General features: G+C 38.6%; 1 protein-coding gene across 3 annotated transcripts; it reads right to left on the reverse strand.

Moving 5' to 3' along the window:
- Positions 1-14,820: 14,820 nt before the first annotated feature.
- ARID4A (AT-rich interaction domain 4A) lies at positions 14,821-93,970 on the reverse strand. 3 transcript variants are annotated; one of them, XM_053697316.1, is made up of 25 exons: positions 93,879-93,970; positions 92,367-92,420; positions 88,836-88,946; positions 85,415-85,480; positions 83,645-83,735; positions 81,499-81,578; positions 81,301-81,395; positions 80,284-80,419; positions 76,569-76,648; positions 75,629-75,702; positions 72,329-72,489; positions 60,859-60,931; positions 59,092-59,186; positions 58,917-59,014; positions 57,409-57,634; positions 55,561-55,802; positions 39,473-39,670; positions 38,381-38,465; positions 37,432-37,633; positions 36,701-36,763; positions 35,250-36,377; positions 34,765-34,869; positions 33,729-33,938; positions 33,367-33,513; positions 14,821-16,779 (listed from the first exon to the last, which is right to left on the reverse strand). In XM_053697316.1, the coding sequence occupies exons 2-25, from the start codon at positions 92,370-92,372 to the stop codon at positions 16,676-16,678; spliced, it is 3,876 nt and encodes a 1,291-aa protein (XP_053553291.1). In that variant the 5' UTR covers positions 92,373-92,420; positions 93,879-93,970; the 3' UTR covers positions 14,821-16,675. The 3 variants fall into 3 exon arrangements, with proteins under 3 accessions (XP_053553291.1, XP_053553290.1, XP_053553292.1); XM_053697315.1 differs by having other exon boundaries at positions 93,402-93,951; XM_053697317.1 differs by having other exon boundaries at positions 93,362-93,951.
- Between the last annotated feature and the right edge of the window lie 50,209 nt (positions 93,971-144,179).

Here is a 144,179-nt window from a genome sequence, read left to right on the forward strand (position 1 = left end):
GTAAATTGGAAAGTTTTAAAATTGTATGCTCTATATTGCGCTAGTTAAAGGGCCACTAAACCCAAAATATTTCTTTCCTGATTCAGATAGAGAATACAAATTTAAACAACATTACAATTTTCGTCTATTATTTATTTTGCTTCATTTTTTTAGATATCCTTAGTTGAAGAAAAAGCAATGCACATGGTGAGCCAATCACACGAGGCTTCTATGTGCAGCAACCAATCAGCAGCTACTGAGCATATCTAGATATGCTTTTCAGCAAAGAATATCAAGAGAATAAAACAAATTAGATAATATAAGTAAATTAGAAAGATGTTTAAAATTGCATTCTCTTTCTAAGTCATGAAAGAAAAAAATGTGGGTTTCATGTCCCTTTAAAGAGCTCAGCAACATATGCAATCTGATTCAGTTTTAGATGGAGCTTATCTGAATGTCTACACTTAGTAATAAAGTATGTTTACATATGCGGGATGTAGTTTAGACATCACCAATTTAGCAGTGGGTTCCATTGTTATCTACCATAACTATTATGAAGAACCAAGGAATGAAAGCCTGGAGTCAACATTTACTGTAGTGTCAAATCAGCATTAACAATAGTCACAGTACAAATCCTAAAATGATAAAGTAATAACATTTGTATATTGTGGCGCTCAAGACAGTCTACACCTTAGTCATCTTAAAGTCTTACCTTAGATTAAGCTGCAAATATTCTCCTGCACCTTTTCTATATCCTGCAGCAGGAATGTTAAAAAAGTTATTTTCAAATGAATATTGTTTCTGACCACTTTAAAAAATGGCTGCTAAGCTCCGCCCACTGATTACATCACAATCTGGGTTGCATATTACATCCAATCACAAAAGGCTCACTAGTTGGATTCAACAGACTGTCAATGCTATTCAGCAGAGTGCCTAGATGCAGCCCAGATCGTTATGTCATCAGTGGGCGGAGCTTGGCAGCCATTTCAAAGTTGCCAGAAAAAATATTGATACTAAAATAACTTTTTTTAACCGTTCCTGCTGCATAATATAGAAAGGGTGCAGGAGGCTATTTGCAGCTTAATCTAAGGTAAGACTTTAAGATGACTAAAGTGTAGACTGTCCCTTTAAAGGGCCATAATACCCAAATGCTGAAACACTTGAAAGTGATGCAGCATAGCTGTAAAAAGCTGACTAGAAAATATCACCTGAACATCTCTATGTAAAAAAGAAAGATACTTTACCTCAAAAGTTTCTCAGTAGCCACATCCCATTGTAAAGGACTTCTAGGCAGCAAATCAATGTGTCTGTCCCGGGACAGCGGAAGGAGCGAGCTTATGTGCACTCTCATCTTATTTCCCTATTCAGTGTAAGGAAGTTTGCAATGAAATCTCATGAGAGTTAAGTAAAATCTCATGAGATCACAGTAAAAGAGTTCATGATCTCAGCACTGCTGATGCTGATTGGCTGCTGTTCATTTCTTCTTTATTTTTCTTTCATGTAATTGGCAAGAGTCCATGAGCTAGTGACGTATGGGATATACAATCCTACCAGGAGGGGCAAAGTTTCCCAAACCTCAAAATGCCTATAAATACACCCCTCACCACACCCACAATTCAGTTTTACAAACTTTGCCTCCTATGAAGGTGGTGAAGTAAGTTTGTGCTAAGATTTCTATGTTGACATGCGCTTCTCAGCATTTTGAAGCCCGATTCCTCTCAGAGTACAGCGAATGTCAGAGGGACGTGGAGAGTATCACCTATTGAATACAATGATTTTCCTAACGGGGGTCTTTTTCATAGGTTCTCTGTTATCGGTCGTAGAGATTCATCTCCTACCTCCCTTTTCAGATCGACGATATACTCTCATATACCATTACCTCTACTAACTGTTTCAGTACTGGTTTGACTATCTGCTATATGTGGATGGGTGTCTTTGGGTAAGTATGTTTTTATTACTTAAGACACCTCAGCTATGGTTTTGGCACTTTATGCATTTATATAAAGTTCTAAATATATGAATTGAACTTATATTTGCCATGAGTCAGGTTCATGTATTTCCTTTTGCAGATTGTCAGTTTCATATTTGGGGAAAGTTAATATTAAGAAATATTTTTCTTACCTGGGGTTTAGTCTTTTTTTTTTCAATTGACTGACTTAGGCTCACGGGTGCGCCAAATGCTACACTTTATTGCATCATTCTTGGCGCGAGAATTTTTTGGCATGAAAGGCACGTCCGTTGACGCAAGTTCGTCATTTCCAGCGTCGTAATTGACGCAGAAGTTTCACACAGGGTTGCGTCGTTAGTGAGTCATTTCTGGACATGATTGGCGCCAAAAAAATTTAAGTTACGTTGTGCGTCATACTTGGCGCCAAACTTTTCATTATTTATTTGCCCCATTGCTGTTTGCCTCTTACCTTTTTCTATGTCAGAGGGCTATGCTATTTGCATTTATTCCCATTCCTGAAACTGTCATATAAGGAAATTGATAATTTTGCTTTATATATTGTTTTTTCTTTTACATTCTGCAAGATGTCTCAATCTGATCCTGCCTCAGAAGTATCTGTTGGAACTTTGCTGCCTGACATCGGTTCTACCAAAGCTAAGTGCATTTGTTGTAAAATTGTGGAGATTATTTCTCCTAATGTCATTTGTATTAGTTGCCATGATAAACTTTTACAGCACATAGTGTGTCCATCAGTAATAGTACATTGCCAGTTGCAGTTCCTTCAACTTCTAATGTACATGATATACCTATGAATTTTAAAGAATTTGTTACTGATTCTATTCAGAAGGCTTTGTCTGCATTTCCACCTTCTAATAAGCGTAAGAGGTCTTTTAAAACTTCTCATTAAGTTGATGAAATTTCAAATGACCAACAACATAATGAATTATGCACCTCTGATGAGGATCTATCTGATTCAGAAGATCCTTCCTCAGATATTGACACTGACAAATCTACTTATTTATTTAAAATGGAGTATATGCGTTCTTTATTAAAAGAAGTGTTAATTACTTTGGATATTGAGGAAGCTAGTCCTCTTGATATTAAAACCAGTAAACGTTTAAATTCTGTTTTTAAACCTCCTGTGGTTACTCCAGAGGTTTTTCCTTTTCCTGATGCCATTTCTGATATGATTTCTAAGGAATGGAATAAGCCGGGTACTCCTTTTAATCCTTCTGCAAGGTTTAAATAATTGTATAATTTACCAGCAATTTCAATAGAGTTTTGGGAAAAGATCCCCAAAGTTGATGGGGCTATTTCTACTCTTGCTAAACAAACCACTATTCCTATGGAAGATAGTACTTCCTTTAAAGATCCTTTAGATAGGAAGCTTGAATCTTATCTAAGGAAAGCCTATTTATATTCAGGTCATCTTCTTAGGCCTGCAATGTCTTTGGCTGATGTTGCAGCTGCTTCAACTTTTTGGTTGGAGAATTTAGCACAGCAAGAATTGGATTCTGACTTATATAGCATTGTTCGTTTACTACAACATGCTAATCATTTTATTTGTGATGCAATTTTTGATATTATCAAAATTGATGTTAGATCCATGTCTTTAGCTATTTTAGCTAGAAGAGCTTTGTGGCTTAAATCTTGGAATGCTGATATGACATCTAAGTCTAGATTACTATCTCTTTCTTTCCAAGGTAATAATTTATTTGGCTCTAAGTTGGATTCTATTATTTCAACTGTTACTGGGGGGGGGGGGGGGAGGGAGTTTTTTTGCCTCAGGATAAAAAACCTAAGGGTAAATCTAAGTCTTCTAATTGTTTTCATTCCTTTTGTCAAAATAAGGAACAAAAATCTAATCCTTCCCACAAGGAAACTGTTTCCAATTGGAAACCTTCCTCAAATTGGAATAAATCCAAGCCTTTTAAGAAACCAAAGTCAGCCCCCTAAGTCCGCATGAAGGTGCGGCCCTCATTCCAGCTCAGCTGGTAGGGGGCAGATTAAGGTTTTTCAAGGATGTTTGGGCAAATTCTGTCCAAAATCAATGGATTCAGAGCATTGTCTCTCAGGGGTACCGAATAGGATTCAGAGTAAGACCTCCTGTGACAAGATTTTTTTCTCTCACGCATCCCAGTAAATGCAGTAAAAACTCAGGCTTTCCTGAAGTGCGTTTCAGACCTGGAGGTTTCAGGGGTAATCATGCCGGTTCCTTTTCAGGAACAAGGTCTGGGGTTTTATTCAAATCTATTCATTGTCCCAAAAAAAGAAAATTCATTCAGACCAGTTCTGGATCTGAAAATTTTGAATCGTTATGTAAGAGTACCAACTTTCAAGATGGTGACTATAAGGACTATTCTGCCTTTTGTTCAGCAAGGACATTATATATCTACAATAGATTTGCAGGATGCTTACCTTCATATTCCGATTCATCCAGCACATTATCAGTTCCTGAGATTCTCTTTTCTAGACAAGCATTACTAATTTGTTGCTCTTCCATTTGGCCTAGCAACAGCTCCAAGAATCTTTTCAAAGGTTCTGGGTGCCCTTCTCTCTGTAATCAGAGAACAGGATATTGCGGCGTTTCCTTATTTGGACGATATCTTGGTACTCGCTCAGTCTTTATGTTCTGCAGAATCTCACACGAATCAACTAGTGTTGTTTCTTCAAAGACATGGTTGGAGGATCAATTTACCAAAAAGTTTCTTGATTCCTCAGACAAGGGTCACCTTTTTAGGTTTCCAGATAGAGACAGAGTCATGGACACTGAATCTAACAGACAAGAGACGTTTGAAATTGGTTGCAGCATGTCGGCACCTTCAGTCTCAGTCATTCCCTTCAGTGGCTATGTGCATGGAAGTTTTAGGCCTCATGACTGCAGCATCAGACGCGATTCCTTTTGCTCGTTTTCACATGAGACCTCTCCAGCTTTGTATGCTGAATCAATGGTGCCGGGATTATACAAAGATATCACAATTCATATCCTTAAATCCCAATGTTTTACACTCTCTGATGTGGTGGTTAAATCACCAGCGTTTAGTTCAAGGGGCCTCTTTTGTTCGGCCAACCTGGACTGTGATCACAACAGATGCAAGTCTTTCAGGTTGGGGAGCTGTCTGGGGATCTCTGACAGCACAAGGGGTTTGGAAATCTCAAGAGGCGAGATTACCAATCAATATTTTAGAACTCCGTGCAAAATTATCATGGAACAATCATTTGTGTTGCTGGTGGCTCCAGCATGGCCCCACAGGTTTTGGCATGCAGATCTTGTTCGGATGTCCAGTTGCCAACCTTGGCCACTTCCATTAAGGACGGACCTACTGTCTCAAGGTCCGTTTTTCCATGAGGATCTCAAATCATTAAATTTGAAGGTATGGAAATTGAACGCTTAGTGCTAAGTCATAGAGGTTTCTCTGACTCCGTAATTAATACTATGTTACAAGCTCGTAAATCTGTCTCTAGGAAGATTTATTATCGAGTTTGGAAGACTTACATTTCATGGTGTTCTTCTCATAAATTCTTTTGGCATTCTTTTAGAATTCTTAGAATTTTACAGTTTTTCCAGGATGGTTTGGATAGGTGTTTCTCTGCAAGTTCCTTGAAGGGACAAATCTCTGCTCTTTCTGTTTTATTTCACAGAAAGATTGCTACTCTTCCTGATATTCACTGTTTTGTACAGGCTTAAGTTCGTATTAAGCCTGTCATTAAATCAATTTCTCCTCCTTGGAGTCTTAATTTGGTTTTGAGGGCGTTACAGGCTCCTCCATTTGAGCCTATGCACTCTTTGGACATTAAACTACTTTCTTGGAAAGTGTTGTTCCTTTTGGTCATCTCTTCTGCGAGAAGAGCTTCTGAGCTTTCTGCTCTTTCTTGTGAATCTCCTTTTCTGATTTTTCATCAGGATAAGGCGGTTTTGCGGACTTAATTTAAGTTCTTACCTAAGGTTGTGAATTCTAACAACATTAGTAGAGAAATTTTGTCCCTTCCTTGTGTCCTAATCCTAAGAATTCTTTGGAAAAATCCTTACATTCTTTGGATGTGGAGAGAGCTTTAAAATATTATGTTGAAGCTACTAAAGATTTCAGAAAGACTTCTAGTCTATTTGTTATATTCTCTGGTTCTAAGAAAGGTCAGAAGGTTTCTGCTATTTCCTTGGCTTCTTGGTTAAAGCTTTTGATTCATCAAGCTTATTTGGAGTCAGGTCAGGCCCCGCCTCAGAGAATTACAGTTCATTCTACTAGATCAGTCTCCACTTTGTGGGCTTTTAAGAATGAAGCTTCAGTTGATCAGATTTGCAAAGCGGCAACTTGGTCCTCTTTGCATACATTTACTAAATTCTACCGTTTTGATGCATTTGCTTCTTCAGAAGCAGTTTTTGGTAAAAAAGTTCTTCAAGGCAGCTGTTTCAGTTTGATTCTTCTGCTGATGTTTTAAGTTTTTCTTTTCTTCATGAGAATAACTTATATTTTGGGTTGTGGATTAATTTTTCAGCATATGGGTGTTGTTTATTTTTATCCCTCCCTCTCTAGTGACTCTTGCATGGAGTTCCACATCTTGGGTATTTGATATCCCATACGTCACTAGCTCATGGACTCTTGCCAATTACATGAAAGAAAACATAATTTATGTAAGAACTTACCTGATAAATGAATTTCTTTCATATTGACAAGAGTCCATGAGGCCCACCTTTTTTTATTTGGTGGTTATGATTTTTTTATATAAAGCACAATTATTTCCAGATTCCTTTGTTGATGCTTTTTACTCCTTTCTTTATCACCCCACTACTTGGCTATTCGTTAAACTGAATTGTGGGTGTGGTGAGGGGTGTATTTATAGGCATTTTGATGTTTGGGAAACTTTGCCCCTCCTGGTAGGATTGTATATCCCATACGTCACTAGCTCATGGACTCTTGCCAATATGAAAGAAATGAATTTATCAGGTAAGTTCTTACATAAATTATGTTTTTACCTGCAGCTGTGCAGCAGTTGAGTATAACTTTTTACACAGAACTTACTCTGCTGAGCCGAGGAACTTTTGAGGTAAAATATCTTCCTTTTTTACATAGAAATGCTCAGGTGATATTTTCCTGTCAGCTTTTCACAGTTATACTGCATTAGTTTTAAGTGATTTAGCATATGAGTATTATGTCCCTTTAACTCTCTCTTAAAAGGAGGGTTAAATGAAACTGGTCCACAGGGAAACCAAAAACCAAGTTCTACCTTCGGTGTAGAAATACAATGAATAACCAATCAGTAATTATATATTTTGTCAACAAGTACCCTACACCCACTCTGACTTATCAACCATGATTTTCTGTCAGACTATAAAATAAAAGTGTGTGTGAAATATCCCATAATTGCTCATAGTCCAACGTCAACACTAATATCTCCACATAACCTAATCTGTTTCAACAATAAGTTTTTTTCCATTATTCTTATATACCTGTAATAAAATACATCCCCCTATTAAAGTGAAGGTAAACTTTGATGAATGAAAGTGCCCCTGTTTTTAATAGTATTTTTAAAAAATGGTTTTTCAAACAGGGGCACTTTCATTCATCAAAGTTTACAAAGCAGCCGTTTTGATTAAAAACGTACCTTTTTTTCTTTTCACAGCCAGAGCAGCTTCCCCCTCCTGGAAATCCTCTCTTCACACGTCAGCAATGACTAATCTGGCTTCCTCCAATAACAGCATGGCCTTAGGCAATGACTACCCTGGGGGCAAAGCCATGATTGGAGGAAGCCGGATAAGTCATTGCTGACGTGTGAAAAGAGGATTTCCAGGAGGGGGAAGCTGCTCTGACTGTGAAAAGAAAAAAAGGAAAGTTTTTAATCAAAACGGCTGCTTTGTAAACTTTGATGAATGAAAAACATAATTTATGCTTACCTGATAAATGTATTTCTCTTGTAGTGTATCCAGTCCACGGATCATCCATTACTTATGGGATATTCTCCTTCCCAACAGGAAGTTGCAAGAGGATCACCCACAGCAGAGCTGCTATATAGCTCCTCCCCTAACTGTCATATCCAGTCATTCGACCGAAAACAAACAGAGAAAGGAGAAACCATAGGGTGCAGTGGTGACTGTAGTTTAATTAAAATTTAGACCTGCCTTAAAAGGACAGGGCGGGCCGTGGAATGGATACACTACAAGAGAAATACATTTATCAGGTAAGCATAAATTATGTTTTCTCTTGTTATGTGTATCCAGTCCACGGATCATCCATTACTTATGGGATACCAATACCAAAGCTAAAGTACACGGATGATGGGAGGGACAAGGCAGGATTAAGCAGAAGGAACCACTGCCTGAAGAACCTTTCTCCCAAAAACAGTCTCCGAAGAAGCAAAAGTATCAAATTTGTAAAATTTGGAAAAAGTGTGAAGCGAAGACCAAGTCGCGGCCTTGCAAATCTGTTCAACAGAGGCCTCATTTTTAAAGGCCCAGGTGGAAGCCACAGCTCTAGTAGAATGAGATGTAATCCTTTCAGGGGGCTGCTGTCCAGCAGTCTCATAGGCTAGGCGTATTATGCTCCGAAGCCAAAAGGAAAGAGAGGTTGCCGAAGCTTTTTGACCTCTCCTCTGTCCAGAGTAAACGACAAACAGGGTAGATGTTTGACGAAAATCTTTAGTAGCTTGTAAGTAAAACTTCAAGGCATGGACTACGTCCAGATTATGTAAAAGACGTTCCTTCTTTGAAGAAGGATTAGGACACAATGATGGAACAACAATCTCTTGATTGATATTCTTGTTAGAAACCACCTTAGGTAAAAACCCAGGTTTGGTACGCAGGACTACCTTATCTGCATGAAAAATCAGATAAGGAGAATCACATTGTAAGGCAGATAGCTCAGAGACTCTCCGAGCCGAGGAAATAGCCATCAAAAACAGAACTTTCCAAGATAAAAGTTTAATATCAATGGAATGAAGGGGTTCCAACGGAACTCCTTGAAGAACTTTAAGAACCAAGTTTAAGTTCCACGGGGGAGCAACAGGTTTAAACACAGGCTTAATTCTAACCAAAGCCTGGCAAAATGCCTGGATGTCTGGAACCTCTGCCAGACGCTTGTGCAAAAGAATAGACAGAACAGAAATCTGTCCCTTTAAGGAACTAGCTGATAATCCTTTGTCCAAGCCCTCTTGGAGAAAAGACAATATTCTAGGAATCCTAACATTACTCCATGAGTAATTCTTGGATTCACACCAATAAAGATTTACTCCATATCTTGTGGTAGATTTTCCTGGTAACAGGCTTTCGTGCCTGTATTAAAGTATCAATGACTGACTCGGAGAAGCCACGCTTTGATAGAATCAAGCGTTCAATCTCCATGCAGTCAGTCTCAGAGAAATTAGATTTGGATGATTGAAAGGACCATGTATCAGAAGGTCCTGTCTTAGAGGCAGAGTCCATGGTGGAAAGGATGACATGTCCACTAGGTCTGCATACCAAGTCCTGCGTGGCCATGCAGGTGCTATCAGAATCACTGATGCTCTCTCCTGTTTGATTTTGGCAATCAGTCGAGGGAGCAAAGGAAACGGTGGAAACACATAAGCAAGGTTGAAGAACCAAGGCGCTGCTAGAGCATCTATCAGCGTCGCTTCTGGGTCTATGGACCTGGATCCGTAACAAGGAAGCTTGGCGTTCTGGCGAGACGTCATGAGATCCAACTCTGGTTTGCCCCAACGATGAATCAACTGAGCAAACACCTCCGGATGGAGTTCCTACTCCCCCGGATGGAAAGTCTGACGACTTAGAAAATCCGCCTCCCAGTTCTCCACGCCTGGGATATGGATTGCCGACAGGTGGCAAGAGTGGTACTCTGCCCAGCGAATTATATTTGAGACTTCTAACATCGCTAGGGAACTCCTGGTTCCCCCTTGATGGTTGATGTAAGCCACAGTCGTGATGTTGTCCAACTGAAATCTGATGAACCTCAGTGTTGCTAACTGAGGCCAAGCCAGAAGAGCATTGAATATCGCTCTTAACTCCAGAATATTTATTGGAAGGAGTTTCTCCTCCTGAGTCCACAATCCCTGTGCCTTCAGGGAATTCCAGACTGCACCCCAACCTAGAAGGCTGGCATCTGTTGTTACAATTGTCCAATCTGGCCTGCGAAAGGTCATACCCTTGGACAGGTGTACCCGAGACAACCACCAGAGAAGAGAATCTCTGGTCTCTTGATCCAGATTTAGCAGAGGGGACAAATCAGTGTAATCCCCATTCCACTGACTCAGCATGCATAATTGCAGCGGTCTGAGATGAAGGCACGCAAATGGCACTATGTCCATTGCCGCTACCATTAAGCCGATTACCTCCATACACTGAGCTACCGAAGGGCGCGGAATGGAGTGAAGAACACGGCAAGCATTTTGAAGTTTTGATAACCTGGACTCCGTCAGGTAAATTTTCATTTCTACAGAATCTATGAGAGCCCCTAAGAAGGAGACTCTTGTGAGTGGGGATAGAGAACTCTTTTCCTCTTTCACTTTCCACCCGTGCGACCTCAGAAATGCCAGAACTATCTCAGTATGAGACTTGGCAACTTGAAAGCTTGACGCCTGTATCAGGATGTCGTCTAGACACGGAGCCACCGCTATGCCTCGCGGTCTTAGAACCGCCAGAAGTGAGCCCAGAACCTTTGTAAAGATTCTCGGGGCTGTAGCCAACCCGAAGGGAAGAGCTACAAATTGGTAATGCCTGTCTAGAAAGGCAAACCTTAGAAACCGATGATGGTCTTTGTGAATCGGTATGTGAAGGTAGGCATCCTTTAAGTCTACTGTGGTCATGTACTGACCTTCTTGGATCATGGGTAGGATGGTCCGAATAGTTTCCATTTTGAAAGATGGAACTCTGAGGAATTTGTTTAAGATCTTTAGATCCAAAATTGGTCTGAAGGTTCCCTCTTTTTTGGGAACCACAAACAGATTTGAATAAAAACCCTGTCCTTGTTCCGTCCGCGGAACTGGATGGATCACTCCCATAACTAGGAGGTCTTGCACACAGCGTAGGAATGCCTCTTTCTTTATCTGATTTGCAGATAGCCTTGAAAGATGAAATCTCCCTTGTGGAGGGGAAGCTTTGAAGTCCAGAAGATATCCCTGAGATATGATCTCCAATGCTCAGGGATCCTGAACATCTCTTGCCCACGCCTGGGCGAAGAGAGAAAGTCTGCCCCCTACTAGATCCGTCGCCGGATAGGGGGCCGTTCCTTCATGCTGTCTTAGAGGCAGCAGCAGGCTTTCTGGCCGGCTTGCCTTTGTTCCAGGACTGGTTAGGTTTCCAGGCCTGCTTAGATTGAGCAAAAGTTCCCTCTTGTTTTGAAGCGGAGGAAGTTGATGCTGCACCTGCCTTGAAATTTCGAAAGGCACGAAAATTAGACTGTTTGGCCTTTGCTTTGGCCCTGTCCTGAGGAAGGGTGTGACCCTTACCTCCAGTAATGTCAGCAATAATTTCCTTCAAACCAGGCCCGAATAAGGTCTGCCCCTTGAAAGGAATGTTGAGTAATTTAGACTTCGAAGTCACGTCAGCTGACCAGGATTTAAGCCATAGCGCCCTACGCGCTTGGATGGCGAATCCGGAATTCTTAGCCGTTAGTTTAGTCAAATGAACAATGGCATCAGAAACAAATGAGTTAGCTAGCTTAAGTGTTCTAAGCTTGTCAATAATTTCAGTCAATGGAGCTGTATGGATGGCCTCTTCCAGGGCCTCAAACCAGAATGCTGCCGCGGCCGTGACAGGCGCAATGCATGCAAGGGGCTGTAAAATAAAACCTTGTTGAATAAACATTTTCTTAAGGTAACCCTCCAATTTTTTATCCATTGGATCTGAAAAAGCACAACTGTCCTCAACCGGGATAGTAGTACGCTTTGCTAAAGTAGAAACTGCTCAATCCACCTTAGGGACCGTCTGCCATAAGTCCCGTGTAGTGGTGTCTATTGGAAACATTTTTCTAAATATAGGAGGTGGGGAAAAAGGCACACCCGGTCTATCCCACTCCTTGCTAATAATTTCTGTAAGCCCTTTAGGTATAGGAAAAACATGAGTACACACCGGTACCGTATAGTATTTATCCAGCCTACACAATTTCTCTGGTACTGCAACTGTGTTACAGTCATTCAGAGCAGCTAATACCTCCCCAGGCAACACACGGAGGTTCTCAAGCTTAAATTTAAAATTAGAAATCTCTGAATCAGGATTCCCCGAATCAGAGATGTCACCCACAGACTGAAGCTCTCCGTCCTCATGATCTGCATATTGTGACGCAGTATCAGACATGGCCCTTACAGCATCTGCACGCTCTGTATTTCTCCTAACCCCAGAGCAATCGCGCTTGCCTCTTAATTCAGGCAACCTGGATAATACCTCTGACAGGGTATTATTCATGATTGCAGCCATGTCCTGCAAGGTAATCGCTATGGGTGTCCCTGATGTAATTGGCGCCATATTAGCGTGCATCCCCTGAGCGGGAGGCGAAGGGTCTGACACGTGGGGAGAGTTAGTCGGCATAACTTCCCCCTCGTCAGAATCTTCTGGTGATATTTCTTTTATAGTTAAAGACTGATCTTTACTGTTTAAGGTGAAATCAATACATTTAGTACGAATTCTCCTATGGGGCTCCACCATGGCTTTCAAACATAATGAACAAGTAGTTTCCTCTGTGTCAGACATGTTTAAACAGACTAGCAATGAGACTAGCAAGCTTGGAAAACACTTTAAACAAGTTTACAAGCAATATAAAAAACGTTACTGCACCTTTAAGAAACACAAATTTTGTCAAAATTTGAAATAACAGTGAAAAAAGGCAGTTACACTAACGAAATTTTTACAGTGTATGTAACAAGTTAGCAGAGCATTGCACCCACTTGCAAATGGATGATTAACCCCTTAATACCCAAAAAATAATAAAAGACAAAAACTTTTTTTTTTTTTTCAAACAGTCACAACTGCCACAGCTCTACTGTGGCTTTTTACCTCCCTCAAAAACGACTTTGAAGCCTTTTGAGCCCTCCAGAGATGTCCTGGATCATGCAGGAAGAAGCTGGATGTCTGTGTCTGTAATTTTTGCTGTGCCAAAAAACGGCAAAATAGGTCCCTCCCACTCATATTACAACAGTGGAAAGCCTAAGGAAACTGTTTCTAGGCCAAATTCAAGCCAGCCATGTGGAAAAAAACTAGACCCCAATAAGTTTTATCACCAAATACATATAAAAACGATTAAACATGCCAGCAAACGTTTTATATTACAATTTTATAAGAGTATGCATCTCTATTAATAAGCCTGATACCAGTAGCTATCACTGCATTTAAGGCTTTACTTACATTAGTTCGGTATCAGCAGCATTTTCTAGCAAATTCCATCCCTAGAAAAATATTAACTGCACATACCTTATTGCAGGAAAACCTGCACGCCATTCCCTTTCTGAAGTTACCTCACTCCTCAGAATATGTGAGAACAGCCATGGATCTTAGTTACTTCTGCTAAGATCATAGAAAACGCAGGCAGATTCTTCTTCTAAATACTGCCTGAGATAAACAGTACACTCCGGCACCATTTAAAAATAACAAACTTTTGATTGAAGAATAAACTAAGTATAAAACACCACACTCCTCTTACGACCTCCATCTTGGTTGAGGCTTGCAAGAGAATGACTGGATATGACAGTTAGGGGAGGAGCTATATAGCAGCTCTGCTGTGGGTGATCCTCTTGCAACTTCCTGTTGGGAAGGAGAATATCCCATAAGTAATGGATGATCCGTGGACTGGATACACTTAACAAGAGAAATGCCCCTGTTTTTAATAGTATTTTTAAAAAGCGGGCTTTCATTCACCAAAGTTTACCTTCACTTTAAATTAAACATTACTATGAAAATCATAAGTAGAGTATAATTACACCCTAATATTTAACACTGAATCACAACATAATTGGGACGGACAGGAGAGATACACTTATACCATGATCAACCTATCCTGACGGTGACGTTGGAGTAGAATATTTATTTTACTTGACTTTTGTACTATATTTTGTTCTAAGCTTTGATTATAAACTTTTAACAATAGATTAACAAGGATATAGATTACAGATGCATATAATGTATTCAAACTGGTACATCTGTATGACTTTCTGTACGATTTCTTAAAGGGACACTAAACCCAATTTTTTTTCTTTCATCATTCAGATAGAGCATGCAATTTTGAGCAACTTTCTAATTTACTCCTATTATCAATTTTTCTTCGTTCTCTTGCGATCTTTATTTGAAAAAGAAGGCATCTAAGCCAAGAAGCCAGACAATTTTTGGTTCAGTACCTTGGACAGCAGAATTTTTAAGTCAACTTTTATTTACAGAAATATAAGGAAACTATTCTTTGGAGACCAAATACTCTTTTTCTGCAATACTTTTAAAGTAATGCAGTAAAGCAGGCAGAAAGCTTAGGGGCTGAACTGGTACCTAAATCCTATGCTTGCACCTCACTGAGTGCTCAGTTCTAGGCCAGTGGGGTGCAAGCGTAGCCCCCTAGGAGGTAAGCATTCTGCCTACTTTGTGTTTTGTGTCCCTTTAACTTTACTCCTTTTCGAAGTGAAAATGGAGTCATACAATGCAGCAATAAGAGACTAGATTTGTGTTTATAGTAAAGAAATACATTTTTACAACCCACTGGAGAATATATATATATATTTTTTTTAATCATTTAACATATAAATTATATTTGAAACCTTTAAAGAATAAAATCATAAACTTGAATTATAATCAGTACCTGAGAATGAGTTAACTCTGTATATTTAAAAAAATACAACAACAGCCCCAATCAAATAAACATTTAATGAATACATTTTGTTAAAATCAGTAAAAAAAATAAATAAAATGAAAATGAATAGAAGTAGAAAAAAGCTAAGTTTAAACCATGGCCTTTATTGATGCTCTTCAGCGAGCGCTTTTTACATATACATCTCTGTGTTGCTTATGAAAAAGACAGAAAAAGTGCATATTACAGGAGAATGTTTTATTGTGCTGTTCTGCAGCCAGAGATGGTGGCATCAGACTAGCGTTCACAATGAGGCAAAATAAAATACACTGATTTTAGTAATGCTACTCATTGTACATACTGTTTGGCTCACACACACTATCCGCTCCTGCGAGTAAAACGTCCTGATATACAGCCTAGTGCACTTTCTCGCCCATTACCTGCGCACCATGGCCAGGCCACATTTTACGCATGATCACCGATTTACCAAAGATGCATTTACAACGTGTATAGAAGTGAATGTATAACTTATCAGCTTAAGTCCAAGATACTGGATGAGGTAACCTAGGACGTAGTCTGAGTAATAATGGGCAAGACAGAGTATCTGTATGAGTGTACAGCATATTAAACACAGAAGGAGGGATTTAAAAAACCCTTGTTTAATGTACAAACATGAATACAAATTGATAAAAAAAATCACTTTGTACATAATGTATATGCAAAACTGCTTTTAAATACAGGTTTCAGGAAGGAATATTTACAAAATGTATCACCCTATGGAACAATCCATAGAACACACCTTACTTAATGCTGCATCTCAACTCCAAGAGATATATGTTAGGCAGTATAGCAAAGATGATCACAGAGAATGAGTGTTATGAAGTCAACTAGAATAATTTAGTTGCTGATAAGTAATTACGTACAAGGACTGCCAAAGTTTAAAGAACAGGAATACGGTAATAGCTTTTCAGTGTGATAGGACTAAGCGCTATTGTATTGGAAGAGAAATTTGACCCTCCTCTTTTTTTTTTTTTAATTTTATTAATATTTTAAAAAATACATAAAAATACAACATCCAATGTCTGAATAAATATATTTAACAAGTTGCAAGATAATACCTTATTTTACACAAAAAAAAAAATCAGCTTTAGAAATCTGGTTAAATAACTTCGCTGCTGTCATATATTTTCTTTTTGTCTTTTTGTAACAAAATAAAAACTCTGAAATTACATAGAAAAAGACAAAATATATTTGTCAAGGGATATATAGTCCACTGAAAACTTATTCACAATTCCACTGTAAACATTAATAAAGGTTAAAATATTTGCATAATCATGTGCTCTAAATTCCTGTAAAAAGTGGAAGACTTTTTTTCTTCTAAATGTATTTTTCAGTCAACTACATTCCCTTAAACAACTTATTTTGTCTTGCTTACAGTTTTAAAACTGGGCACTCTGCTGAACACATTGGACTTTGGCAGTTCTGTATATATATATATATATATTTATGTGTATATATACATATATATATATATAAATATATATATAGCAAGTGCTTCCAAAATGAAGACCTTAAAAATGGGAAGGTAATTTGCAGCCAGATCACAAGTGCAGCTGCTGTATTTACGGTAATTCATCTTTGCTAGCACATTGATGCTTTAGCATATTCACTTTTTTCCTGGGTACTTCATGTGTTCCGGAAAACTTTATTCAGACATTCAAATCTCTAAAAAGTGTCCTTATTCTCTTTAGAAAAAGAAGGGACCACTGTGGCACGCTGACTGCTAGTCTCCTATTCCTAATCATCTTATTTAATAAGAATAAAATTATGTATGAAATGGGAATTAGGGATGCGATCCAGCAGAGGGAAATTGGAAAGAAAAAAAAGAAAAAATACTTGGCAATGTCAAACCAGTTGAGTGCTTTGTGTGGTTGTATTTAGGGTCGAGGGGATGTGTGTATATGTCCATGGCAGCTGATAACTGGGGGGGAAAACACCAGTATCACCTGCACTCTAAAGCAAGAGTGTTTTGTGGGGGAGAGGACGAGGAAGGGCTCATTCCGGTTTCAGAGGATGTTGAAGACATTGATGCTCCTGCATTGGATACTGTAGGTAAGAAAATACAAAGAAAATGATCAGAACTTCAATAATAATACAACTTTGACACTGAAAGGCAACAAGTAAAAATAAAAATATTTAAACAGGCATTAAAAGGGACATTAAACCAATTTTTTCTCCTTTCATAAATCAGATAGAGCATGTAATTTAAAAAAAACCCTTTCCAATATACTTCTATTATCAAATTTTCTTCGTTCTCTTGGAATCCATTGCGGAAAAGCAGCAAAGTAAGCCTAAGAGCGCGCACGTGACTGTAGACTATATAGCAGCCGTTTTGCAATAATATTATACATTTGCAACTTTTACGTGTGCATGTTACCTACCTAGGTATCTCTTTGACAAGGAATTTGCGTTGTTCCCACAATATACTTTAACACCAATACCTCGGTCAGTAGCATGTCTAAAGCACTACATGGCAATAAATACTGCTGCCATCTAGTGCTATTGAAAATGTATAGCATTGTTAAAAGTATTCTTGCAATATGTTCTACAAGCAGAAGCTTTGTTTTTTATAAGTTTGTTATACAATATACTCTACAAACGTAGATCTGATTCATATGTATTTGTCTGCACTGTAACGGCTGACACCTTGTTGGGGTTGGCTCTATCTTCCATAAGTTAACCATACAATATGCTCTACAAACGTACATCTGATTCATATGAATTTGTCTGCACTGTAACGGCTGACACCTTGTTGGGGTTGGCTCTATCTTCCATAAGTTAATCATACAATATGCTCTACAAACGTACATCTGATTCATATGTATTTGTCTGCACTGTAACGGCTGACACCTTGTTGGGGTTGGCTCTATCTTCCATAAGTTAATCATACAATATGCTCTACAATAGGGATGGGTGAATGTTTCTCAAAATTCTAAATTTAAAACAAATTTTGATACATTTGTTCGAATTTTGAATGTTTATATAACATTCTATATTCAAATTTTCATTTTCTAGTTTTTCAATAACATTCGAAAATATTAGTTCAAATAATAGAATGTTTAGCTATGTATTTTATATCGCACTCAATTTCGAAATGTAATATTCGAATGTAACATTAAAATTCAAAATAGTATTTCTAGTCTACAACTGTGCTGTATAAATGTAATATATGAATTCCAATTGTAGCAATATAAGGGATTTTGAAAGTGAATCCACTATTTTAGAGAACACATTTTTAGATAAGGGCTATGATAGTAATTTATTGAAGACAGCTAAACAAAAAGCTCTTAATTAGGACCGAACAGGGTTATTAGAATATAAAAAAGGAAAATAAGTTTAATCAAATCAGAAATAATACTATTAGGGAAGTAAGATTTGTCACTACCTTCAATGAAGGCTCTAGTTTAATACAAAAGGCATTAACCAAACATTAGGCAATTTTAAAAGCAGATCCCATTTTAGGTCCAACCTTAGGGAATCAACCCTGTATAATCTATAAAAAGGGAAGAATTTTAAAAAATATTTTGGCCCCCACTAAATTAAAGGACAGTTCTGTTAGATTAGAAAATAGTATTTGGCTGTCTAGTATCAAGGGTACAAAAAGGTGTGGAAAAACAAGGTGCAGTATGTGCACGCATATTGATTTTTCCACAAATTTTTGTAACACAGATAATTCCCAAAATGTTGAAATTAAATATAAAAATAGTTGTAATGCCATATTCGTAGTTTATCTTTTAAACTGTGGATGTGGTTTAAAGTATGTAGGGCGTACAAAAAGAAAGATAAGAAGACGCTTTACTGAACACTTATATAACATTAAAACAAAATTGTTAAAACATAGTGAATCAAAACATTTTTTAGAGGTCCATAATTGTGATCCTAGCACATAATAGGCTCCTAAAGTTAAGAAAGCAGGAGACTTTTTGGATTTTCAAGTTAGACAGTTCTGAACCAAAGGGCTTAAATGTCGACATAGACATACAGGCATATATGTAATATTTCCTGTAACTATTTTTGATACTATTTGTTGTGATAATATCATAGCTGCGAACATACTCTATGTTGATCATTTATGCCGATTATAGGGTGTTATTTCATATAGGTATAATGAATGATGACATTAGTTTAGAGTTTTTAAATTTGATACCACATATATATCAAAATTTATTACATTTTGTATGCCGAGTATTTTTTCATTTTAAATAAGAAAACAGTGTATGGCAAATGATGTTTCTATTTTATATTTGTTTGTTATCAATGTGTATCCAAATATTGTATACAATGTATATCAGAATGGATATTGCTTAACAGCTACGGCAAGGTGATTAATCCTTATCTTTGGATTGGCTAATACGGAATATAAACATGCCAGGGGGCGTTTTTTTAACTTTAAAAAGCCCGCGTATGCCAAAGCTGTAATTCAATCCACCTCTTGAGAAAGCCCGACCGGCGTCGGGAGAAACGTGTTGAGAAACTCATAAGAACTTGCAGTCCTGATCTCGCTAGTGGCGACAAATAACAGCCCACGGTAATCTTGTCAAGATCGTCAATACGTTGCAGGAACAACACGGAACCGTAGAGTGGCCTTAACAATCATCCGCAGGAGCTCAGTGGACTTCAAATTATGACATGCTTTTAATCATTTGATTTCTAGTAAGTACATACATTTTAGCGCTTATTGTGTGTTTAACCCCTTAACGACTGAGGACGTGCAGGGTACGTCCTCAGAAAAAAGGCAGTTAATGCCTGAGAACGTACCCTGCACGTCCTCAGTGTGGAAAGCAGCTGGAAGCGATCCTGCTCGCTTCCAGCTGCTTTCCGGTTATTGCAGTGATGCCTCGATATGGAGGCATCCTGCAATAACCTTTTTAAGTCATCCGGTGCAGAGAGAGCCACTCTGTGGCCCTCTCTGCACCGGAGATCGGTGGCTACCTGCGTTGGTGGGTGGGAGCCGGACCGGGAGGCGGGTGGCGGCCATCGATGGCCATGTGGATCTGAAGGGGGGCGGGATCGTGGGCGGGGGTGGCTGGGGGCGCGCACGGGCGCGCGCGCGTGCACGGGTGGGTGGGGGCGGGCGCGTGCACGGGGAGGGAGCGGGTGGTAACCGCTACACTGCAGAAAATGGGGAAATAAAAAATATAATAAAAAATAAAATCCAAACAATCAGCAAGGTGGTGGGGGTTTGTTTGTGGGGGGTGGGGGGTTGGGGGAAGCTACACTACAGAAAAAAACAAAAAAAACCCCAAAAAAAGCACTTTTTATTGTAAACTGGGTACTGGCAGACAGCTGCCAGTACCCAAGATGGCCCCCAATAAGGCAGAGGGGAGGGTTAGAGAGCGGTTTTGGGGGGGATCAGGGAGGTTGGGGGCTAAGGGGGGGATCCTACACAGTAGCATATGTAAATATGCTAAAAAAAAAATTCATTTTTTTTTAAAAACCCTTTTATTTTAGTACTGGCAGACTTTCTGCCAGTACTTAAGATGGCGGGGACAATTGTGGGGTGGGGGAGGGAAGGGAGCTGTTTGGGAGGGATCAGGGGGTGGGATGTGTCAGATGGGAGGCTGATCTCTACACTAAAGCTAAAATTAACCCTGCAAGCTCACTACAAACTCCCTAATTAACCCTTTCACTGCTAGCCATAATACACGTGTGAGGCGCAACAGGATTTAGTGGCCTTCTAATTACCAGAAAGCAACGCCAAAGTCATATATGTCTGCTATTTCTGAACAAAGGGGATCCCAGACAAGCATTTACAACCATTTGTGCCATAATTGCACAAGCTGTTTGTAAATGATTTCAGTGAGAAACCTAAAATTGTGAAAAATTTTACGTTTTTTTTAATTTGATCGCATTTGGCGGTGAAATGGTGGCATGAAATATACCAAAATGTGCCTAGATCAATACTTGGGGTTGTCTACTACACTACACTAAAGCTAAAATTAACCCTACAAGCTCCCTAAAAGCTCCCTAATTAACCCCTTAACTGCTGGGCATGATACACTTGTGGTGCGCAGTGGCATTTAGCGGCCTTCTAATTACCAAAAAGCAACGCCAAAGCCATATATGTGTGCTATTTCTGAACAAAGGGGATCCCAGAGAGGAATTTACAACCATTTATGCCATAATTGCACAAGCTGTTTGTAAATGATTTCAGTGAGAAACCTAAAGTTTGTGAAAAAATTTGTGAAAAAGTGAACAATTTTTTGTATTTGATCGCATTTGGCGGTGAAATGGTGGTATGAAATATACCAAAATTGGCCTAGATCAATACTTTGGGATGTCTACTAAAAAAAAATATATACTTGTCAAGGGATATTCAGGGATTCCTGAAAGATATTAGTGTTCTAATGTAACTAGCGCTAATTTTGGAAAAAAATGGTTTGGAAATAGCAAAGTGCTACTTGTATTTATGGCCCTATAACTTGCAAAAAAAGCAAAGAACATGTAAACATTGGGTATTTCTAAACTCAGGACAAAATTTAGAAACTATTTAGCATGGGTGTTTTTTGGTGGTTTTAGATATGTAACAGATTTTGGGGGTCAAAGTTAGAAAAAGTGTGTTTTTTTCCATTTTTTCCTCATATTTTATAATTTTTTTTATAGTAAATTATAAGATATGATGAAAATAATGGTATCTTTAGAAAGTCCATTTAATGGCGAGAAAAACGGTATATAATATGTGTGGGTACAGTAAATGAGTAAGAAGAAAATTACAGCTAAACACAAACACCGCAAAAATGTAAAAATAGCCTTGGTCCCAAACGGACAGAAAATGGAAAAGTGCTCTGGTCACTAAGGGGTTAAATAAAACTTCACTTGAGTCAGAGTTTTGCGCTGGTTATTTCTTATATATATTCGAATTCCAATGCCGCATTCGAATGTCACATTTAAACTCGAATGGAGCATTCAAATTCGAAATAGTATTTCTAGTCTACAACTGTGTTGTATAAATGTAATATTCGAATTTGAATGTCACATTCAAATTTGAATGTAGCATTCGACTTCGAAATAGTATTTCTAGTCTATAACTGTTTTATAAAGGTAATATTAGAAAAAGAATGTGACATTCAAAAACTGTAAATAACATTCGACAATAGAATTTTTATGAATATTCGTTCTTATCAACATTCGTTTATGTAAATAGAATTTCTAAAATAACATTGGTTCTAAAATTCGATTCATGTGAATTTGTACGCACTGCAGCTGCCGACACCTAGCTAAGGTTAGCCCTGTTTTTCATAAGTTGCCATTAATAATATGTTCTACTAAAATGTATTTATTATGCGTATTTATCTGCACTACAGCTGTTAACACCTCGTTAAGGCTAGTTCTGCTCTCCATAAGTTAGCCTATATAATATGCTCAACAAAAGTGTATCTGATTTTTGTAGTTTTGATATCATTATAGTTTCTGACTCTTTATTAAGGTGGAGGACATGATGATGTTCCTAATGTGTATTATATGACACCAGTAGTCTCTAACATTAAGCAACCCACGATATAAGGGAGATACGCATCATCCTCAACATATATATCTTTTCTGAGTGACGCTGACCTTCTCCTCGTGGATTACGGCAGCAAAAAGTTACTACCTGAAGTTGTCTGTCTTTAATAGATGAAATTGTTTGGCGCACTCACTTTTCCTATGTGGAACATTATATACTCCTGGCCTACAATTATATAATCTTGTGGCTTATTCTGATGGAGTTCCCTGCTATGCTTTTCTCTTAGAGGAGGAAATCTCCAAAAAAAACTTCACGATACACACTCCTATTTTGCAACTATTCATATAGTCTATTTTTATGTTTCTACATATTCACACTCCATCTTTTATTACAAGATCTTTACATCTGAATTATATCTATGCAGGGTGTTATATATTTTTTAAGTTAGTATTAAAAGTATTAAAAGTATCTTTCAAAACTTTGTATATACAGCTTGATTCAATCCTATAATATCCCATTATTTTCTGTATACATACTGAGGACCCATGAGAGGCCCAAAATGTTGTTGTTTGGGACAAAAACGAGGATAGTTATCTTAGATTTATGTATAATCTCATGAAGCATTATATGTATTTTTACATATTGCAATTTCACTTATGCAAATATTGCATTTGTAATGTGCAAGTCCTCAATAAAAATCTTTAAAAAATAAAATAAAAATCGATAATTAGACTTTCAGCTTAAAGGGACACTGAACCCAATTTTTTTTCTTTTGTGATTCAGATAGATCATGACATTTTAAGCAACTTTCTAATTTACTCCTATTATCAATTTTTCTTCATTCTCTTGGTATCTTTATTTGAAAAGCAAGAATGTAAGTTTAGATGCTGGACCATTTTTGTTGAACAACCTGGGTTGTTCTTGCCGATTGGTGGATAAATTCATCCTCCAATAAACAAGTGCTGTCCAGGGTCTGAACCAAAAACTGGATGGCTCCTTAGCTTAGATGCCTTCTTTTTCAAATAAAGATAGCAAGAGAATGAAGAAAAAAATTATAATAGGAGTAAATTAGAAAGTTGCTTAAAATTGTCTGCTCTATCTGAATCATTAAAGAAACTATTTGAGTTCAGTGTCCCTTTAAGAGTTTCTCTCTGTCCGTATGAGAACAAGTTAACCTCTAATTAACCCTTTCAGTGCTAATGACGGCTCTGAAACGTGACAGAGTTTCTCACTCTGGTGCTAATGACGGCTCAGAGCTGTCATGAGCACTCTCCCACCTTGAGGGAAATCTGGGGGCTCCTTACTGCTCCTACCACGTGATGCGCGGTGACGTCACGCGCAATTACGCAATGACGTCACCGCACAACTTTATTTATACTTAAAGGGACACTGTACCCAAAGTTTTTCTTTCGTGATTCAGATTGAGCATGAAATGTTAAGCAACTTTCTAATTTACTCCTATTATCAAATTTTCTTCATTCTCTTGGTATCTTTATTTGAAATGCAAGAATGTAACTTTAGATGCCGGCCCATTTTTGGAGAACAACCTGGGTTGTCCTTGCCGATTGGTGGATAAATTCATCCACCAATAAAAAAGTGCTGTCCAGAGTACTGAAAGCAAAAAAAAGCTTAGATGCCTTTTTCAAATAATGATGGCAAGAGAACAAAGAAAAATTGATAATAGGAGTAAATTAGAAAGTTGCTTAAAATTGCATGCTCTTTCTGAATTACAGAAGAAAAAAATTGGGTACAGTGTCCCTTTAACAACGTTTTTTTGAACATTCTTTTGCCAAACATTGCTAACACTGTAACTGAAAAATTAATTAAAAAAAAAAACGTATTCCTGCAAAACTGCTGCCATATATTACGCCAGGCGCTGCACACCTGAAAGCCTACTTAACCTGCTTTTCAGTATATCATGAGAACAAAGTCATCTAAATCATGACAAAAAACTCATCATATATTGCTTAATCTGGCCAAAAAAACGTAAGGTATTTAGCTGCTCTAAAATGTCTGTGATAATCTCATGAATAAGAAGTCAAATTCAACAAAACTAGCACAAAAAATAAAATAAAACCATAAATTCAAACTTCTAGAAAAACATAATTTATTCTTACCTGATAAATTTATGTATTTTTTTACACGGTGAGTCCACTGATCATCTTAATTACTGTTGGGAATATCACTCCTGACCAGCAGGAGGAGGCAAAGAGCACCGCAGCAAAAGCTGTTAAATACCACTCCCCCTACCCACATTCCCCAGTCATTCGACCAAAGGGAAAGGAAGTAATCTAAGGTGTAGAGGTGCCTGAAGTTTACAGAAAAGCAAACTGTCTGAAAAACAGGAAGCGCTGTGGACTCACCATGTCAGAAAGAAAGAAAGAAAGAAAGAAATAAATTTCTCAGGTAAGAATAAATTATGTTTTCTTTCTAATGACAAAGCGAGTCCACCGATCATCTCTAATTACTGTTGGGAACCAATACCCAAGCTAGAGGACATGGATTATAAGGGAGGGGCAAGACAGTTAACCTAAACAGAAGGCACCACTGCTTGAAGAACCTTTCTCCCAAAAGAAGCTTCTGCTGAAGCAAAAGTATCAAATTTGTAAAATTTAGAAAAAGTATGCAAAGATGATCTACAGAAGCTCCATTTTTGAAAGCCCAAGAAGATGAAACATCTCTCGTGGAATGAGCCGTGATTCTCTCAGGAGGCTGCTGACCAGCAGTCTAATATGCCAATCGAATAACACTCCTCAACCAACAAGAAAGAGAAGTAGCCATAGCTTTCTTACCCTTACACTTCCCAGAAAAGACAACAAATAAAGAAGAAGACTGGCAAAAATCCTTAGTCGCCTGCAAATAATATTTCAATGCACGAACCACATCCAGGTTGTGCAACAAACGCTCCTTATGAGAAGAAGGATTAGGAAACAAAGAAGGAACAACAATCTCTTGATTAATATTCTTATCAGAAACAACCTTGGGAAGAAAACCCAAGGCAGTACGCAGAACTACCTTATTAGAGTGAAAAATAAGAAAAGGCGATTCATACTGTAAGGCTGAAAGCTCTGAAACTCTTTGAGGAGAAGAAATAGCCACCAGAAACAAAACCTTCCAAGATAACATCCTAATATCCAAAGAATGCATAGGTTCAAACGGAGCCTGTTGAAGAACTCTAAGAACCAAATTAAGACTCCAAGGTAGAGTAGTAGACTTAAACACAGGCCAAATTCTAACCAAGGCCTGACAAAAAGAATGAACATCTGGCACATCCGCCACGCGCTTGTGCAATAAAATAGATAAAGCAGAAATTTGACCCTTCAGGAGAAAAGAAAATCCTAGGAATCCTAATTCTACTCCACGAGTAGTCTTTGGATTCACACCAATACACATATTTACGCCAAATCTTATAATAAATCTTCCTAGTCACAGGCTTACGAGCCTAAATCATAGTCTCAATGACTGACTCAGAAAAAAACATACTTAGAAAGAATCAAGCGTTCAATCTCCAAGCAGCCAGCTTCAGAGAAACGAGATTTGGATGAAGGAAGGGACCCTGCAGAAGAAGGTTCTTCCTTAAAAGACATCTCCACCAGATCTGCAAACCAGATTCTGCAAGGCCATGCCGAGCAATGAGAATCACAGATGCCCTCTCTTGTTTGACCCGAGCAATTACCCGAGGAAGAAGAGCAAACGGAGGGAACACATATGCCAGACTGAAAGTCCTAGGAACTACCAGAGCATCTATCAGAACAGCTTGAGTATCCTTTGACCTCGACCCGTACCTCGGGAGCTTGGCATTCTGACGAGATGCCATGAGATCCAACACCAGCTGCCCCCAACTGAGAATCAAGCTGGAAAATACCTCTGGATGAAGTTCCCACTCCCCCGGATGAAAAGTCTGTCTGCTCAGAAAATCTGCTTCCCAATTGTCCACCCCTGGAATGTGGATAGCAGACAAACAGTTGTGAATCTCCGCCCACTGAATAATCTTGGCTACATCTGTCATGGCCAAGGAACTCTGTGTTCCTCCCTGATGATTGATGTAAGCCACTGACGTTATGTTGTCCGACTGAAACCTGATAAACTGGGTTGAAGCTAGCTGAGGCTAGGCTAGAAGAGCATTGAAAATTGCTCTCAGTTCCAAAACATTTATTGGAAGAAACGACTCCTCCCGAGTCCATAGACCCTGAGCCTTTAATGAACCCCAGACAGCACCCCAGCCTAGCAAACAGGCACCTGTGCTAACAATCACCCAGGCAGGTCTGCGAAAGCAAGTTCCCTGATAGAGAAGATCCTGAGACAACCACCATGAAAGAGAATCTCTGGACATGATCTAGAACAATCTTTGGAGATAGATCCGCATAAACCCCGCTCCACTGCCTGAGCAAGTATAACTGCAGAGGTCTGAGATGGAACCGAGCAAACGGAATGATGTCCATGACTGAAACCATCAGATCAATAACCTCCATGCACTAAGCCACTGACGGCCGAAGAAGGGACTGAAGAGCAAGACTCAAATTGAAAATCTTTGACTTTCTTGCTTCTATCAGAAAAATCTTCATCTCTAGAGAATCTATAATGGTCCCCAAAAATAACACTCTTGTAGCCGGAATTAAGGAACTTTTCCCTAAATTCACCTTCCAACCGTGGGAGCGCAGAGTGTGGGAATTTGCTAGTTAAAAAGATGGAGCCTGAACTAGAATGTCGTCCAGATAAGGAGCCACTGCAACACCCTTCAATCGAAGCACTGCCAACAATGCTTCCAGGACCTTTGAAAATTTTCTTGGAGCTGTTGCCAGACCAAAAGGAAGAGCTACAAACTGATATTGTTTGTCTAGAAATGCAAATCTTAGGAATCTGTGATGATCCCTGTGAATGGGAATATGCAGATACGCATCCTTTAGATCCACTGTGGTCATGAACTGACCTTCCTGAACCAAAAGGAAGAATGGAACGAATAGTTCCCATCTTGAAAGACGGAACCCTGAGTAACTTTTTTACACTCTTGAGATCTAAAAAAGGTCTGAAAGTTCCCTCCTTTTTGGGAACGAAAAACCCAGACCCTGTTCCTGAACCGGAACTATCACTGCCATATCGGAAAGATTCTGAACAGAACGTAAGAACGCCTCTCCTTTTATCTGGTTTACAGATAACCTGGAAAGAAGAAACCTGCCTCTGGGTGGAAAATTCTTGAACTCTAGTTTGTAACCCTGGGACAGGATATCTACCACCAAGGGATCCTGAACATCTCGAACCCAAACTTGAGTGAAGAAAGATTCTGCCCCCCACAATATCCATTCCCAGATCGGGGGCAGACCCTTCATGCTGATTTTGAGTCAGCAACAGGCTTCCTGGACTGCTTCCTCTTATTCCAAGACCGATTTGACTTCCGAGATGGCTTGGACTGTTCCTGCTTGGAGGAAGAAGAGGAAGATTTACCAGAGAAGTTACGAAAGGAATGAAAATTACTCTGCCGACCCTTCTGTTTATTTCTTTTATCTTGAGGAAGAGAATGCCCCTTCCCTCCCGTAATATCAGAAATAATCTCAGCCAAACCTGGCCCAAACAAAGTCTTACTCTTGTAAGGAATAGACAAAAGCTTAGACACATCCGCAGACCAGGATTTTAACCATAAAGCTCTGCGAGCTAAAATAGCAAAACCAGAAATTTTAGCTCCCAACTTGATGACCTGTAGAGAAGCATCTGCAATAAAGGAATTAGTCAACTTCAAAGCCTTGATTCTATCTTGAATTTCTTCAAGAGGAGTATCTTACTGAATAGAATCAGACAATGCATCAAATCAATATGCCGCCGCACTAGTAACCGTAGCAATACATGCAGCCAGTTGCCATTGATACCCCTGGTGAACATAAATCTTTTTAAGCAAAGCTTCCAACTGCTTATCCGTAGGATCTTTAAAAGGAACAGTTGTCCTCAATAGAAATAGCAGTCCTCTTAGTCAGAGTGGAAACTGCTTCCTCCACCTTAGGAACCATCTTCCTTAATAGAATCAACAATAGGAAACCTAAAAATTGGAGAAGGGGAAAAAGGAATCCCAGGCTTCTCCCATTCTCGTGCAATAATATCTGAAACACGATCTGGTATAGGAAAAACTTCCACCGAGGAAGGGACATCAAAAAACGTATTAAGTTTACTAGATTTCTTAGGAATAACCATGACTGACACCTCAGAGTCATCCAAGGTAGCCAAAACCTCCTTGAGTAACAAACTGAGGTGCTCTAGCTTAAACCTAAAGGAAACAACCTTAGGTTCATAAGAAGGATTTACACTATCAGAATCCGAGATCTCACTCGCAGATGCTACTGAAGTATCTTCCTCCTCAGACTTATCAGAAGAAACACTAGACACAATTGCAACAGAATCAGAAACCTTATACTTCCTCTTGCGCTTCCCCTGCAACATAGGAAAAGCAGACAAAGCCTCAGATACTGCCGAGGATATATGGGTAGCCATATCCTGCAAGGAAAAAACAACCTGAGACGAAACATAGGGCACTTCAGAAGAAAGCTGCAGATTAGCCTGAACAGGAGACTCCTGAACAACATCCGCCCTAGACAATGAAGGCTCAGAATCAAAGTCTATACTTGTAATGTAATGTTCTCTCAATACAAGAGGAACAGAAAGGGATAGGAGGCTCAACATTAGTATTTAAACATAGACAACAAGCAACAGCTTGCAGGGCCTCTTGGACCATCTTATTCCAAAGGAAAAAAACCTTAAACAATAAAAAATTAAAAAAAAAAAAAAAAAAAGTTAAAAATTCAAAAATCTAAATTTTTAATGAAACAAAAAACGTTACTGTCCCTTTAAATTTAAAATAATTTTTTATTTACTAAAAAAAAAACTGCAACAATTTCTCACAAAATGAATGCAAAAAGAGAAGGAAAAGGACCTGTGGAAAAATGAAAAGGCTGAGTAAACTTACTCAAACTTTCAACCAAGGGCAGCATGAAATTACTTGGGAGGCCCAGTGGGGATTATACCACACAAGTTCCCAAATGCTTAAAAGCCACCACTTGCTCTACTGAGGTCATTAGAAAGAAATGCTCATTACTTTATGCACCTCTGCTTTGAGAGAGAAGATGGCTATGTATCAGTATTCTGTGACAACACCATCAAATTAATAACCCATGGTTGGCCAGAGAAAGATACAAAAGAAGGAAGACGTGCTTATCTGAAAATGAACATACTAAAGTAGCTTGCCATATGGGCTAGAACCTATCCATGATGAAAACACAATGGGGTCAATTTATCAAGCTGCATATGGAGCTTGATGCCCTGTGTTTCTAAAGACCGCTGCTCCATAACTTGTTCGCCTGTTTTGAGGCGGCGGACAGAAATTAACTCGATCGAATACAAATCGGGTTGATTGATACCCCCTGCTAGTGGCTGATTGGCCACAAATCTACAAGGGGCGGCATTGCACCAGCAGTTCATAAGAACTGCTGGTGCAATGATAAATGCCGACCGCATATGCTGTCTGTATTTATCGATGTGCAACGGAAATGATACGCTACATTGTATCATGTCCGCTCGCACATTAATAAATTGACCCCAATATCTGTAAGGGAGGCTTTACTACTAGACACGCTTGAAAATGTATTTATGTAATAAAAACAAGAAGCACAAAAATATGTAACACACATTAAAATTGCTAAGAAATAGGATCCCTTATACAATATATTTTAAAGGGAAATTAAACTATGAAAGGCAGCTGCTTTTTGTGCCATTAAAAATCAGTATGTTATGCTACGGAGAACAATGCAGATTTTTGTTGCAGAGGAGAAAAGCTGAATGATTTGCCAGAGTAGCAAAGTAGAGTGGAAATGACTCCTTATAGAGTGCTGGGCAGGTGCTAGGCAACTAGTGAATTGCTGTACACTGAAGACATCCGGCACAAGCTGCTGATTGGCTGTCAGACAACCAAGCACAGCGTGCATTGAAGTTCCAACCCACGCAGCTGATCCGCTGCCAAGGCAACCAAGTAATAAACTCTGCAGTGTCTCTACACTTTTTAAATGGTGTAAAACAGAACTATATATAACACCAACACAATATTATATTAACCAGTAGAAAGATTGCTTAATGGCTGATAAGGACAATAACCCGAGTATTTAAAAAGGGATACGAACCCCAACATTTTTCTTTCACGATTGAGAGAATACAGTTTTTTTAAAAAAAGATTCCAATTTACGATTATGAAATGTTCTTCGTTCTCTTGTTATTCTTTGTTGAAGAGATATCTAGATAGGTAGCGTGCACGTCTGTAACACTACATGACAGGAAATAGTGCTGCCATCTAGTGCTCTTGCTAATGTATTACATTAGTACTACATGACAGGAAATAGTGCTGCCATCTAGTGCTCTTGCTAATGTATAACATTAGTACTACATGACAGGAAATAGTGCTGCCATCTAGTGCTCTTGCTAATGTATAACATTAGTACTACATAACAGGAAATAGTGCTGCCCTCTAGTGCTCTTGCTAATGTATAACATTAGTACTACATGACAGGAAATAGTGCTGCCATCTAGTGCTCTTGCATATGGATAACATTAGTACTACATGACAGGAAATAGTGCTGCCAGCTAGTGCTCTTGCTGATGTATAACATTAGTGCTACATGACAGTAAATAGTGCTGCCATCTAGTGCCCTTGCTAATATATAACATTAGTACTACATGACAGGAAATAGCACTGCCATCTAGTGCTCTTGCTAATGTATAAAATTAGTACTACATGAGAGGAAATAGTGCTGCCATCTAGTGCTCTTGTTAATGTATAACATTAGTACTACATGACAGGAAATAGTGCTGCCATCTAGTGCTCTTGCTAATGTACAACATTAGTACTACATGACAGGAAATAGTGCTGCCCTCTAGTGCTCATGTATAAAATTAGTACTACATGACAGGAAATAGTGCTGCCATCTAGTGCTCTTGCTAATGTATAAAATTAGTACTACATGAGAGGAAATAGTGCTGCCATCTAGTGCTCTTGTTAATGTATAACATTAGTACTACATGACAGGAAATAGTGCTGCCATCTAGTGCTCTTGCTAGTGTATAACATTAGTACTACATGACAGGAAATAGTGCTGCCATCTAGTGCTCTTGCTAATGTATAACATTAGTACTACATGACAGGAAATAGTGCTGCCATCTAGTGCTCTTGCTGATGTATAACATTAGTACTACATGACAGGAAATAGTGCTGCCATCTAGTGCTCTTGCTAATGTATAACATTAGTACTACATGACAGGAAATAGTGCTGCCATCTAGTGCTCTTGCTAATGTATAACATTAGTACTACATGACAGGAAATAGTGCTGCCATCTAGTGCTCTTGCTAATGTATAACATTAGTACTACATGACAGGAAATAGTGCTGCCCTCTAGTGCTCCTGCTAATGTATAACAGTACTACATGACCGGAAATAGTGCTGCCCTCTAGTGCTCTTGCTGATGTATAACATTAGTACTACATGACAGGAAATAGTGCTGCCCTCTAGTGCTCTTGCTGATGTATAACATTAGCACTACATGACAGGAAATAGTGCTACCATCTAGTGCTCTTGCTGATGTATAACATTAGTACTACATGACAGGAAATAGTGCTGCCCTCTAGTGCTCTTGCTAATGTATAACATTAGTACTACATGACAGGAAATAGTGCTGCCATCTAGTGCTCTTGCTGATGTATAACATTAGTACTACATGACAGGAAATAGTGCTGCCATCTAGTGCTCTTGCTAATGTATAACATTAGTACTACATGACAGAAAATAGTGCTGCCATCTAGTGCTCTTGCTGATGTATAACATTAGTACTACATGACAGGAAATAGTGCTGCCATCTAGTGCTCTTGCTAATGTATAACATTAGTACTACATGACAGGAAATAGTGCTGCCATCTAGTGCTCTTGCTAATGTATAACATTAGTACTACATGACAGGAAATAGTGCTGCCATCTAGTGCTCTTGCTAATGTATAACATTGTAGCCAAATTTCTGCCATATATTGCTGCAGACACCTGCAGACACGTGCACACGCCTGAGCTTACATCCCTGTTTTTCAACAAATGTTAAGAAAATAAAGAACATTTAATCATACAAATAAATTGTATGCTGTATCTGAATTATTAAGATTTTGGGTTTCATGTCCCTATGTCTGTCTGTTAGATTGGCTCATCAGCTCATGGTGTCTGAAGCCTACGTAATAAATGTGAGATGAAGGATACACAAACCCTTGTGAGATGGGGCGGTGCCTGCAGTCTTTAGACAAACAGAGGTACTAAGGGGAATCATTTGCTGTATATCAAATTACAGAAGCAACAATAAAATATTCTAATGTGCTAGAATATTGCACATTATTGTTCAGGACACCCTTTAACACCCTGCAAAGTTAAAGGGACATTAAACCCAAACATTTTCTTTCATGTGTTAGATTGAGAAAGCAATTTTAAACAGCATTCCAATTTACTTCTATTATCTAATTTGCTTGATTCTTTAGACATCCTTTGTTGAAGAAATAGCAATGCACATGGGTGAGCCAATCACACGATGCAACCATGTTCAGCCACCAATCAGCAGCTACTGAGCCTATCTAGATATGCTTTCATCAAAGGATATCAAGAGAATGAACCAAATTAGCTAATAGAAGTAAGAAAGTTGTTTAAAAATGCATGCTCCTAATATTATACTTAATTTATTTCTTATTCTTTTGACGTTCTAATATCTGCGATGTTAAGAACAATAATTCTATAACAATGTAGATATATTTTGTGATTAACGATTCTTTAGTCGGAAGGTGTGCCTTGTACGGCATAAACAATATGTTGGAATTGTTTGATGTTGAATATGTATATATATATGCTAAAACAATAATAAAAAAATAAAAAATGCATGCTCTTTCTAAATCATGAAAGAAAAAGTTTGGGTTTCATGTCCCTTTAAATCCAGCTCTCTACTGGCAATACACTACTGACCACAGCCACCGAACCAATCAGGGATGGCATATGTGTGTATCAGCCAATCACTGGCTGTGTTCAGCTAAGGATCAGCAGTTTATAGCTTCTCCCCCTTTGAGGGAATTAAACACAAAGTTCTTTCCAATCAATTGTGCAATAAAACAGACATAAAACCCAAACACAATAACGTCTCACCTTCTCGCTCTTTCTTTTTTAACCGTTTCCGCCTCCGATCAATAGTTGCTACTTCAGATTTTAAGGACATGTAATATTTCCTCATTTCCTGTAGTTTCTCTTGGAGAAAGACTATTCTTTCTGTTCCATTCATGTTATCTAATTCACCTGTAGCCCGAAAGATTTACGACAACACATTAGGCACCACAGTATACCACAATTTATACCCCCCCACCAAAAACAACCTCCCCAAATAAGCCCCCCCCCCAATATTAAATCCCTTAATGCAATGCTAACAAAATCATCCAAACTTTATTAATCTATTTAACTTTTCTTTTATACAACATAGGTCTACACAAAATAGGCTAAAAAGAAATGCTTACTGAGCTGCAGTGTCCATTTGTACGCCCGCGGAGAGGAGTGCTGGTGCTTCTCTCGATTCTTCTCCTTTTCTCCATCTTTACAATGCGGAGAGGTTATTCTGGCTGGTGACCTTGCTATTTTTTGTTGTTTGGGAACATTTGTGTGTTTGACTGGGCTGCATTTAGCAGAAGTGTCGAGTACAGGAAGGTCCTCGCTGTCACTGCTCTGCCCTAAAAGACAAGAACAAAATCTCAGCACGAGAAGTTCTCTGGGAGCAGGCACTGATTGGCTAGACTGCAAGTCTGTCAAAAGAACTGAAAAAAGGGGCAGTTTGCAGAGGCTTAAATACAAGATAATCACAGAGGTTAAAAGTATATTATTATAACTGTGTTGGTTATGCAAAACTGGGAAATGGGTAATAAAGGGATTATCTATCTTTTAAAACAATACAAATTCTGGTGTAGACTGTCCCTTTCATATGCTGCCATTGTGCAACACTGCTTTGTATTTGACTGTTCCTTTCAGACAAAGCTTCACTGTCTGCACTGTGTTAAGGAAAACTTTTCTAAGCCCTTGAAGGCCGCCTCTTATCTTAGTGCAGTTTTTCACAGTTAGATACTTCTAGATCATATGTGTCATATGGGTAACATTGTGATCACTCCTGTGGAGTCAGCACTGATCGGCTAAAATGCAAGTCTGTTAAAGGAACTGAAATAAGGGGGCAGTTAGCAGAGGCTTAGATACAAAGTAATCACAGAGGTAAAAAGTATATTATAACAGTTTTTTTATGCAAAACTGGGGAATGGGTAAGAAAGGGATTATCTATAAATTACTACTAAAAATTCTGGTGTTGAATGTCCCTTTAAGGTTTGCACATTTCTATTCCACGCCTGTAAAATTGATATTTTTAAGACATTTCCTGAAACTTTAGACAACAGGGACCAAGATGTCCAGTGAATCAGACTATGTATCCTGAAATGGATACTCTCTGGTGCTTGAAGTAGACAGAGACAGCCTGAAGTCTGTTTGAAAGTGATGCATACATAAGTCCCTCACCTATCCCATTCTTTTCACTTTTAGAGCATGCACCTATCCGTTTTGGGGTGCGTTTTTGTTTCTTTGACAGCAGATTACAGTTTCCCTCACTCATTCTTTTTGGACCTAAAGTAAAACATAGAAGAGATAATGATTTGGTAGTTTTGGGATTTTTCTAAAAACACAGCATCATGTCATAGCATAGGCAACAGAAAACTGTAACAACCTTTAGACTTTAGATTTGATACTGTAATAAATAGGCTGAGATGTCAAAAGAGAGAAAAAACAAACAAACATTCTATGGACAATGTTCATAAGAAGGTTAAGAAAGGGGACAAACCCAACGTTATATAATATTTTGCTACAGTTAATAACTTCACTACAGATAGGCCAAGGAGATGCATAACAGATCATATTTCACTTTTATGCTGCATAATTTGCACATGCTGCTCACAGAACAAAGTATACTAAATATCTGCTCCATTTTACTTGAAGAAGCCAATTACCTTTTTCCCGTATTTCTACTTCTTGCGCCGTTACACTGCAGGTGCTGGAGGTGGTGCTGGCCTCAAATCCATTAGCAGATTCACTCTCACAAAGGCCTTCCTGGGACTCTTCTGCAATGCTGTCTACCTCAATTGTAATGTCACTTTCACTCTTTATGCTGTGAGACTCATCATGGCTGAGTGCTAGCGGAGATGCCACTGAATAGTTGTGCGGCTGAACTACAGGTGACATTGTAGGAGAATTTAAAGTCTGTCTGTCAATCTCTACTTTTTGTATAACCATTTCCTCTACCTTATCTTTTTCATCCAAGTCCTCCAGATCTACCTCATGACACACCAGAGTTTCTGGTCCAATAAAGGGCATTACACTATGCTCCTCTTTGTAGGGGCTTTTAGTGATTTCATCTAGTGGCATCTCACATTCATCAGTCCTAAAGTTCTGCTCAGGCATTAGTTCTGCCGTTAATGACGGCATTTCCTCATTTACATTTTCAAGCTGCTCTTCCGTAATTGCATCAACGTGCTCTGGAACTTCAGAGCTTTCTGCAGGTTTTTCATCTGCCAAAATGACTGGCTCTTCTAGCTCACTCTCAACACGCACCTTTTTCTCAGGAGACATTTGTTCCAGCGTTTTCCTTTTTGTGCCTTTTTTCTCCTTTGTTAAGGGGTCAACTGGAAGATCCACTTCTTTAATTGCCAACTCCTCCTCATTTTGAAAAGAAGGAAACGTTACCATTTCAGGTTCTACTGGAGGCTCAACACATGACTCTTCTTGAGTTGCTGGCAAGATTTGTGTGTGTTCCGGAGAAGAATCTTTTGTTTTACTTCTCCTCCCCTTAGGCTTTGGCGATATCTCAGAATCCTTCTTTATTTCTTCTATTTGTTCCCCATAAATCTGGACAATTTGTTCAGTTTCCTCTACTTCTTGCTTTAGCGTTTCAGCAGGCTTTGTTGGACTCACTTCCCGATCTTTTGACACACAAATGATCTGTGGTTTTTCCTCCTCAGGGATGGTATCTGCTAAGCAGAAGATAGGTTCCAATTCTTTTGCAACCAGAGGCAAAAATTCTTCTTTCACAGATAATTTATCAGAAGTTCCGTCCGTATCACTATCAGAGCTACTGGAATCTGCAGTTTTTAATAAAATATATTGCATTTAGTAAAAAGGGGCAAACAATACTCAATTGATTTCAATCTATTATTAGTATAATTTTATCATTTCTATATAACAATAGTAAGAACATAAAATCTGCTGCAGAAAAGCGGCCATTGTTTGTTTTGTAAAGTGGTTATTTATCTAGTGAGAGATTTATGGCCTTTTAAATATTTCCTTAAAAAATATCTTTCAGATAAAGATATTCTTTTCTTAGTTTTTTTTAATGTAGTAACTCAAAAGTTCATATTAATGTCAACATTAATTAAAATGTCACCCTATTGTAAAGATAACTCACCAACTGAGCATCTATCGGAGTCGTACAAGCCTGAGCTCCTCCTTGTACGTCTACGAACTGCTCCTATTTGAAGAACGAAAAATAAAATTAGAATTGTTTGAGATATGAGTTGCCTAATTTTAAATGCGACACTGGGTGTGAAGTATACTCTATAGCGCCAGAATAGTGTGCAAAACAACTCTGAAGTGTACAAGCTTTTAAGCTCTGAGAATCACACAGGAAGGTATGTAGTGCAAGATTCTATGCATTTGCTTGTCAATCATCTACATAGAGAAAACTCACCAATCAGAGGCTTCATATGCTCTAGGGATTGGCACAGTAGGCATGTACAAAGATTCAAACCTATTGTCTAGTGATGGGGAACCTTGGCACTCCAGATGTTTCAGGCCTACATTTCCCATGATGCTTAGACACTCTGCTCTCCAGTCAAGCATCATGGGAAATGTATTTTAAAACATCTGGAGCGACAAGGTTCGCCATCACTGGTCTCTGTATCTTTGTACTCATGTTTGATTAAATAAAAATCTGGTTTTGGAAGAAGGTCAAAGGCTGGTAATTAATTTTGTTATATACAGTAGTCATGTGCACTAGAACCAGTGTATAAACAATAGTTTGTAAAAGAAAGCCAAATAACTTCTAATAACATTATAGAACAGTTATTAATATGTTTATCATTCTTTTAATAATGATATAAATACTATTTTTCTTGTTACAAGTAGCAATAGATTTACCTTCTAATCCATTAGACAAAGAGGAACAATCAGAAAAGCTGTTCCGTGAATTTTTAGTGGATGATCTTCCATCACTATTTGGCGTCTTTGGCAGGACACAGGTTTGATTGGACTGAAGTGTTGATTTTAAAGGAGGACGGCCACGTTTTGATTTCTGCTTTTCTTCCTCCTTTCGTTCCTCCTTTTCATTTTCATCTTTATTCTGAAGACAATGAGGGATTGTTTTAAATATGATTTTGGAAGGATCAAAAGGGAAAGAATTAACAATAACATGCAATATGTCTGCAAGGTGAATACAAATGTGTTCAAGGGACTAGCCAAAAGAGATTTTTTAATACACATTTCAAGCAAAGGTGTAAAAAGACATATTATATTCATGTTGAAGAATAGGAAACAGAGAAAGAAGGGGAGAGAGGGAAAGAAAGAGCGAGGGAAAAAAAGGAGTGAAAGAGCGAGAGCAAGAGTGAAAGAAAAAGCGAGAGACAGAAAGAAAGAGTGAAAGAGAAAGAAATAGCGAGAGCGAGCAAAAGAAAGAGGAAAGAGCAAGAAAGAAAGAGAAATAGAGAGAGTGTATTAAAAAATAATAACATTTTAAAAAGGCACAAGTGTGGCTTTGAAAAACTGTTTAACCGTTGATAAAAAATATGTACAAGTCAATAGCTGCTCTGTAATATTAATTTCTCTTCCCCTGTGCAATGCATTTGTTTCCCATAAGAGGGGTGGTTCCCCAGTAATACCCTACAGAAAATCACTGCTGTCTCACTTCTTCACTGACGGTAAAGCTTTTTGAAAGAACAATTTAAAATATCAAAATTGGTTTCTGGTAAACAAATACAATAAATAATTAAGCATTCAGAAATAAGGGCTCCTAATTGACAATGTGCATGCTTCCCTATTTCACTATATGTTTAAATTTACACAATGATAAAGATTTAGATGAAATAATTACTTTTGATCTTTTCTTTAATTTTCTTTTTGGTCCACCTTTGTCTGAAGGCCATATGATTCTGTCAGCTTTCACCCATTCATCATATCTGAAAGAAAGTAAATCATGGTTCCATCTGATCACGAAATTACACTGTATGCGTCCATAAGTAGGGTTTTGCAAATGTGCAACATAACATGAATGTATTAAATAGAAGAACTTACTAGATAGCTGCACACCGGAAGTACATTTATTAGTCATGTGTAAGCCAAAGCATTAGTGTGTGATGCACTGCAGCCCTCTCTAGCAAAAAATCTGTTAAATTGTCTCTTTATCAGGGTCAATTAGGGTCTAATTGCTTTTTTTGTATTCGGACAGTGGTGTTTATATAACAAAAGTAAAATATTAGGAAATAATACAAAATAAACTCTTAAATTATTGGTATTATATTAGTCGACTAATACAAACGTGACGAGACAGCCTTTTAATAGCTGAGAAACGCGTTGCTTGTTTTATTATTTTAAATAAATGTAAGTTTTATCTTAGAAACGTGCTATTTGCCAATCACTGCCTATCTCGAAAGAAATCTACAGAAGATATCCTATCCTGTTGCCGACACATCACGGGAGGCCAGTCTGCTAAGTGACAGAGATTCCAGCCTGCTTTGTTGCACCATCTCACAAGGGTGCTATTTTACACGTGAGTGCATTTTGACGTCTTGTAACCATATCACTGCATTGCTGGCAATACTAGGCCATGTGGCACTTCTGTTTATGTTCATTATCTACAGATTGCCGACTCCAGGATTTAGACCACATATCCCTCCACAGAGAGCTGCCTGGGCCTGGATACGCAATTGTATTGGACTCGCTATATTGTGAACATTCTCCTTTTTCACTTCATTTGTGCTTTTTTAATTTTGAATATTGATAATTTGATTGCAGGTATCTTTTTTGTATTACTAGTTTCTGATTGTATCCTCTATAGATCATTTGATCACAAGTTGTTGTATATTTGACTTGGGCGCCCTCTATCTCTTCACATTGTTTTAGAATACAAAGGTATAGTACACTCTCTGGCTTTGTGCCAAATACACACACGAGCCTCCAGACATACCTCACATTCCAGCCATAATAATGCACGAGATACAACACTTCTCCTCCATCCGTCTCAGTGTTCTTAATGTTGGCTTCGTAGATTTTCTGGGTTTTCCCACGTCCGTATTTTACTTTCACTTTGGTGCCCGCTAGACAGTCCCTTTCCTCAGTGTCTTCTTCAGCTTCAGTATCTCCCTTATGTTCCATTTCATCTCGTCTGTAAATTGTAATGCAAACAGTTATGTGCTTTTAAACTTCATATTCTAAGAAATGTAAAAAACATGTTAAGTGAAAGAAATTTAACACAAACATACTGTAAAAATATTGGAGGGTGGGAGGGATTTTAGTACTTTCCCTTAAAGGGACAGTGTACTATGATTTTTTTCCTCTCCCAATGATCAATTTTATCTGCTAGAGTATAGCTCCTTATACTTTATTTTGTCATTTTAAAATAGTTGTTTTTGCCTGCTGTATCCCCACATCTACTGAAAAACAGAATTTATGCTTACCTGATAAATTACTTTCTCCAACGGTGTGTCCGGTCCACGGCGTCATCCTTACTTGTGGGATATTCTCCTCCCCAACAGGAAATGACAAAGAGCCCAGCAAAGCTGGTCATATGATCCCTCCTAGGCTCCGCCTACCCCAGTCATTCGACCGACGTACAGGAGGAAATATGCATAGGAGAAACCATATGATACCGTGGTGACTGTAGTTAGAGAAAATAATCCATCAGACCTGATTAAAAAAACCAGGGCGGGCCGTGGACCGGACACACCGTTGGAGAAAGTAATTTATCAGGTAAGCATAAATTCTGTTTTCTCCAACATAGGTGTGTCCGGTCCACGGCATCATCCTTACTTGTGGGAACCAATACCAAAGCTTTAGGACACGGATGAAGGGAGGGAGCAAATCAGGTCACCTAAATGGAAGGCACCACGGCTTGCAAAACCTTTCTCCCAAAAATAGCCTCTGAAGAAGCAAAAGTATCAAATTTGTAAAATTTGGCAAAAGTGTGCAGTGAAGACCAAGTCGCTGCCTTACATATCTGGTCAACAGAAGCCTCGTTCTTGAAGGCCCATGTGGAAGCCACAGCCCTAGTGGAGTGAGCTGTGATTCTTTCAGGAGGCTGCCGTCCAGCAGTCTCATATGCCAAACGGATAATGCTTTTAAGCCAAAAAGAAAGAGAGGTAGAAGTTGCTTTTTGACCTCTCCTTTTACCAGAATAAACAACAAACAAAGAAGAAGTTTGTCTGAAATCTTTAGTGGCCTCTAAATAGAATTTTAGAGCACGGACTACGTCCAAATTGTGTAACAAACGTTCCTTCTTTGAAACTGGATTCGGGCACAAAGAAGGTACAACTATCTCCTGGTTAATATTCTTGTTGGAAACAACTTTCGGAAGAAAACCAGGCTTAGTACGCAAAACCACCTTATCTGCATGGAACACCAGATAGGGCGGAGAACACTGCAGAGCAGATAACTCAGAAACTCTTCTAGCAGAAGAAATTGCAACCAAAAACAGAACTTTCCAAGATAATAACTTAATATCTACGGAATGTAAGGGTTCAAACGGAACCCCTTGAAGAACTGAAAGAACTAGATTAAGACTCCAGGGAGGAGTCAAAGGTCTGTAAACAGGCTTGATTCTAACCAGAGCCTGAACAAACGCTTGAACGTCTGGCACAGCTGCCAGCCTTTTGTGAAGTAAAACAGATAACGCAGAAATCTGTCCCTTCAGAGAACTTGCAGATAATCCCTTCTCCAAACCCTCTTGTAGAAAGGATAAAATCCTAGGAATTTTTATCTTGTTCCATGGGAATCCTTTAGATTCACACCAATAGATATATTTTTTCCATATCTTATGGTAAATTTTTCTAGTTACAGGCTTTCTAGCCTGAATCAGAGTATCTATTACAGAATCTGAAAACCCACGCTTTGATAAAATCAAGTGTTCAATCTCCAAGCAGTCAGTTGGAGAGAAACCAGATTCGGATGTTCGAATGGACCTTGAACAAGAAGGTCCTGTCTCAAAGGTAGCTTCCATGGTGGAGCCGATGACATATTCACCAGGTCTGCATACCAAGTCCTGCGTGGCCACGCAGGAGCTATCAAGATTACCGAAGCCCTCTCCTGGTTGATCCAAAAAACTCTTAGCCATCTCCGTGGAGATGTTGCAACGGCAAAGAGAATGACTGGGGTAGGCGGAGCCTAGGAGGGATCATATGACCAGCTTTGCTGGGCTCTTTGCCATTTTCTGTTGGGGAGGAGAATATCCCACAAGTAAGGATGACGCCGTGGACCGGACACACCTATGTTGGAGAAATATGAATACATAAGTACTGGCTACAGAAAAGCTATGTAAACAAGAATGTTTAGAAGAAATCACACTTCCAGTGGCAGGTGGGAAATAGAGATACATAAATATTAACTTTCTATTCTAAGTATTATTCTTATTAGGTATATACAGATAAGATAAGGATGATTTTTGTAAATATAGATATGCTGATTTACCTTGAACCCATTTGATTGACTTGAGGGTTCAGTTAGCAGAGACAACTATTTCATATACAAAAAATATACCCAAAGAATAAAACTCCCCATATGTTTTATACTGTAAAGCTGGTATAACAAGCCATTGTAAACACATTAATGGGAAACTAATTGTACAGTACACTGTCCCTTTAAATCCTTTTCTACACATTTAAACCAACACAGTCTGAAGCAGGATATGTTTATAGCCAATTAGGCAGCTGTAAAACATCACCTGGAGACATACAGACATGTTATACTGTTCAGTAAAGTCAAAATAAAGACTCTTTCCGTTGACTTCCTGTCTGGGTTTCTTGGAAACTTATGTTCAAGTGTAAACCCCTGTAGGTTGGAAACAATATTATACATTGTGCACACACACAAGCATATTTAGGTATGTTAGTCAATATAGGATACTAAGAAAATGGAAGTGTTAGATAATTGAAGTATTATTTTTTATTTAATTGCATGCTCTAAATAAAAATAATAATAATGTTGACCTTTTGCAGATTAGTTATATTAACTGTTCTTTTGCAAGACTTTATATATCTTTAAAATAGGTGAAAAATCAAGTGCTAGATGTAAATTTCAATGTAAGACTTGGACCCCAGAAAGCACCCTTGGTTCTGAATACATAAATCCGCTGAGAAAGCCCGAGCAACTTTACTTATGGAAATCACTATGGGAGAGAAGAGAAGGACTTCTAATATGGCTTTTAGTTGTAAAAAACAAACAAACATGAAAACAGAGAAATTTACACACACACTTACCATCCATCCATCTATCTATCTATCTATCTATCTATCTATCTATCTATCTATCTATCTATCGAAACACTAAGCTAAACCCTGTGGTTTCCATGAAAATGTGGGGACAATCAAAGGTGGAAGAAGGCTAACAACAAAAGCAAGTCTACTGAAGGAAGAAAACACAATTGATCACTTTCCCCAGCAATTTGATTTATTTAAGTTAAGTAACAACATCCTGCCTGCAAAAGCTAAGGTCATTAGCATCAGTCAGCTGATGTGGCTTTTGGCAATATTGATGTTACACATCCAATAGCCACTGGGGGATTGAAAGATTAACCAGCTACATCATAACATCAAGTGGGGAAGTGGATACTTTTCTGATACAGAAACCAGAGCACCCTTTAATGGCTTTTTCCATGACTCTAAGATACATTTAAAGGGACATGAAACCCCAAAAATGTGTCTCATGATTCAGATAGAGCAAGCAATTTTAAACAACTTTCCAAATGTACTTCTATTATCTTATTTTCTACATTCTCTTGGTATTCTTTGTTGAAGGAGATGTAATGCACTACTGGGAGCTGAAAGCCAATGACAAGAGGCATATATGTGCAGCCACTAATCAGCAGCTTCTGAGGCTACCTAGGTATTCTTTTCAACAAAGGATACAAAGAGAACAAAACAAATGAGAAAATAGAAATAAATTGGAAAAGTACTTAAAACTGCACGCGCTTTTAGAATCATGAAAGAAACATTTTGGGATTTATGTCCCTTTAAAAATGGTGTAAGGAAAATGATTTGAAGTATAACACATATCCCTGGTAAACTGTATCAATAGTGCTGAGACCCTGAAACACTTCAGTTTACCACTTAGATTGGGCCCTGTAATTGTTCAGTCTCAGTCCGCTTTGTACCCCCTGCATAGCTGAGGAATATTGGTGCGTTACAAATAAAGATGAAGATAATACGCTTCATAACAATAGAAAGGCAACAAGTGGCGCCAAGATATACATAGTGGGCAGACGGGGAAGCTGGGTATTAGCAGATACACCTGAGAAACAGAAAAGCAGAAAATCTTTACTGGACTGACGGGAGGTACAATACAGGAGCGGGAGGTACAATACAGGAGATGTGTTTGGTTTGTGCTGTACACTTCAAAGGAAAGAGAGCGAGGAAAGGAGCGAGAGAAGACAGATTGGATAGAGACGGAGCTAAATAAATGTAGTAATTGAGCAACATGCTGTATGTGATGCGCCAGGCCAAACAAAACATTTCTAATATACTTTGAGTGCAGTTGTAATTTAGTATAAATGTATGAGAGTAAAGACAGACGGCAGCTGCTGCAGTCAGTGCTATGGTCAGTGCTAGAGAGGAACGCAGATAGTGCTTGGAAGCCTCAGGGAACCACTGCAGATAAAAACTGGAGCCATATCAAGCTGCGGTGTGAAAACCTGGAGCTGTATAGGGACAGGAGGAGAACAGGATGACAGGACAAAAACAGCTTCAGCTAGAAGTGCAGATTTGGAACACTAGGAGTAAACCTCTATAGCTCTAGCTGATTGATGATCAAAACCTCGTCAGTATGGAGAGAAATCTTGAAAATTCTTTGGGCCTTTTTAAAGCATTACATTTAAATAAAAAAATGTGTCTCTCTTCACATCCAGAGCCTGCAAAGCGGGAAAAACAGCTCAAAAAGGAAAATTTGACTTTATAAAAATCTTTGAGGGACCTCACATTACTGAAAAGACATTTTATCATCCTGTCAGACAGGAAAACAGAGCAGAACAAAAAAAATCCTTAATAGGGCAATAAACCAATGAAAATATTTATCATGTATAAATTTAAAGCTATTTCTTTTTTAAGACACGATGAGTACACGGATCATCTTAATAACTAATGGGATATTCACCTCCTGGTCAGCACAGCAGAGCTGTTAAATAGCTCCTCCCTTCCCTCCCACTCCAGTCATTCTCTTTGCCTACGTTAGTGATAGGAAGAGGTAAAGTGAGGTGTTAGATTCTTCAATCAAGAGTTTATTATTTTTAAAGTAGTGCAAGATTGTGCTGCTTTGTCTTAGGATGTAGCCGTACTCCATATCAGTCTCTACAGTAGAGTTTTGGTGGCTTTAAAGCAATGGGAACTTGTGGGACATAATTCTCACTGCGCCTCCCATAATTTACTTGCTGCCCTGATCCTTCAGTCTGAGGTAATCTTTAGCTCAGCATTTTATTCTCCTCAGGTCGATGTGAGGGATAGGACCTCCCAAACCTGAGAGCTGCCTTGCTGCCACGCAGAAGTCAAGGTAAGTGCTACCTTACGTTTCTGGGGATAAGGACTCAGAATTCTTTTTTATTAAGCACATACAAGAACATAAGGGGCTCTTTAAGACAAGTAGTTCTTTGTTATGACATTATATGTTTTTCCTGTGGGAAAGATAATGGGGCAGTGTAGGTATCAGGGCACTGGGGCTGGAGGAAGCTGATTTTTACAATAATAGGAATGTACATATGGCTCTGGTGGTTCCACTTCACATACTGCTTGGTTGGCTAGATCACGCCCACGATGGGTGGTCTTTCCGGTTTTTGCGAACCATTCAGTAGCGCTTCAGTTCGGAGACAATGCGCATAGAGGGCCGGTTTGTTCTGGAGTCGCATGAGAGAAATTCATGCGTGGCTAGTGCAGACACTGTGTTTTTCCTGTTTCATTGTGTCCTCAGACATTGTCAAGTAGAGTTGCTCTGGAGAATCAAAAGGATCGTATTTGGGCCCAACGATCTTCTGTCAGGTAGGAGCACTTCAGCAGAGTGCTGAGGTTGATTTTTTTGTTTAGACAAATTGATCGTTTTTAGCAGTACAAAGGGAAAACGTTTAACTGACAGTTTGCAGCAAAAGATAAAAAGTCCAGTTTAAATTTAAAAAGAGACAGTACCGTTTTTTTTAGAATGATTTTTTCCATATAAATTTGATAATTTTTGTTTGTAATTTGGAAAATTGTGTGAAGGCATGGAACAAGGAGACTTGCAAGATGTCACTTGTGCTTTATGCTTTGACGCTAATGTGGAACCACTAATCCCTTTTTGTCCTTCATGCATTCAAAGGACTTTAAGTTAAAGGGGAAAAAAAAATTCAGAGCCAATTTCCTCGAAGGCAACCAATGTCCAAGAGTCTAATGATGAGGGTCAATATATGCCGCAGCTTTCTCCCCAAGCGTCCCAAAATTTACCGTCCGCAAAAGCAGTGCCCTGCACTTCTGCTATAGCACCCGCTGGAGTTACTTTAAAAGGCATTGCTTCTCTTATGTCTTCTACAATTTCTGATGCATTGTCTGCTTTCCCAATGTTGCAGGGCAAACGTAAGAAGAAAACCAGACATTCAGTAAGTTCTGATGCAATTGTTGCAGTTTTGGAGGTACCCTCCCAAGGCCATGAAGAGGAGGGTACTGCTGTTTCATCTGAGGGTGAAATCTCATATTCAGAAGGTTCATTGCCTCTGACGGGCTCAGAGGTTGTAACTTTTAGTTTTAAGCTAGAACACCTCCGTCTGCTACTCAGGAAGGTTTTGGTTACTTTAGACGATTGTGACTCCACGGTTGTGGTTGCCCCTGCGAAGTCTAGTAAATGAGACAGATATTTCGAAGTTCCTTCTTACTCTGATGTATTTCCGGTTCCAAAGCGAGCTTCGGAGATCGTTACTAAGGAGTGGGAGAGACCAGGCATTCCCTTTTTTTCTTCCTCCCCTATTTTTAAGAAGACGTTTCCTATAGCAGACTCTTTTAAAGAGGCTTGGCAAACAGTTCCTAAGGTAGAAGGAGCTATTTCCACTTTAGCCAAGAGAACCACTATTCCCATAGAGGATAGTTGTGCTTTCAAAGACCCTATGGACAAGTTAGAGGGTTTACTTAAAAAGATTTATGTTCACCAGGGTCTACTATTACAGCCTGAGGCGTGCATTGCTACAGTCACTAGTGCAGCAGCATATTGGCTTGATGCTCTGTCCGGGTCTCTCAGGACTGAGACTTCTTTGGAGGAGATCCAAGACAGGATAAAAGCTCTGAAGCTAGCTAATGCTTTTATTACGGACGCTTCCCTTCAGATTATCAAACTGGCAGCTAAGAGTTGGGGTTTCTCTGCCCTAGCCCGCAGAGCCTTATGGTTAAAACCTTGGTCTGCGGACGTGTCATCCAAGTCTAAGCTTCTAGCAATTCCTTACAATGGGATGACCTTGTTTGGACCTGGCCTGACGGAAATTATCTCTGATATTACGGGAGGTAAGGGTCATCTCCTTCCTCAGGATAAGAGAAACAGACAAAAGAGACGACAGAGTAATTTTCGTTCCTTTCGAAATTTCAAGGGAAATTCTTACTCTTCCTCCTCTAAGCAGGAGCAATCTAAGCCTACATGGAGACCCAACCAGTCTTGGAACAAAGGTAAACAATCCAAGAAGCCTGCTATTGAATCCAAAACAGCATGAAGGGCATGCCCCCGATCCGGGACCGGATCTGGTAGGGGGAAGACTTTCCTTCTTCGTTCAGGCTTGGGTTCGGGACATTCAGGATCCCTGGGCAATAGAAATAGTGTCTCAGGGATACAAATTGGAGTTTTCCACCCAGAGGCAGGTTTCTTCTTTAAAGATTATCTGCAGACCAGACAAAAAGAGAGGCCTTCTTACATTGTGTAAGAGACTTTTCCACCCTGGGAGTGATTGTTCCCGTCCCAGTACAGGAACAGGATCAGGGTTTTTATTCCAATCTGTTTGTGGTTCCCAAAAAGGAGGGAACCTTCAGACCAATTTAAGATCTAAAGGGTCTAAACAAATTTCTCAGGGTTCCGTCCTTCAAGATGGAAACTATTCGTTCCATCCTTTCCTTAATCCAGGAGGGTCAATTCATGACAACTGTGGATTTAAAGGACGCGTACCTACATGTTCCTATTCACAGGGATCATCACAGGTTTCTAAGATTTGCCTTCCAGGACAAACACTTCCAGTTCGTGGCTCTTCCTTTCGGCCTGGCCACCGCTCCCAGAATCTTCACAAAGGTTCTGGGGTCTCTGTTGGCGGTACTTCGGTCACGGGGCTTGGGGTGGCTCCTTATCTGGACGACATTCTAGTCCAGGTGCCATCTTTTCAACAAGCAAGATCCCACACCGACTTAGTGTTATCTTTCCTGAGAACTCACGGATGGAAGGTAAATTTGAGCACGAGTTCCCTAGTTCCACACACAAGAGTCATTTTCTTGGGAACCATAATAGACTCCTTGTCCATGAAGATTTTTCTGACAGAAGTCAGGAGATCAAAGATTATAGATACTTGTCTAGTCCTTCAGTCCACTCCTTGGCCATCAGTGGCTCAGTGCATGGAGTTAATTGTGATAATGGTGGCAGCGATGGGCATCATCCCGTTTGCTCGTTTCCATCTCAGACCTCTGCAGTTAAACATGCTCAGGCAATGGAACAGAGATTATGCAGACTTGTCTCCTCAAATAACTCTGGAGCAGGAGACAAGGGACTCTCTTCAATGGTGGCTGTCGCTGGATCATCTCTCCCAGGGGACCTGCTTTCCCAGACCATCTTGGGTGATTGTGACAACAGACGCCAGCCTTCTGGGGTGGGGAGCAGTCTGGGGCTCCCTAAAGGTTCAGGGAGTTTGGACTCACTCAGAGTCTGTTCTCCCCATAAACATTCTGGAACTGAGAGCGATCTACAATGCTCTTCTAGCCTGGCCTCAGTTAGCAACGGTCCAGTTTATCAGGTTCCAATCGGACAACATAACTTCAGTGGCTTACATCAATCATCAGGGAGGAACGAGGAGTTCCTTAGCGATGAAGGAGGTATCCAAGATAATGCCAAGCTCCCGAGATACGGGTCAAGGTCAAGGGACCCCCAGGCGGCACTGATAGATGCCCTGGCGGTTTCTTGGACCTTCAGTCTAGCATACCTATTTTCTCCATTTGCTCTTCTTGCTCAGGTAATTACTCGAATCAAACAGGAGAGGGCTTCTGTGATTCTCATAGCACCGGTCTGACCTCGCAGGATTTGGTATGCAGACCTGGTGGCCACCTTGGAGACTCCCGTTGAGGAAGGACCTTCTGATCCAGGGGCCCTTCATTCACCCAAATCTAGTTTCTCTGAAGCTGACTGCTTGGAGATTGAACGTATAATTTTATCCAAGCGGGGGTTTTCTGAAACGGTTATAGAGACCATGATTCAGGCTTGTAAGCCTGTAACTAGGAGGATTTACCATAACATTTGGCATAAATATCTCTATTGGTGTGAATCCAAGGGCTACTAATGGAGTAGAGTTAGGATTCCTAGAGTTTTGTCTTTTCTCCAAGAGGGTTTGGAGAAAGGTTTATCGACGAGCTCCCTGAAGGGTCAAATCTCGGCCTTATCTATTTTGTTACACAAACGTCTGGCAGACATTCCAGATGTACAATCATTTTGTCAGGCCTTGGTCAGAATCAGGCCTGTGTTCAAACCAGTTACTCCTCCATGGAGTCTTAATTTAGCACTCAAAGTTCTTCAAGGGGCTCCGTTTGAGCCTATGCATTCCTTAGATATTAAGCTGTTATCTTGGAAAGTTTTATTTCTTGTTGCTATTTCTTCGGCTCATAGAGTGTCAGAGCTATCGGCATTGCAGTACGAATCTCCTTACCTTATTTTCCATTCAGATAAGGTAGTTTTACGTACTAAATTAGGATTTCTTCCTAAGGTTGTTTCTGATTGGAACATTAATCAGGAGATTGTTGTTCCTTCTTTGTGTCCTAATCCTTCTTCTCAGAAAGAACGACTTCTGCACAATTTAGACGTGGTCCGTGCTTTAAAGTTTTACTTACAGGCGACTAAGGACTTTCGTCAGTCTTCTTCTTTGTTTGTTATTTTCTCTGGAAAACGTAAGGGACAGAAAGCTACGGCTATTTCTCTTTCTTTTTGGCTGAAGAGTATCATACGTTTCGCATACGAGACTGCTGGACAGCAGCCTCCCGAGAGGGTTACGGCCCATTCCACGAGGGCTGTTGCTTCCTCATGGGCATTAAAAAATGACGCTTTTGTGGAACAGATTAGCAAGGCTGCAACTTGGTCCTCTCTTCACACTTTTTCAAATTTTAAAAATTTGACACTTTTGCCTCGGCTGAGGCAGCTTTTGGGAGAAAGGTTCTTCAAGCAGTGGTGCCTTCCGTTTAGGTTCCCTGTCTTGTCCCTCCCGTATCATCTGTGTACTCTAGCTTGGGTATTGGATCCCATTAGAAATTAAGATGATCCGTGGATTCATCGGGTCTTAAAAAAGAAAAGAAAATTTACGCTTACCTGATAAATGTATTTGTTTTTTGACACAATGAGCCCACGGCCTGCCCTGTTCTTTTAGACAGGTTGTGAATTTTTGTAAACTTCAGACACCTCTGCACCTTGGCTTTTCCTTTCTCTTCCTAACTTCTGTCGAATGACTGGAGTGGGAGGGAAGGGAGGAGCTATTTAACAGCTCTGCTGTGGTGCTCTTTGCCTCCTCCTGCTGACCAGGAGGTGAATATCCCATTAGTAATTAAGATGATCCGTGGACTCATTGTGTCAAAAAAGAAATAAAATTTATCAGGTAAGCATAAATAAAAAGTAATAGGATGTGGTAGACAAATACTCATCACCCATATGCATAAAAATATATATTATTAATCACAGGAACATTTATTTTAAAGCAAAAGTTGTAAAATGCCCTCCACAAAAAAAAAAAAAAAAAAAAAAAAAGAGTCCATTTACGTATGCAAAGAGTGACATCTAGTGGCCAAAATGCAGACACAAAGGCGGTAATGGAAAATACATGAGCTGTGTGCAGACAGCTGGGACGTGAGTAGGAGTGAAAAAGTAGAGCCCTGGAAGCCGCCAGAAACTGTAAATCTTTATCTAAACAAATGTAAGGAGAAGCGAATATAGAAGGACTAGATCAAAAACAATCAACAGTGGGGAAAGAAATTAACACTGCATTGTAACTTCAAGTCCAAAAATTATTAAAAGGATATTCAAGTCAAAATTAAAAACCACATGGATGCATTTGTGTTTTGATTAGAAACAGGTTTGTAATATACATGTATTAGCAAAAATGCTTTTAACCCCTTAAGGACAAGGCCATTTTTCAATTTCTTTCCCTTAAAGGGACACTGAATCCAATTTTTTTCTTTCGCGATACAGATAGAGCATGAAATTTAAAGTAACTTTCTAATTTACTCCTATTATCAAATTTTCTTCATTCTCTTGGTATCTTTATTTGAAATGCAAGAATATAACTTTAGATGCTGGCCCATTTTTGGTGATCAACCTGGGTTGTTCTTGCTGATTGGTGGATAAATTCGTCCACCAATAAAAAAAGTGCTGTCTAGAGGTCTGAACCAAAAAAGAAAGCAAAAGCTAGAAAGTGAACGAAGAAAAATTGATAATAGGAGTAACAACATAGTAACATAGTAGATAAGGTTGAAAAAAGACTGAAGTCCATCGAGTTCAACCTATACAAATCTAAAATACTTACAAAAAGCTCCAGAGTAAATTAGAAAGTTGCATGCTCTATCTGAATCACAAAAGAAAAAATTTGGGATCAGTGTCCCTTTAAGGACCAGGGCTATTTTTTACATTTCTGCTATGTTTTTGTTTACCTCTGTGTATTTTCCTCTTACTCATTTACTGTACCCACACATTATATACCGTTATTCTCGCCATTAAATGGATTTTCTAAAGATACTATTATTTTCATCATATCTTATAATTTACTATAAAAAAAAGAATATATAAAATATGATGAAAAAATGGAAAAACACACACTTTTTCTATCTTTGACCCCAAAATCTGTTACACATCTACAACCACTAAAAAACACCCATGCTAAATAGTTTCCAAATTTTGTCCTGAGTTTAGAAATACCCAATGTTTACATGTTCTTTGCTTTTTTTGCAAGTTATAGGGAAATAAATACAAGTAGCACTTTGCTATTTCCAAACCACTTTTTTATTTCTTCAAAATTAGCGCTAGTTACATTGTAACACTGATATCTGTCAGGAATCCCTGAATATCCCTTGACATGTATATATTTTTTTTAGAAAACAACCCAAAGTATCGATCTAGGCCCATTTTGGTATATTTCATGCCACCATTTCACAGCCAAATGCGATCAAATAAAAAAAAAAAAAGTTAACTTTTTCACAAACTTTAGGTTTCTCACAGAAATTATTTACAAACAACTTGTGCAATTATGACACAAATGGTTGTAAATGATTCTCTGGGATCCCCTTTGTTCAGAAATAGCAGATATTTATGGCTGTAGCATTACTTTTTGGTAATTAGAAGGCCGCTAAATACCGCTGCGCACCACATTTGTATTAGGCCCAGCAGTAAAGGGGTTAATTAGGTAGCTTGTAGGGTTAATTTTAGCTTTAGGGTAGTGTAGTAGACAACCCAAAGTATTGATCTAGGCCCATTTTGATATATTTCATGCCACCATTTCACCGCCAAATGCGATCAAATAAAAAAAATCGTTCACTTTTTCACTAACTTTGGGTTTCTCACTGAAATTATTTACAAACAGCTTGTGCAATTATGGCACAAATGGTTGTAAATGCTTCCCTGGGATCCCCTTTGTTCAGAAATAGCAGACATATATGGCTTTGGCATTGCTTTTTGGCAATTAGAAGGCCCCTAAATGCTGCTGCACACCACACTTGTATTAAGCCCAGCAGTGGCGGGGTTAATTAGGTAGCTTGTAGGGAGCTTGAAGAGTTAGCTTTAGTGTAGAGATCAGCCTCCCATCTGACACATCCCACCCCCTGATCCCTCTCAAACAGCTCTCTTCCCTCCCCCACAATTGTCCCCGCCATCTTAAGTACTGGCAGAAAGTCTGCCAGCAGTAAAATAAAATAAAAAAAATAAAAATATTTTAAATAAAATAAAATATATATTCTGCTGTGAAGGATCCCCCCTTGGCCCCCAACCTCCCTGATCCCCCCCAAAGAGCTCTCTAATCCTCCCCCCACTATTTGCCACCATTTTTGGGTACTGGCAGCTGTCTGCCAGTACCCACTTTGCAAACAAAATGTGGCTTTTTAAATCTACAACCTACTTTTTCTGTAGTGTAGCTGCCCCCTCCATACCCTACCCCCTCCCAGATCCCTTTTGAAAATAATCCACCCCCTTCCTCTACCACCCACCACCCACTCCCAGCACTCTTTTCCACCACTTTTATTTTGTGGCTAGATCGTGATCACCCGCCCCTCGCTTCCCGCGCGCTCCCAACAGCAACAACTGCTGGCCGGAACGGAAGTTCCCCAGCGATGGGCTGCCCACCCGCCTCCCTGCAATGGCTCCCACCCACCAACGATCGGCACCATCGCTGGCCGATGTAGAGAGGGTCACAGAGTGGCTCTCTCTGCATCGGTGTGCAAAAAAGTTATTGCAGCGATGCCTCAATATCGAGGCATCACGGCAATACCTTGAAAGCGGCTGGAAGCGGTCAGCATTGCTTCCAGCCGCTTGAAACCCCTGACGACGTACAGGGTACGTCGCTGGTCTTTAAAGACCAGTTTGTGTAAGACGTACCCTGTACAATGTGTCGTTAAGGGGTTAAAGGGACAGTCTACACCAGAATTGTTATTGTTTTAAAAGATAGATAATCCCTTTATTACCCATTCCCCAGTTTTGCATAACCAACAGTTATATTAATATACTTTTAACCTCTGTGATTATCTTGTATCTAAGCCTCTGCAAACTGCCCCTTTATTTCAGTTCTTTTGACAGACTTGCAGTTTAGCCAATCAGTGCCTGCTCCCAGATAACTTCACGTGCACGAGCACAGTGTTATCTATATGAAATACGTGAACTAACACCCTCTAGTGGTGAAAAACTGTTAAAATGCATTCTGAAAAGAGGTGGCCTTCAAGGTCTAAGAAATTAGCATATGAACCTCCTAGGTTAAAGGGACCCTCAAGTCAAAATTAAACTTTCATGATTCAGATAGAGCATGAAATTTTTAGCAACTTTCTAATTTATTACTAATATCAATTTTTCTTCGTTCTCTTGCTATCTTTATTTTAAAAGCAGGAATGTAAATCTTAGCAGCCAGCCCATTTTAGGTTCAGCACCATGGATAGTGCTTGCTTATTGGAGGCTTACATCTATCCACCAATAAGCAAGCATAACCTAGGTTCTCAACCAAAAATGGTCCGGCTCCTATGCATTACATTCCTGCTTTTTAAATAAAGATAGCAAGAGAACGAAGAAAAATTGATAATAGGATTAAATTAGAAAGTTGCTTAAAATGTTATTCTCTATCAGAATCATGAAAGAAAAAATTTGGGTTTAGTGTCCCTTTAAGCTTTCAACTAAGAATACCAAGAGAACAAAGCAAAATTGGTGATAAAAGTAAATTTGAAAATTGTTTAAAATGACATGCTCTATCTGAATCATGAGAGTTTATTTTGGCCTAGACTGTCCCTTTAATAAAAGCTATAGCCGTTTAAAAAGTGTATTTAAAGGGACATAATACTCATACTGCATCAGTTTCAAGTGATTTAGAATATAACTGTAAAAAGCTGACAGCTATGCTGCATCACTTTCAAGTGTTTCAACATTTGGGTATCATGGCCCTTAGTATGCACCGTGCACCAGCATTTTAAACATAGCAGTTGCTTAGAGAGCCTAAGATGCTTGTACCATCTGGTAAGGACTCAGTTTGTTAATTGCTGAGGCTGACATGACACCAGCCCCACTGGTGCTCTGAGCAGCTGCAGTATTTAAAATGCTAGTGCACCGAGAATATCTAGCTATGCTTCACATGCACGTGCAGAGAAAAATGTATAAACAGTGATAACTTTTACTAGAAGCATTTTTGGAAAAAAAAATTGCTAATACATGTATATTGCAAATATGTTTCTATTCAAATATGTAAATAATCTAAGTGCATTTCAATTTTGACCAGAATGTCCCTTTACATTTATTTACATTAAATTATATATATATTATCTTAAAACAAAGAGATGTGTTAAAGAATTTCATAGAAAGAAGACTTCCCAGAATTTTCAACGTAACTTGGGAAGCGGACAGATTGTGTATACGTTTTATGAAGACGTGTGGCACCCCTTCACAATATATAATCATGTACGTTTCTTGCTGAATACCTCTGCTCTCCCCTTACACGGCAGTTATCAGGGTACCCTTAATAGCTGTTACACGTATAAAAAAAAACTTAAAAGATTACAAAACTACACTCCAGGTACATTTATAAAAACATAGCCGTATAATGTCTAATCACAGGAGAGTTAAACTTACTTATTTTCATCCAAAAATGCAGCTTATTCTAATATAAATCAGATTTGTTTTATTCTTGAATTACATCACATAATACTTCCCCTAAAAAGGGGCAGTCAAACAGCTATTAAAAGCGTCCAAACAACAGTAGCTTGAATATATTAAATAAAATATGGAGTTCAGGCAGGCATGTGCAAACGGTCTTATTCTGTCACGCATACACACTGCGCATCTATGTGTCGACACTGCCATAATTCTAGGGCGTTTCGGGACCTTGCGCATGCACATCACGGCTACAATCTGCCATATTCCTACCTGGGTAGTCCCCCTGGGTAGGACTCAGTTAATGAGTCTCCGGGGGGCAGGAGAACTATAAATATTAGAAACGGATAAGGTATTAGGAACTATAATGACTTTAGCAATATTTTGATTTCTGCAAAGTTTTTTTAGGTTTAGTGTCCCTATAATTAGTCTCCCCTGAGATGAGCAAGGTCTGCAGGTTCTGAACTATGTTACCAAGATGACCTAATTCTTATCACTTAGAAAACTTACTCATCACATTGCTTATCGTCATCTTCATCAGATTCTTCATCAGACTCTTCCTGCTTCCTTATTTTTGGTTCTCCTTTTAATTTGCCTAAAGCGCACTTTCTGTTTGGAGTAGTTTCTTCCTCTTTTTTGTCCTCCTTTGTGTCCAAATTGTCTTCAATATCTTTGTTTTCCTTGTTGCTGTCTCTTCTTTTGTCAGTATCCTCCAGATCTTTCATTACTGGAGTCAGAAGTCTCCGCCTTCCCTGTAAGAGAAAGAAATTCAGTTATTATTTATTCTAGGAGTTCAGTGAATCATGAATGGACATATCATTTTTTTAATTTTATTTTTTTGGTCATGGTTTTAAATGAAACAACGAATATTAAAAGATTTACTGTAAGGCATCTGCTAAACTTAAAGGGACATTAAACCCAAAATGTTTATTTCATGATTCAGATAGAGAATACAATTTAAACAACTTTTCAATTTACTTCTATTATTTAATTTGTTCCCTTCTCTTGTTATCCTTTGCTGAAAGGTTTATCTAGGTAAGCTCAAGAGCAGCAAAGAACCTAGGTTCTAGCTGCTGATTGGTGGCTGCATATATATATATATATATATATATATATATATATATATATATATATATATATATATATATATATATATATATATATATATACATACACATATATACACACACACCGATCGTCATTGGCTCATCCATGTGATCCGTTAGAAACCAGTAGTGCATTGCTGCTCCTTCAACAAATGATAGCAAGAGAATGAAGCAAATTAGATAATAGAAGTAAATTAGAAAGTTGTTTAAAATTGTATTCTCTAGCTGAATCATGAAAGGAAATGTTTGAGTTTCATGTCCCTTTCAAGCAGAAATTTAAGCACAAAGCAAATTCAATATTATTTATAGCACAAACTACAACACTGGGTTAATCTTTGGCTACCAGAAAAGGGGGGGGGGGGGTTGTAAACTTATACGTATGAAGAAAATCCTTTAAAAAAAGGCAATTAGTAAATTAACCTTGAATTTTTATTAAAGAGACTTCAAAATCCAACATTTTTCTGTCATGATTTAAAGGGACACTAAACCCAAAAACTTTCTTTCATTATTCAGATAGAGAATACAATTTTAAACAACATTCCAATTTACTTCTATTATCTAATTTGATTCATTCTTTAAATATCCTTTGTTAAAGAAATAGCAATGCACATGGGTGAGCCAATCACACGAGGCATCTATGTGCAGCAACCAATCAGCAGCTACTGAGCCTATCTAGATATGCTTTTCAGCAAAGTATATCAATAGAATGAAGCAAATTAGATAATAGAAGTAAATTAGAAAGTTGTTTAAAATTGTATGCTTTTTCTAAAGGGTTTAATGTCCCTTTAAGTAGAATTTTAAACAACTTTTCAGTTTACTTCTATTATCAAATTTGTTTAATTTTCTTGGTATCATTTGTTGAAGGAGCAGCAATGCACTACTGGTCTCTAACTGAACACATGGGTGAGCCAATGAAAAATCAGTATATATATATATATATATATATATATATATATATATATATATATATATATATATATATATACATACATACATACATACATACATACATACATACATACACACACACACATACATACACACAGCCACCAATCAGCAGCTAGAACCTAGGTTCTTTGCTGCTCCTGAGCTTACCGAAACCTTTCAAGCAAAGAATAACAAGAGGAGGCAACTTAAATAATAGAAGTAAATTGGAAAGTTGTTTAAATTGTATGTCTAGATCATGGATGTCTAATGACTTTACTGTCTCTTTAAATAAGCAAATTGCACCATCAGGAAATGTAAGTTGTACCCTTGGTGATTTAATTTGAGTTTCTTCTTTTTCATGTTCACTGCTGGAATCGGTGTCTTCCTCGATTTTCACTTCCTCAGGAAGTTTTTCAGCCTCTTTATTATCACTTTTTTCCATTGGCTGTTGCTCTTGCGGAACCTCTTCTACTGGTTTAGGATCATTATGATGAATTGTCCTAAACTGAATATCGGCAGAACGGCAATATTCCTCAAACCCATAAAGATACCTAACAATTGAGAGAGAAAAAACAAAACAAAAACCAGACAGTTTATGGATGTGTCAAAAAACCTTGGTTTGGATAGAATAAAAAAATCAATAAAAAAAAATCATTGTAACTATAAAAAATATAAGGAAGAGTTCCCCAGGCAGCCATTTCTGGGGTTACTACAAAAGAATGTGTTTAAAATAAGGAATAAATAATGTGCAATTAAACACCCTCATTACTTAAAGGGACATGAAACCCACAATTTTATTTCATAATTCAGTTAGAGAATACAATTTTAAACAACTTTCCAATTTACTTCTATTATTTAATTTGCTTCCTTCTCTTATTATCCATTGTTGAAAGGTTTACTAGGCAAGCTCAGGAGCAGTAGAGAACCTAGGTTCTAGCTGTTGATTGGTGGCTGCATATATATATTGATTGTGATTGGCTCACTCATGTGTTCAGTTAGAAACCATTAGTGCATTGCTGCTCCTTTAACAAATGATACAAATTAGATAACAGAAGTAAATTAGAAAGTTGTTTACAATTGTATTCTCTATCTGAATCATGAAAGAAAAAAAAATGGGTTTTATGTCCCTTTAGGGAAAGGTACAACTTAGTCACATTGCACCTATTCCTAAATGTCTTATTTATAGCAATGTTATTAGAATTGTAATATTTATCAAAATGGTAAGTTCACAAATGTATTAATCAAAGTGCAGATTATACTACATATAGATCATTGTACAAGTGCATTATGGGAACAGCAGAGGAAAGCTAGATAACACACACAAGTGGCTTTTCTAGAGCTGTTGACTTCAGCTAATCTGGAAAGGTAAAAACCGGATACATTCTGCTAACCAAATGCAAATATTTGCAATTTATACATAAAATATAGGTGCATTTAAAAGGAATGCAGATCTCTCTCTCGGGAGACTTTATTTAAAGGGACAGTAGACACGTTTGTAATATAAGCTATTCAACAATGTGTAGGAAGAAATGTGATTTAAGTCTTTAAATTGTGGGTTTTCTTGTTCTGAAAATTTGACTTGCACTCTGCAGACTTCACAAGCCTAATCTGTCTCTAATTAGCTTCAGTGCAAACGATAAGGTAAGGAAATGCAAAATAATGACAGTGGCAAGCCCGGCCCACCCCCGTAAGTGGTCAGTGGAGTTTGATTTTTAAAAATAATTGCAGCAAACAAAATGTTCAAACTTTTTTTTGCACTTTTCAAAGGAAGTTTAAAATTACAGTCACAGTATTTCATGGGAAATGTTATGCTCCCGCCTGCTGTGAACTTACTTTTTGTATGCGGTTTTCACATTGTAGGAAGCTGCTGAATTCAGGATAGGAATACCAAGGTCCATATAAATTTGCTTCCAAACAGAGCCACTTTCAATCTGTGCAAAAAATGACAATGAATTAAAATGCAATCAGACACTATTTTAGGTTTCTCTAAATGCAGAATCATACTCACATTATCACAGCCTCCCTGCTGATACACAAGCCGGAAAAGTTTGAAGAGGTTTAGATCCTTGTAGCCTAATACAGGTGGTTTGTTGATTGGGGTACCTATTAAAAAAATCTTGACATTAAAACAACTATGACCTACATAAATCTGTTAATCAAATTTATGGTTTCTTTAATGTATGTCCCACATTCAGGGTGGCAAAATTCCAGAAATGAACAGGCAAATGTGATATATGTTATTAGTAATTTACATTCAGAGATCTCAGGGTACAAAACAAAATAGCTAACACATAGTGACACTTCCCTCTTAAAGTGACAATAGCGAGCTGGTCAGATACATGATGTTTTGCCAAACTGAAAACAAGGACAATTTGGAATAAAAAGAATTAAGAAAACAAGTTTTTGATTGTGTGCACCAGAAAAGTCTGTCCAATTAAAAATGAACAAAAATAAATAAAATAAGTAAATTAAGGTGCTTCTGGCTACAGAGTGATCTTGCAACGCTCGCTGAGAGGCAGCTTATACTATTTTGCCTCTGTGGATGGAAAAGAAGTAGGACATTATGTTTTAGAATTTGAAAGTCTCCCTTTGAAAAAGAATTAAGATTAAAGAAGGGATTAGACAGGGACAGGTATCTTCCCCAACATAAGGTAGGTGAAAATCTTAGGGCCCCCACACAGACCGACCAAACTTACAGAACGAGTCACTGCCTTGGGTAGGCGAGCAACCCTGTGGCATGAGGTCAGGTCAGTGGGTGAGAGACAGCCTACAGTCTGATGCCTGGAGGCAGCCGCTGCAAAAGTAGAAAAGCCAAAATCAGGTTGATGCGAGATCCTCGTGATACACAACTTATAGGTAGCCTTGGTATGAGAGCACAGTTTTACTCATTATGCTTATCGCTTTGGCTAAATGCAAATGAAAGACTTTTGTGATGTTGACAATGGACAAATATAAAAATATTACTTTTACACAGGAAACAAATTAAAGTAAAACTATTAACCAGTATGGTGAGCAATATATATTATACATACAGAAAAAGCAAAACACAAATAATCCACTTAACACCTTTAAGAGTGAAAGTTCAGATAGAGATAGAATAAAATTTTAAAGAACTTTGCAATTTACTTCTGTTCTCAAATTTGCGTCAACCTCTTAGAATCCTATATTGTAGGTTAAACCTACTTATGCTTGTAGGATATGAGTCTTTAACACTTAATGGCAGAAGTGTTGGCAACAATATATAGCACTGATACTAACATTGTTGCACATAATAGACCATCTTTATAAAGAAAACACAAAATGTGACATTCAGTAAAATAGCAGCCAGGTTGTCAAATTACTGAATACAGACGATGTGTCACAAATTTAAGCAAAACACATGGGGGGTTATTACAGGGCTTGACAGATCCAGGGACGGGACAGCTCCAAAAGGTTACTTCTGGCTACTATATTTTTCAAAATCTCTCTATAGAAAACCTCTCCATGGCTCCTAAACCAAAGCAGTTGGCTGGATCCTTGGTTTGATACAAATTTGTCAAGCCCAGGGATATTGTATCTATTAAGTTAATTAGGTTTTTAAGCAATTTAAAACTAGCAATATGAAACAAAAACATGTCAGATAAAATTAGAAAACTGATCATTTTGTCTCACGTTAATGATTACAAGTCTATAGATGGATTTTTGTTGCTATTCACATCTAATTTCTTTAGGGTCACTGCCGTCTAACATATTTTAGTGAGCAGAACTGATTACGTTACATAGAACTGTACTTCACCTCTGTCTTCCATAAACTTGTAAAGCTGCTGAAGAAAATTGTCCCTTTCTTCTGGGTCACTTTCCTCTTCTGGCTGTAAGAGCAAAGGCAATAAAAGATTTAGTAATACGCAACTGTTTTTGCAGTATACAAAGTACATATTTCTGTGAACATCCAAGAGAAAAGCAAGTTGGACGGTCAAGATATCTTTAAGAGGCCTAACTGAAAACTGATAACGGACACCACCAAAGCAACAGAATTTCAAATTATAACCCTCACAAGGAAAGGGATCTTTTTTCTTGTTAGGTAAAGGCCCATGTTACATTGATTTGGGACACATCTGTACATACACACCAGGCTTAATGACTCAAGTGAAATTAGTTGGTTATATGATGAACAATATTTCTGTACACGGTTATTCACAAATTAATCTCAAAATGTATTCAATAGCACCAAACTTTAAAGCAGAGACAAATTCAATATGAAACATGCTAGTATGTGTAAGGATTGTTCATAGAAGCATGCCAAGCAAATACATTATTATTGTGTTTGTCAAGTTTTAGCCAAACAAACAAAAACAATTCTCTCTCTCTAGTTCCATATTGATTTGTCTTTAATGGTGTGGAATCAGCAAGAACAAGTAACTCTGATCAGAAGAGGACATGGCGTACACTGATGCAGGTAAATGGCTGTACACGTCATATATTGCCCCATCAGACTAATAATGTCTAAAAGTAATGAAAAGCCAAATATTAAAGTGGATAATATCAAACCCACTTGTCGTTCTCACTCACTGCCTTATCAATACAAGACAGGCTCATCATGACAAGAACAGGCTGCTGGGGTAGGATTTCAAGGAGCAATTGAGAAGAAAAAATAATCTAGAAATCTTTAAAGCTTTGTCCTTTTCTAAACGTTGGTTTATGAGGCCATACGTTTTCTTGTGCAAACAATAAAGAGAGTATTTGAATAGCTGCACTCACTTCATGCAAACCTCATGTACACAGGCCAGAGATCCTCATGGTTAGAGTCCGATTCCTTTTCTCTTCTTCATTGCCACAACACAAAACACAAATCACAAAAGCCATAGCTATTCCTATTGCTCAATATATACTGCACTGGGACCTCAACAAAATCTGAAAGGCATAAATATGCCCAGCACCTCTGTATGTAATGATTTGCAGACTGAAGACAAACACACCCAGAATCATGGGGGCAGGTCACTCTCTGTCTCTTTATAAAAGCACATGAACAAGCAACAGCACAGCAAATTACAGTTACAGCATCAGCATGTCAATCTTAGTCTGTACATGATGTGTGGCTGAACGTCTCTCCACTGAGACAAGAGAATAAAATGCCTCTATTTCACTGCACGACATAACAAAGAAACATAACACTTGTACAATACAAGAAGCCACAACTGAAATCCATCACGTAACGCTTACCTAGGAACAGCTTTAATTGTTCATGCATGTCCTGTGTGAGGCAGGCCTGCTGTGGGTCTCGGCTGCCTGGGCAGGGCATCTACATGCTCTCTGCCTTCCTTGCATTCCCTCCCGTATGGGAAAAAACAGACATTACATGAAGAAAAGAAAAAGACAGCCCCATTTCAAAGCATCTGGCGAACCTCCCCTGGCAGCTTGCCAAGTCTCTGCTCAACCTTCCTGTCTGGGCAGAGCATGCGTGATTCTGACCAACATCATGTTTCCATGGCAACACTCTAGGCAGCCCCCAAATAGGGGGAACACACTGGGTTTTCACATAGACAAAAAAAGGACAAGCAGTCATGGAGAGATAAGGAAATATCTCACCTGTTTCAGACCAAATCACTGCTCTTTATGAGGATGTAGCAGAACCCACCAGCTTAACTTGCTGATATTAGAACAATAACAGCGTTTAAATAATATAAACAGTATCTGTTACTTGTTATCATGGGCACCAAAGGCTGGCAGGGCTGCATGTTAATTGGCCGTCTGTAGGTGAGTTATAGCACTTGTGCAAAGCTTGCTAACCTGCCACATGGCACAACCAGGGCCCACACACGATTTATTAATCTGTCTATTGCTTCTAAAGCCATGTTACTGTATGCAACTAGTGCCTGAAGGCTCAGGTCTGTGATCACAAACACATGAACTAGCACAATAGAATACAACTGGTTATGTGCACAACAGGTCTGCTATATTCTAATAAAGCCTTTACGCTGCAATGTGTTTATTTTACTTGATATAGAATTGCACAGTTACACCATAGTATCATCCAACTCTAAAAACTAAATATTTACATTCAAATTATTCTTAAACAAAAGCTCATTTTTAAATACTTTAAAGAACTTAAAGGGACAAGAAATGCAATATTTTTATTTCATGATGTGGATAGAACACACAATTTTAAACAGCTTTCCAAGTTACCTCTATCATAACATTCTTCATTCTCTTGTTATCCTTTGCTGAAAGAACAACATTGCACTTACTGGCAGATAGCTGAACACAACTAGTTAGCCAATCACAAGATACAAATGTGTGCAGGAACTAATCAGCAGCTAGCTCCCACTAGTGTAGTATATGAGTGTGTTTTTTTTCCCAACAAGGGATACCAAGAAAACGAAGCACATTTGAAAATAGAAGTGAATTTAAAAGGGTCTTAAAATTAGACCTGGCCAGCAGCAATATACTTTGTAAAGGACCCCATACATTTCTGAACTCTGTATTACACACAATGAAGATTCTGAATCTACCCTCTATACAGAGAGGTAGATCCTGAAATGGGGAGAGAATGAACAGCATAAATTAACTCTCATGAGACAAAATATCCCACAACAAATTAAATCCTATTATTATGTATCGTGATGCTCACGGGAACAGATTTTTTTTTTTTTCATTCACAGACTTCCATATTGGAAGATAAAATGATATTGTATATAATACATTAAGCTACTATTGTTTACAAGACTCATTAACATTTAAAGGGACATTTAAGACTAAATGCTGCTATTATGGAACCTGGGTTACACTGCAGGTATCTGAAGGAGACTTGCTGCACATGTGCAAACAGTGAAATGTACTGAAAACTAGATTACAACATGGCGGCACCACGACTAGAGGGAGGTGGGGAATAACCTCAACACTATGCGTATAATTTGTATCTAATCGTTATATCGTCCTTCCTTTGGAGGTTTATATGCCGATAGGTCCAGTATGGTCCTACTCAGGGGTATTAAAAGTTTAGCGCTGACACCAGTATAAAATATGGTGGAACAAAAGTGAAGCACATTTGAAAATAGAAGTAAATTTAAAAAAAAATCTTAAAATTAGACCTGGCCAACAGCAATATACTTTGTAAAGGACCTAGTGCTATTAATACAATGCCAATGGTATAGTTTTTGCATTCTGGTTTAAAGTTGCTACTCAAATTCATTAGTTTGTCTATTAGCAAGACTTGATAATGAGTTTAACCCCTGCAAAAATGTTAAACACATAGGTAAAGCTCCACAGGTGAGTTGCATCGCAATGATACTACCCATCATTTTATAGAAACAAAAAAACAACTAAATGTTGTCAATATTTAATTTACTTAAAACAAGTGGCAAATATCACAAACAAACAGCTATGCTTCTACATTAGCTGTAGAGACCAAGTGGTAAGTTAAAGGGACGTGAAAAAACAAAATTAAACTTTCATGGTTTAGACAGAGCATGCTCTTTTAAAGAACCTTTTAATCTACTTCATTCGTAGTGCACTTCTGCTCCGGAGCAAATTTTAAAGGAAAAATTAAACTCATGCCACAAATAATCAACGAATTCCGGATTATTAATATACTAACATATCAAATATCCCCTCACCCTTAACACCAATTTTATATAACCCGGAATTACCATTAGGGAAAAAACACAAATACAGACATCACAGATATAAACAAACTTATACCTGTATATTTGATCACTGATGGTTCTAAAACTCTACCTATAGATCAAATACAAGACACAGGAAAAGATACCTTCATGACCTGGTACCACTACCACCAAATAACGCATTTCTTACAACATCATAAAGTTGAAGACATTTTTATTCCGCTCACGGTAACAATTTGAAATACTTTGTAGCACAGCGAACATACCCAAACACTCAGTGTCTTCAATATAAGACTTTGCATGTGCTGCTCCTGTCCTCTGGAACTCTCTACCCCGCTCCTGTCTCCAACCTTGTATAGCTTCAGATGCTCCTTGAAACCCCACCTATTCAGAGAGGCTTACCATCTCTCCTCCATCCCTCATCCGAACCAAACTAATACATGAACTGCCTGACTCACTGCTGCAACTACAACCGATGTGACAAGCTACCCCAACCTTATGTCTCTGCACCCTAAACCTGTAGGCTGTGAGCTCTCCGGAGCAGGGCCCTCTTCCTCCTGTACTAGATTTGTTTAGTTTTGTTATGTTTTGTATTTTAAAACAAATCTTTGTCATTGTATACCCCTATCACTGTACCCAGCGCTACAGAATTTGGCGGCTCTATACAAATAAATCATAATAATAATAATAATAATAATAATATTATATAAGATCCTATTATCACCACAACATCAAAGACAACCATCATATACCAAAAAATGGCAGGACTCTTTGCCCTATCAGTTAACACAAGCTGAATGGAATTCAATTTTCCTCTCCATCTCTCACTCTTCACACTCAACAATATTAGAGACAAACTACTCATGCAATGGTACCTAACACCATTAAGATTAAAACATATATTTTCTCAAGTGTCAGACAAGTGCTGGAGGAAATGTGGTCAAATAGGCTCTCTAGATCATATCTGGTGGGACTGCCCAAACATAAGAAAACATTGGGAGGAAGTCAGAATTCATATACATTATTTATTTGAATGTGACTGGCCCCTTGACCCTCTAATTTTTCAGTTTAATATGTTTCCCAAACCTCCCTCAAAACTACATGGTAAATTGTTCCACACTATTTTGAATAGCGCAAAGAAACTGGTCCCAAGACTTTGGAAACAAGATAAATTACCCTCTATACAGAACTGGCTACAACAAATAACTACAAACTTATCTCTTGAGCGGTACTTTTATATGACTACAAATAGATTGGATGTATTTTACAATATGAATTTTCTTTGGGAAACAAAACCACAATTACCTCTAGATTTAACATGATTAACAGATGGACGAACCTTCAATCTCAACATTTTTTCCTAAACATACAATATCTTGTTTATCCACTTCGTGTATTATCTACTAATCACCAAAATAATACACTAATTGTGAGACCTTTTCCCAATAGGGCGAAATAATAACTTTAATAATATATAATATTCTTTTGTTTAAGCAACACTCTTGTCTATTGTAGAAGTCAGGTATTTTGGACCATGCTATTCATATAGAAAGGAGAAGATACTAGGATGTCGTAACACCTGTTTTGTACCAGTAATGAATCTGTCTATATCTGAGATGTATTGTTTTTGATTCTATGCTTTTCATGTAATGCCTTTATATTTTTCAATAAAAATTGTTTAAAGCATTTAAAAAAATAAATAAATAAATAAAATTTGTGATTCAGATAGAGCAGGCAATTTTAAGCAACTTTCTAATTTACTCTGATCATCAATTTTTCTTTGCTCTCTTGGTATCTTTATTTGAAAATAATCCAGGAAGCTATAGACCAGTTAGTCTGACATCAATAGTGGGGAAGATATTTGAAGGGATTATAAGGGATTATATTGATGAGCATATTCGTGTAAACAAGATTATGAGTTCTAATCAGCATGGCTTTAGGAGAAATAGATCATGTCAAACTAATCTAATTAGATTCTACGAGGAAGTAAGTAAAAATATAGATAAAGGGGAATCAGTTGATGTGATATACTTAGATTTTGCAAAGGCATTTGATACAGTGCCACATGAGAGATTAATGCACAAAATTAAGGGACTGGGAATAGCTGAAAATGTTAGCTCATGGATAAATAACTGGATAAAAGATAGGGAGCAACGAGTAGCAGTAAATGGATCATACTCAGATTGGACAAAGGTAATCAGTGGCGTCCCCCAGGGATCAGTACTGGGCCCTGTTCTTTTTAATATTTTTATAAATGACTTGGAGCAAGGATTAAATAGCGACATCTCTATTTTTGCAGATGATACTAAGTTAAGTAAGGTCATTAGGTCAGAGCAGGATGAACTCTCTTTGCAAAGGGATTTGCTAAAATTAGAACTATGGGCAAGTGAATGGAAAATGAGATTTAATACGGAAAAATGTAAGGTTCTACATTTTGGAAGTAAAAATAAGCAGGCTATGTATTTTTTAAATGGGACAAGACTTAGCCAAACACAGGAGGAAAGGGATTTGGGAGTAGTAATAGATAACAAGCTAAAGATGAGTGCACAATGCAGGGCAGCGGCTTCAAAGGCTAATAAGATACTAGCATGTATTAAAAGAGGCATTGATTCAAGGGAGGAAAGCATAATTCTGTCATTATATAAAGCCCTGGTAAGACCTCACCTTGAGTTTGGAGTGCAGTTCTGGGGACCGATTGCTAAAAAAGATATTGCAGAACTAGAAAAAGTTCAGAGAAGGGCCACAAAGCTAATAAGGGGATTGGAGAAATTAACCTATGAGGAGAGGCTAGCCAAACTGGGTCTGTTCTCTTTAGAAAAAAGGCGCTTGAGAGGTGACATGATTACTTTATATAAATATATTCAAGGCCCATATACAGAGATGGCAGAAGCTCTTTTTATTCCAAGAAAATTGTTTCTGACAAGAGGTCATAATTTAAGGTTGGAGGAAAGGAGATTTAATCTCCTGCAACGGAAACGTTTTTTCACTGTAAGAGCAATAAAATTGTGGAACTCATTACCAAAGGAGGTAGTGAATGCCAATACCATAGATACATTTAAAAATAGTCTGGATAAATTTCTGTATATAAACAAAATTCATGGATATGATTGCTAGTATTAAATGGGTCACATTTTAATGGGGTTATTTAAGCTTAACTGGAGCTTTTTGTAAGTATTTTAGATTTGTATAGGTTGAACTCGATGGACTTCAGTCTTTTTTCAACCTTATCTACTATGTTACTATGTTACTATGTTACAATAATGTAAGTATAGGAGCCTGCCAATTTTTGGTTCAGCACCTGGGTAGCACTTTCTGATTAGTGTCTAAATGTAGCCACCACTCCGCAAGCGCTACCCAGGTTGTGAACCAAAAATGGGCCGCCCCCTATAATTACATTCAAATAAAGATACCAAGAGAACGAAGAAAATTTAATAAAAGGAGTAAATTAGAAAGTTGCTTAAAATCTCATGCTCTGTATGAATCATAAAAATTTAATTTTGACTAGATTATTCCTTTAAAGGGACTGTATACACCATTTGTTATTTAACTGCATGCAATAGACACTAATATAAAGAATAATATGCACAGATACGGATATAAAAATCCAGTATAAAAACGTTTATATTAAAAACTTAACTTAGAAGCTCCCAATTTAGCACTGTTGAAATGGTTACAGAAACACCCACTGAAAAACAGACACTCCATCCTCCCCCTTTCTCTGCATATGAAAAGACTCTTTACATAAACAGGAGTAAGCTGGAGTAGGTATACATCAGTATTCTCCTAAAACTTTGGGGCTTGGTTAGGTGTCTGAAAATCAGAGCAATGTTAATAAAAAAAAATTATAGTTTTGCTTATTTTTAAATAAGAACCAGTAAAAAAAAAAAAAAGTAGAGATTACTCACACTAGATAACTTAATGAGCTGCAACATTCTATGTTAATACTGAACCTACATATTTATTACATACACGATAGCACAATATACAAACCCCAAAACAGAACAAAATTAAAGTGCAGTTTAAGTGGTCATATATGTAAAAAAAAGTTGCTAAACTCACACCGACTGTGCCATTGCACAATCACTAAACTCAGTCAGATAGCTGAGCAGTGAGTGTAACACACCTCCAGAAGTGACGTGGTCCAGCATTCTTATGGGTCGAGGAAAATTATAGAACACCGACCGCCCACTGCACATTGCTCTTCTACCTATGAGGTGACACTTGCACCTCTAAACCAATAGCCGTGCGTGCATATAGAACACAGTCAATTGACACGCACGGCTATTGGTTTAGATGTGCAAATGTCACCTCATTGAAGGAGGATGATGTGCCGTGAGCAGCTGGTGTTTTATAATTTTCCTTGACCCATAAAAATGCTGGACCAAGTCACTTCCGGAGGTGTGTTACACGCTCAGCTGTCTGACAGCAAATCCCCGACGTGCTCATGAGCTTTATCGAGTCAACGCATCAAACATATTTACGATGGGCACTGTAATTCCTCCATCTTCACTACCTTTTCAGCCTCTGTCTGGGTGGTTCAAGAGGGGCAAAAGGGGAGTGTAGATGGGGAAATTACAGTGCACCGTATATATGTGTGGTTAGCAAGCAGTTCCGTTGTAGAGATTAGTTTCTGTTGGGGTCTATTTTTGCTCCGATTTGTTCTCGACCCCATAGGAATGCTGGACTGCTGCGATTAGAATGTGGTGAGGCCCTGGATAATGTGGTGATGCAGTGAAGAGCTTGCGTTGTAAAGGAATTTGCGTTCAAACAGCTGATTCTACGTCATCGGAAGTGACGTGCTACAGTATTCTTATGGGGTAGAGGAAAATTAGAGCGCACAGGAGCCACAGAGTTTAGCGATTATGCAACGGCACAGTCAGGAGGAGTTTAGCACTCTTTTTTACATATTTGATCACTTAACCTCCACTTGATTTTTAGTGATGGTAAATCCTAGCGTTTGTTAAATGCTTGGATTTACCATCACTTAACAGATTTTACCGAAATGAGAAGTAATAAGCAACAGACGAACTATGATCCACATAACAGATCATACAATTCACCAGTCTACGTCAGGTAGGGAATCAAATACAAGACTACGTAAGACAGTTAAGGTACCAGTCTTGGTGTCAGGGATGAGTGTGTGGAACAGCCCGAGAGATTAGGAGCTGTATTTCTCAGAATATGTTCAGACCTACATAAGTAATGATCCAGGCCTACATGCAAAAAACAGGCATCTGCAAGAGCAAATATTGCCCTCTAAAAGAATGAGTCAAGAACAGCCCCAACCTAGGTGATTTCTCACTGCATTGAAAACACAAATCCCTCATGCACTGGCTGTTATACATACTAAAGATAAAAACCTTGCGGAATCTGTTGGCGCTCTACAAATAACCAATAATAATAATAATAATAACCCAAGGGCATGTAAAAAAGGCAAGAACAGAACATAATACTTGATTAAAAGGGACAGTTAACACCCGACACAACCGGATTCCATAGGTTTGTAACGCAAACGAAAATCCGCCGGCACTGGCTCCCTTCCCTATTTCTCCCCCTCCTCCTTCTTCCCCATCTCACTTCTAAATCACGCTCGTTTATGAAGGGATTGACGCGCACGATATGTCATTGCGCATGCGCATTTGTAAATCAGCAATCGGACTTGACACATCCAATTAATTAGATCAGTGTTAAGTAATATGGTACTGTTTAAAATATAATACGTCGGAAACTATTGGGGAGAATAATGTAGCGCTTTTTTAGTTCCTATTGAATTGTGCATGCGCAAAACACCGTGAACGAGTAAAGATTCTGACTGAGGATTCCATTCTGATTGGAGGATGGACTGAAAGAGAAGGTTAGTACGTAACCGTGGGGGGAATTTGGCGGCCATATTTCGACTACATTAACGTATGTATTTGGAAGGATTCCTAGGACAAAGATAGAGGTAATAGAGAAGGTGGATCTTTGTTTGCGTTACAAACATATGGAATCCGGTTGTGTCAGGTGTTGACTGTCCCTTTAAAAAGGGAGAGATTATTACTAACTATATTATAAATATATTACAGATATTTAGTACTGCACTGCATTTCTCCATTGATGCAATGAAGTGGTCTTTATACTAACACTACGGGCCAAATTATCAAGCTCCGAATGGAGCTTGATGCCCCTGTTTCTGGGCGAGTCTTCAGGCTCGTCCGAAACAGGAGTAATGAAGCCTGCTGCTTAATAACTTGCTCATCTGCTCTGAGGCTGCGGACATCAATACGCCTGATCCCATACGATCGGGCCGATTGACACCCCCTGCTAGCGGCCAATCTGCAGGGGGCGGCATTTTACAAGAACTGCTTGTGCAATGATAAATGTCGACAGCGTATGCTGTCTGCATTTATCAATGATCGATGTGCGGTGGACATGATACGTTACATCGTATCATGTTCACTCCAACTTTCATAAATCGGCCCCTATAAGTCATTTTTTATAGCAGCTAATCTCAGTATTTTAGCAAGAATCTCTCCTGAATTTAACATAAGGGTCACTCTAGTGAGATGCTTCTGAGCAGTATGGCTAGCAAGGGCTCAGTTTCACAATGTTCTTACTTGCATTTCAAATCCCCCCCCCAAAAGGGGCTTCCTGTGTGCTCTTAAAGAGACATTCAACAATAAATACATGCTAGATAGAATGCTGTATTCAAAGCAAAGATTAACCTTAGAATAATGCAGTTGTATTTTTTAAATTATATTTGTTGCTTAAATATTGAAAAAATAAGTTTAAAGTTTTAGTGTCCATAAAACAGTGGGCGGTGCCATGTTGGAACTTAGGTTTCCTTCACTGATGAGGCCAATCAGGGACAGTAAGAAAATGGCCACTAGAGTGTGCAACCAATTACTGCATTGGAATAGCAGTGATAAGTCTAAAATGTGCACTATTAACAGGAAGTGGAAGGACCACAATTTTCATAATTTTATTAAAGGAAAAGAGGATACAATAAATAATTATTTAAAGTATACTGGAAAGTTGTGTTCTTTTACTACACATAACTGAACATTTTAGATTACAATCTCAAATGGTTTAACACCCTATTAAAATACAACGGCAGGCACATATGATGCTGCACTGCTACCTGACAACTATGATTGGAGGATTCATTGTAAACAAGGACGTTAACTAACCAGTGTATAACATAATATATCTCCGCCCTCCTAGGGTCAACCACCTAGCTGTTCAGCTTGTAAATAATAGATATAGAAAAAAACAGCAACAAACCAGAATTTTCACAAAGACTTGTAGTCAAATTTATTAATACATTTGACTACAAGTCTTGGTGAAAATCCTGGTGTTTTTGGGAGATATATATATATATATATACACATACACATATACGTACGTACATTGGAAAACAATTTTCATAAATAGCACATACACCAACCATAGCAAAAAATCATCATCATAAATAGTAAAAACAAACACTAACCCAAACAGATTAAGTAAATTAATAAAAGTGAATCAAAAGTAACTGAATTGAATCAGTTTGCAGATACGTTACTATCCTATCACCTATTTCCCTTCTCTTCCCTAAAGTATAAACACATAAATTACGAGCTGGCAGCAGTTGGAAAAACATCATGTTTTTAAACCATTAATTACCTCTGCTTCTTCCTCTACACCTTTGCCCTGTTCCCCATCGCTGAGGTCTGGCGCTCCATCTTCATCTTCACTACAGGAAGACTCCAGGATTTCATTCATGTCCATTTTCCAGTTCTCAGGAACAGTCCGAGACTTCACAAAAGCGAAGGCTTCTTGCATACCTGGAATCCAATAGGGATTTTGTTTGTTTGTAATTCTGCACATTCAACACCGGCAAATCTTGCAAACATAACAATTTTACAGCTAACAACAGTTCTAGAGTAACAAGAAATTACGCCAATACTTGCTAGATTAATATTTTGGGCGAGATTACGAGTGGAGAGCAAAATATTGCTTACGCGAGTACGGTATTTGCAAATTAGAAAGTTGCTTAAAATGTCTGCTCTATCTGAATGAAATAAAAATTTGGGTTCAGTGTCCCTTTAATTCTATTAGCTAAATTTACATTGTTTAGATATATCAGTAGTCCAGGGAAGAGATGTGCATCCTGAGGTCTCATGAACCTCCAAATGCAAAAGATGGTCCTTGGTGCTGCTCAGCTATTTTTGTTGGCATATTCATTCTTGTGTAACAGCGACACGCCACAATTTGTGCAAAATCCAAATATTAGCATGTTCATGTTGTACAAGAATGAATTTTGTAATGAAAAAAGCCAAGTGACACGAAGGGCTGCCTCTGAATGAACATCTCTAGACCAGGCTAATAACAAAGCCTCAGATACATTTGTCTTGGTCAAATAGGGACAGATGTTAAAGGGGTAGTATACACCATTTTTTATTTAACTGCATGTAATAGACACTACTTTAAAGAATAATATGAGAGGAAGTTTGACACAACCCGGCAATCCTTAGTGCGATCTACACTGGAGACTGTACGTTACGGAAACCTAACACCCAAGCCTACAACTAACCGTCAACATCTTCACCTGAGACGAGTTTTGACTGTGGCAGTCTAGGGGAATTTCCGCTAATCTTGCAATACTATACTAACAGGATTGGACTGATCGCTTCATAGAGGTACCAGGTGGGACGTGTGTTGCAGTTTGAGTTGCTTTTATATGCTATTTATCTCATACACACTGTAAGTGTTCTTTTACCTTGCGCTATTTGAGTGCAATTAAACGTCTACACTTGGAGAAGCGTGTGCGCTGTCTTCTCTTGTTTTTGTCTAGTTCATCCAGGGAGTGTTTCCACCAAACTCCTCCTGCTTGGAGAGCGGCACTGCTTTTGGGATTACCGTATCTCATTTCCCCACTCCTAGGAAAGGAGCCAACAAGTACTGTCTGTATGGTCTCACACCAGTGGTGGCACATTTTTTAACTTTTTGGACATTGGGGGTTTATGTTACATGCCACTGTCCATCTCTTACAAGTTTTTGCTTATGCACATTTACTTTTGGGGGACCACCCAGTATTGATTTCATATATTTTGCCTGAGTTTACTTGTTTGTTTGTTTTTTTTTATATTTATTTTTATTCACATTTCTTATTATATTTTGTTGCATGTGTATACTTTAGATATCATAAGAGCCGATACGTTTTTTTTATTTTCTATAAAGAAAAATATGTGCAGATACGGATCTAAAAATCCAGTATAAAACCTTTTAAAAACATACTTAGAGGCTCCCTGTTTAGCACTGTTGATGAGGTTAGGCTGGGACACCCAGTGAAAAGGGCTGAGAGCAGACCCTCCCCTGCATATAAAAGACCCATTATACAAACAGAAGCAATACATCAGTATACATCTAAAACTTTGAGGCTTGGTTAGGCGTCTGAAAATCAGCACAATGTTATTTAAAAATAAACAAAAACTATAATTTTTTACCAAAACACGCCCAGATGGGCTAAATAAATAAATCTATAAAACATTTATGCACAAATGTTTTACTGTAGAATGTCCCTTTAATGAGCTCATGCACTAATTAAGCAGTTATTGTGTAGCAAGGTCAGTGTGTTATAAATAATGCTAGATGCACTCCAGTTTCTATAGAGGGGGAAGGTTGAAAAACCAACAAATTCTAGATGTAAATTATATGAGCAGTGGGCAAAATAAAGAAATAATGAAATTGTGCATTAGATTTTTTTTTTTACTATGCACAATTAACTATTTTGTTATTATTTATAAACTATTATTAGTATTTAAGACCAGAATTAGATCATTTGTGTTCAAAATGAGAAAAAGTAAATGTAAAAGATAGAATATGGGCATTTGCTTGGGACCCTTTAGTGAATTTTAACTGTAGTCGGGGACCCCCAGTACATGAGATTCTAAAGAAAAGCCATGAGTGCTGGCATCATAAATTCCTGGAGTAATGGCTTTACACAGGGACGCTCAGGAATTAAAGGATATCAGTCTACTACAAGACTCCTTCACTGCAAACAGGCCAAATGTATAAATAACTGGGCAAACTAATGCTCCACAACAGGTATTCATACTGATCAGTTACCCCCCTTTGTTTGCTAGGGAGTTGCAAAACAACCTGCTGAATCCCTGCGGGGAGTTGTGCGGTTAATACTTTGTAGTAAAAGTAATTTATTTTAAATCTACAGACTTACAGTGCAACGTACGCAAATATAGGTCATAAAAAAATTAACAGAACAAAGAATTATATAGGCATATACAGGTAACGTATAGTCATTTTGTTTAAAGGGCCATGATACCCAAATGTTTAACCACATGAAAGTGATGCAGCATAGCTGTAAAAAGCCGACTAGAAAATATCACCTGAACATCTCTATGTAAAAAAGAAAGATATTTTACCTCAAAAATTCCTCAGTAACCACATCCCATTGTAAAGGACTTCTAAGCAGCAAATCAGTATGTCTGTCCCGGGACAGCTAAGGGAGTGAGCTTACGTGCCTCATCTCATTTCCCTATTCATTTTAAGGAAGTTTACTATGAAATCTCATGAGAGTTAAGTGAAATCACAGTAAGAGAGTTCATGACCTCAGCACTGCTGATGCCGATTGGCTGCTGTTCATTTCTTCATTATTATTTATTTTATTTTTTTTACCTGTAGCTGGGAGCAGCGGAGTATAACTTTTTACACAGAACTTAGGAGATTGTGAGGTAAAATATCTTTCTTTTTTACATAGAGATGCTAAGGTGATATTTTCCTGTCAGCTTTTTACAGTTATACTGCATCAGTTTGAAGTGATTTAGCATATGAGTATTATGTCCCTTTAAGATAAGAACTTTATAAGGATTTCAAGCTAAAACCCAACACAAAACCAACGCAGTTTGGCAAAAGTGTTTTACAGAGTTTTCGGTCAGAGAGCAAATCATTTGTTTGTTAACTCACCTTGGTTAGAAGAATGAACAGATTTCAGTATGTTAATATCAAGTTCATGAAGGTCTTTCCTTGCAACTGAATGGCTTTAGGACAAGAAAAAAATATAAATAAACTAAAGCAATTTAAATCTGCTACACAAAGCATAAACAAAAAACTTAGAGAACTGTAGAAAAGTCTGCTCATATTCCTCTACAAAGTGGAACTAATGCACAGAATAGCCTTATGCAAATCCCAGGCATACTTGAATTAATTTGCTGCAGGGGCTGAGAATTAGGAGCTAGGAATATTATTATTATTGAGTCAGCAACACTTAGGAGGCAGAAGTGCTATTGTACGCAGAATAATCAAACAACAAGAGCAAGATTCTACAACATCTGTGCCATGATATGTAAAGTCCTGCAGCAGGTGACAGCAATACAAAATGTGTTCATATTGTTTCTTTAAAATGGAATGTATAAATTGTGTTTATATTTGTTTGGTTGCCACTTGCCATAAACACATGCCGGGAAAAAGGCAATTTGCACATGCCTAGAGCATACTTAGGTAGGCTAGGGAACAAGTACTATATGGTAGCAGTGTTTGCAAACTTATACATATAGCGTTCAAGATACATTCACACTCCTGAGTCTACCTCTGCAAACATTAACAGTGAATATTAGTAGACTGGAAAGTTCTCTTATATTGTCCAATCCATCTAAATAGTGAAAGTTTCATTTTGAATTCTGTGTCTAACTTTTTACTAAAATATCTGATTTATCTCAGTCACAACTGTAGCTTTTTGTTAAACCTGTAGCCACTGCAAATGGTCATCTTGTGTTGCGTTTTTATTGGTACAGATTAGACAACTCGAATGTTATAGGAGTTTCTGAATTATGGTTTTTAGGCATTCACCTCATAAATATACACATTTTGCATATAAATTAAAAGCAGTAACATTTAAACTACTTACAATTTGGTATCTACAAATGATCGAACTAAACACTGGTCTTTTTTCACTGTAGAATCATCATTGCAGCTGGGAGATACAACCTTAAATAAAGAAAAAAAATATACAATTAAACACCGTAATCATCAAAATACTCAATTTAAAATATGCAGTTTATATTGTTTTCCACAACTAATTCTCTCTTGATAGAAGAATTTGTAAGTCAATATTGAAAAACGCAGCTTCTGGCAAGCACGCAACTCCCTTTAACCAAACAGATTTAAAGGGACATTAAAGTCAAAACACATTTTCTCCTTAAACCATCTATTTCCATCAATGGATTTTTAAACAAAACATACTATTGGCCCTATTTAGTTTCAACCATATGGTGTGAGCTGTTTCAGAGACCAATCCTCACCGACATCCTAACAGGACATGAAGGTTAACTGTTGTTATCCTCACTAATAAAAACAGATCACAGCTGATGTTTATAGCAATGAGTACAAAAATGTAAAAATGGCTTTAGAAAAGGATGTAAAACTGCTAAGAAATTGAGGCATTAAAGGGATACTAATCCCAATCCTTTTCTTTTATAATTCAGATAGAGCACTTTTTAGAAACGTTCTAATTTACTCCTATTATCAATTTTTATTCGTTCTCTTGCTATCTTTATTTGAAAAAGCAGAAATGTAAGCTTAGTAGTCGACCCATTTTTGGTTCAGAACCCGCCCTGTGTAGTGCTTGCTGATTGGTGGCTACCTCATAGATTATTAGAACTCAGATCATTTGTATTTTGCAATCTCTCATTCTAAAGGTTGTGCGACTATACTCCCGATATAGGTTTAACTAAATTCTATTTGGACTTTACTAACACTTCCTATAATGCACTGTGAATACATGGCCTGTTGGAATAGCTATATTGGACGTATAAGCTAGTTTATGCATTTCATTTTGAATGGATGTAAAAGACACTACTATAAAGAATAAGATGCACAGATACTGATATAAAAATCCAGTATAAAACGGTTTAAAAAATTACGTAGAAGCTCTCAGTTTAGCTCTGTTGAAAAGGTTGCTGGAAAGCCCACTGCAAGTAGGAAACAAGACACTCCCCCCCTCCTCTCCCTTCTTTTGCATATGAAAAGACCCTTTACACAAACAGGAGCAAGTTGGAGAAGGTAGCTGACGGTATTCTCATAAAACTTTGGGGCTTGGTTAGTACTCTGGAAATCAGAGCAATGTTATTTAAAAATAAGCAAAACTATACATTTAAAAAAAAAAAAAAAACACAACAAAAAAACTTTATGGGCTGTATGAATAGATCTACAAAACATTTATGCAAAGAAAAAATGAGTGTATAATGTCCCTTTAATACACTACATTTGCACCACAAGCACCAGACAATGACATCAGTCTGCCAGCCTCTCCGTTAAAACTAAATTCAGCGGTGTTGCAATGGGGCTTAACATAGCTAACTCAACCCTGATAAAAAGGGTTTTTCAGATAAATCATAACAAAAGGGATGCTGGGCAGACAAAACGCCCAGGACACAATGCCAGTTATGATCTTCATACTAAAGCTTCCAAGTGATCAAATGCCAGGACATAGTGCTATTGGCCCTTAGCAAACAGATTACTAACTCTGTGACATGTCGGTGTTCTTCTAAAACTTTAGTTATTGTTCAAATACAGCAACTTGAGGAAACAAGAGCGGAACTTTAATGAATAAGAGAAGTGTGTTGTCCTTTTTTTCTCTTCGAATTTTGATAAATATTGGTTTTAATATAAAATGACACAACAGAGCAGAGTGAAGGAACGTAGAAACGGTCACGTCTGTAATAACATGAAGCTGGGCTATTTTCCTCTGTAAAAAGCCGGCATCTAGTTAAACTGTAGCCTTTTACAGGACCTAGGAGTACATTTTAGCTCATGCACACTGCACAACCACCAGTTAAAACTAACACCTGTTACAAAGCCCATAACTAATGGAGTAGAATTTTTTTTTATCTAAAATAGGGTTTGTTCAGCCTTTTCACAGGGGACCAAATTCACCCCCAACACACATTCTGAAGGTGAGCTAACATATATAAAAAAAAAACCCACACAAGATCTTCTTATTGTACATAAAATATTGTAATAGGATGCTACTAAAAATATTTCTTGTGAGTGTACGTTACAGTTAAAGGGACACACACCAGAATTAAACATTCATGATTTAGATAGAAAATGTAACTTTAAACAACTTCTCAAATTTCTATTATCTAATTTTCTTTGTTCTCTTGTTATCAGGAGCAGCAATGCATTACGAGAGAGAGAGAGATCACGTGTGTCATATAGATAACATTGAGCTCACGCATGTGAAGTTACCTAGGAGTCAGCACTGATTGGCTAAAATGCAAGTCTGTCAAAAGAACTGAAATAAGGGGACAGTCTGCATTGGCTTAGATACAAGGTTATTACAGAGGTAAACAGTGTATTAATATAACTGTTATGCAAAACTGGGAGATGGGTAATAAAGGGATTATCTATCTTTTTAAACAACAAAAATACTGGTGTTGACTGTCCCTTTAAGTCTCAAGAGATTACCTTTTAGCAGCTCCCAGACACTCGCAAATGAAGAGGCAAACATGCAAATTTTTTAAAAAATACGGCATCAATACTGGAAGTCAGAGTTCCCCCCAGGACGTTTTAGCGGATGCACCACGCGGCTGATTTTACCGACCACCCGGCTAAAATTTTAGCCATTTTTAAGCTCAAATGAGTTAATATTAAAAATGTTCAAATTTTTATTGCACAAATGATCATTACATTTATGTTAATGTGTGCTTTGGATAGCAGACTATTACACTTCCCCCGCCTGGCTACTTCATAAGTCTGATAAAATGTTCTGTGGAGAACACTAGGAAGTGATACATAAAACCTTGTGCATAACATTCATGTCAAGATCCTTTTGTTTGCAGGATTATTATTGCACCAAACAGCAGAAACCACTAACAGAGAGGATCCCAACGCACATTACACAGCGGAAATAACAAATATGTCACAACTCAAACTTTAATGCAGGTTATGCAAACACAGCTCTATACATATTGTGATATTTTTGATACCAAAATAAAAATCTAAACCCAAACATTTATATTAAAAACAAATAAAATGGACACTAATACAAAACATAAATGTTCTACTCCATGCGAATGACCGTATCTTACTGTGTGTTTAACCCCATCCAAAGGGATTAAACACATACCTAAATCCCTACTCCAGAACTGCAAGCAGGCAAAAGCTGGCCAGCCAATCAGGAGCAGCAGTTGTATGTAGCGCATCACAAGTCTTGCAGCTACTGAGGAGGACTTTACCTATATGTTTAACCCATTTGTGGGGGTAAAAGTCATATTTTACAGTCAGTAACGCAAAAATGACATCAAATTAGAGAATTGAATTTTTGCTTTAGAAAATACCTAGAATTACTGAATCAAACAAAAATGTGTTTAATCAGAAGTAGCAGATCACAGGGTGATTTGCTGGCTGTTCTTATGTACAGATACATTAAAGTGTAAAAAGGAAACAATGTATTAGAGCACTTTATTATTGCACAGCTGCCTGGATATAACTATGCAACAAAAGCACTACTGGGAGCTAGCTGAACACATCTGTGAGCCAATAACAAGAAGCATATGTGTGCAACCACCAATCAACAGCCAGCTCCCAGTAATGCTTAAATAGAAGCAAACTGAACCTACCAGAGCTGGATACCACTCTGTGTCTTTTTCAGGGTTACAGTTCACACACACTACTTTGCCCAGGAGTTCATCACCAACACGTTTCACATCTTCATCTTCGTCTTCACTGCTTTCCTCTTCTTTTTCATCCTCTGTCCTACAGTTGAAGAAGCAGATTATTTTCATGTGCCCTGATGCTCGGCTACTTAAGTCAATGAATGGTTTAAACACATGGTGGTTTACTAGAGAAAGCAAGTTTACGCTGTTTATAACAAGCACTTTTAGTAATCAAACTGCTAATTAACACACTAGCTGCAACTAACAACTTTTATTCCTATAGTTAATTTACATACAAATATACATGAAAACAGCACGTCACCTTTAAACATCTACATGAAGTTGGTGCAGGCAAACCAGGGCCCACAAATACATACAAACACGGCTGCTCTACAGTCTTATAGAAAGATCTTGTTTCTACTTATGTCCATGCCGTAAACTTTACATATTCAAGGAAAGCAAAAATAGAAATGCGCAATCCTTTGGTTTTTATTATAATAAATATCTGGTGTATAAAAAAATAAAAATAGGTTCTGAATGAAAGAATTACAAATTGATATCCAGAAAGCGTCTGTACTTATTATATAAGGTAACAACTGGGAAAGGAGTAATCTCCATGGTAACTTAAACAGTCCTCAGAGTTCACGTTAGTGTGATTGGTACCCTCGGAGTGCTCATCGCTCCCAGGGGAAGAAGTATAAATAGTCCTTCATACGGCCTTACTGTTACCTCTCTAGTTTATACCAAGAGGTTGCTAGATTTGTTACGCGCCACTAATTGAATGAAATATTTCAAAATGATTCAGCATTTATCAGCAAAAGGGTATCAGAAGAACCATTACATTAATCATATTTTTAAAGTCATACAAGAGAGCAGTGGTTCTATAAACTGTATTGATAAAAAATAAAAACATGAGCAAATGCCCCGATTAATAAAACATCTACAAGATACTAATATTACAAATAAAAAATGATTACTTACATTGGAAGAGAGGATCTCCTTCCCCTATTTGATTTTTTCCCAATTACTGGAGTGCCAAAATGTTCTGGATTTGTTAATGGAAGTTGGTCCAAGGTCTATGGAGTTATAGAAGAAAAAAAATAAAAAATTACAAATAGATATATCAAATAAATGTTATGTTATATAAAAGTAAGTTTGGACAATAAAGTTATTTTTTACCTCACTCTCTGCAAAATGCCTTTCCCCCTTCAAGCACAGTGATGTTCGCCTTAAAGTCCTTTCATCTCCATCATCAAAAACTACAAATTTCCACAAAAATAAATAATGCTTTATGGATATAAAAGTTAGTGGCTACATAAATGTGTCACCAGCACTAGAGCCTGTTCACATGTCAAACACTACACACAGTTGAGGCTTTGTGTACAACTTTACATGAGACTTTAAGATCTGACACAAAGTGTCAGGAGAAAAAAAAAAAAAAAAAAAAAAAAAAAAAAGAAGCTATGGAAAAACAAAAAAAAAGAAGCTATGGAAAAACAAAAAAAAAGAAGCTATGGAAAAACAAAAAAAAAGAAGCTATGGAAAAACAAAAAAGAAGAAGCTATGGAAAAACAAAAAAAAAAACTATAATATGAATCAACACAAATATGTTTTTTCTATAATACACAAGAAATGTCAGTGCCTGTGATTACACACGGTGCTGAACCTAACCAGTATAAATGCTCAGGGACAAACTCAGCATCATAAGTGCCATTACAGAATACCCACGGACACGTTTACCAGGCAGATTACATTAATGGTTTAATTAAAGGACACCCATACTGTATATTAGAACATTTTATTTTTAAACAAGTTTCTTTGGCTAAATCTTTAAACCTTCTGAATCTGAGTTGAACTTTTAAAACACCCAGATCAGGATGCAGCCAATGATCAGAGCATACGCATGTATAACGGTTTCTCATGTCTAACCAGCTGTATCATCTTAACTGGCACAGGAGCACAACTTTGACTGTGTGATTAAACCCTATTCAGAGGTTAAATACATAGCAAAAGCCAGCAACTGGTTATAAAATAAAATGCTCTGATGACATTTTTACACTAGAAAGGTCCCTTTAAAATTGTCAGATATTACCGATATACATCATCGTATGAAAAACATTCCCCCAAAAAAAGTCTAATTAAAGCTACGTTTATATTTAAAAGAATATAAAACACAATTTTTCTTTTATGATTCAGATACAGTTTACAATTTTAAAAAATCTTTCCAATTTCCTTATATGGTCAAATTGTTATCCATAGTTGAAAGTGCAGCAATGCATTACTGGGAGCTAGCTAAACACATCAGGTAAGCCAATGACAAGAGGCATAAATCTGCAGCCACCTATCAGCAGTTAGGTACCAGTAGTGCATTGTCGCTGCTGAGCCTACGTAGGTAAGCATTTCAACAAGAGAATGATACCAATTAGATAACAGAAGAACATTTGAAAGCAGTTTTATAAAATGGTATGCTCTATCTGAATCATCAGTTTAATTTTTAACTTTACTGTCCCTTTAAAGTAAACCTGTAAAAAAAAAACAAAAAAAAAAAAAAACATTTTCTATTAACAATGTGGTGCTGAGAAGCATTTAATCTTAACAAAGTCTAACATTAGTACAAGATACACAGAATTAGCACTAGTAAATACACTGTAAAATTGCTTACAGGACTACAATATATAGAGAATTAAAAGCAGCACGGATTGCCAACATGCACTATGCCAGTCTTATTTGATATTTTGCAATGTATTTTAGAGCACATTAGTTCTATAGCTGTTAACTGTAAGATTGTATCTGAATAATGATATTTTATCAGAAAGTTCCTTATTAAACTCTTACACACAACTGGAAAAAAAAACCAATCAGAATACTGATAAAGACTCTAATAGTGGATAATGAGACAACAGGAGACACTGGTATATTTTATACAAATGTAAAGTGATACTTCAGATCATGGTGCAAGAAAGCACTAGCGCGTGTTTACTGCATCAGTGCGCCGTCTTTATTATGACTGTAAGCTCTCCAGGGAGTAGAATCCCTAATATTCATGCCTCAGTCTGTATATTCCAGGACATGAGCTAGGGGCAGCCAACGGCAATTTTAAAAGGTAATTTTTAGCGTTTCAAAATATATCAGCAATCGAGATTCCCATCATATCACAACTACAGTTATCATTTTTAAATATGTTGAGAAATATGAAATGTTTGCTGCCCATTTAAGGCTGAGAAGAATATGCACAAGTGTCAATCTCCGCACTGTGGAATCTGTTGGCGCTCTACAAATAACGGCTAATAATAATAATAATCTGGAACAAAAAGCAACTACTTACCCACAGTATACCAGCTGGCATCTGTCAATTTACAGATAATCGCTTCCTGCTGGGACCCATCAGGTGTTTTCATTTCAACAGTCGCCCCAACCTGCACAGTACAATTTAGAAACCTGTGTGAATAACTGATCTGTATATACAGAATTTCACAGAAGTGCATATCAAAGAGAATCACTGAAACACGACAATGTATTTTTTTGGTAGGAAGTGCATATTTCATCTTTAGGGACAGATTACTCAATAGCTGGCAGTACAACTCCCACAGCTGTACCAGTGAGTAGTGACACCCCACATGCATAAAGGGACATGAAACTATTTTTTTCTTTCTGGATCCAGACAGAACATACAATTATAAATACCTTTCCAAAATACTTGTTATCATATTTGCTTCATTATCTTGCTATCCTTTGTTAAACAAGCAGCAATGCACTACTGGGAACTAGCTGTGTGCATCTGGAGAGCCAATGACAATATGCATTTGTGTACAAATACCCATCAGCAACTAGCTTCAACAAAGGATACCAAGTAAAAAAAAGCAAATTTTAAAGTTGTTTAAAATTGCGTGCTCTCTCTGAATTATGAAAGTTTTATTTGGATTTCACTTTCACTTTAAAAAAAAAAAAAAAAGGTAAATTAAACCACTGGTTACAGCTACAGTAACAGGATTACTACTCACTATTTTATTGTTATCCCTACTGAACCTCTCTTTAGAGCCAATCTCTTATTATAACTCAATACAGAATCCAGTTGCGCATTTTATACTGGGGGCCGCCATCTTGTAGCTCACGTATTGTTACATCCTGTGAGGGAAGCAGAGCACTTTCACTTCAGTTTAGCTCATATAATAAAGAGCGGAATAGTTACAATTTGGAAGGTTTTTTTGCACAGTTACAAAACACACATAAGCTCCAAGATGACGACGCCCTGTGTGAAGATGCAGCGCTTCACTAAAAAATACCTGTAAGGGGTTAAAATAAGAGAATGACATTGAAGACAGCTGCAGGTACAGGAGGAAAAATAGTAAAGCGAATAGTAACCATTCTGCTGTATTTGTACTCAGCTGTTTAACGTCCCTTTAAGCATAATTAAAATTTCAAAGTGTTATGTATTTCACACAACAATGTGAACATATTTAGAAAGACATAAAGAAGATAAAATTAAAGACACCATTAAAAAGGGACAGGGAATGTAATTTTAAACAACTTTCCAATTTACTTTTATCACCAATTTTGCTTTGCTCTCTTAGTATTCTTAGTTGAAAGCTAAACCTAGGAGGTTTATATGCTAATTTATTAGACCTTGAAGACTGCCTCTAATCTGAAAGCATTTTGACCACTAGAGGGCATTAGATCATGTGTTTCATATAGATAGCATTGAGCTCATGCACGTGAAGTTACCCTGGAGTGAGCACTGATTGGCTAAAATGCAAGTCTGTTAAAAGAACTGAGATAAGGAGCAGTCTGCAGAGGCTTAGATACAAGGTAATCACAGAGATAAAAAGTATATTTCTATAACAGTGTTGCTTATGCAAAACTGAGGAATGGGTAATAAAGGGATTATCTTTTTAAACATCAAATATTCTGGTGTTGACTGTCCCTTTAAGTCCCCTACATAAGCTGGAGCACATTCAGAACCCTGAGGCCTCCTACATGCTGCTAAATCAGTGCAGGAGCGTATTTATATGAGAATAAAACCTATAATTAGAGGCAAACATGTATGCACAAGATTATCTCATTATTAAACTATTGTCCCCCTTTGTGCTTCTCTTACCCTTAAGGGCCCCTTGACTTGGTCGTCCTGTACTAGCTGGGTTGAGCTGTCCTGCTTTAGAGTCACCTGTAAAACAAAATGCGATTCCAATAATGCAAATAACAGTGAAAGCGCCGCCAGTACCAGAATGAGATTTAGATACAGATAATTAAACTAAAGACATAAATTGGGTGTACGTAGCTGTATCCTGTGCACATGCATTCAAACCGCATGTTATTGCACCCTACACACAAGTCATAGTGCATACCTTAAAAAAAGCAACCAAGAGAACAAAAAAATCTTAAACTGGAAAAAAAAAAAACAAAAGAGATCAAAACTTCACTTTATAGTAAAGGGATAGTAAACCCCAAAATGTTATTTTATGATTCAGATAGAACATACAATTTTAAACAAATTTACAATTTAATTCTATTATCAAATTTTTTTCATTCTCTTGTTATCCATTGCTGAAAGGACAGCATTGCACTACTGGCAGGAAGCTGAAAATATCTATTTAGCCAATCACAAGAGACAAATGTGTGCAGGCACCAATTAGCAGCAGCTCCCACTAGTGTAGGATATGTGCGTATTGTTTTTTTAACAAGGGATACTAAGAGAACAAAGCACATTTGAAAATAGAAATGAATTTAAAAAAAGTGTCTTAAAATGACATGCTCTATCTGAATCAGGCAACTTTAATTTTGACTTTCCTATCCCTTTAATATTAAGCTACATACAGCAACACGATGAGCCAAATTCTAAAAGCAAAGCAAATTTCTATATTTTGTTAAAAAAACTATATAAGCAAAAACACTCTTCCACGTATTCTCCTCAGCAACCACCGAATGTTGTTCCAAGCAGTAACTTGCGGAAAGGGACATGAAACCCAATATTTTTCTTTCATGATTCAGATAGAGGTAAATTGGAATGTTGTTTAAAATTCTATTCTCTATAATTTAATTGGCTTCATTCTTTAGATATAATTTGTTGAAGAAATAGCTATACACATGGGTGAACCAATCACACAAGGCATCTATGTGCAGTCACCAATCAGCAGCTACTGAGCCTATTTAGATATGGTTTTCAAAAAAGGATATATATAGAATAAAGCAAACAAGATAATAGAAGTAAAATGGAAAGCTGTTTAAAATTGCATACTAACCCCTCATTTTTTCTTTCATGATTCAGATAGAGCATGCAATTTTAAGCAACTTTCTAATTTACTCCTGTTATCAATTTTACTTTGTTCTCATGTTATCTTGATTTGAAAAAGCATTAATAAAAGGTTAGGAGCCGGCCCATTTTTTAGTTCAGCACCTTGGTAGAGCTGCTGATTGGTTTGCTACATTTAGCCACAAATCAGCAAGTGCTACCCATGTGCTGAACAAAAAATGGTCTGGCTCTAAAGCTTACAGTACTGCTTTTTCAAATCAAGATAGCAAGAGAATAAAGAAAAATTGATAATAGGAGTAAATTAGAAAGGTGCTTAAAATCTCATGCTCTATCTGAATCATGAAATAAAAAAAATTGGGTTTAGTGTCCCTTTAAAGAAGTATTGAAAGGTCACGTTGAAATGTCAGAGCCTCTAAAAAAACAATTGTTAATTTATATATTTTATCATTATCTGCCCCAAAGAAGATCAGATAAACATAATCAACGCTTTATCAAGAGCCGTTTCCCTGATAGGAAGACCCTGCAAACTTTTTAAACAAAAGGACCTTTGTATTCAGATTTTTACAATGTATTTCTTAAAGAGATAGAAAGATAAAAATTAAAATGTGCAAACGTGCATTTCAATTTCAAATAGAAGCATTTTTGCAATATACTTCCATTAGCTAAACTGCTTCTAGTAAAAGTTATTACTGTTATTCTGCGGCATACGCACATATCCTGTGCAGGTCTATGCAGAAGTATTCAAGCCCAGAGAGCTGAAGATGGTGTGTATTGCTTCTGTGTCATACAAGCCATCGCTGACTCTCTGAGAAGGTGGATATGTGCGTATGCGGCAGAAAAAAAATTAAGAACTTTTATTAGAAGCATTTATGCAAAATTGAAATGTGTGTGTGTGCACGCATTTCAATTTGGACCTTTATATCCCTTTAATTGCTGACATAAAAATTACTTTAAGGTTCCTTTAACATCACCTTACCAATATTGATTAATGAAGCCAAGCAGAGGTGCAAATTCTACTAAGGTTTTACTTGCGCAGTGTGTGTTTGCACGGTACAGTCAAATTAAACTCATGGTTCAGATAGAGAATGCGATTACAAAAAAATTTAAAAATTTCCAATTTACTTTTATTATAAACGTTGTTTAGTTCCCTTGGTATCCTTTCTTAAAGAATATTTTGAGGTGAGCTCGGGAGCGTGCACGTGTCTTTAGCCATCTGTCAGCAGCAGTGTTTGGAACAATATTTGTACCATGTTACACATTGTACATTGCAAACATTACCGTCATAGAATACTATCTAGCTTTATTATTCAACAAAGGAAACCAAAAGAATGAAGAAATTAGATTTTTTTAAATTGCATGCATGCTCTATCTAAAACATAACGGTTAATTTTGACATTTTTAATGTACTGTCCCTTCAATGAGACAGCAAACCAACTTGATTCTCTCTTTTTTTTTTTATCATCTAAAAATTGTTATATATATATATATATATATATATATACACACATACGTTTTAAATACACATACGTTTTAAAAATAGCTGGATTTTTTTTTTTTTTATTAAAATTACTTTTTATTTGTTTTATATAAAATACAAAGCACGTTTCATAACTATATATTAACAAATCAGCAGATATTCACCCTCACTAGAGCATGGGACAACGATCTGTATCTTACTGAATGACTTACAGATTATAATTGTACAGTAAGGAACATGTCCTGTAACTATATAGGTTGTCAGATTTTAAAAATTCCTCTACATGGAAATCGAGATTGTTCTTAAAGTAACAGAAAAGAACACAGAAGTAACAGAAAAGAATAGTCTAACACTTCAAAGGATAATAATAATAATAATAATAATAATATCATCATGAATTATACAGTTCACAAGCTAGCTACAAGTTGCAAGATTTAAAGGGATTTCACTTTATTATTAAAATGCAAAACAGTTCCATATTATTTTTTTTTTACAGTAAACTCAAGAGCAGGTTTGGCTCTAGACCATAAAATTTGAGGGCTACAAAAAGTTGACTACTTTATACTAAACACCAACTTTAATATTTAACTTTATCCCAACCTTAATATGATTCTAATAATAATAAAACAAAAAAAAAACAAAAAACAGCCATTCTTTAAAAAGGAACCACTGGCGCTTCTATTAATAAATTGGTGTAGTTTCTCCAGGACCCCTCTTAGAACTACCAATGCATACGAGGCTTTTCAATGTAATTGTCCCTACACTGCAAAACATATAACTACATGAACTTACCTTGACTTTCACAAGGCGTTTAACGGTTTTGATTTTTGCCTCGCAGAAGGCACCACGGTACTTGGCGCTGACATCAGTCCCCACAGTCAGGTAGGCAGGCTCATCAGCTGCCTAAATTAGACACAAGATACATTTAAATATCAATTAAACTGGAACATACAAGGGCAGACTAAAACAAGCTGATTTCTATGGACGCTAGTAAACGAGGATCTCTCATAGCAAGACAGGAACTCTGAAAAGTCAAATGTAAATAGTTTAGGAGCCAGAGTCCCAAAATTGTCCAATTATTTAAAATGTTGTCATTTTGGTGCTCTGAATATTATCAGAAGATGACAGAACACTCTGCCAGATGTCTAGATACTGCAACGTTTAGTGATTACAAATATGTTGAGATATGAGGAATGTGTGGGACAGAAACCCTTGAACGTTTCATGCATGTGTATGTTATATTTAAACATGTCTTTTACTGGTTCTGGAACATTATTATTATTTTTAATAACAACAGTTTAAAATGCCATTCTTTAGATAAAAAAAAAACAAAAAACAAACTTTGGTCTACAAACTGCAGATTTTACTTTGTATCCATCTATGTCCAGTAATGGTGTGCGACAAGAATATAACACAGAGCCAGCTAGCAATGTTATTCAGCTGACTTGTGACCCTCACACATATCTGTCCTATTCTGTGACTATTATAAAGCAGGGCACCTGCTAACTGCCTATACGACTGAAGTGACATTCTAAAGTAAATGACACTAATTGTTGCATAACTATGTGTTTAATCCTTGCACAAGTAAAATGCAGCTCCCTTCTAGGGCATAGCCAGTGATTGGAGGGTTTGTGTGACTGATGCTGTTGAATGGTTGACAGGGCTTTATCTATGTGTTTAACCAATTGGCGGGATTAAACACACAGTTTGCTGGGGTTAATAAAGCAAAAATGACATGCTCTAACAAATGTAAGCAAGCAATTAGACTGTCCCTTTAAGTCTAGTCTGTAACATGTCACCTGGCCACACAGTAAAGAGACGCATTAGTAGGAATATAAATAAGAGAACTAAAAAAAACACAATACAAAACTAAACCATAAGAACTAAATGAAGTTGTACAGTATTGTGTGTTAGCATAAGGGAAGCTGTGCTCTGACGTAAAATAAATTGCTATCACAAGCTCTCAGAAGAAAAAAGTGACAGTGTCATAAACAAATCGGCTCCTGCCCAGTTACAAAATGTAGATAGATTGGTAGCACTAGAAGTGGAATGGATTAAACAAAAAACAACAGTAAAGAGGATATTTCTAGGAAATAGTTAAATGTCCGATATAACCCCTTGGCTGGCAGAGATGGTGCCAAACAATGTTGCACTGAATATTGCTAAACGACAGGATAAAGAAGATTTCCTGTATATGAGCCAAACAGAATTAAATCTGTAAACAGCAGTGGATTTTACAATAAAAGACATGCAAAATGCACAGGCAGCTAACAAAGTATACAGCAAACAGATCTGCAATGGTTTATTTGTAAATCAGTTCTCGCTTCCTGCTCACAGACAGTTATGCACTTTGTAATCCATTCAGATTGGGTACCAAAGTATGCACTTATTAAGTACAACAACAAAGGGACTATTTATTTCCAAGCAATGGCAAGGAAGGGATTGAAGTATTAAAGAAAGCGCAATGCAGAGTGTAAAAGAGAGAGTGCAGCCGCTACAGACAAAGGTAAATGTGTACTTTGGGGTTGACACTGCCAGCACTAGAATAACGTACTACAAACAGAAGCTGACAGCAGATAACCTATCCTGTGCTTCAGGCTGCACGTCCTCCGGTTTTTTTCTGTGTTATTGTCAAACTGTATAGCCATCATCAGCTGCAATGCTCTACCCTGCACAATATGCTATACTGTGTAATACATATAACTCTACTGATCTCTCTTGCACTAGGTGTAAGCATTTTGTGCCCTGCCTTTGGTATAACGATATCCTTCTGTGCACCAAAGCAAAATCTGCAAAACACAGATACCCGGTAACTACTTTATAAGATCCAAATGTGGCTAAACTGAAGGTATATTAATAATAATGCAACCGTTAATAAACATAAGGACGTGACACAAATACTATGTACCTTTAAAGAAGGGATGAAAAATTGTATTTGAAAATTATGAGTCATCTAGAATACACAGCCGTGGACCATGGCATTTTTTAGAAGTCAAAAAATAATTTTATCTATGTATTTATGTATGAAAAAAAATATATATTTATAGGAGCAAGAACTAGAACTTTAAAAGCTATGACTAATTGATTCCCAGGATTTGCCAAACCCTTAGTTAAAGTACATTTATCACTGATACTGTAGCTTCAGAGTGAAGCCATTTTGCACATAATCAGCTCTGGCCTGTTCTTATCCACAGTAAATGCATCTCTATGGACAACTGGCACCAGTTGAAGCAGTTTGTCCTTTCAGTAGCACTGCTGCACTATCAGATGCATATCTACAGTGAACCATTTAAAGAAAGAAAGAAAAAACTATTTTAGATAATAGATATTTGAGCTATTTCTTATTTACTTTCAGTCAGGGTAAGACTACCCTTTCTGTGCTTTAAAGAAATGAATACTGCTCCTAATTTCATAGCATAAGATGAGAAAAGCTGTATTAGCTTATTAAATAAATGCTATGTTGGGCAGCAATCTTACCTTGGAAAAAAAACATAACCTGTTCTATAAGAATGTATGAGAACTTTACACTTAAAAGGTAAAACACAAAAGTTAAAAAAACACACGAACAAAGATATAAGGCATTTGTTAATGTTGCGCTTGATAAAGGGACATTAAAATAACTTTTATACACGGTATGTCACAAATGAATTACTGCATTGCAAAAGATATGCACGACCAAAACAAATGGTTTAAAGGCATGTAAACTATAATATTTTAGCAACTTTATTGCCATCCCAAGAGACCCCCCTTGCAAAGCCTCAAGTGGTGTTTATCTTGTCACTTTGCTGTGACCAATTACAGCGTAAAAATTAGCTACTACTCTGATCAAGCGGAGCAGGATGTAGGACGACCATGTTTCTAAATTCCACAGAATGCACTCTAGAGTCTCTAGGGGCAGTGGGAAAAACTACAATTTAAGATCTATAATACTGGAAAAGGAGGCAAAATAAATAAATGTGCATTACAATGTGCATAAGATTTTTCAGGAAATCAGTTTCAACTTAATGTCCCTTTAATACAGATCAAACGCTGATGCAAGGAAAGTTAACCAATACTTGTGACCTAAAAGTAGAAGGGGCCTCGTAACCATCTATGGCAGCCAAGGGTTAATAAATATACAACACTAAGCGTGATGTATATCCCCAGTCTTTATTACAACAGATATTTTACGGATATCAACAAACAGAGCAATGTGAGGTTCCAAAACAAAAATGCCCATAACCCATTTGAAGGAATTTGCAGCACATTCTGCTGCAGCCCCCAACCATCAAAAACTTCAGTATAAGCAGCCCACCCGTGCAAGTAAGGATATAAATCACTCACCTTCATGATCAGAGGTTATTTGAGGGATTCCAGCTCGAAGGTTATCCTTCACAACTGTGAAAAGACAAAAGAAATTGTATATATTATTTTCTCAACAGAAGTGACGGTTCCAAAAGAAGGGAAGTTAAATCCAGGGTAACTAAGAATGGGGTGGGGGGATATCTTGCTCTATGCATGAGGGTCTGTTTGTTCCTCTCAATGTACCCTGATGAGATGCAGTCATGAAGGTTTTAGCCATTGGAGTTTCTTTTGGTGAAGGTCTCTAAGTCCTAAGCTATGAGGAAAGGGAGACTGTTCTCTCACTGGTGATGGTCACTGTTTAGGCCTCTCTCAATGCAAGTCACTGTCTTTTGGTAGATGTCTCTCTCTTGGATATGCTCTCATATATGGCAGAGTCTCTCTCTGACTTACAGTTAGTACCTCTCTCACTGACGGTCTCTGTCTCTAATTAGCTGTGTGGTTTCTGTCCTGGGCTCTCTCTATCACAGCAGGAGGTCTGTCTGTGGCACTTTAACTGCTAGTCGGTCTGTCTCTTATAAGTGGTCACTCACTGCAAAATAGGGGGACTCTAGACTAAAATGGTTTCTCCCTCATAGTAGGTCTGTCAAAAAGAATAAGTGTCTCACATGGAATACTTGGGAGAGTCCTAGAAAGCTGTCAGAGCTTGGTCACTCATGTTTCTGCCTCTCACAGGGGTCACTCAGGTCTGTCTATTTGAGGATCTCAGTTCCAGGAGTCTCTCTTTACCTCAGGTCTCTGCCTCTCACAAGGGTCACTCAGGTCTCTGCCTCTCACAAGGGTCACTCAGGTCTCTGCCTCTCACAAGGGTCACTCAGGTCTCTGCCTCTCACAAGGGTCACTCAGGTCTCTGCCTCACGTGAGAAGAGTCTCCCCCAGCTCATGATGTCTCTCTCGGTCACTCACTAAGAGTCGAGCTCTGTCTCACTCTATTCTGTGTCGTGTGTTAATTTTTACCCCCAGGAGTCTCTCCCTACCTCAGAAAGTCTCTCTCTCTGTCAGAACTCGGTCACTCACTAAGATTCGGTCACAGAGGATTTCTCTCACAGGAGGGCTCTGCCAATGATCTCGGTCTTTCTCCCATAGAAAAAGAAGTCTCTCACTCAGGAGATGGCTCTCAGTCCGGAGTGTCTCGCTGGGGGTCGGTTCCGCTCTCACTCAGCTCCCCGGGGCCCAAGCTTTGTGCTGGGGCTGCAGGGCGGTCGCTTCTCCTGTCAGAGCGCCGTGACCCGTCACACTCGCTTCATCCAGCCCTGGATCGTCCCGAGGAAGCTGCTGGTCGCGAGCCGTGCACCCCACGTCACCTCACGCTGTGCCCTCAGTACCAGTCTGGCAGAGCGGGATCCCCACATTCCCAGCCTGGTTTCCCGCAGCCATTCAATAGCCAGCCCCGTATCCTGCTACAAAGTCCGCTCTGGGAATTACGCATCTACCAGTCCTACACCCACACCACCCCAAGGGACAAACACGGGCACCCGTGGAAAGTTAACTCACACTCTGCGCTCCTACAACACCCCACTCGCAAGGAACTGCAAGCAATAAACGAATAACAAGCTGTTGAGCAGGAGCAATGCTTCTCGGAATACTATTGGTCCGCGCTCATGCCGTGGGGAAGCCTACGGACACATGATTGGTGGATTCCTCCCAAGCGTCCATTGGTAAAGCTTTGCTAAGTTTTGGTTGGTCATACTCGATACAGGTATAACCAACTCTTCGTCCGATTGGTTGTACTTTGCTGTCATTTGTCATTGGCAATGGAAGAGTAAAGACAGCCTACACCTCTATGTGATTGGTCATTGTAGATCCGGATGAAGAGTATAGAGAACTAATTGGCTCGTCGGAAAGGGCATTGAGGCTTTCCTCGCGCTATGATTGGCTACTCTGTTTCCTGGAAACGGAACTAAGCCGCGTTTAGAACAAGCTGAAGTTGCTGTGAGGTGGGGGGCGTGAGCTGTGGCGCTTCGCTCTAGTACGCATGCGCTTGTCAAATGGGCAGACGCCATTTTGTAGGCGATATTTCCCATTTTATGCTCAGTGAGGCAGCGACCGTCGTAAGGAGAGGAGGTGAGCGTTTGTTGGAGTGCGGTGGTATGGCGTATTATGGTTTGGTGAGCCACCGCTGCAGATATTCCGTAATATATGAGGTACGGAGACCTTGGGCTACGAAAGTGGATCTCCCCCCAGCACGGAGCTCGGAGCTAAGGTCACATCAAGGCTGTGACGTTGTTAGCTATGGAGGCCATTGGGTGCGGTGACGTCACCGGAAGTTGTTCCTGTCACTGGAATTCGGCTTCCATGTGTGGAGGAAGCATCCGGCGTCGTGGTCATTGAGGCAAAGCGTGACTGACAGCTCGCAGCCCCTTTATGTTGTGGTGAGGCAGCTAACTGTAATATACCAGTGCGGTGTGAGGTAACTCTTACTGCCTCACTATAGAAGGCGGTCATTTATTAGTTTTTAATTAAGACTTAGAATAACCAGTCATATGCTTGTGAGCCAATGAGCTTCTTTACCTTAGGCCAGTTATGCATTTTCAATATCTACAAAAAAATCTACTTAAATGTTCAGCTGATAAATATCTGAAAAATAAAATTATTTGTTTTGCTCCCTAAATATTTTGCAGGTTGTGAGGAATAACCCCTTTTGTGTTTTTTTGCAGGACACCAAATGCAAATGTTCTTGTTTACATTGGAAAACCAGGTTCATTAGTCAATAAAATTATTTTGTAAATAAAAAGAATTTGTTCAATATTTAAAAACCAAGGATGTTTATAGGGACATGGAACCCAACATTATTTTCATTTTCTTATTTTTCAGGATTCAAGTAGAGTATGTGATTCACACAACTTTCCAATTAGTTATCTGCAATCATTTTTGTGCAGCCACCAAATCAGTAGCTAGCTCCCAGTAATGCCAGCTCCTGAGCCTACCTAGGTTTGCTTTTCATCTAAGGATACCAAGAGAATGAAGCAGTTTACAAAATAGAAGTAAATTGGAAAGTTGTTTAAAATCCCATTTTCTGTCTGAACCATAAAAGAAAATGTTTGGGTTTCATGTACCTTTTTTAAATATCTAGTAATTCCCTGCTTGCTGGCTGATAGACACCTCTCACAGCCTAACTATATAACTGTAGTGATTATATTTTGAGGTAGGGGGTTGTTGAATATTATTCGTGCAAATAAGCATCAAGCTTAGTGATGGTATTCAAGTGTTTAACAAACGCTAGGATTTACCATCAATAAAAATAAATTGGACTTTAAAGTGATAACAAATCCTAGCTTTTGTGAAACAAATAAAAATACTTTATGCTGAAAGTTCCTTTTATTTGTCTGAAGCGTTTGCTGCACCGAGAGCCTCAGGCAGCCCACGGCCGTACGCTACTTTGCTGTGAGGTGACGTTTCCACCTCTTGTCCAATAGTCGTGTGGGCCAGTTGGCGACATGCTGGATAGCTAGCACACCATTATTTAAATTGTTAAAGCATGCTATTGCTAGCAGCCCTGCACCTCTATAACTTCTGTAAAGGTGCTAAACGCAGTACTGATTGAAAGCTGCCGGTGAGCCAATCAGCATTGGTAGTAACACAACCCAGTTTGTGCTCCTGCTGATTAGGTCAGTAGCAGTTCTCTGTGGCATTTTAACCCCTTTTCAGGTGTTCAACACGTAGTTGCAAGGTCACTAGTGTTAAAATGGCATGATATAAAAAATTAGAACATGAAATTTGTAACTAGGAAGGCCCTTTAAAAACTCATTACAAGAATAGCTGTTTTACAAAAACCTGTAATACATTTTAATTATGCCCTGTTGGATGCACAAATTACTTTTAAGGTATTGCCATGTGCAGTGTATTTAGGCATTTTCAAAGGGTCTCTGTATACACAAGGGGAAGTAACACATCCACAATCCCATATACTCTATGCAAGTGTGGCACACCAGTCTTTCCTGCATACATTCAGGCACAGTCTCTTATCTAAGGTTCCTGCCAATACATAATGGTGGCTCTAGAGATTTATATCTAAACACTTCATGTGCCTCCCTCTAATTATGGGTGCTGCCATTTTCAACTTAGGTTACTCTGAAGGAGAGTTGCTGCACAAGTGTAAACATGTCTGCACTGGAATTGCATTAAAAGACATATTTTTATATGGTGGCACCAATGACGAGTAATGCGGGGGGAAACGTCCCCCTTTTAAAAGTTCTAGATTTGGATGTAGTGCGCAATTTATAAATTTCCATTTTCCTTCTATTTTCTTTTGTTTTCTTGCTATCCATTGTTGAAGATTAATCTTGGTAAGCTCAGGATGCACTCCTGGAAGCTAGCTAGTCATTGTTGACTGCGCACATATGTCTCGTCATTGGCTGCTAGCTCCCGGTAGTCCCTGGGCCTACCTAGATTTACTCTGACTTTACAGTCTTTTTAAAGGACCAGTCAACACAGTAGATTTGCATAATCATCAAATGCAAGATAACAAGACAGTGCAATAGCACTTAGTCTGAGCTTCAAATGAGTAGTAGATTTTTTTTTTTTCTGACAATTTTAAAAGTTATGTCTTTTTCCACTCCCCCTGTACCATGTGACAGCCATCAGCCAATCACAAATGCATACACATACCATGTGACAGCCATCAGCCATTCACAAATGCATACACACTTTTTCTTGCACATGCTCAGTAGGAGCTGGTGACTCAAAAAGTTTAAATATAAAAAGACTGTGCACATTTTGTTAATGGAAGTAAATTGGAAAGTTTTTTAAATTGGCATGCTCTATCAGAATAATGAAAGTTTAATTTTGATTGAGTGTCCCTTTAATTCCTCTAATTGAAGGGTTCCTCACAAGGGAAGTTTATTTTAAAGGAATGTAAAAAAAACTTAGATTGTTATTTAAAATGTTTAATTGTTCAGTTTTTTTTTTTTTTTTTTTTTTTTTATGTCCTTTTTCCTATAATTTAACTTTGAAAATTGCATGTTTTAGGATTATGAGATTTGGAAGTGCACACTGCAGACTTCACTACCCCAATCCTGCTGCACATCGCCTCTGCTGAGATCATGTAGGTACAAATAACACAATGCACATTTTTGCTTACACCATGTGAGTAGCCAGCTTTGTCTACCAGTAATAAGTCTTGTTTGGTTTCTCCAAATCAAGTGGTTAACACTGAGTGTTTGGTAATTGAGGAAAAAATTGCAGCAAAGTGTCAAAATATTGAGTTTTCATAATTCGCTGGCGTGTTTACTAGACTAACACCTTATAATTATAAGGTGGTATCTCCTATTTTAAGAGGGTGAGAAGAAAAAACTGGACAGCTCTAAATTATTTAATTCCTTTAAAGGGACAGTTTTCATATAACTGCATGTAACACACTACTATAAATAATAATATGCACAGATACTGATCTAAAAATCCAGTATAAAACCTTTTAAAAACTTAATTAGTAGCTCCCAGTTTAGCACTGCTGATGAGGTTAGGCTGGGACACTCAGTGAAAGGGGCTGATATAGCAGGAAAATCGGATTCCCCCCCCCCCCCCCCCCCCCCCCCACAGACACACACACTATATGAAAAGACCTTTTAGACAAACAGGAGCAAACTGGCTGTGAACAGACATGGTGTTTGTATTCTGATGCTCTAATCACACATTGCATGTGTGTATGCCACTGAAAAAGAAATGACTTTTTCTACATGCATTTCTGCTGATGAGGTATGTTATAAAATTCTTCTTTTTAAAGGCACATTTACGTTTTGACCTTTCTATCCCTTTATGTAGTAGTTGGCCATTTTGATGGTATCCCATTTTTCTAGAACCTTTCATTAAAGTAATTAAACCGTTTTTAAGGTGCAGATCTTTGTTACAGTAAAGAGGCACCTAAAAGAACCAAATTCTAAACTTTACAGTAAATATTTTTGTTCATGAAGACAGTTTTTGCTGACTTTTCTGTCTTTAAAACAATGCCTAAGACCTTCAAGTAGATCATATTGCAATTCTCTATTCAGAATTGTTTTGTGAGTTAAAGGGTCAGTCTAATTGTTTTTTTTGTTGTTGTTGTTTTTTGTTGTTGTTTTTTTAAGATAACGCCTTAAAGGGACATTAAACCCAAATTTTTTCTTTCATGATTTAGAAAGAGCATGCCGTTTTAAACTTTCTAATTTACTTCTCTTATCTAATTTGCTTAATTCTCTTGATATCCTTAGTTGAAAAGCATATCTAGATAGGCTCAGTAGCTGCTGATTGGTTGCTGCTCATAGATGCCTCGTGTGATTGGCTCTCCCAAGTGCATTGCTCTTTCTTCAACAAAGGATATCTATTATCTAATTTGCTTCATTTTTTAGAAGTGGAAAGATGTTTAAAATTGTATTCTCTAGCTGAATCATGAAAGAAAAAAATTGGGTTCAGTATCCCTTTAAATACCCATTCCACAGCTTTGCACAACCAACATTGTTATATTTATATATTATATAAAATTGAATCCTCTAATCTTCTGCCGGTTTCTAAGCCACTACAGACTGCCTCTTATCTCATGCATTTATATTAGCTTTGTTAGTGCTAGTTCACATGTGCCATATACATAACTGTGCTCACTTCCGTGTCATCGTTTGAGTCAGCACTGACTGGGTAAAATGCAAGTCTGTCAAAAGAACTGAGATAAGAGGGCAGTCTGCAGTGGCTTAGATAAAAGGTAATCACAGAAGTAAAGTGTATTGATAAAACAGTGTTGGTTGTGCAAAACTGGGGAATGGGTAATAAAGGGACCCTTTTTAAAGGGACACTCAATCAAAGAAACTTTCATTATTCAGATAGAGCATGCCATTTTAAACAACTTTCCAATTTACTTCCATTAACTAAATGTGCACAGTCTTTTTATATTTAAACTTGAGTCACCAGCTCCCACTGAGCATGTGCAAGAATAAGTGTGTATGCATTTGTGATTGGCTGATGGCTGTCACATGGTGCAGGGGGAGTGAAAAAAGACATAACTTAAAATTGTCAGGAAAAAAAATCTACTCATTTGAAGTTCAGACTAAGTGCTATTGCATTGTCTTGTTATCTTGCATTTGTTGATTATGCAAATCTACTGTGTTGACTGGTCCTTTAAACTAACATTTTTAAATAGACTGTCAGGGCTCTGCAGTATATGAATACACAATACATTGTAGTGTTTGTCTTGTACTTTGAAAAGATCTCTGGTTTTGCTACACTTATTTTTTTTCCTTGCTGCATCAGATCTAAATTTCCTCTAGTTTGGTGCTGCTTTTTTATAGGCTTAAAAGCTTTTATAATGCTCTATTAGAGGTCAATTTCCCCCCAAATCCTTATCAGTTTAAAAACTTGAGGAGCCTGACTTTATTGCATGACAGTTCCAGATTGTCTTTGTGGCTTCTCTTTGGACTATTAATGTATGAAAAATTAATTTTCTCTCCTTGGCTAGCAATAGAATAGATTGTGTAAAAGTATGAAACACAGCCTATATACCGTTAAAGGGACATTGTATTGAAAATTTGCTTCCCCTTAAAATGTTCCCTATGACTTGTTAAAGTAGCTGCAGAGTATAAAATGTATGGGTAGTTGCTACTTTAGGTTTTATTTTTGTATATCAAATGTTTTTGTTGACGCCTCAATCTATTCTCAAGAATGTGTCACACATGGGGTAAGCATGAAGAAATAGCAGACCTCCTAATCTTATGAGTTCTTTTACATTAAAGGGTCATAGTGGTCAAAAATGTCATGCTCTATTCCGTTAGAGCATGTGATTTTAGAACGGTTGACCCTGCTCTATTGTGTATTTTACCCCCGCAAAGGGGTTAAACACACAGAAGTGCCGCTTGGGACCCACTGTGCACTGCTAGTCATGAGCAGAACCCGCTGCTGATCCAATTACGTCACATCTGAGTCTTGCAACTAGCACTGCTGATTGGATCAGCGGCTGAGTCCTCAGCAGGACCTACAGTAAACTGCACCAATTGTGTGCAACTTCTTTTGCAGAGCAGGGTCGATAGTCTTACAATTACATGCTCTAACGGATTTGAATGTCATTTTTAGAATGATTCTTTAAGCCGGACTTAACTTTCTAGCTATTCCCAATGGCCAATAATTGGAGCAGAAGTTTTCCAACTTGTCCTCCCTAATGGACAGATTTTCAGGATTAGTTTGGGTGAGAGCAGGTTAATAACCTCAGTTGATTATTTCACCTGTGCTCTAGTTCAAATATTCTGAGAATCTGGCCTTTTTAGAGAGGCCTGAGAAGAGGTTTGAAAATCCCTGAATTCAGCAATAAAAATTAATTGCCGCCCACCCCCGGAACTTGTTTGCTGCCTCTTAAAGGGATACTGACCCCACTTTTTTTTTTTTCTTTCATGATTCAGATAGAGCATGCAATTTTAATCAACTTTCTAATTTACTCCTATTTTTTCTTTGTTCTCTTGAGTTGAAAAAGCAGTAATAAAAGGTTAGGAGCCGGCCTGTTCAGTTCAGCACCTTGGTAGAGTTTGCTACATTTAGCAACAAATCAGCAAGTGCTACCCAGGTGCTGAACAAAAAATGGTCCGGTTGTCTACCGCGTAGGAATGGGACTACCGCGTCACTTCCGTTGACTTTAATCAGCTGCTGTAGGTTTGTGCCACTCACTGCTCATGCGCTAGAGGCCCAACCTTCTACAAACAGCTGTTTAAGGCAGAATAGGTGACAACTTACTTGAGAACATCGGTGTTCTAAAGTAAGTTGTGTACCGCGTAGGAATTGCCGCCTGATCGCTCTGTCCTCTCCATAACATAGATTTTATTTTGCAATAATTTTGAAATAATTTTTACTTGCTGTATTTAGTTCCTTTTTCGCCGTTCTATACTTTTTTTTTTTTTTTTTTTTTTTTTTTTTTTTATTATAGCAATATCGCAAATTGGTCAACGCTGTGCTGTATTTTTGTGTTTTCTGAATGATCATTTCCTAAAGCCTCCAATATAATCCTCAGACGTTTTTACCTCGTTATGAATTATCTTCTTGCTTCCACCAATGTCTAATGGAGGCTTTAGGAAATGATCATTCAGAAAACACAAAAATACAGCACGGTACAGCGTTGACTAATTTGAGATATTGCTATAAAGGTATAGAACGGTGAAAAAGGAACTAAATACAGCAAGTAAAAACTATTTCAAAATTATTGCAAAATAAAATCTGTTATGGAGAGGACAGAGCGATCAGGCGGTAGACAACTTACTTTAGAACACCGGTGTTATAAAGTAAGTTGTCACCTATTCTGCCTTAAACAGCTGTTTGTAGGAGGTTGGGCTTCTAGTGAGCGCTGTTTATTGTGCCTTAAACATGCGCAGAGAGCGGCACAACCCTCCAGCAGCTGACTACACGTCACCGGAAGTGACGCGGTAGTCAAATTCTTATGGTAGACCTCTTTAAGACACCGGCTCTAAAACTTACAGTACTGCTTTTTCAAATCAAGATAGCATGAGAACAAAGAAAATGATAATAGGAGTAAATTAGAAAGGTGCTTAAAATCTCATGCTCTATCTGAATCGTGAAAGAAAAAAATTGGGTTTAGTGTCCCTTTTAACTGTCCTATAAAGAATACTAAAGTATTTGTATTAAAGGGACAGTCTACACCAGAATTATTGTTTTAAAAGATAGATAATCCCTTTTTTACCCATTCCCCAGTTTTGCATAACCAACAGTTATATTTATATATTTTTTACCTCTGATTATCTTGTATCAGAGCCTCTGCAAACTGCCCCTTTTTTCAGTTCTTTTGACAGACTTGCAGTTTAGCCAATCAGTGATAGCTCCCAGGTAACTTCACGTGCATGAGCACAGTGTTATCTATATGAAATACGTGAACTAACACCCTCTAGTGGTGAAAAACTGTTAAAATGCATTCTTAAGAGGTGGCCTTCAAGGTCTAAGAAATTAGCATATGAACCTCCTAGGTTAAGCTTTTAACTAAGAATACCAAGAGAACAAAGCAAAATTGGTGATAAAAGTAAATTGGAAAATTGTTTAAAATTACATGCCCTATCTGAATCATGAACGTTTATTTTGGACAAGACTGTCCCTTTAAGTATAATGGTTTCAAGACGGACATCTGACAAAATAGGTAAAGGAGCTATTTATAAGTTAGTACACTCAAGGGTGTAAACAAAAGTACATTATAATGTCACTTTAAAGGGACATTAAACAGCGGAGTTCAACTACAGTAGAAAGCTTACTATTCCCCATGCTACGGTTTACTCCTGTGCCTGCAACGGTCTTCAAGGTAATTTCTCTTGTTTTAACTCCGATGTATTAGTGAAGCTCTTGATCTTCACACTGGGCGACGCCATCTTGGAACTTTTTTTTTTTTTTTTTTTTTTTTTTTTTTAAATGCAATGTGAAAACTGCAAAAATGCAACAATTCTGCTCTCTGTTATATGAGCTGAAGTGAAAGGTACAGCTGTCAAAAAGCCGGTAACATCACAGATCTGAAAGTGCACTGCTCCTATCACAGGATGTAACAATACACGAGCTACAAGATGGCGGCACCCGGTATAAAATGCACAACTTTACCAACTGGATTCTGAATTAAGTTAAAGTAAGAGAACATCTTTAAAGAGAGGTGCAATAGGGATAACAATATAGTGAGTAACTCTGGTGCTGTCTCAAGTGCAGTTTTGTCAGACGAAGCCGTTATTTAGCTACTTTATTGTCTGGAGTACAGAAAGGAAAGCTAAGGGTTATGTTGGTGCAGAAAATGTGCAGAATTATTTCAAATGTTAATTTGCTAGAAGCATTTTGAAGTTGTGACCCTACTGCTCATTACGTTTTTGTAGGTTCTGGGGCAGTTGAGTTGATAGGGAGGAGGCAGAAAATGCTGGGACAGCCTGTGACCCATGGCAGTGCTAGAGTGTGCTGCTGTGATCCCTGCATCTCATGACAGTCAAAATACCAGTTACTGTGGAGCATTTAAATTCCCACTGCAATCTGTTCAGTGTGGTATTACATTTTTTTTTTTTTTTTTTTATTTGGTCAACGTACTATTCCCCTGTAGAGGGAAATAGTCTTTTTATAAAGGTATATGGAAAGTATGATGATCCAATCGTGTACATGCTCAGGTGCTGGTGCTCAGTGTGCATATAAAAAGACTGCACATTTAGATAATTGAAGTCAATTGGAAAGTTGTATAAAATTGTGTGCTCAGTTTAATTTTGACTTGACTGTCGCTAAGTGAATAGACTAGGTCAGTGTTTCTCAATCGCGGCCCTCAAGTACAGCTATAATGAAAACATGGCCTGTTGGGGGTACTTGAGGGCCACGGTTGAGAAACACTGGAATAGATAATCGGGAGTCAGACTTGCTCATGCTTACATCAGTCATAATGTAAACTGTTTCAAACCTGTCAGCTCCTATATCACACTGAGGGCGGTGGATACCCTGATAATATCTAAGTGCTAATTATGCAAGATAACAAGTTTTTTTTTTTTTGTTTTTTAAAAACACGCTATCTTTTTAGGTTCTGAAGCAGCACTGTTTATCCCTTTACGGTCTCTTCATAGATACAAAGGCCAATAAAGAGAGCAACTGTAAAGGAACATTTTATTGCCTTTCTAAACACACACTGCAGTTGGTTTCATCAATCAAAAACAACTTTTAAATGACAAATGTAGTTATAACAAATTTGTTACTCCCCAGCATGTAAAACAGATCATTGGGCATACATTAAAACATAGAAAATAGAGTACAATGTCCCTTTTTAAATTATATAGAGATCTTAACCACCCGAATTACACACATTTCCTGGGTAGAGAAGATACAAATATACAATATTCTATGACCTACTGTAGCATGACTACAGCCAGCAAAGTATCAAATTACTAGCGGGTTTTGTTTTATAGGACTAGTATTCTGACCATAATGCTGACATACTGCTGTATACGTGAGCCTTGCACTGTACAGCTTCATTAAAGTGTCAGTAAACTTTAAAAATAATGTTATATAATTCTGCACATAGTGCAGAATTATATAACATTATATTAGCCAAACATTTATAAAACCTAATATTCCCTATTAATTTTTAATATAAAAACGCTGTTTCACAGACCCGCTCTCTGCTTCGCGGGTCTGTTATATTTACTCAGCGCATCGGGCCAGCTGTGACAGGAGCGAGCTGCACTTAGTCTTATGGCTGTGACTATACAGCTGGCCCGATGCGCTGAGTAAATATAACAGACCAGCTCAGCAGAGAGCCGGTCTGTAAAACAGCGTTTTTTTATTTAAAATTAATACGGAATATTAGTTTTCATAAATGTTTGGCTAATATAATGTTATATGATTCTGCGCTATGTGCAGAATTATATAACATTATTTTTAAGGTTTACTGTCCCTTTAAGCTTTAATGTTACTGCTGTTTGTCAAGATAGATGATTGAGTGTTTATTTGAGACAAATTAGTCAAATCTACTTACTGCATTTTATTTAAAGGGACCGTAAACATGCACAATGTTGCACTATAGTCTTCCTTATGAAATTAATTTTCAAATTAACTAATTTAAAGGGCTAAAATTATACTTGGCTACTAAGTGAAGCCATCCTCTTCCACATGGCATTTTTTTAAACTAGTGTGCCACTGGTTCACTGTAAAGTCATATTCAACATAGCGTGGAAATGCGCTACATGTAGGATGCGATCAGAAGCACTGTGGTTTGACAGTGAGCCTGTGACGAGCCAGTTAAAAATAAAAAATGCCATGCTGAAGAAAATGGCTTCGCTTACTAGGCAAGTATAGGTTATTTTTACATTTTCTTTTCATACGGTAGGCTCTTAGTATTTTTTGTTACATAATTCTGCACATAGTAGATTTACCCTGCAAGGGAAGATGACTACTCTTATTCTTGCCCTCTGTCACATTATCTATGTAGTAGATTTACATTTCTGTTTGGTTGACAACCCTTTTTATTGTTATAGTAGCCTGACCTGCTATACACATTGGTAGGAAGCTGTATAAGGTGTTTCCTGATAATTGCCTTTCACTGGCAGCCATTCTGCTGTTGACAGCCTGACTCCTGTGCTTACTCTCGATTTGTTTTTCCTGCCACACCCCCTCCTCCTCCCACACACAGGCTCTGACATCACTGCACAAGGGAAGGGGGAAGAATCTGTAAACAAGAAGCAAGTTCAGCTGTGGCACGCTTGATTTAACTGCCTGCAGTTCTTACTTTTAAATGGGAACCCTGCTAAGCAGCAGGCTGAGTGAATCCAAAGTGCAATTACTTTTAAGAAGCAAAAGAATAAGTATTGCTTGAAATGTAACATGTATATGATTTTGTGAATGGAAAACAAAACTGTCTGTACATCGTTGCAGTGATCTGGCCAATTTCTATGGCTATGCAGCAGTCAATTTGACCTATTGACAATGCTTGTTTGCCCAGAACACTCATGGGTAAGGTCACTACACAATTCATTGTCGTATCAAGAGTAATTTTTGCACTTTGCTGATGCCTAGTTACTCCACACAGGCCTCACTTCTTAAAATAATTTCAGGACTGTTCCTTACCCACTGGTGTGTGGCCACTGGCTTCCCAAATTTTTCTGGCTGCTAGATTTTGAACACATTTTGTTATTCTCTTTTGGTATGTTACCACAACACAATACCGTTTTAGCATTCATCCTTACAATTTTTAATCAATTTTTAAACAATCATGGACATTACAAACTGCATAAAACTGCAGTGATTTAATGTGTTTTTGTCAACCAAATAACTGCTAATTTCCACACACACTTATTTTTTTTTATTTTAATTTATTCTAGATTCAGTCCATAGGTGCAGAGTCCGCAATTTACCTAGAAGTTCTTGTGCAAGCACATATTGCTGACGTCTATCTAAGCCTACTATTCTCACGTTTGCTAACTACAATTTTGCTTGTCATGAGCATTTACATGATGGTCCACCTTAAAGGAACATTAAACACTAAATACATTTTATAAGCATAACAGTGGTTTTTCCCTGCCTTCCTCTAGTCATGGGTGTCGCCATGTTAAAATCTAGCATTCACGGATGCAGTTACTCTTCAGATACCTACAGTGACATCTAGGTTCTGCAACGATGCCACCTGTAGTCAGAATGTGTTTAGTGATAGTCCCTTTAAGAGAGACCACATGTCTGGCAGGTGATTGTTAATACATGAGAAAGTAACAGTATGAGTTGCAGCCTCTCTAGGTCTAGTGGAACAAGCAAAATGTATATTGAAACATTCTTTTTTTTTTTCATTAGTTAGGCATTTTACAGGGGATTAAGTGTTGAGCTTAATGGCCTTTTAAGCCCTACAAAACACAGCCTGTAATAGCACTGCACCCTTATGAGTCTCCAGCTGGATCACCTAGCTTGCTGCTCATCTCAGCATTTCCTGATTATTTGCCTCTAGAATTCCACAAGCTGCCAGTGCTCAGTGGAATTTCCTGTCTTGTTCCACATGTCTCTCCAAGCATCATGCATTGGGGCAACCCAGCACTGTCAGACATTGCTCGTGCTTGCGTCCTACTCCCACTTCTTACGGAGTCACTTCTCAACCGTTCAACCTTATTGTACTAACTATTCCTTCTGTCATCCTGGTGCTGAAATGCTTGTACAATGACAGAACATGAGACTTCTGGTTTTAGTGCCATTAATTCTTATACAGATACTAAAAAGTAAGACTTCAACTAATTGTCTTGGGTGGGAATCCAAAATCAAAACTATCATGTTGCAGTCGAGAAGAAATAAATATAGGCTTGGTAGTGTTCGCTGCATAGATCTAGCACTGTGGCTTTGCTATGTACTGATCTCATTGTATCTCATTATTTTGGGTTGAGATTTTATGAATGGTAAATAGTATTAGTAGTACTTAAAATAAATATTGCTAGAATTACTATCAATTATAGATATCAGAATTTATTGGAGGTTAAAGGAGAAACCCTATCAAGAGGCCCAATTGCAATGTTTGAGCTTGCAGCCTAACTCCAGTGGTTCACCTGTGTTCAACCGTACGAACCTTAAAGGGACAGTCTAGGCCAAAATAAACTTTCATGATTCAGATAGAGCATGTAATTTTAAACAATTTTCCAATTTACTTTTATCACCAATTTTGCTTTGTTCTCTTGGTAGTTTTAGTTGAAAGCTTAACCTAGGGAGGTTCATATGCTAATTTCTTAGACCTTCAAGCCCACCTCTTTCAGATTGCATTTTAAGTTTTTCACCACTAGAGGGTGTTTGTTATCTATATGAAATACGTGAACTCTGTGCTCGTGCACGAGAAGTTATCTGGGAGCAGGCACCGATTGGCTAGACTGCAAGTCTGTCAAAAGAACTGAAAAAAGGGACAGTTTGCAGAGGCTTAGATACAAGATAATCAGAGGTTAAAAGTATATTATTATAACTGTTGGTTATGCAAACCTGGGAAATGGGTAATAAAGGGATTATCTTTTAAAACAATAAAAATTCTGGTGTAGACTGTCCCTTTTAAACAGATCTTAAAGTGAAAGTCAACCCTAGCGTTTCACAAACGCTAGGATTGACTGTTGAAACAAAGGACTTTCATTCATGAAAGCACCTTTTTGTTTCAAGCGATCACCGATCTGAGCTGCTAAGGAAGCCCAAGGCAGATCACTGTTTCACTTTAGAGGTGACTTTCACCTCTTAGCCAATAGCCGTGCAGTAAATCTGGCATGGCGCCCTTGGCAGCTAGATTTACTGCACGGCTATTTGCTAAGAGGTGATAACGTCACCTCTATCAAAACAGCGATCTGCTGTAGCAGCTCAGATCAGCGATCACTTGAAACAAAGGCGCTTTCTGCATGAAAGCCCCCTTTGTTTCGATAGTCAATCCTAGTGTGAAACGCTAGGATTGACTTTCACTTAAAGGGACAGTCTACACCAGAATTTTTATTGTTTTAAAAGATAATCCCTTTATTACCCATTTCCCAGTTTTGCATAACCAACACAGTTATAATAATTTACTTTTAACCTGATTATCTTGTATCTAAGCCTCTGCAAACTGCCCATTTTTTTCAGTTCTTTCGACAGACTTGCAGTCTAGCCAATCAGTGCCTGCTCCCAGAGAACTTCTTGTGCACGAGCAGTGTTATCTATATGAAATACGTGAACTAACACCCTCTAGTGGTGAGAAACTGTTAAAATGCAATCTGAAAGAGGTGGGCTTCAAGGTCTAAGAAATTAGCATATGAACCTCCTAGGTTAAGCTTTCAACTAAGAGAACAAAGCAAAATTGGTGATAAAAGTAAATTTTAAATTTTTTTAAAATTACATGCTCTATCTGAATCATGAGTTTATTTTTGCCTAGACTGTCCCTTTAAAGAATTTTCACAATCCAGTCCCATAAAGTTTATTTTAAAAGGACATACAAGTAAATTTAAAATGTACAGCAGTGTCTTACCATTGTGTGCTTGATTAGATTCCATGGCTCCTAAATGTCTGCCTTGTAGTTTCTTCTAAATGCATAACTATGCCCCATCGTGCTGTCTTTGTATCTTTTGAAGAAACACTAAACACATTCTAATTACAAGACCTTCCTATTTTTCTGTACACATCAGTCAACTAAATATTTGCTTGCTGCTATTGTTTTTAATAGCAAACTCCACCCACCACTTGCCTCATTTGGAGGAACTTGTTACTGGAGTTGACAAGACTAGGCCCCTGGCATTAAAGTGAAAGTAAATCCTAGCGTTGTACAAACACTAGGATTGACTTTTGAAACAAATAAAGAGGACTTTCATTCATGAAGTATAGGATACTTCATGTAGCAAGCTTCTTTATTTGTTTCAATCGATCTCCATTCCTAGCTGCTACAGCAGCCCACGGCTAAAAGAGGTGACATTTTCATCTCTTAGCCAATAGCAGTGCGGTAAATCCGGTTCCCATGGACGCCAAGCCGGATTTACCTGACTGCTTTTGGCTAAGAGGTGAAAACGTCACCTTAGCAAAAAAATTTTTTTAGCTGTAGCAGCTGAAAATGACGATCGGTTAAAACAAAGGAGCTTTCTACATGAAGTATCCTATACTTCATGAATGAAAGTCCCCTTTTATTTGTTTCAAAAGTCAATCCTAGCGCTATGATTTACTTTCACTTTAAGTTAACAAAAACGAGAGAGAGAGATTGTTAGGAGTCTGAAAATAAGCGCAATGTTATTAAAAAAATAAGCAACTTTTTTTTCTAAGCCTGTATAGGCATATAAATTGGTAATCTACAAAACATTTATGCAAAGAAAATCTAGTGTATGTGCCTTTTTTAAACGTGCAAAAATAAGATTACAGCATTTTGTTTTTGAGCTTATCCCTTTAAGGGCAATTGAGCAGTTGCTAGGGTTTATATTTGTCATGCTTCACGTTATTTGTAATTAAAATTTTCATTGTGCATATCAATACCAATTTCAATCATTTTACAGGGGAATGATTAAAGGTATGACAGAACCAGGGAACATACTCCTTTTTCTATGCAATGTTCCTTAAGGTTTTTTTTTTTGTCTAATATTTTAACCATGTTGTCAGACTAGTAATAACTATTGTTTGTTTTTGGTTTTGTTTTTTTAAGATTGATTTTTGCAAAATTTATGTTTTGGGATTTTTCATTTTAGCCTGGGTTTTTCCTTAGGATTTCCCATATAATCTTAAATTGTTGGCAGTTGAGAATTTAGTGTGGGTGGCATTAAAGGGCAGTTTAAGCATTTTTCTCGGTCTAGTACAAAAGTGTTGACCCTTTACTAAGTTATAGGCTTGCCTGGAGTGGTGGCTAGACTGACAAACTGGCTAAGGTGGAAGGGTTTGTCAAATGACCCTTTCTGTGACAGACTATTTGCTGCACTCTTGTTTGTGTTTTAGCCATATCTATACCACCACTTATCTTATCCACTAGTCTTATTTTGAGAAGCCAATAAGGACTTCTTGCTAGAGTATACATCGAAGACACTCATTTTGTTAGTAAAATATCCAGTTAGGCCAATTAAAGAGAGATGTAGCATGGTTGGACTTGAGTGTTCCAATTCTAGGAGCTTCACCATTTTTAGCGACCCGAGTTACAAAGAGTGCAAAATAAAGGTATTGTGTTTTTTTTTTTTTTTTTTTGTTTGTTTTTTTTTTTTTAAAGGGACAGTCTTGTCAAAATATAACCGTCATGATTCAGATATGGCATGCAATTTTAAGCAACTTTCCCATTTACTTTCATCAAATATGCTTTGTTCTTTTGGTATTTGTTGAAAGCTATACCTAGGTAGGCTCATGCTACTTTCTAAGTCTTTAAAGGCCTACTCTTATCTCCGTACATTTTGACAGTTTTTAACAGCTAGAAAGTGCTAGTTCATGTGTCATAAAAAGATAACATTGTGCTCACCCCTGTGGCATTACCTAGGAGTCGGCACCAATTGGCTAAACTGCAAGTCTGTCAAAAGAACGGAGATAAGGGGCAGACTGCAGAGGCTTTGATACAAGGTAATCACAGAGGTAAAAAAGTAGATTAATATAACAGTGTTGGTTATGCAAAACTGGGGAATGGGTAGTAAAGGGATTCTGACCCTTTAAATTACAATCTTTAAACGGATATGAAACCTAGTCTTTCATTATTCAGAACATGCAAGTTTAAGCAACTTTCTAATTTACTCCTATTTTTCTACATTCTCTTGGTATCTTTATTTGAACAGCAGGAATGTAAGCTTAGGAGCAGGCCCATATAGGAAGGGTATTATGTGTGTAAAAAACTGTTACAACTGTGAAATAAACGGTGTCAAATTCAGCAATCGGCAAATCCTTTATATACAATGTGTTACTGTAAAAAATAACAATGCCGCGAGAGTAAAAAGTGCTTCAAATAAAATGTCCTCCGTAAATCCAGAGTCCAATAAAATGTGCTGTGGTAAAGTCTCAATTCTATAGCCACCAATCCGCAAGCGCTACCCAGGTTCTGAACCAAAAATGGGCCTGCTCCTAAGCTTACTGCTGCCTTTCAAATAAAGATATCAAGAGAATGAAATAAATGAATGCTTAAAGGGACAGTCAAGTCCAAAATAACTCATGATTTAAATAGCTCATGCAATTTTAAACAACTTCCCAAATTACTTATCACCAATATTGCTTTGTTCTCTTGGTATTCTTGAAAGCTAAACCTAGGAGGTTTGTATGCTAATTTCTTAGACCTTGAAGACTGCCTCTAATCTGAATGCATTTTGACCACTAGAGGGCATTAGTTCATCTTTCATATAGATAACATTGAGCTCATGCACATGAAGTGACCTAAAGTGAGCACTGATTGGCTAAAATGGAAGGCTGTCAAAAGAACTGAAATAAGGGGGCTGTCAGCAGAAGCTTAGATACAAGCTAATCAGAGGTAAAACGTGCATTATTATAACTCTTGTTGGTTATGTAAAACTGGGGAATGGGTAATAAAGGGATTATCTATCTTTTTAAACAAAAATAATTCTGGTGTTGACTGTCCCTTTAAAATTGCATGCTGTATCTGGACCATGAGAGAGAATTTGGGTTTCATATCCCTTTTTAAAGTGTTTAATTGACCTTAATCGCTTTTAAATAGACTTTCTTGCACATAACTGAAGCATTTATTACAATAACCTCAAGTAAAAATTATTTTAATATTTAAATGTCAATACATAAATTTGTATATACAATGAGGCTCTACTTGTGTAAAGTCTAAGCACTATTAACGTCGATTTGTATATTCTGGGCATGTGTCCTCTATTACTGTCAGCTCTTCTGTGTGCTAATATCACAGCGTGCCCCCCCCCTCCCATTTCTTTGTTGGCTCTCAGCCAGTTGTAACAAACGCTTTATTTACATTTGTGGAATGGAAGCAGAAAGCCGTACTGTAGATTTGCACACATGCTGTGACGTCTACCTGTTGGTTACTAGTTCCAGCATTCCTCAGGAAGCATGTGTTCTAAACAGCTGACTCCGCACTGCACTTCTGTCTACTATACATGGTAAGGAAATAAGCTGTGTTTTTCAGACGGTCTTGTCTGTGAAAGAACCAAGGTACATGTGTTAGCCAGCAGACTCTTCAATCTATAACTAGTAACGGTGTACATGCTCATTTGTAAGGTTTGTCAGTATTAGGTAGTGAAAAGTTTAGGCCATGTTTTTGATGCCTCCTGTAAAATGAAGGACAGAGTCTTACTATTTGTAGGTGTGATATTGCTTGTGCAAATGTATACATTTATACATTTTACATCTGGCTTCTGTAATCCATGGCACCCATTTTTCGTTTGAATTGTTAAAGGATTACTAACTTTTGTTAATTATATGCAAAACAGAACATATTTTAATTACAATTAGTACACAAAGCTAATCTACCTTATTGTGGACACGGTATAACACACTCACCAATCGGATGGCGAGTATTTGCATTAGAATCGTCTTGCGTCAAACTACACATGCGCATTTTTGAGTGCTATCGCATGCGCATATAGCGGGACAGTGTAGAGAGGGCTCTCCGGCAGCCGAAAGTGAAAATAAGGTGACGTATTCTGACGTTTTGCATCTTGCGCATCGCGTTGAATAGTCGCCATTTTCAAACTGCAGTTGTCTGCACCGATTGGAAATCAGTAACGGCCAGATAGTGGGTTTGGAAAAATTGGAAATTTCATAAACTAATATATTAAACACGCTAAGTATTTGAAACGTGATGTGCATTGATAAAATATTTATTACAATGTATACTTTGATCAATTAATTTGACTACAGTGTCACTTTAAAGGGACAGTCTAGTCCAAAAAAAACTTCCATGATTCAGATAAAGCATGTAATTTTAAACAATTTTTCAATTTATTTTTATCACCAATTTTTCTTTGTTCTCTTGGTGGTATTAGTTGAAAGCTTAATTTAGGAGGTTCATATGCTAATTTCTTAGACCTTGAAGGCCGCCTCTTAAGAATGCATTTTAACAGGTTTTTCACCACTAGAGGGTGTTAGTTCATGGTTTTTCATATAGATAACACTGTGCTTGTGCACGTTAAGTTACCTGGGAGCCATCACTGATTGGCTAAACTGCAAGTCTGTCAAAAGAACAAATAAAGGGGCAATCTGCAGAGGCTTAGATACAAGATAATCACAGAGGTAAAAAATATAAATATAACTGTTAGTTATGCAAAACTAGGGAATGGGTAAACAAGGGATTATCTATCTTTTAAAATAAAAACAATTCTGGTGTAGACTGTCCCTTTAAGCCCAACTATAGCCTGTCTTCTGATCTAAAATGTGAAATCACCTGGTTGTAATAAGAAATAATTGTTTATAAGCCATAACATTGTTTGCATAATGTTTTATTTCTTCCAGACAAGTGTCCCTAGTTTTGTTAGTGTATTAAAACCATCTTTGGTGACTTAAAACACAATGTCCAAGCTTAGAAGCAGGTATTTAAATAGTCCGAATTTAATCTGCATTAATGACATTGCACCAACTAGTATTAAAGGGATAGTAAAGTCCAAATTTAAACTTTCATGATTCAGGGCATGCAATTTTTTAGTAAGCTTTCTAATTTAATTGTATTATCAAATGTGCTTTGTTCTCATGTTTCTCTTAAGTGTATTCAGTCCACGGGTCATCCATTACTTATGGAATATATTCCCTTCCCAACAGGAAGTTGCAAGATGATCACCCAAGCAGAGCTGCTATATAGCTCCTCCCCTCTCATGTCATATCCAGTCATTCTCTTGCAACTCAACTAGATAGGTCGTTGTGAGAGGTCTGTGGTGTTTTTTATACTTAGTTTATTTCTTCAATCAAAAGTTTATTTTAAATGGCACCGGAGTGTGCTGTTTGTTCTCAGGCAGTATTTGGAAGAAGAATCTGCCTGTGTTTTCTGATCTTAGCAGAAGTAACTAAGATCCAATGGCTGTTCTCGCACATTCTGAGCAGTGGGGTAACTTTCAGAAAGGGAATAGCGTGTGGGGAATCCTGCAAACAAGGTATGTGCAGTAAATTATTTTTCTAAGGAATGGAATTGACTAAGAAAATACTGCTGATACCGATGCAATGTAAGTACAGCCTTAAATGCAGTAGCGACTGGTATCAAGCTGATGAATGTATGTACAATAAGTAATTTTCTAAGGAATGGAATTTGACTAAGAAAATACTGTTAATACTGAAGTAATGTATGAGCCTTAACTGCAGTAGAAGCGACTGGTAGCAGGCTTATTAATAACACTACCTAACTTTTAAAGTGCATGTTTAAAACGTTAACTGGCATGTTATTCGTTTTTTGTGAGGTACTTTGGTGATCTTTTGGGGCATGATTTTCTACATAGAAATGGTTAACTGAGGTTTCCCACTGTTGTAATATGAGTGGGAGGGGCCTATTTTTTGCACAGTAAAAATTCAGTTAGTCTTCCTGCTTCTTCCTCCTTGATCCAGGACGTCTCTAGAGAGCTCAGGGGTCTTCAAAATTCATTTTTGAGGGAGGTAATCAGTCACAGCAGACCTGTGACAGTGTGTTTGACTGTGATAAAAACGTTAATTGTTAAATTGATTATCCGTTTTTGGGTATTAAGGAGTTAATCATCCATTTGCTAGTGGGTGCAATGCTTTGCTAACTTAATACATTTACTGTGAAAATTTGGTTGCTATAACTGATTTGGTTCATTGTTATTTCAACTGTGACGATTTTTTGTGCTTCTTAAAGGCGCAGTAGCGTTTTTTTATATTGCTTGTAAACTTATTTGAAAGGATTTTCCAAGCTTGCTAGTCTCATTGCTAGTCTGTTTAAACATGTCTGACACAGATGAATCTGCTTGTTCACTATGTTTGAAGGCCAATGTGGAGCCCCACAGAAATATGTGTACTAAATGTATTGATGTCACTTTGAATAAAAGTCAATTTATATCTGTAAAGAAATTATCACCAGACAACGAGGGGGAAGTTATGCCGACTAACTCTCCTCACGTGTCAGTACCTTCGCCTCCCGCTCAGGAGGCGCGTGATATTGTGGCGCCAAGTACATCAGAGAGGCCCATACAAATCACTTTGCAAGACATGGCTGCTGTTATGACAGAGGTATTATCTAAATTGCCTGAATTAAGAGGCAAGCGCGATGGCTCTGGGTTAAGGACAGAGCGCGCTGATGATGTGAGAGCCATGTCTGATACTGCGTCACAATTTGCAGAACATGAGGACGGAGAGCTTCATTCTGTGGGTGACGGATCTGATCCAGGGAGACCGTATTCAGAGATTTCTCATTTTAAATTTAAGCTTGAGAACCTCCGTGTATTGCTAGGGGAGGTATTAGCGGCTCTGAATGATTGTAACACGGTTGCAATTCCAGAGAAAATATGTAGGTTGCATAGATACTTTGCGGTACCGGTGCGTACTGACGTTTTTCCTATACCTAAACGGCTTACAGAAATTATTAGCAAGGAGTGGGATAGACCCGGTGTGCCCTTTTCCCCTCCTCCGATATTTAGAAAAATGTTTCCAATAGACGCCACCACACGAGACTTATGGCAGACGGTCCCTAAGGTGGAGGGAGCAGTTTCTACTTTAGCTAAACGTACCACTATCCCGGTGGAGGATAGTTGTGCTTTTTCGGATCCAATGGATAAAAAATTAGGTTACCTTAAGAAAATGTTTGTTCAACAAGGTTTTATCTTACAGCCCCTTGCATGCATTGCTCCTGTCACTGCTGCTGCGGCATTCTGGTTTGAGTCTCTGGAAGAGGCCATTCGCACAGCTCCATTGGATGAGATTATGGCCAAGCTTAAAGCACTTAAGCTAGCTAATGCATTTGTTTCTGATGCCGTTGTACATTTAACCAAACTAACGGCTAAGAACTCCGGATTCGCCATCCAGGCGCGCAGAGCGCTATGGCTTAAATCCTGGTCAGCTGACGTGACTTCTAAATTGCTTAATATTCCTTTCAAAGGGCAGACCTTATTCGGGCCCGGCTTGAAAGAAATTATTGCTGACATTACTGGAAGTAAGAGTCATACTCTTCCTCAGGACAGGGCCAAATCAAAGGCCAAACAGTCTAATTTTCGTGCCTTTCGTAACTTCAAGGCAGGAGCAGCATCAACTTCCTCCGCTCCAAAACAGGAAGGACCTGTTGCTCGTTACAGACAGGGCTTGAAAGCTAACCAGCCCTGGAACAAGGGCAAGCAGGCCAGAAAGCCTACTTCTGCCCCTAAGACAGCATGAAGAGAGGGCCCCCTATCCGGAAACGGATCTAGTGGGGGGCAGACTTTCTCTCTTCGCCCAGGCTTGGGCAAGAGATGTCCCGGATCCCTGGGCGTTGGAGATCATATCTCAGGGATATCTTCTGGACTTCAAAGCTTCTCCTCCACAAGGGAGATTTCATCTTTCAAGGTTATCAGCAAACCAAATAAAAGAGGCATTTCAACGCTGTGTACAAGACCTCTTAATAATGACGGTGATCCACCCAGTTCTGCGGAAGGAACAAGGGCAAGAGTTTTACTCAAATCTGTTTGTAGTTCCCAAGAAAGAGGGAATCTTCAGACCAATCTTGGACCTAAAAATCTTAAACAAATTCCTAAGAGTTCCATCATTCAAAATGGAAACTATTCGAACCATCCTACCCATGATCCAAGAGGGTCAATACATGACCACGGTAGACTTAAAGGATGCCTACCTTCATATACCGATTCACAAAGATCATTATCGGTACCTAAGATTTGCCTTTCTAGACAGGCATTACCAGTTTGTAGCTCTTCCCTTCGGGTTAGCTACGGCCCAGAGAATTTTTACTAAGGTTCTGGGCTCACTTCTAGCGGTGCTAAGACCGTGAGGCATAGCGGTGGCTCCGTACCTAGACGACATTCTGATACAGGCATCAAGCTTTCAAAGGGCCAAGTCTCATACAGAGATAGTTCTGGCATTTCTGAGGTCGCATGGGTGGAAGGTGAACGTGGAAAAGAGTTCTCTATCACCACTCACAAGAGTCTCCTTCCTAGGGACTCTGATAGATTCTGTAGAAATGAAAATTTACCTGACGGAGGCCAGGTTATCAAAACTTTTAAATGCTTGCCGTGCCCTTCATTCCATTCCACGCCCGTCAGTAGCTCAGTGCATGGAAGTAATCGGCTTAATGGTAGCGGCGATGGACATAGTACCATTTGCGCGCCTGCATCTCAGACCTCTGCAATTATGCATGCTAAGTCGGTGGAATGTGGATTACTCAGATTTGTCCCCTCTACTAAATCTGGATCAAGAGACCAGAGATTCTCTTCTCTGGTGGCTTTCTCGGGTTCATCTGTCCAAGGGGATGACCTTTCGCAGGCCAGATTGGACAATTGTAACAGATGCCAGCCTTCTAGGTTGGGGCGCAGTCTGGAACTCCCTGAAGGCTCAGGGATTATGGACTCAGGAGGAGAAACTCCTCCCAATAAATATTCTGGACTTGAGAGCAATATTCAATGCTCTTCTAGCTTGGCCTCAGTTAGCAACACTGAGGTTCATCAGATTTCAGTCGTACAACATCACGACTGTGGCTTACATCAACCATCAAGGGGGAACCAGGAGTTCCCTAGCGATGTTGGAAGTCTCAAAGATTATTCGCTGGGCAGAGTCTCACTCTTGCCACCTGTCAGCGATCTACATCCCAGGCGTGGAGAACTGGGTGGCGGATTTTCTAAGTCGCCAGACTTTTCATCCGGGGGAGTGGGAACTTCATCCGGAGGTCTTCGCTCAACTGATTCAGCGTTGGGGCAAACCAGAACTGGATTTCATGGCGTCTCGCCAGAACGCCAAGCTTCCTTGTTACGGGTCCAGGGACCCGGGAGCGGCGCTGATAGATGCTCTGGCAGCCCCTTGGGTCTTCAACATGGCTTATGTGTTTCCACCATTTCCGATGCTACCTCGACTGATTGCCAAGATCAAACAGAGCATCAGTGATTCGGATGGCGCCTGCGTGGCCACGCAAGACCTGGTATGCAGACCTAGTGGACATGTCGTCCTGTCCACCATGGTCTCCACTTCTGAGGCAGGACCTTCTAATACAGGGTCCTTTTAACCATCCAAATCTAATTTCTCTGAGGCTGACTGCATGGAGATTGAACGCTTGATTCTATCAAAGCGTGGCTTCTCGGAGTCAGTTATTGATACCTTAATACAGGCACGGAAGCCTGTTACCAGAAAGATTTACCATAAGATATGGCGTAAAAATTTATATTGGTGCGAATCCAAGGGTTACTCATGGAGTAAGGTTAGGATTCCTAGGATATTGTCCTTTCTACAAAAGGGTTTAGAAAAGGGCTTATCTGCTAGTTCGTTAAAGGGACAGATTTCTGCTCTGTCCTCTTACACAAACGTCTGGCAGAAGTTCCAGACGTCCAGGCTTTTTGTCAGGCTTTGGCTAGGATTAAGCCTGTGTTTAAGACGGTTGCTCCTCCGTGGAGCTTAAACTTGGTTCTTAAAGTTCTTTAAGGGGTTCCGTTTGAACCCCTTCATTCCATTGATATTAAGCTGTTATCTTGGAAAGTTCTGTTTTTGATGGCTATTTCCTCGGCTCGAAGAGTCTGAGTTATCTGCCTTACATTGTGATTCTCCTTATCTGATTTTCCATTCAGACAAGGTAGTTCTGCGTACAAAACCTGGGTTTTTACCTAAAGTAGTTTCAAACAGGAATATCAATCAGGAGATTGTTGTTCCATCATTATGTCCTAATCCTTCAAAGAAGGAACGACTTTTGCATAATCTGGACGTAGTCCGTGCCCTGAAGTTCTATTTACAGGCAACTAAGGATTTTCGTCAAACTTCTTCCCTGTTTGTCGTGTACTCTGGTCAGAGGAGAGGTCAAAAAGCTTCGGCAACCTCTCTCTCTTTTTGGCTTCGTAGCATAATACGTTTAGCCTATGAGACTGCTGGACAGCAGCCTCCTGAAAGAATTACAGCTCATTCCACTAGAGCTGTGGCTTCCACCTGGGCCTTTAAGAATGAGGCCTCTGTTGAACAGATTTGCAAGGCTGCAACTTGGTCTTCTCTTCACACTTTTTCAAAATTTTACAAATTTGACACTTTTGCTTCTTCGGAGGCTGTTTTTGTGGGAGAGGTTCTACAGGCAGTGGTTCCTTCAGTGTAAAGATCCTGCCTTGTCCCTCCCATCATCCGTGTACTTTGGCTTTGGTATTGTTATCCCATAAGTAATGGATGACCCGTGGACTGAATACACTTAACAAGAGAAAACATAATTTATGCTTACCTGATAAATTTATTTCTCTTGTAGTGTATTCAGTCCACGGCCCGCCCTGTCTTTTAAGGCAGATCTAAATTTTAATTAAAACTACAGTCACCACTGCACCCTATGGTTTCTCCTTTCTTGTCTTGTTTCGGTCGAATGACTGGATATGACATGTGAGGGGAGGAGCTATATAGCAGCTCTGCTTGGGTGATCCTCTTGCAACTTCCTGTTGGGAAGGGAATATATCCCATAAGTAATGGATGACCCGTGGACTGAATACACTACAAGAGAAATAAATTTATCAGGTAAGCATAAATTGTTTTTTAGTTGAAAGCTAAACCTAGGTAGGCTCATATGCTAATTTCTAAGCCTTTGAAGGCTGCCTCTCATCTGAATGCATTTGAGTTTTTCACAGCTAGAGGGCGTTAGTTCATGTGTTTCACATAGATAACAGGCACATGAACTTATTTAAGGGTCAGCACTAATTGCCTGAAATGCAAGTCTGTCAAACGATCTGAGCTAAAGGGGCAGTCAACAGGTAATTAGAGGTAAAAAGTGTATTTCTATAACATTGTTGGTTATGCAAAACTAGGGTATGGTAAATTAAGGGATTATTTCTTTTAAACAATAACATTTTTGGTGCTTACTATCCCTTTAAGAATAAGCATGGTGAAGGGCTGTTACCTGCATTGTCCTTTAAGTGATAGACTTTAGAAGTGCTCTGTAGAAAAACTTGATCTTCCTGTCAAATTAACAACTTTCACTTTCGACCCTTTCTGTACACCAGACACACTGGTTTACATGTGTTTGTAGGAGATTAATAGAATTTTGTTAAATAAAATAACTAATGTGCCTTGTAATAAGGTAAATAGCCCCAACCCTAATGAATTTGTCCCTTTAATGTGCTAATATGTGTGGACATTATCGCAGCATTCCTGATTATTCAGCAGATTGGTTTGTATAGTCAGTATGACCTCATTATATAGCCAGTCTGTAAGAGCTGCAGTCAGCACAGGACAGTCATCCTGAACAGCTTTAGTAGTTTGGTAGTCGCAATCTGTTTATCAGCCGTATCAATAAGGTACAGTCCCTAAGGCAGAACATGCTGTGATCAGAGATGTTGTCGCAGAAAATAGACTCTCTGCAGAAAGAACGGGACGCATGCAGGAATGGTTAGCACTTTTGCTTTGCATCACTACTCTCCATCATACTGTTCTCTTCCAACAGCCCTGGTTTTCAGTATTACCTTGGGTGTGAGCAGGTACAGTAACCATGTTTACTAATCAACTGCTGCAATATATTAAACTTAAATGTCTTCATTTTCTAGTTTATCAACACACTGCAGTTTAGCCTGTGCTTTAGTGTAGATGCCTAATTTCAAAATGAAGTTATGCCTTTGGAGGTACAGTTATAAATGGGTCACTAGAGGGTGGAATATAGCTTAACTTGAATTGGGGAAAACACACATCTTTCAGAATTTGACAGTCTAGTCCAAAATAAACTTTCATGATTCAGATGGAGAATGTAATTTTAAACAAGTTTCCAATTTACTTTTATCACCAATTTTGCTTTGTTCTCTTGGTATTCTTAGTTGAAAGCTAAACCTAGGAGGTTCATAGGCTAATTTCTAAGCCCTTGAAGGCCGCCTCTTCTCTCAGGGCATTTTGACAGTTTTTCCCCACTAGAGGGTGTTGGTTAATGTGTATCATATAGATAACACTGTGCTCATGCAAGTGAAGTTCCAACATTCCCTAGTTTTGGTTATGTAAAACTAGGAAATGGGTAATAAAGGGATTATCTTTTTAAACAATAAAAATTCTGGTGTAGACTGTCCCTTTAAGATACATGGAAAGGAGTCAGTAAAAATTATTTAAAGAGATTGTAAACTTGATCATTATGGGTGAAATCAATGTAACTATAAAAATCTAACCCCACCTTCATTAAAAAAAAAAAAAAATTCCCCCTGCTTCTAAATAAGGTGTTTTTTTTTTCATCACCCCCCCCCCCCCCCCCCCCCCGACTTTTCTATATCAGACTTTTAGATCTTTGTGTATTAATACTTGGTGTTAGTGTATAATAGGTGAAATTGAAAAGTGTGATTTAAAGTGAATGTAACATTGAATGAATGAGTGCCTGGTTTTTAAAAATACTATTAAAAACAGGGGCATTTTCGTTCATGAAACTTTAAATTTTTTTTTTTTTAAAATACTTACCTTTTTCTTTAGCAAACCTTGACCGGCGATCCCCTGTCCGCAGCTCCTCTATACTTAGCACTTCAATGACGAAACCGGCTTCCTCCATTCATGGAGTGCCCCCCAGAGCGTCCATCTCGTGAGGCCATGCCATAATTGGAGGAAGCTGGTTTGCATAATTGAAGTGCTAAGTACATAGGAGCTGCGGACGGAGGATCACGGTCTGTTAAAGAAAAGCTAAGTATTTAAACTTAACATTGCGTGTTTTTTTTTTTTTTTTTTTTTTTTTTTTTTTTTTTTTTTTTTATTGCCCCTGTTTTTAAATAGTATTTTTAAAAATCGTTCACTAAATGACCAGTCAGCACAGTAGATTTGCATAATAAACAAAACAATGCAATAGCACTTAGTCTGAACTTCAAATGAGTAGTAGATTTTTTTTTTTTCTGACAATTTTAAAAGTTGTCTTTTTCCACTCCCCCTGTACCATTTGACAGCCATCAGCCATTCACATATGCATACACACTTATTCTTGCACATGCTCAGTAGGAGCTGGTGACTCAAAATGTTAAATATGAAAAGACTGCACATTTTGTTGAAGTAAATTGGAAAGTTGTTTAAAATGGCATGCTCTATCTGAATAATGAAAGTTTAATTTTGATTGAGTGTCCCTTTTAACTTTTATATTCACTTTAAATGAATGCAGAGCAATAGAGGCGTATATATTTGTAGGTGTTGCTGTGTGTAATAAGTCTACCCTGTGAGTATATAATTCTACTAGTGCAGCCGACTGGGTTTGCCCTGAATGGTTTTTCTTGCGGACCTGTAAAGGGTTACTGAGAAGCTAGGGAAACACAGGTGTGGAATGTGGCTGACATGTGGAGGGTAAATATTGTAATCTGATAGGGAACTATCCTTTTGTGCTTTACTCTGTGCCACACTAAATTCAGTGAATGAGCAATACTCTGTGATAAAATTGTCTCAACACTTCAGTATGTTACGTGCCCAAGCATAATGCATGTATGTCCAAAAAGGAATAGATCGTGGGCTACAGGTTCTACCTAGTGTGTGTGTGGTTTTGTTTTGTTTTTTACCTGCAGTGATATGGCCTAGGGTTATAAAGCAGGGAGTAAGTGTGTGCAATATGTCCTTATCTACAAAGAGGTGTCCTGGTTAAAGGGACATTGTACACCTTATTTTTCTTTGCATAAATGCTTTGTAGATCCATTTTAAATAGCCCATCTGGGAGTGTTTTTGTAACCATGTATATTTTTGCTTATTTTTTTTAATAACATTGTGCTGATTTTCAGACTCCTAACTAGGGCTGCATAATTAATTGCGATTTTAAATTGCTACGATTTTGAAATGAGGGAGTATGCAATTTATAACCCTGTCATCTATGGCGTGCAGGAGGGCTCCGCTGCCGAGTAAATTCCTTTAAAAGGGGAAAAAAAATGCGCTCTGAACAATAATCTAAAAGTAGCAGATTCCATTACTTAGCTGATTAAACCGTTTGAAATGTAAAGATGATGTTGCTGTTAGAATTGAAACCACAACAGCTTATTTCTATTTTTAGTTGATTATTGCTTAATATTTTAATTTGATGAACAAACTTTTTACTTTTTATAAGTAAAGAAAAACCATAACTGAGAAGTTCCCTATGTATAATTGTGCTATACATGTTACGGGGCAGCGCCACCTCCCAGCCGCATTTAATAAGTTCATTCATCTCATGCATGTTTCGGGGCCCTGCCGCCGCCTCACTTGCTTCCCAGTCTCTCTATCCAGCACAGTCCTTGTAGTCTGGCTGCCGAGATCATTTATATTTTGTTAGAAAGGCTCAGAGCAGAGTGCGGCTACTGGACCAGCACACAGGACAAGTCTGCCTGTTGTGCGTGGGATTTTCTGCAATACGAACAATCTCCAGTTAGTCAGGCTGCAGGAGGCATTTGTCCAGGCTCACTATATCCCAATAACGACCAACACTGGTGGGGCTGAGTGTCCCGGGATCACAGTCCTACCCTGCAAGTCTGCACTGCTGCTAGAGGGAGGTAAGCGCATTCTCACCCCACACTGGGTAACAGAGTGCCCCAATACTGTGAGCATCATAGCATGCCACCCTGCACCTTGGTACTGCACTCTCCCAGAGGTCACATCTGTCTGCCACTGAGCCTGTAGCTGTGTACAGCAGCAAGTTTTCATACTCAAGTTGGCACTTTACTGCTGCTGACTTCAAAGCAGACTAGCACTGGTATTTGGGGGCTGTGTGTGCCAGGACTAGCAGCAGGTAGATCATCATTCCAGGCTGCTCAACATCTCAAGCTTAATACTGCACTGCTCATTCAGGATGGTCACAGCCAGCTCCCACTAGCCAATGGATGTAGTGATTGCCCCCCTCCCCGTCTGGGGCTCTTCCTCCTCTGGCTGTGATTAAATCCTTGGCCCCGGAGCTCCCTGCTCAACCCAGCACGGCTCTACCCTTGCTACTCTCCCCGCTGGAAGATGAGCGTTTACTTACCATTTGTGGTATTGTACAGGGACGATGTGAGGGTTAGTATATAAGCAACTCGCTACTTCATAATGTAGTAGGCGTGTATAAGGTACTTTGCTAGGGCCTCTGTGGGAGTGCAGACAGCTAGGGGGACAGCAGGTAACATGCAGTGTAGGAACGTGGGCTGATATTGCACAACTCTAAGTAACCTCTGATTACAAATTTGCTGTAACTAACAACTGTAAGGTTTTAGAAAGCTGTGTGTCATGTAACAGACAGATGAGTTGTGAGAGATGGATATATAGGTGTGTGTATAAATTTTATGGCCAAAATTGCGATATTAATTTTTTGCATATATCGCACAGCCCTACTCCCACAGTGTCAGATGTAAACATGCTGTGACGGGAACCCCTGCTACCCTGACTGGGTAGCTCTGCCGAAACTATCTTCCAACACCTGGAACCAGCCGCTATGTAGCAATTTCAGCAATCCCCACCCAAATAACTAGACAACTAGCATTTAGGTGGAACAAAACACTTTATTGGGACACAACATTTTATACAGGAACTCAACTTGATAAGACAAGACAACCCCACAATTTTCCAGCCATTCCCGCTCCTCCAGACAGGCTGGCGCCTCCATAGCAGCCACAGAGTCCCAGTACCCAGGGGTGGCGGTTTCGGGGTGATCCCGGTGGAGCGGCGGCACTTCCAGGATGTCATTTTAAAGCTCTCGGTCCCTAGATGACACAGTCGGATAAGCGGTCTGATTTGTTACTGGGGACTGAAGTTAAAGCCTGGTAAAGATTGGGGGGTTTATAGGGGTGTCCAAAACCCCCAGTTTCCAAAGTAGCTCCCCTCTGGCAATTCCACCACCCCTTGTCCTCCCTAGGGGCTACCCATCCCCATAAGAGCGGAGCTTTGGGGCAAAGGGCCACTGGGGCGACAAGGGGCAAATTTAGTGGGTATCCTGTTCTGTGGCCGACCGGGAGTTCCAGGAGCCTTGCCAGCCTGAGAGGGGTTAGGCGGGTGTCCGTTGTGAGGCGGCTGACTGGGGGTTCTAGGAGCCTGGCCAGCCTAGGAGGGTTTTTCCGGTCAGACGAGCTCTTTGACAAAGTAGGAACACAAAAACAAGCACACAGACTCCTAGAGATCGCAGTTGCTCTGTGGAGCCCAAATCCGCTGAGAAACGGGGGTGATGTAGTAGGGGTTTAACCAGTGCTTATGACACACGCGTTTACAGACTCCTGCTGGCTCCTGTTATCTGTCTTTTTTTTTTTTTTTTTAAATATTTTTATTGAGACAAACAAAAGAAAATAAAGTAATACAACTCTACATGGTATGCGCAGAGAAATTACAAAAAATAAAAAGGTAAACAATAAGTCTTAGACAGTGGAATAATAGTTATTATCTTGTATTTAACACATACATAGTACTTCATTAACTGGTGCGTATAGTAGTAGAATTGCTCAGGAGTGGGTATAGGGTCTCTTTTTAGTAGTATAGAAGGCGTTATAGATATAAGTTGACCAAGTTATATCCCTGTTTCAAGAAGGGATAGGCCAAAAAGACCATTCCCTGTGAACTGAAATGGATATAGAGTGATAATATATTAACAGATGTATATGTCCACTTGTGGTGAGGAAAGTATTTATCAAATAGCAGACTGGGACTTTTGGAGTATACAAGGTATCTGTGTTGGTGGAGGGATATAACTAACAAGAATATGATGAGAGAGGGAAAAGATTACAGCAGACAAGAGCCGCTTGGATTAAAGAAAAGTGGGTATAGGACCCACGGAAGGCGGGGGGGGGAAAGGGGAGGCGGCGCCACATTAGGTCTCTCCACATTAGATGTTGCTGGTGTAAAGAGGGGAATGACAAACCTGGTATAAGCAATAACAGTAATCTGGCTGGTAGGTAAACTGCGTTAAGGAAGGGTAGTTGTCTGTGTCTAGTTTGGCAATACAGGCTAACAGTTAAAATAAGACATGCTCAGCTGATTAAGAAATTGTTTGACATCTATAGCCGCTATTATGTATCTAAGTAGATGAAACTAAACAGTGACACAGACTAACTACTTATAATCAATAATTATCAAGTATGTACTAACGCTCTTTAAAGTGCACGATTATCAGCTGGTCTCATGCAAACACCATGAACCTATTGACAAAACATTTTCATATTGTGGTGCCTGTCTGAAGGGACCTCCTGCGCTGTAGTAGGCGCTAGGTAGCAGTAGGTATAATATGAACCTTTTGGCTCAGTCATTTAAGTGCGTTATCACAGAGGAATATTTAAGGCATACAAAGATATCAGGTTTTGAGGGAGTAATACTATATATAACAAATAATGAATATAAACATACTAGCCTACTGCCCTCTGGCTTTAGGAGAGATTATAACTGCTGTTAGGGCCAGCGACTAGTGTTAAGTAAATAATGTAGGTATGCTAGTAACTGGAATAACGAACTGTAAGGCTAAGACATGTGTTGGGAGGCTGTATATGTGTCTCTTATACATGTGTAATCTTCTGGGTCTGGAGCTGAATATAACTGAAACTACCCTGGGCATAGGCAAACACACAGTATGTACCATAGAGGGAATATATTAACATTACATATTGTATAAGGAGCATCTAGTTGTTAGCAACTGGTCCAGGGAAGAGATGTATACGTTATCAAAAGTTCCCACTCAGGTGCAGATATGATATACATGTTTGGGATGTTATTGTGACTAGCCTATACCATCTCTGACTAGATCTGTACAGTTGCGGCATAGGTCTAATTCTCCATTTGTACGGTAAACTGAGGCTGAGAAAAAATCTCTATTGACCGTTGCAGTGAGCCGTCTTGGGGGCGCAGCTGACAAGAACATTGTCCATTCAGATGACCGGCTAGTTGCAATGCGGTCTTGAGGGAATCCCCAATATCCTATCCTGGAGCCGGCCGCATCTCCCAAACAGGGCACTGGGGGTGAGGGGGAAAGTTGCCGATCTGCTTCTGCTCTTAGGGTAGATAGCTGAGAGCGCAACATGTGTCTCATAGTTGTGGGTCTCTAGAGGTCGGGAGGTAGCGCCAGGTTCAACCCCCTTGTTTGCCGCTGTTGTAAAAACTGAGCGTGTGGGGTAGGCGGGTGGTGAGTGTCTGGGCTTTCTCTTCTGTAATCCACCTCCACTGTCCCCACAAACCTCTTAGGCTCTTCGAAGCTATATTGCAGTATCCGTTCTATAGTGGGGTGAGTCTCCGGTGTTGCAGCTGCGCCCTGCTTAGATGGTTGGGAAGATGGCAAAATGGGAATGTACAGGCCGCCTCCTGATTTGAGTAGTTAAGCCGTGTGGGGTACCGGGTGCAATACTCCTTTTTTTTTGGGCCACACTCCTTCGAACAAAACAGAAGTTTAGCGCAGTCTCGGAGTACAGCAGGGTGTCTGTATAGTTTGAATAGATGTTGAAGGAGATTGCTAACTCCAGCATAAGGTGATGTCCTGCATAAGTAATCGGCTAATTCAGCTCCTGGGAAGTTTGATGTACAAATCTTGGTAAATCCCAGATCTACCACACAAGTAGTAGTGAAATCCGGTAATTGTAGGGTTAGATGAAAGTTACATCTCGATGCTTTTTATATATTAGAAGTTTAGCCCCAGGAGCTTCATGAAATGCGACCGATCATGGCCGCCTCTAAGCCACTCCCCCATTATCTGTCTTTTTATATGTGGGGAGGGGGGTGTGTCTGCTTGCTTTTCCCAGTCCCTTTCACTGGGTGTCCCAGCCAAACCTCATCAACAATGCTAAACTGGGAGCTTAGAAGTTGTTTTTGTTTTAAAACTTATTCTGATTTTTTTTAGATCCGTATTTGTGCATTTTCTATATAGTAGTGTATTACATGGTTATATGAAAATTGGTATATACAGGTATACCCCGCTCATACAGCGGGTTAGGGACCGGAGCCCCGCTGTAAAGTGAAAACCGCCTTAAAGTGAAACAATGCAGTTTTAGCTTTCTTTTCACTTGCCAGTGTGCTTAAAAACTTAAAAACATGTTTTAACTAACTTATATTAGGTGTACAATAGAGCTAAGTTTAGTTTAACACTCGCACAGCACAGTATTCAATAAATACTGTACCTGTAAAATAGTGACAATCACTGTAGTACAATTTGCCAGAGTATAGCACTGAGACACAGATTGCACTGTAATGATGTAAACAGAGTGAACTAAGCATAATAAAATGGTGCCAGTCACTTTTCTTGCAATCTCACGAAGATTACAGCACTGTTTAAAAATCCTTGGAGGTTGAACTTCAGCTGCACAAAGCGCTGTATTAGCGAAGCGCTGTAAAGTGAGGTATACCTGTACTGTCCCTTTACATGATCATTTAATACAAACTGTTAACTACATGATTTTGAACCTTTATATCTCAGAATAATTTTGCAATGAAAACGGCAGTTTTTGTTTAATTTCACTGATTTCCCTGTCCCCCCCAAAAGAATCCTTGCTAACCAATCACAAACTAATATTCAGATATAGCACAAACTCACTTTGCACATGTGCAGTTGAGAGACTGGGGAAGCCTGCCCTTATCTCATCACTTAAAATGAATGTCAACTTTCATTATAAAGTGCACGGTTTAAATAAAAAACAAACACATTAAAAACAGGGGCACTTTCATTCATGAAAGTTTACATTGCACCGAATTTTACAAATACGTTCTCCTGAAACGCCGGATCGCCTATTTTCTCAATGTAAAATTTCATAAATGAAAGTGCCCCTGTTTTAAAATTTCTTTTTAAAAACCGGGAGCTTTATGAAAGTTGACATTCACTTTAAGGTGGTTTAGCACTAATTCAGCTTGGTTACTATTGCAAAGAATGCTTCTATCATGATTGTAAAAGGTGTTTCAGTTTTGCATTGCTAAACATGTGACTGCTGAGAATCGGGGGGGGGGGGGGGGTTGAAGCAAACAAAAGCTTGCATAAATTGCACAAAAATATATCTATTTCTCTTAAGTGTATTCAGTCCACGGGTCATCCATTACTTATGGGATTATATCTCATTCCCAACAGGAAGTTGCAAGAGGATCACCCAAGCAGAGCTGCTATATAGCTGCTATATAGCTCCTCCCCTCACACGTTATTCTCTTGCAACTCAACTAGATGGGTCGTTGTGAGAGGTCTGTGGTGTTTTTATACTTAGTTTATTTCTTCAATCAAAAGTTTGTTATTTTAAATGGCACCGGAGTGTGCTGTTTGTTCTCAGGCAGTATTTAGAAGAAGAATCTGCCTGAGTTTTTCTATGATCTTAGCGGAAGTAACTAAGATCCACTGGCTGTTCTCGCACATTCTGAGGAGTGGGGTAACTTTCAGAAAGGGAATAGCATGCGGGGAATCCCGCAAACTAGGTATGTGCAGTAAATTATTTTTTCTAAGGAATGGAATTGACTAAGAAAATACTGCTGATACCGATGTAATGTAAGTACAGCCTTAAATGCAGCGGCGACTGGTATCAGGCTGATGAATGTATGTACAATAAATAATTTTCTAAAGAATGGAATTTGACTCAGAAAATACTTGTAAATACCGAAGTATTGTATAAGCCTTAACCGCAGTAGAAGCGACTGGTAGCAGGCTTATTAATAACACTATCTAACATTTAAAGTGTATGTTTAAAACGTTTACTGGCATGTTATTCGTTTTTTGTGAGGTACTGGTGATAAATCTTTTGGGGCATGAAAATTTCCACATGGCTGTTTATTTCTATATAGAAGCGTTTAACTGAGGTTTCCCACTGCTGTAATAGGAGTGGGAGGAGCCTATTTTAGCGCTTTTTTGCGCAGTAAAAATTCAGTTTCAGTCTTCCTGCTTTTTCCTCCTTGATCCAGGACGTCTCGGGTCTTCAAAAGTCATTTTGAGGGAGGTAATCAGTCACAGCAGACCTGTGACAGTGTGTTTGACTGTGATAAAAAACGTTAATTGTTAATTTGATTATCCGTTTTTGGGTATTAAGGAGTTAATCATCCATTTGCTAGTGGGTGCAATACTCTTCTAACTTAATACATTTACTGTGAAGATTTGGTTGCTATAACTGATTTGGTTCTTTGTTATTTCAACTGTGACGTTTTTTTTTTTTTTTTTTGTGCTTCTTAAAGGCGCAGTAGCGTTTTTTATATTGCTTGTAAATTTACTTGAAAGGTTTTTCCAAGCTTGCTAGTCTCATTGCGAGTCTGTTTAAACATGTCTGACAAAGATGAATCTGCTTGTTCACTATGTTTGAAGGCCAATGTGGAGCCCCACAGAAATATGTGTACTAATTGTATTGATGTCACTGTGCATAAAAGTCAATCTATATCTGTAAAGAAATTATCACCAGACAACGAGGGGGAAGTTATGCCGACTAACTCTCCTCACGTGTCAGTACCTTCGCCTCCCGCTCAGGGGGCGTGTGATATTGTGGCGCCAAGTGCATCAGAGAGGCCCGTACAAATCACTTTGCAAGACATGGCGGCTGTTATGACAGGGGTATTATCTAAATTGCCTGAATTAAGAGGCAAGCGCGATAGCTCTGGGTTAAGGACAGCGCGCTGATGATGTGAGAGCCATGTCTGATACTGCGTCACAATTTGCAGAACATGAGGACGGAGAGCTTCATTCTGTGGGTGACGGATCTGATCCAGGGAGACCGTATTCAGAGATTTCTAATTTTAAATTTAAGCTTGAGAACCTCCGCGTATTGCTAGGGGAGGTAGTAGCGGCTCTGAATGATTGTAACACGGTTGCAATTCCAGAGAGGTTGGATAGATACTTTGCGGTACCGGTGTGTACTGACGTTTTTCCTATACCTAAAAGGCTTACAGAAATTATTAGCAAGGAGTGGGATAGACCCGGTGTGCCTTTTTCCCCACCTCCGATGTTTAGAAAAATGTTCCCGATAGACTCCACCACACAAGACTTATGGCAGACGGTCCCTAAGGTGGAGGGAGCAGTTTCTACTTTAGCTAAGCGTACCACTATCCCGGTGGAGGATAGTTGTGCTTTGATCCAATGGATAAAAAATTAGGTTACCTTAAGAAAATGTTTGTTCAACAAGGTTTTATCTTACAGCCCCTTGCATGCATTGCATTGCGCCTGTCACTGTGGCTGCGGCATTCTGGTTTGAGTCTCTGGAAGATGCCATTAGCACAGCTCCATTGGATGAGATTATGGCCAAGCTTAAAGCACTTAAGCTAGCTACTGCATTTGTTTCTGATGCCGTTATACATTTAACCAAACTAACGGCTAAGAACTCCTGATTCGCCATCCAGGCGCGCAGAGCGCTATGGCTTAAATCCTGGTCAGCTGACGTGACTTCTAAATCTAAATTGCTTAATATTCCTTTCAAAGGGCAGACCTTATTCGGGCCCGGCTTGAAAGAAATTATTGCTGACCTTACTGGGGGTAAGGGTCATACTCTTCCTCAGGACAGGGCCAAGTCAAAGGCCAAACAGTCTAATTTTCGTGCCTTTCGTAATTTCAAGGCAGGAGCAGCATCAACTTCCTCCGCTCCAAAACAGGAAGGACCTGTTGCTCGTTAGACAGGGCTGGTTAGTTTTCCAGCCCTGTCTAAGGGCAAGCAGGCCAGAAAGCCTACTTCTGCCCCTAAGACAGCATGAAGAGAGGGCCCCCTATCCAGAAACTGATCTAGTGGGGGGCAGACTTTCTCTCTTCGCCCAGGCTTGGGCAAGAGATGTCCAGGATCCCTGGGCGTTAGAGATCATATCTCAGGGATATCTTCTGGACTTCAAAGCATCTCCTCCACAAGGGAGATTTCATCTTTCATAGTTATCAGCAAACCAAATAAAAGAGGCATTTCTACGTTGTGTGCAAGACCTCTTAGTATTGGGGGTGATCCACCCAGTTCCGCGGACGGAACAAGGGCAAGGGTTTTACTCTAATCTGTGGTTCCCAAGAAAGAGGGAACCTTCAGACCAATCTTGGACCTAAAAATCTTAAACAAATTCCTAAGAGTTCCATCATTCAAAATGGAAACTATTCGAACCATCCTACCCATGATCCAAGAGGGTCAATACATGACCACGGTAGACTTAAAGGATGCCTACCTTCATATACCGATTCACAAAGATCATTATCGGTACCTAAGATTTGCCTTTCTAGACAGGCATTACCAGTTTGTAGCTCTTCCCTTCGGGTTGGCTACGACCCAGAGAATCTTTACAAAGGTTCTGGCCTCACTTCTGGCGGCCGCGAGGCATAGCGGTGGCTCCGTATCTAGGCGACATCCTGATACAGGCATCAAGTTTTCAAAGGGCCAAGTCTCATACAGAGAGAGTTCTGGCATTTCTGAGGTCGCATGGGTGGAAGGTGAACGTGGAAAAGAGTTCTCTATCACCACTCACAAGAGTCTCCTTCCTAGGGACTCAGTCAGGTAAATTTTCATCTCTACAGAATCTATCAGAGTCCAGGTTATCAAAACTTCTAAATGCTTGCAGTGTCCTTCATTCCATTCCCGTCAGCGGCTCAGTGCATGGAAGTAATCGGCTTAATGGTAGCGGCAATGGACATAGTGCCATTTGCGCGCCTGCATCTCAGACCGCTGCAATTATGCATGCTAAGTCAGTGGAATGGGGATTACTCGGATTTGTCCCCCCTACTAAATCTGGATCAAGAGACCAGAGTTTCTCTTCTCTGGTGGCTTTCTCGTGTCCATCTGTCCAAGGGTATGACCTTTCGCAGGCCAGATTGGACGATTGTAACAGATGCCAGCCTTCTAGGTTGGGGCGGTCTGGAACTCCCTGAAGGCTCAGGGATCGTGGACTCAGGAGGAGAAACTCCTCCCAATAAATATTCTAGAGTTAAGAGCAATATTCAATGCTCTTCTAGCTTGGCCTCAGTTAGCAACACTGAGGTTCATCAGATTCCAGTCGGACAACATCACGACTGTGGCTTACATCAACCATCAAGGGGGAACCAGGAGTTCCCTAGCAATGTTGGAAGTCTCAGATAATTCGCTGGGCAGAGTCTCACTCTTGCCACCTGTCAGCGATCCACATCCCAGGCGTACAGAACTGGGAGGCGGATTTTCTAAGTCGTCAGACTTTTCATCCGGGGGAGTGGGAACTCCATCCGGAGGTGTTTACTCAACTGGTCCATCGTTGGGGCAAACCAGAACTGGATCTCATGGCGTCTCGCCAGAACGCCAAGCTTCCTTGTTACGGATCCAGGTCCAGGGACCCGGGAGCGGTGCTGATAGATGCTCTGACAGCCCCTTGGGTCTTCAACATGGCTTATGTGTTTCCACCATTCCCGATGCTTCCTCGACTGATTGCCAGGATCAAACAGGAAAGGGCATCAGTGATTCTGATAGCGCCTGCGTGGCCACGCAGGACCTGGTATGCAGACCTAGTGGACATGTCATCCTGTCCACCATGGTCTCTGCCTCTGAGGCAGGACCTTCTAATTCAGGGTCCTTTCAATCATCCAAATTTAGTTTCTCTGAGACTGACTGCATGGAGATTGAACGCTTGATTCTATCAAAGCGTGGCTTCTCGGAGTCTGTTATTGATACCTTAATACAGGCTCGGAAACCTGTTACCAGAAAAATTTACCATAAGATATGGTGTAAATATTTATACTGGTGCGAATCCAAGAGTTACTCATGGAGTAAGGTTAGGATTCCTAGGATATTGTCTTTTTTCTACAAGAGGGTTTAGAAAAGGGCTTATCTGCTAGTTCGTTAAAGGGACAGATTTCTGCTCTGTCTATTCTCTTACACAAACGTCTGGCAGAAGTTCCAGACGTTCAGGCCTTTTGTCAGGCTTTGGCTAAGATTAGGCCTGTGTTTAAGACTGTTGCTCTGCCGTGGAGTTTAAACTTAGTTCTTAAAGTTCTTCAAGGTGTTCCGTTTGAACCCCTTCATTCCATTGATATTAAGCTGTTATCTCGGAAAGTTCTGTTTTTGATGGCTATTTCCTCGGCTCGAAGAGTCTCTGAGTTATCTGCCTTACATTGTGATTCTCCTTATCTGATTTTCCATTCAGACAAGGTAGTTCTGCGTACTAAACCTGGGTTCTTACCTAAGGTAGTTTCTAACAGGAATATCAATCAAGAGATTGTTGTTCCATCACTGTGTCCTAACCCTTCTTCAAAGAAGGAACGACTCTTACATAATCTGGACGTAGTCTGTGCCCTGAAGTTCTATTTGCAGGCAACTAAATATTTTCGTCAAACTTCTTCCCTGTTTGTCGTTTACTCTGGACAGAGGAGAGGTCAAAAAGCTTCGGCTACCTCTTTCCTTTTGGCTTCGTAGCATAATACCCTTAGCCTATGAGACTGCTGGACAGCAGCCTCCTGAAAGAATTACAGCTCATTCCACTAGAGCTGTGGCTTCCACCTGGGCCTTTAAGAATGAGGCCTCTGAACAGATTTGCAAGGCTGCAACTTGGTCTTCACTTCACACTTTTTAAAAATTTTACAAATTTGACACTTTTGCTTCTTCGGAGGCTGTTTTTGGGAGAAAGGTTCTACAGGCAGTGGTTCCTTCAGTGTAAAGATCCTGCCTTGTCCCTCCCATCATCCGTGTACTTTGGCTTTGGTATTGGTATCCCATAAGTAATGGATGACCCGTGGACTGAATACACTTAACAAGAGAACATAATTTATGCTTACCTGATAAATTTATTTCTCTTGTAGTGTATTCAGTCCACGGCCCGCCCTGTCTTTTAAGGCAGATCTAAATTTTTTATTTAAACTACAGTCACCACTGCACCCTATGGTTTCTCCTTTCTTGTCTTGTTTCGGTCGAATGACTGGATATGACATGTGAGGGGAGGAGCTATATAGCAGCTCTGCTTGGGTGATCCTCTTGCAACTTCCTGTTGGGAAGGGAATATATCCCATAAGTAATGGATGATCCGTGGACTGAATACACTACAAGAGAAATAAATTTATCAGGTAAGCATAAATTATGTTTTTTTTTTATTTATTTTTTAGATGTATTTTAAAGCAAAATGTATATTGTTGTGTTTCACTTGCAATGAGACATTTTGTGTTGAAATGTCAAGTTTAATGGCCCTTTAAGCACTAGCAGATAACATGAGTTGCATTGAAATCTGTAAATTACCTTACACTTGTGATCTAGTGGCTGATATTGATCAATCATTTTAACTCCTGTCGTTCTGTATTGTGTATTTGCAGTGGGTATGAACTTTAACCAATATCTGTTCAAAATGGTCCTCTAGAGATTATAGTAGTGATGCACCAAAATTGCGTTTCTGGACCAAACCCGAAAATCCGGGGATGCACTTGGCCGGAAACCGATAACGAAAATATTGTGTTTTTTTTTGGGGGGGGGGTTCCTTCAATTTTTTAATTTTTTTTTTTTTTTAATTTTTTGCATAATTAGACTATTTAATGAATGAATCTGAATTGAAAACCTTCAAGCCAATAAAAAAATAGCCCACACTTTTTATTGAAAGTTACACACTAAAATTTGACAAAAATATCAAAACAATAATATGCTACAAGAAACAGGCACAAAATGCAATTTTCGGCCAAAATGTTTCTGCAACAAATTGCAGTGCATCCCTACTTAAAGAATACAGTATATTGATATTTAATATTTTATTTAGTTCTATGTAACAGAATCAGGTTTAACAGGTGTTTTATTTTTAACCAATTTATCCAAATAAAGTATAGACTTAAAACTAATGCAAAACAGTAAGTCAAGTAATGAACTTAAACAGCAGCTCTATGCTAGCATCAAATTTGAAATGTGCTACACAATAATTTTACCGAAAACAGGCAAAAATCAAAATGGCAAAAAATGCCATTTTCAGTCGAAACGTTTCTGCGGCCAAAATTTTGGTGCATCCCTAGATTAGTCTCAGCCTTAATTGGCCTGCATTTTATAGGCTGCACATGGAGGATGGCAAATACTACTACAAACCAGTACAGTCACTGTATTGGGAATTCCAAATTCCTCATAAAGTACTTGATACATTGGGAGTCAACTCATACCCTGTGCACTTTGTTCACACACTTTTATAAGCTAATTATAAACTGGGCATTAACACACTGTAGTGGTTGAACCAGTCTAGTTGATGCTAGTTGTGCGTGTATAAAAACTTCTAAGAATGTCTCTCGTATTCTGAGTTCCTCAGGACCTTTTTTTTCCTGTTATGAGGTCATGCCCATTTTGTGATGTCATCTTAAAGGGACATTGTACACTAGGTTTTTTTTTTTTTTTTTTCCTTTGCATTAATGTTTTGTAGATTCATTTATACAGCCCATCTTGGAGGTTTGTTTTTGTTTGTTTTTTTTAAATAAAATGGTGCTGCTTTTCAGACTCTTAACAAAGCCCCAAAGTTTTAGATGTATACTAATGTCTACAGATTCTTGCGGCTCCTTTTTGTATAATCCGTCATTTCATATGCGTGGGAGGGGGGAGTGTCTGCTAGTTTTTTGTGCTTAATTGGGGGATATAGATAGATAGAGATAGAGATAGAGATATATATTTTTTTAGATCTTGCATAGTCTTCTTTATAGTAGTGTTTGACATGCAGTTATATGAAAATTGGTGTATATTAGAGATCAGGCTAGAAAAAGCCATACTGCTTTATGGACTAGAGCAGTGTTTGTCATGCGGCACTTTGCCATTCGTACAGCATAGTGTGTGTAGATGTATATATTGTGTCCTTGCTTCAGGAAGTTCCAGCCGAGAGCTGCTGTTCCTCAGCTGCAGGCATCTGTCTGCATATATAGAATCAGTGCTCCAGTTTCATATGAAGGCAGATGCCTGATTGTTACAGACGGTGACACGGTCTGTCTCACTGTGTGTAACAAACTGTTTGTTCAGGTGGGAGGGATTGAAGGGGGGAGGGAGTGTGTGGACGGGACCCTACACTGCAGAAAAAGTATGGTGGATAAGAGGAGTGAATGGACACTTGTCATGATACACTCATGAGTAGTTAATACCTGGATTAGCTACCCAGCAAAGCTGGTATATCTCAGCATTGTCAGGTTGATCTGTTCTTACTTTGTGTAAAATCTGTGTTCAGAAATGCTGTGGTCTTAAGACCCCTTACTCCTGGTGCCTGCTAGATCTCTTGTACCATGGTTTTTGCCTTGCAAGAAATATTTTAGATTGTAAATTAACACAAGGGCGGTGGTCTTGACAAGACAAAGGCATACTAAGTGATAATTGAATGTAACAGAAAACTTCGTCAGAACTTGCCTGGGACCAGAAGAAGTAACACCTGATGCAGATTGTTTTACCATCACTAAAGATACTCTAGTTTCTGTCATCAGTTACTAAAGAGAGGGTGCTAAACTCACCCGGTCTGTGCTGAAGTAGATTGCTAAACTCCGCCTCCGGCCGCCCATGGCACAGTTCTCCTTCAATGAGGTGACGTTTTCACCTCTAAACAAGTAGCCATGCTAGGAGTGTGGGAAGAGAGCTGTTTAGGATGGTTCAGGGTGGTGGAAAGTGTCATTTTAATACAGGGCTTACCCTACCACCTATTTCTCTGACCTGCTAACTCATTAACCCCTTCACTGCTGGGAATTTTAAGTGTGCTGCACTTATCCGACTTATAATTGCAAAACCATGCAGAGAACCTTTTTCAACCAGTTTGGGTTATTCATTGAATTACTTACACACAACTCCAGTCATAAGACAAAGTTTGTGTTTACAATTTTTTGATATGATTTAATTTGGTGTGGCGAAACAGTTGTATGAAATGTATACCAAAATGTTCCTAGTTCTTCTGCATTTTGGGAAAGTTTTTCTCTAAAATTCCCTGTAGTGAAGGGGTTAAACTGCTTCTTAACCATTTCTCCACCTGTTATGTGGATTACGTCACTTCTCCATTTGTTTGACTGCCTTTGCTCACGTGCAATTGACTGCGGGTGGTGGCATTGTATACTAGCTGTAGTGTGCAATGGTAAATGCAGTATTGTTGCCTGCTAGACTTGAAGCCAGGTGAACAGGGGCGAAAATGTATACACACAATCAGCTGTCCTGTACAGAGCTCAGGCTTTTCTTGGTTATGCAATAACACAGGTGAGCTAGAAAGTAAGCGTTATTGTGACAGTATAGCGGAAGCATGTTGCACTTAAAGTGAAGATACACATACATATTGCTAAATGGAGAGAAAGCACTAAGGCAGAGGTTCACCCACCCACTTTTGTTTGAACCATATTTATTGCTTGTAAAGCAAGAGTATCTAAATGGATTACACAGACCAGCAAACAGTCCTTAAAATAACTAACACTACAACTCTGCACTGATCTCTTTTTAGCTTCCTTGAAGATCCAGCCTCACGTGGGGGATTGTTTTAGAATGTGGGCTAACTGCTGCTCTGGGAGGGGAGCCCTCTTCCTTTCCCACTCCCATGTGTACCTCTGGGTGGGAGCTCCTTCCTCCCGCTGTGATTTGAGGGTTCAACAGAGTGGCGCACCCCCCCCCCCCCCCCATGCTCCACTCAAACGTTTCCAGGCTTTTAGTAAAGTTGAATTAACTTTGCCATATGTTTGACATTGCTGGGCTATTCTTTTCCTAGACTACAGCTGCACTCCAGTTTATACAGTGTAATTTTGGCACCAGGTAAAGTGCCTTTCCAGGCTTTGGCATTGTGACTGGGTGAGGTTTGTTTGCATAGCTGTATTCTTAGCTGCATCTTTTGGCACATCTGTGCATTCTTTCTACAGCCTTCAGACACCCTGCCTCCTATACATAGGTTAATCAAGGTGTTAAATGCTGCGTATGTTTCAGGTAGTCAAGGGGTTAAATCACTGCTACATTTGTTGCTTGTAACCAAATAGAGAACTATATAGGTCCAGCCATACACGCAGCATTTGCAGAGATTACTTTCCTAAGATATGGAGAGTCCACAACGTCATTCAATTACTAGTGGGAATATCACTCCTGGCCAGCAGGAGGAGGCAAAGAGCACCACAGCAAAGCGGTGAAGTTTGGTGTCTGAAGAAATGAATTCCTTTTTCGGGTACTTGTTCCCTGCAAGCAAGGATTTGGGTTTAGCGGAGTCCACATCAATCTCTTCAGTAGAGTAGTGGTGGCTTTTAAGCAGTTAGAAAACAAAGCAAGGACTAACTCACAACTTCCTAACACATTGCTACCCATGGTACAGAAAGCCTGAGTTGGTTACTCTGTTTCTTTTTCTACAGTTCTGTTAGGAGTATGTGTCCTTTCATGCCTTGTGAATGGTCTTCCTGCCGGACAGCTAGACTGCAGGTAAGTGCTTTTGTCTTAAAAAGGTCATATGCAGTAGATGGGGACTTTTTTTTATTTTTTTTAATACAGGATTTTCTTTGACAGCGGGCAGACACATTATTTTGAGTCTAGGGGGTTAATCTTCCCTTTATTGGGACGTTTTTCCTCTGGGCTAATTTTGTTGAAACACTTTGTTAGTATGTGTGTGGATGTTTTATACAGGGATTTATGTATAAACTTAAAATTTGGCCGTTGGTTTTCTTTGCTTTTTGTAGGCAGAGGGAAACATGGGCCTAGATCAATAATTTGGGCTGTCTACTACACTAAAGCTAAAATTAAACCTAAAAGCTCCCTAATTAACCACTTCACTGCTGGGCATAATACACGTGTGGTGTGCAGTGGCATTTAGCGGCCTAATTACCAAAAAGCAACGCCAAAGCCATATAGGTCTGCTGTTTCTGAACAAAGGGGATCCCAGAGAAGTATTTACAACCATTTATGCCATAATTGCACAAGTTGTTTATAAATAAATTCAGCGAGAAACCTAAAGTTTGTGAAAAAGTGAACAATTTTTTTTATTTGATCGCATTTGGCGGTGAAATGGTGGCATGAAATATACCAAAATGGGCCTAGATCAATGCTTTGGGATGTCTTCTAAATATAAATTTCTTTCATGTAATTAGCAAGAGTCCATGAGCTAGTGACGTATGGGATATACATTCCTACCAGGAGGGGCAAAGTTTCCCAAACCTCAAAATGCCTATAAATACACACCTCACCACACCCACAATTCAGTTTTTACAAACTTTGCCTCCTATGGAGGTGGTGAAGTAAGTTTGTGCTAGATTCTACGTTGATATGCGCTCCGCAGCAAGTTGGAGCCCGGTTTTCCTCTCAGTGTGCAGTGAATGTCAGAGGGATGTGAGGAGAGTATTGCCTATTTGAATGCAGTGATCTCCTTCTACAGGGTCTATTTCATAGGTTCTCTGTTATCGGTCGTAGAGATTCATCTCTTACCTCCCTTTTCAGATCGACGATATACTCTTATATATACCATTACCTCTGCTGATTCTCGTTTCAGTACTGGTTTGGCTTTCTACAAACATGTAGATGAGTGTCCTGGGGTAAGTAAATCTTATTTTCTGTGACACTCTAAGCTATGGTTGGGCACTTTATTTATAAAGTTCTAAATATATGTATTCAAACATTTATTTGCCTTGACTCAGAATGTTCAACATTCCTTATTTTCAGACAGTCAGTTTCATATTTGGGATAATGCATTTGATTCAATCATTTTTTCTTACCTTAAAAATTTGACTTTTTTTCCCTGTGGGCTGTTAGGCTCGCGGGGGCTGAAAATGCTTCATTTTATTGCGTCATTCTTGGCGCTGAGTTTTTTGGCGCAAAAAATCTTTTCGGTTCCTTCATTATGTCCTAATCCTAAGAATTCTAAGGAGAAATCATTGCATTCTTTGGATGTTAGAGCTTTGAAATATTATGTTAAAGCTACTAAGTCTTTCCGAAAGACTTCTAGTCTATTTGTTATCTTTTCCGGTTCTAGAAAAGGCCAGAAAGCTTCTGCCATTTATTTGGCATCTTGGTTGAAATCTTTAATTCATCTTGCCTATGTTGAGTCGGGTAAATCTCCGCCTCAAAGGATTACAGCTCATTCTACTAGGTCAGTTTCTACTTCCTGGGCGTTTAGGAATGAAGCTTCGATTGATCAGATTTGCAAAGCAGCAACTTGGTCCTCTTTGCATACTTTTACTAAATTCTACCATTTTGATGTATTTTCTTCTTCTGAAGCAGTTTTTGGTAGAAAAGTACTTCAGGCAGCGGTTTCAGTTTGAATCTTCTGCTTATGTTTTTCATTAAACTTTATTTTGGGTGTGGATTATTTTCAGCAGGAATTGGCTGTCTTTATTTTATCCCTCCCTCTCTAGTGACTCTTGCGTGGAAAGATCCACATCTTGGGTAATCATTATCCCATACGTCACTAGCTCATGGACTCTTGCTAATTACATGAAAGAAAACATAATTTATGTAAGAACTTACCTGATAAATTCATTTCTTTCATATTAGCAAGAGTCCATGAGGCCCGCCCTTTTTTTGGGGTGGTTATGATTTTTGTATAAAGCACAATTATTCCAATTCCTTATTTTATATGCTTTCGCACTTTTTTATCACCCCACTTCTTGGCTATTCGTTAAACTGAATTGTGGGTGTGGTGAGGGGTGTATTTATAGGCATTTTGAGGTTTGGGAAACTTTGCCCCTCCTGGTAGGAATGTATATCCCATACGTCACTAGCTCATTGACTCTTGCTAATATGAAAGAAATGAATTTATCAGGTAAGTTCTTACATAAATTATGTTATATACATGTCAAGGGATATTCAGGGATTCCTAAAAGATATCAGTGTCCCAATGTAACTAGCGCTAATTTTGAAAAAAAGTGTTTTGGAAATAGCAAAGTGCTACTTGTACTTATTGCCCTATAACTTGCAAAAAAGCAAAGAACATGTAAACATTGGGTATTTCTAAACTCGGGACAAAATTTAGAAACTATTTAGAATGGGTGTTTTTTGGTGGTTGTAGATGTGTAACAGATTTTGGGGGTCAAAGTTAGAAAAAGTGTTTTTTTTTTTTCTCAATTTTTTCCTCATATTTTATATTTTTCTTATAGTAAATTATAAGATATTATGAAAATAATGGTATCTTTAGAAAGTCCATTTAATGGCGCAAAAAACGGTATGTAATATGTGTGGGTAAAGTAAACGAGTAAGAGGAAAATTACAGCTAAACACAAACACTGCAGAAATGTAAAAATAGCCATTGTCATTAAGGGTAAGAAAATTGAAAAATGGTCCGGTCATTAAGGGGTTAAAGAATTTCTACAATTTGGGGAATTTTTTATTTAGTATTATGGACATGGACCAAGACTGTCTTGACAAATGCTTGTTATGCCTTGAGGCACAATTGTTTTGCCTATGCAATTCTGTGCTGCATGCTTAGGTAGGACACTTCAATTTAAAGATAAATTGTTGCCCTCTGAGCTGTCTCTTAGGATGATGCTGTTCAGGCAATGCCACAGCTTTCTCCTCAAACATCCCAAGCCTCTATGGTGTCACAGTGCCCTGCAGTTCCTGTCAGCCTCCTGGAGGAGTTTGTCTGCAGATTTTGCTGCACTGGTATCTTCTGTGGTATCTGCAGCATTATCTGCTTTTCCTATGCTTTTCCTATGCTGGGATAATGCAAGTGGAAAATTAGACATTCAGATAGTAAGGTTTCTGTTCCACTTACTGCTACGCAGGTTGCCCTCCCTTATAAGTCGGAGGAGGTTAAGTCGGTAGCCTCATCGGGTGAAATCTCAGATTTGGACAATATTCTTTCATCTGATACTGAAGTAACGTCAGATTTACGCTTGATCACTGTGTACTCTTAAAGGAAGTATTGGTTACTTTGGACTACTCTGATACTTCTGTTGTCATCATCAACCCTATTAAGTCTAGTAAACTTAATAAATACTATGATCCTTCCTCTGTGGAAGTTTTTCCTGTCCCAGACCATGTGATGGAATTTTTTCCACAGGAATAGGAGAAGCCAGGGATTCTCCTCCCCCCGCCCCCCTGTCTTTAATAAGACGTTTCCTGTTGCTGACTTCATTAAAGATTCATGGCGCACAGTGCCTAAAGTAGAAGGGACTATTTCTACTCTGGCTAAGAGAACTACGATCCCTAGAGGATAGCTGCTCCTTTAAGGATCCCATGGACAAAAAGCTGGAGGCTTCACCTGATTATGCCACAACACACGATATAGAGATGGTACTGGTCTCAACCGACACACAGAATTTAATAGGCTAAATTGGCACTACCTTAAAATAGCACTTGGAGGCTTTGGGTTTGGAACAAATATGATCAACAGGATGTTTAGTTTATATCATAATCCCTCTGCCAGGATTAAAGTTAATAGTACCTTCTCTGAATGCTTTCTAATTAATGGAACGTGACGGATGTCCGCTCTCCCCCTTTTATTTGCCCTTGCAATGGAACCACTAGCAGACCACGTTGGATTAAATCATAAAATTGTAGGTATCCCAATAGGACCAAATAATTACTAGATTATCTTATACACTGATATTTTGCTAACTCTTACTGATCCACTACAATCAATACCCTCGCTCGTTGACTAATTTCACAGATTTGGAGAAATCTCACATTTTCATATCAAATGCCAGAAATCGAATGTATTAAACATCGAACTTACCTCTAAAATGTCCTTATCAATTGCAGAAAGACAACATAAAATACTTGGGCATACTAACACCCAAACTATCCTCTTTATACTCCGCTAACTTCCAACCACTCCTACAGAACATCCAAAAAGATTGTCAAAATTGGCAGCCAGAGGCCTCTCTTGGTGGGGTAGAGTCCATGTATCTTATACATACACCAAACAGTACCAATTGCTCATCCTTGATCAAATACATATGTAGTATTAACAAACCTAGGATAGCTAGAAATGCACTGTATAGATCTAAAAGAATGGGAGGTATAGGGCTACCCCACATACACAGTTACTATCAAGCGAACATTTTACAACGTATACTAGAATGGCACACAAAGTCAAGATAAGGCTTGGGTTTCATTAGATTCACAAATCCTTAAATTGCCATCCATTGGCCCTCTATGCTGGCTTACCCCATAGTTGTCGTCCGGCAACAATCAAATAGTCTCCCCTATACAGACATCTTCT

The sequence above is a fragment of the Bombina bombina genome, chromosome 1, assembly GCF_027579735.1.
Source record: "Bombina bombina isolate aBomBom1 chromosome 1, aBomBom1.pri, whole genome shotgun sequence".
NCBI classification, from domain to species: Eukaryota; Metazoa; Chordata; class Amphibia; order Anura; family Bombinatoridae; genus Bombina; species Bombina bombina.

Bases quoted from the DNA above. Each gene is read 5' to 3' on its own strand.
- ARID4A (XM_053697316.1), bottom strand. The intron at 57,635-58,916 runs GTAAGTTCACAG...CTCAATTGTTAG, and splicing joins GTGAAAACCGCATACAAAAA to GTATCTTTATGGGTTTGAGG. The intron at 55,803-57,408 runs GTACAACTTACA...TTTCTCTTACAG, and splicing joins CTCAAATTAAATCACCAAGG to GGAAGGCGGAGACTTCTGAC.